This window comes from Neomonachus schauinslandi, chromosome 11 (genome assembly GCF_002201575.2).
Source record: "Neomonachus schauinslandi chromosome 11, ASM220157v2, whole genome shotgun sequence".
In the NCBI taxonomy this organism is placed as follows: Eukaryota; Metazoa; Chordata; class Mammalia; order Carnivora; family Phocidae; genus Neomonachus; species Neomonachus schauinslandi.
Genome location: NC_058413.1, coordinates 65,666,286 through 65,770,105, shown reverse-complemented (window position 1 = coordinate 65,770,105; position 103,820 = coordinate 65,666,286). Strand labels below are relative to the sequence as shown.

Below are 103,820 nucleotides of genomic sequence, written 5' to 3'. Positions count from 1 at the left end.
ATATATATATATATATATATATATATATATATATATATATATATACACAATGGAATATTATGCAGCCATCAAAAAAACGAAATCTTGCCATTTGCAATGACGTGGATGGAACTAAAGGGTATTATCCTAAGCGAAATAAGTCAATCAGAGAAAGACAAGTATCATATGATCTCGCTGATATGAGGAATTCAAGAAACAAGACAGAGGATCATAAGGGAAGGGAGGAAAATATGAAACAAGATGAAACCAGAGAGGGAAACAAACCATAAAAGACTCTTAATCTCAGGAAACAAACTGAGGGTTGTTGGCGTGGTGGGGGGGTGAGAGGGATGGGGTGGCTGGGTCATGGACATTGGGGAGGGCATGTGCTATGTGAGTGCTGTGAATTGTGTAGGACTGATGAATCACAGACCTGTACCTCTGAAACAAATAATACATGGTATGTTAAAAAAAAAAAAAAGAGGATAGTAGGAAGGGAGAAATGACGGGGGAGAAATTGGAGAGGGAGATGAACCATGAGAGACTATGGATTCTGAGAAACAAACTGAGGGTTTTAGAGGGGAGGGGGTGGGGGGATGGGTTAGCCAGGTGATGGGTATTAAGGAGGGTGCGTATTGCATGGAGCACTGGGTGTTATACGCAAACAATGAATCATGGGACACTACATCAAAAACTAATGATGTAATGTATGGTGACTAACATAACATAATAAAATAAAACAATTAATTAATTTTTAAAAAGAAAATACTGGAAATTTAAAACTCAGTCATAGAGATGAAGAATGCCTCCACCAGCTTATTAGTAGACTTAACAAGCCAAGGAAAAATTTAGTGTACTTGAATATAGGTCTGTTGAAAATTACCAAACTGAAACACAGAGAGAGAAAAACGTGAAAATAAACAGAAAAGAGCTGTGAGACAAAATCAGTGGTCTAACACACACATAACTAGAATCATAGAAAGAACGAGACAGGGATGCCTGGGTGGCTCAGTTGTTAAGCATCTGCCTTTGGCTCAGGTCATGGTCCCAGGGTCCTGGGATGGAGTCCCACATCGGGCTCCTTGCTCAGCAGGGAGTCTACTTCTCCCTGTGCCTGCCACTCCTGCCTGTGCTCTCTCTCTCTGACAAATAAATAAAATCTTAAAAAAAAAAAAAAGAACGAGACAAAAAATTGAAAGATAATACTGACCAAGAATTTTCCAAAATTAATTACAGACATCAAATCACAGATCCAAGAAGCTCAGAAAACACTAAGCAGGACTAAAAAAAACAAAAACATAATAAAAAACGACTTAGGCAAATCATTTGTAAACCGTTGAAAACAAAAGACAAGGGAAAACCTTAAAAGCAGCCAGAGGATAAAATAATGGTTGTGGTGAATGAGATAAAAGTTTATCAGAAAATATAAGTTAGAGATTGTGGTTACAGGTTTTCTTATACAACATTCACTGCCTTTTACAAAAAAAAAAAAAGGCACATATATTGGACTTATTCAGAATTCAGGTTGATAGGTGATAGAAGGTGATAGAAAAGGAATGGGACAAAGGTACTGAGATACTGAATATGTCAAATAATCAGTTGAAGTAAAAAAATGTCTGAAAACATCTAACTCTACAGGCCACAATGTAATGCAAAATATTATCTCACTATACTTTCAAGAAACAATATTTTTAGTGAAATTAATTTTTTATTTCCTTTTAATGTTGAGCAAGAAAGGATGCAATACATGGTAAATTGTGAAGGAGGATAACATTCTGTGGTTTTCCCAAAGACTAATTAGAGATTAGATTGATTTCAATATTTAAGTAACGAAAGGATCTTTTAAATCATACAAGAATTGGTAAGCAGCAGACACGACAATTCTGCCAACATTATAAGGCTCTTTAAACATAGCCACCACTGAAATAATAGTCCTTCTCTCCATTTCCATTAATGCAGGCCAGAGATCAAGTAAGGAAGATAAAGTACATAAGCCTAACCAATTTCACATGCTTTTAGTCTAGATTTAATACCTGACGACTATTGTAACGATCATAGGAAAAACCCTGAAATCAATATAAACTAGCTTCAATAACAAAACAAATCTCAGTTAAGAAAAATAGAATCTATAAAGAGAAAATGCACATAATGAAACCAAAGGAGATATCCTCAAATGTCACCAACAAATGTTCATAATTCCATGACCTGATGCATTATTAAGATACCACTGAAAATCTAAACTAAGACTAAAATAATACCCAAAAAAATATGCTAAAGACCACCACTCTAAGTTATGCAGTAAGTGTCTTAGTCTATAAATGTTGTCTTTTTGAACTATGGATATTTTCTTGGAGTACTGAGAATTCAAACAGAAACTCCAACTTGCCAAACATATATACATGATTCTCAAGAGAGAAACTGTATCAAACCTTAACATGCAAAACAAATCATCTAAGCTCATACAGACCTATATATTCTAAGACCTCAAACAAACTGGTGTAACATTAACCTTACCTGGGTTCATGTGTTCTAAAGACCACTGACTTTTCCTTCCTCCAAATTTGTATTTAAATTCCAGTTAGTTAACATACAGTATATTAGTTTCAGGTGTAGAATTTTGTGATTCATCACTTACATACAACACTCTAAAGACCCTGTTTCAACAATGTGTCCCTGCCAAAATAATCCAAGACTAACTCTAGCTCCCAAAACCCCCTCCCAATTCTTCCCATTTGAGATGCCCTGCTGTTCTCTTAGTGTACACTCTCCCTTGCTACAGCATCCTAATAAATCTAACTTTGAGTAAGAGTTTATGCCTAGTGGTCTTTGTATTATAGACCTTAATAGGTTTTAGGTTCCCCTGAGATCCTTGGTATCATGGTGTGGACCATCAACTAGTAGCAGTGTGCACGTCTGAACCCCCTTTAGCTTCCCCTTGCTCAGAGTCAATCTTGAGCTGAAATTACATTCCAGTTATTTCAATGAGTTATTCAGTGTTGAGTTTTGGGTTTTGTCCTGGGAAGAAATTCCCCTGGGACTCCTTGGCTAGCTAATTAGATATTTAATCATTTTCCTTGGTAAAGGTCTGACAAATCTTTGATTTATCATTGGCCATTTTGCCTGTCTATTGTCTATAGTACTGTTGCATGTCCAAAAAAGAAGTTCATGGACAGTTAAAGATCCATTAAATCTGTCTTCCAAACTTCCCTCTGAAGGACTCATGAATTCACGAGGTCTTAATAATCTGGCATCATTTAGGCAAACTTCTTAAAATTTAACCTTTTTAAGACCATATAAGAATGCTCTTTAATCTTGTCTGTGTGAAATATTGGCTTTAGGAAAGATACTCTCTTAATATTCCACTTGCCAGGAGGCTGTTGAGCAATGACCCTAGAGACTCACACAAGCAAAACTTTCCCTTTCAACCTAAGTCAGCCTGGTTGTCTTATGGCTCATCAGCAAAACACTTGAGCTACCTCTTGGCAGAATTCTGACCTCTATGTTCTCATTTTTGCACATACCTTTCTCAATGACAAATTCACCAAAGGCAATTTGGAATTACAAGTGGCCACTTAGGGAAATTTTTGACATGAACAAAATTGTTTATTTGAGAAGCACCCTAAATCAGAAGAGGAATGAATCAGATAATAAGGGATTTTTTAAAAATCTACAGAAGCTCCTGTGCTAATTGGTTTATATTAAATACCCACATAAATTTAAAGAAATAATTCAAGAAACTCCAAAAAGGGGGGGGGAAATCTCCTAATTCTTTACATTTTTGGTCCTTCTAAGGAAAAACATTTGTTACATCTGCAGCTCTGAAAAAAAGATTTTAACTGTCATTAGTTAAGCCAATAGTTATGAGAAAAAAGAAAAGCAAAGCAGAGCTTTTAGCCATAATTTAAAGTCTTTTAAATTTGATTTATGAACACAGGTTTATAAATTACATTAGAAAATTTTCATTTAATATTCTTGAAATATAGATGCTTCTGTACAAACTTGAGTTAATATCACTTTTCTTCCTTACTTTACCACAATGTAAAAATATTCTAGTTGGGGGGTGCCAGGATGGCTCAGTTGGTTAAGGGGCTGAGGTCATGGTCTCAGGGTCCTGGGATGGAGCCCCACGTTGAGCTCCTTCCTCAGCAGGGAGTCTGCTTCTCCCTCTGCCCTTCCCCCCTCATGCTTGTTCTCTCTCTCAAATAAATAAATAAAATCTTAAAGAAATATATTCTAGTTGGTACAAGCTTAGGGTTTTTTCCTCCCATAGTTTAAAGTGTCTATTATATTTATTATATAGGTTTATTATTTATACATTTATATCATTTATATTATTTATAAATTTATTATACAGGTTATATGGGTTAACATCGTTTCCACAAGTCATTTAAATTACAAAAAACTAAAATGTGTCTAACAAAATGAAATTATATAATAAAAGTCTTTTTAGAGATTTTAAATTTATGGAATTCTTATGCTACAACCAAAAGGACTTCCTCCAGCAGCTTAATTTGTGATTTCCAGAGTGTTAGTTAACTTTAAGAATATAAATATATATTTAATTAATAATCTTTAACAACTAGGCAATATAATTTTGCCAAATGTGCTTATTTATAAATTTTATTTATTTAATTAATTTATTTATATGAGAGAGAGTACACGAGCAGTGGGGGTGGGGGGAGGAGAAGAGGGGGAGGGAGAAGGAGAGGGAAAGAATATCAAGCAGATTCGGCACAAAGCACAGAGTCGGAAGCAGGGCTCAATCCCACGAACTTGAGATCATGACCTGAGCCAAAACCACGAGTCAGATGCCCAACCAACTGAGCCACCCAGGTGCCCCACATGTGCTTTTATTTAATAAATGGAGTAGGCCTTTAGATTATGTTCATTTTGAAGGAATATAAAAGAATTTGTGTGGGGGGATGCGCAGGTCATAATCTCAGGCTTGTGAATACGTTCATTACATTTAACCAACTTTGTCAAAATTTTAACACATTCATTGATCCTTTCCGAACTATTACTTGTACCTCATTATAAACCCAGATGAATAAAGTTTACCCCTCAAACCTTCTACACTTTCTGTACACTCTTAAATTTGTCTTTCAAAAAAGTACTCTTTTATAACCTCGCACAACCAGACTCCTTTTAGGGCAAAATAATTTTTTTATCTAGGTAGAAAAAGTGTTCATTACTACTCTACATGTACATCCTCTTACCTATACAAATTCTTGTGTTTTTTTTAAAGATTTTATTTATTTATTTGTCAGAGAGAGAGCACAAGCAGGGGGAGTGGCAGGCAGAGGGAAAGCAGGCTTCCCGCTGAGCAGGGAGCCCGATGTGGGACTCGATCCCAGGACCCTGGGATCATGACCTGAGCTGAAGGCAGATGCTTAACGACTGAGCCACCCAGGTGCCCATTCTCCAAATTTTAATTAATTCAAAACTATTGTTAAGTTTTTAAAAATCAAAAGAAAAAAAACTTGGAAAATCAAGAGTCAACCTTCCTATATTAAATTATGCATAAGTAAAATGTGTTAATAAAAATGTTTCAGGGTGTCTTGGTCCATTCTAGCTGCTGTAACAAAATACCAGAGTCTAGGTAGCTTATTATCAACAAAAATTTGTTTCTCACAGTTCTGGAGGCTGGAAGCCCAAGATCAGGGTGCCCAGTGTGGTCAAGTGAAGGCCCTCTTGCAAGTCACAGACTTTTCCATGTATCCTCACACAGTGGATGGGGCAAAGGAGCTCTTCAGGGTCTCTTTTATAAGGGCATTAATCTTATGACCTAATCATTTGCCAAAGGCCCTAGTACCATCACACTGGGCATTAGGATTTCAACATATAAATTTTGTGGGAACATACACATTCAGACCATAGCAAATGACTGTGTACATTTCAGGTAAAAAGAAATATGCTTACATAAAGACTGATACAAGAACTGTCTCTAAAAAACATATACTTTATGGGATAAATTACAGGCCTAGAAAACTGTCACTGTCCATAATACCTTTGTCGTCTAATAATAATAACTTACAATAATCTTATAATTGTGCTATACCGCAACAGTGAATTCAACTCTCCTCCATTCTACAAAAACATCAATGTTCGTAACATCCTCAATCTTTGGCAAATATAGTCTTCTGGAAGAGACATCAGAGAAATGAAAATTGCCTTCAATGAAAAATAAGCTTATCAGATACTGTAACTAGCATGGCAGTGAAAGTCCAAGACAATGACTCCTGGATTCATGTTTCCCAACTAAATGACAAGTATCTTCTCCAAACAGCTGGACAACCACTCCATTAGGAGACTTTCAGCGAGTGATTCTCAGGGATTCTCCAGAAGCCATTTTTTTTTTCCTTTCAATTTTTAATTTAAATTCTAGTTAGTTAACATACAGTTTAACATTGGTTTCAGGAGCAGATTTTAGTGATTCATCACTTACATATAACACCCAGTGCTCATAACAAGTGTCCTCCTTACAGAAGCCATTATCTTTGAAGGAAAACTGCTAATCAAACCCTCAAGTCAAGCAGATAACAGAAAATGAAATGCTTCTGCCCAAGGCAAAAAACATGATCAATTTTCTGATACCTTTGCTCTTTTCCCCTCTCTTGCTTACTATAGTTTGGCACCTCCTAGAGATAAAGGTTTCTCAATATGTTCTTATGTATTTAAGGATTTTATTTTACATATTTAAGGATCTTATTCTTAATCCTCCGTGGTCTTTTTTGGCCACCTTAAGAATGCAAAACTTTTCCGTTTTCTAGACCACAGCTACTCTTTGAAACTGTCAAATTCCACCGTAAAAGATGTAATATCTATTCCTTTAAACTCCTGAGACCAATTTCTTCCCAAAGGTCTCTTCTGATATTTGAATTTTCCTCTTAATCGGTAGCCGCAGCCTTCATTCTTGTAAAAACTGAGTTTACTCCAAGTCAACAAAATGCTTCTACTATAATCATAACAGCATTGTCAGCAGAACCAGATTCACCAGGGAAGGGAACAAATACTATTCTCACTGCACTAGTCATTTTCTCCAAAGATCTTCCAAACTTCTATGCAGGAACTAAACTCCACAGACAATGTGCTCAGCTCAAGGAAACAATTATTGGCTCATTTCTGTTGTGATAAATATCATTTATATCCCTAATATTATCTCTAACTCACCAGGGATTAATTAGGTCTACACCAGGTTCTTGCCTACCTCCTAAACCCAAACCTATCTTGTGTACAGAATAATTGTTAAGAAGTTTTCAGATATTTAAAGCCCTTTTCTATTCAGGGTAGCATGTTTCCTTGGAAGGATAACCAAAGACTTCCAAAATGAAGCAGGAATTGGATACACAGGAGAGTTCTCAAAAGTGTTAACTCTCTTGAATACAACTAGAAAAGGTGGTTCAAATTTCGACGCATGCTGTGGAAGCCCAAGAAACCAGTTTAAGTTCACTACCCAGGACTGTCATGGGCAATGACATAGTCTTCTATTTCCTTGTGGCAAGCCAAAGGGCAGTTTCATTTATTATATATAAAGGTCTATAAAAATCATTAGACAGGTACAATAGTCTTTGACTAAGCTAAAGAAAGAAGCTACCTGACTCTATAGAATAGACCCACCTGGACTTTGGAATATGTTTTTGTAGCTTGGGTTTTGTAACCTAGCCTCCTGGCTTTGCATTCTAGTAGAATACTCATTTTGCCTCTGATAATTTTATTACAGTTGGCAGATGCTTTCTGTTCTGAGCCTTAAATGCTGTTGTGTAGCTACTCCCAAGTCACATGATTTAACAACAATCAACTATTATTAACATGAAGACCTGAGACTAAGTAAGAACTACCATTGGATACTTGATACTCAATTCTAACCCAGTAAAGAGCAATACTAATCTGTCTTGATCACAACTCCAGAAGATAATGGTCTATCCTTCAACACAGGCTGAAGAAAGACCAGAAGAGAATTGAGAATTGAAAGAGAAACTACAATTTGCAAAAATGTACAGCTTGTAAAACGCCTAAGTCTACCAAACTTTGACAACACAAGAAATTGCCTAAGCCCGGGGCACCTGGGTGGCTCAGTCATTAAGCGTCTACCTTCGGCTCAGGTCATGATCCCAGGGTCCTGGGATCGAGCCCCGCATCGGGCTCCCTGCTACGCGGGAAGCCTCCTTCTCCCTCTCCCACTCCCCCTGCTTGTGTTCCTTCTCTCACTGTCTCTGTCAAATAAATAAAATCTTTAAAAAAAAAAAAAAAAGACATTGCCTAAGCTCAAACTCTTACTGCTAGTTCAATCAGATACATGTTTCAAGATAAAACCACAAACTGATATAATGGTAATTCTGCACAGGCTCACGTGTCCTAATGACACTAACTACCAGCAACTCTCTAGTTTCCAAATTTTCACCAATCCTTACCAAAATGTTTCAAAACTAACCTGAGGCCCCAAACTCCTATATGTACCCTTCCTTTGGAGACACCCCACAGTTCCTCTGGTATTTGTACTTGCTTGGTGCAGCAAGCTAATAAGCCTAGCTTTGATTACTTGGTGGTTTTTGGTCAATGGATGTCACTAGTATAAATGAATCAAGTGCTCCCTTCTGAATGAGACACAATGGCTTCAACTTAATAGGCAAAGGTACTAAATCCTATATTCTACACACAAATGCCTCACAACATTACCAGTATTAAATAAAACCTTATCAGTATTAACCATGGCAATTTTGTTAAATAATAATGTATGAATTTGCAGATATATAACTGACAACCAACCTTGTTAATGGAAAAACTTGTAATCTTAAGAAATACTAACTGAATATAATTTCTCTGTACATAAAAATGTATATTTGATATGTTTTCCAAAAGGCCCCCAAATTTTGATATAGTTGATTTTAAGTTAACTACTCTAGCAAACCACTATAAAAATAAATGAAAGATTATAAATGCAATGGCATGTGGCACACTATTGTTGTGAATATGCTTTATTTTTAAGTAAAAAATGAATCCTAGCTGAAACAAAGTGTTTTGCCTCTGAATATTTTAAGCTTAAGAGAAAAACTCATTAATAAGGAACATATTTTCATTTTTCCATATTTTTAATTTTTTATAAAGATTTTCATTAAGTTTCAGTCAATAGGCAGTTTTTAAACTTAGGCTTCATGATCCTTTTGACTTCATACTTTTAAATGGAGGCATTTCTCTTCAAAACATGACAAATTTCAGAATCCATTAAAAATTATTTTATTCAAATTATGTTTTCCAAAAGAGAGGGTTCTGTGCTAGTCGTCTTTGAAAGTTTTCATACCTACAAAAGAAAAAAACATATTAACAAGAAAATTAAATCTTTCATAATCTACCAAATGACTTCTCAAAAAGCATACAACCTTAAATGTCACTTCTAAAAAGCTAAGATAAAAAGCCAAAAAAGCTAAAAAGTTAATCTGGAAGTTTAATTATTCTTATAAAAGGACAGTAAGCATTGTGATTTAAGTATGACTGGCTTGTACTAGAGAGCACAAATCATAATAAATTTTATTAATTTTTTACCTTCTGCAAGCCTGACAGCTAGACCTAAGAAAAAAAATCAAATCTCACTCCTCCTCCCTCATTTCACAGATGAGTAGATGAGAGGAATTTGCTCAAGGTCATATACTTACATTTTAACAAAGCTCAAACCCAATACCTTCCAGAGCTATCCATGCTACACCATGCTACCACTGCTCAACAAATTCTCATGTATCCCCCACCACTGGGATATTCAAAGTGAAAAGAATACCTATAAAACAGAATTACGGGAAAGCTAGGGAAATAAATTTTACTAATCATTTAAGTACAAGGTACAGTATATATCATCCTGATGCCTGATGTATATCCACTTTAGACCAAGCTTTCTAAACTTACAAAAAAATACTGCTTTGTATTTCAAGACTCATATATGGTTACTTATAAATAAAAATATTAAAAAATTTACAGCCTTAATTGTGGTCCCTACACATAGGCAATTGTATTTTCTTGTCTTTATAAATTCAAAATGGCTACTATATAACAATATTGAGGGTAAGAACATTCCTTGATGTGAACTCCATAGTATACTTTTTAATGGCATGCTACTGTAAACGTACGCTGATGTTCACAATAAAAGAATATGTTTAGATGTCAAAGAGGAAATACATTCACCGGCAAAAAATATATATGGTTACTAAAAGCCTTAATATTAGAGATACAAAATGTCCCATACCATTTCAGAACCACATTTGCTGGAATGAACATTTCAGATGGACTTGGTGTCATCTGGGCCTGAGAGACAGCAAATGATGAAGCAAAATTGTAGAAGTTGTCCAACATCTTTTGTGTGAACTGGAAAGTTAATAATGAGTAGATTAATGAATTATACTGAATATTCCACTTAGACCTTAACATTTTTAATTAAAAATGTTCCTGCAGGATACTTGGTTTTAAGGACTGTGAGTTCTAAAACAGTCTAATACCGCAAGTTAAAGAAAGTCATAAAATGACACTGTGACACAAAATCTTAACAATCTGCCTTTAGTACTTTCTTCATATCTCAAAGAATTTCTGTGGTTTTTAACAATTTTAATTTCCTAACATATTCATTTTGGGAAAAAAATTGGGCAAAATATATAAACAGTCAATTCCAATTACAAAAAAATACACATGAGGTCAAAATGAGAAAAGATGTTCAACTTCACCAGTGGCCAAGAAATACAAACCAAAATAATAGTGATATTCAAATTTCATCCAACAGTTAGGTAAAAATTTAAGGTCTTAAATATTAGTGAGAATATCTATCAATATGGAAATGAAAAAACTGTTTCATTCATACAATGACATACTATACAACAATTAAAATAGACTAGATTTATTCCATGTATCAACACAAGTAAGTCTTAAAAATAATGCTGAGTGAACAACACCAAGTTGTAGAAATTTGTACAGTATACCATTTATAATTATTTTAAAAACACACAAAGGGGTAAGTCAACAAGAATGGAAAAGAGAAATAAAAGGAATTTCTACAATAATGGTTAAAGAAAAGAATACCTTGACTACAGTTATGCAACAGACCCAGAAAATAATCAGTCCACAGAAGAACAAAAAAGAGTTTCGAAGAACAAAGAAGAATTTCAAGAGGGATGTTTCCAAAACAAATTTAAAATTGCTTTTTAAAAATATACTGAATAGGAATTTATACTTGGCAGAGTTTGGGCATAAATTAGACATGGAAACAGAAATCCATGCAAAGGAAAAAATGAAGCATTTATTTTTTATTTATTTATTTTTTTTTTTAATTTTATTTATTTACTTGACACAGAGAGAGACAGCGAGAGAGGGAACACAAGCAGGGGGAGTGGGAAAGGGAGAAGCAGGCTTCCTGCCGAGCAGGGAGCCCGATGCGGGGCTCGATCCCAGGACCCTGAGATCATGACCCGAGCCGAAGGCAGTCGCTTAACCAACTGAGCCACCCAGGTGCCCCAAAAATGAAGCATTTATTAACCAAGAAAAATAAAAAGTCACACAAGAAAGGAAATGTAATCATAGTACTACACCTGGCTCAGTTCTGAAAAATATTTACCTGATCATAATACTGAAAACTCTGAATATTAATTTAGTGAAAATCTATAATAAAAAGGTGTGGGGGTGCCTGGCTGGCTCAGTCAGTAGAACATGCAACTCCAGGTTGTGAGTTCAAGCCTCACGATGGGGTGTAGAGATGATTTAAAAATAAAATCTTTTAGGGGCACTGGGTGGTGCAGTCAGTTAGGCGTCTGACTCTTGTTTCGGCTCGGGTTGTGATCTCGGGGTCATGACATTGAGCTCTGTATCAGGCTCTGCACTCAGCCTGCTTGAGATTCTGTCTCTCTCTTTTCCCTTTCCCTCTGCCCCTCTCCACCGCACATACTCTCTCTCTCTCTCTCACACTCTAAAATAAATACATAAATCTTTAAAAAAATAAATAAATAAAATCTTAAAAACAAAAGGTGGGAAGAAGAGACAACTCTGTATGCTGGAAAGCAGAGGAGTGAGAGTGCTAAATCACATTAGGTATTGGAAAGTTGATGGAAAACACCTACAACAAATAAACTGGTTAAGATTAAGCAAGTTTTTTCTGACACATGGAAGTAAATACAGGAAGAAATAGGTAAAGAAAAAAAAATGAGGGAGGTTGAAATTGACTGCTTTTGAGGAGCAGAATAAGAGCAGAATATAAGAAGTACAACAGGACAACTGTTTTGCATGTAAAACCATCTGATGTTTAAGCCACGTACATATACTATTAATAAAAACGAAATGAAATAAGAGTAACTACGAGTATGTATTAGAAACATGTTTAAACAAATAAGGCCATACATATTTTGTGGATATATATGAATGTTTCTTTTAAAGTACTAACATAGGGGGCGCCTGGGTGGCACAGTCTTTAAGTGTCTGCCTTCAGCCCAGGTCATGATCCCAGAGTCCTGGGATCAAGTCCCACGTTGGGCTCCCTGCTCAGCATGAAGCCTGCTTCTCCCTCTCCCACTCCCCCTGTTTGTGTTCCTTCTCTTGCTGTCTCTGTCAGATAAATAAATAAAATCTTAAAAAAAAAAGGTTTATTAAAGTACTAACATAGGATGGCAAAGATACATGAAGTTAGAAGAGTAGCTACCTGGGGAAGAACTGGAAGAAGAGAAACAGTGAGGCCAGCAAGGTGTATCAGAAATACTTTTTTTTTTTTAATTAGTAGCAAATATGGCAAATATCAGTTAAATCTAGGCAGAAGACACTCAGAAGTCTTCATTTATATTGCACTATAAAGAGAGCTCCACAAGGATAACTATTATTTTGTCTACCTATTTTTATTTGTGCTTAGAAAACTCCTGGCACACAGTAGGCATACAATAAATACTGGTGGAATGTACTTTCCTAGATATGTAAAATATTTCATAATAAAATGTTTAATAAAAAATACATATGCTTTATTTTAAAAGCTCAAGTAATTTATAAATATATAAAGTCTCCTTGCCCCTTTACAGGGATAACATCACTTTGGTATGTATTTTTCAGACATTTTCTAATACAGTCATTATGGCATACTATTAACTACTGCTTTACAATTTGCTTTTTTCAGTACAGCAGTTTTTTAATTACTGGGGGAAAAAAAAAACATTAAGACCCAGACTCTGTCATTCTTAATTCAGTCTGTTTTCAAGAGATCATGTGACAAGTCTGACTTTAAATTCATGGCCACAACCCTCATGAATATGCTGCCCAGCAAACTCATAAGGGGTTCCCAGTCCATTCACCCTCCTCCTCCCCCAGAGGACTTATTTAATAATCTTTTTTCTTTAAATTTCCAATACTCCTTTCCCCTCAATCTTAGCTGATGACCTTGTTTCCTGTTTCACTGAGCAAAGAGAAGGTAGCAAGAGAGAACGTGCATAAGTTCTCATCACATTTATCAACTTCCTGCATCTATCCATATAGCCATTTTACTATGAATACTGTCCATTATCCAACCTACTGTGCTCTCATTTCCTACTCAAGGGGTTCAGCAATTCTCCCCACTCTCCTGCATTATCAGTTTTTCTTTAATGCTTCATTCTCATCAAACATGTAATATCTCCCATTAAAAATAGTAAAAACAAAAAAATTCCTTGTCCCCACTGCCTCAAGCAACCAAACCATTTATCTGCTATCCTCTGTAACTACATTCATCAAGAGTCATCTATATTCACTGTTTCCACTTCCTCCTCTCCAGTTCACTCCAAATTCCCCTTCTACTCTCTGAACTCTTATCTAACTTTTTAATGACTTCCATCTTACTGAATCCAGTGGATACTTCTTAGCCCTCATCTTGACATCAGCAGTGTGATACTACTGAGGCTTCCTCCTTCTTAAAAACCAGTCTTTGGGGCGTCTGGGTGGCTCAGTCATTAAGCGACTGCCTTCGGCTCAGGTCATGATCCCAGGGTCCTGGGATCAAGTCCCACATCAGGCTCCCTGCTCTGCGGGGAGTCTGCTTCTCCTTCTCCCACTCCCCCTGCTTGTGTTCCCTCTCTCGCTGTGTCTCTCTCTGTCAAATAAATAAATAAAATCTTTAAAAAAAAAAAAAAACAGTCTTTGCTTGGCTTCCAAAACACCACTTTTTGGGTCTCCTTCTACTTCAGGCTGCTCTTTTTCTTTCTCTTCATCTCTTAAGCTTCTCAAATTTGAAATGGCCCGAGCTCAGTCACTGGCCAACTTTTCCATTTAGTTACTTCTCTAGTAATCATACACCCTTCAAAACTTTAGATACTGTCTTTACACTGATGACTCCCACATTTTTATCCATATCCCAGACCTCTCTCTTGAACTCTACACTTGTCATCTCCAGCTGGATGTCTAACAGGTATCCCAAACATAGTACAACCAAAATCCAACTCCTGATTCCACTCCCAGCCCATACTTGCTCTTTTCATAATATTCCTGTGTTCAAGTTCCTCAAGCCAACATCCCTGGGCTATAATTGATGTCTCTCTTTAATCTCAGACCTTTCATGTGATCCACATCATGAAACACTATCGGCTCCATCTTCACATTTTCTCCAGAAATCAACTACAGGCATACCTCGGACATAATGCAGTTCAGTTCCAAACCACTGCAATAAAGTGAGTCAAATGAATTTTTGGGTTTCCTAGTGCACATAAAAATTTTGTTTACACTATACTGTAGTCTATTAGGTGGGTAAAGAACATTATGTCTTTAAAAAAATGTACATACCTTCATTAAAAATACTTTATTGCTAAAAAATGCTAAACATCATCTGTGCTTTCAACGAGTCGTAATCTTTTTGCTGGTGGAGGGTCTTGCCTTGATGTTGATGGCTGCTGACTGATGAGGGTGGTAGTTTCTGAAGGTTGGGGTGGCTGTGGCAATTTCTTAAAATAAGACAACAATGAAGTTGGCCTCATGGATTGACTCCTCCTTTCACTTAAATCCTTAGAGGCCATTGTAGAGTTATTAACTGGCCTAATTTCAATATTGTTGTTAACAATATTTTTCAGGAAATAGGGAGGCCCAAGGAGAGGGAAAAAGACACGGGAATAGTTGGTAGGTGGAGCAATCAGAAAACACACTTATCAGTTAAGTTCTTCATCTTTTATGGGCGCAGTTTGTGGTGTCCCAAAACAATTACAATAGTAACATTAAAGATCACTGATAACAGATCACCATAACAAATACAATAATGAAAGAGTTTGAAATGTTCCAAGAATTACCAAAATGTGACACAGAGACACAAAGTGGCAAAATGCTGCTGGAAAAATGGCGCCAACAGATTTGCTCCATTTGGGGTTGCTACAAACCTTTGGTATGTAAAAAACACAATACCTGCAACACTCAATAAAGTGAAACGCAATAAAACGAGGTATGCCAGTACTTTTAATCACCTTCACTTCCACCTCCCAAACATCCCTGGTTCAAGTCATTATCATCTGTCATCTAGATGTTCACAAGAGCCTCCTAACTGATCTTCTTCCTTCCCACTACAGTGTCTGTCCAAAAATGCAAAAGTGATCCTTTTAAAATATAAGTTAGATCCTATTACTCTCCTGCTCAAAACTCTCTTATTTCTTCTCTTCCAAACAGAATTTGAGTCAAAGTCCTTATAGGGCCGCCTGGGTGGCTCAGTCAGTTAAGCGTCTGCCTTCGGCTCAGGTCATGATCCCAAGGTCCTGGGATTGAGCCCCGCACTGGGCTCCCTGCTCAGTGGGGAGGCTGCTTCTCCCTCTCCCTTTGCCCCTCCTCCTGCTTGTGCTCTCGTGTGCCCATGCTCTCTCTCTAGTAAATAAATAAAATCTTAAAAAAATAAATTAATTAATCAAAGTCCTTATAAAAGCCAGTGAGGTACCATATGATTTTATCCTACAGCCCCCTCCCCAATTATCTCCCATCTCTCACCCTTGCTCACTCTACTCCAGTCACAAAGACCTTCATATTATTCTTCAAACAACAGATTTCTACCTCAGGGCCTTTGCTTTAGTTACACCTCTGCCTCCATCATTCTCCTCTTCAGGCCTTTGCCATACAGAGGTTAAAAGTCAACCATCATGGAATTATGCCACTTTAAGCTCCATGAAGACAAGGATCTTGCTTATCCAGATAACAACTATAAACCCACAGCCTAGCATACTAACTGTGGGAGGGAAAAAGAAAAAGCTAATATTTAATCTCATTTTTAAATCACTTTGAGCTATTTCATCACTATAAAAACAAGTCTCATCAAAGCATTTACAAATTTTAAAATACCTATAGAAGAAAGCAGGCAAGCCAAATTATCCATGGAAGCTAGTAACTTACGCCATACATGTTTTTACGTTCATTTTTACATGTTTTCTACCACCAGGCTAATTTTTTAAAGTATAGAATCTGGAGGGTGCCTAGGTGGCACGTCGGTAAGGCGCTTACCCTTCAGCTCAGGTCATGATCCCGGAGTCCTGGGATCAAGCCCCACATCTGGCTCCTTGCTCAGCTGGCAGCTTGCTTCTCCCTCCGCCCCTCCCCCCTGCTCGTATGCTCTCTCAAATAAATAAAATCTTTAAAAAAAAATGAAGTATAGGGACGCCTGGGTGGCTCAGTCGGTTAAGCGTCTGCCTTCGGCTCAGGTCATGATCCCAGGGTCCTGGGATCAAGTCCCACATCGGGCTCCTTGCTCAGCGGGGAGCCTGCTTCTCCCTCTGCCTGCCGCTCCCCCTGCTTGTACTGTCACTCCCTCTCTCTCTCTCTAGCAAATAAACAAATAAAATCTTTAAAAAAAAAATTTAAAAAAAAATGAAGTATAGAATTTGGTTTTAAAATATTTTTAGAAAATAATGTGTATTGCATTACCTGAGTGAATGAGTCAACTGAGGATACAGCAGCATTGCCTACTGGAGTCTGCTGAGCCAAACTGTCCAATAATTCCACTGAAATTCCAATCTGAGCAACAGATGGAGTTTGGACAATATTCATGGCTCCAAAAGGGTGTTGGCTTCCTTCTCCTGAAAAAAATTAACAGGTACCACAAATTTCAAATTTAACTTGTAGCCATACAAATTCCTTTGTAAATATGTGAAAACCTTCTGATCTACACGCACTAAAAAGTTGTTATATGAACGTTTGTCTCTTTTAAAAAAAAAATGTAAAATGCTAGGTTTTACCACATTAACAAAGAGTAAGAAAACTAAAATTTTCCCCACCAGAAAAACAGCTGTTACTTCCCAAACATTAAAATTACTGTGGGTAGAAACGGAAAGTAACAGAATGAGAAAAATAAATGAATAAGCATTAATTACATTTAAAAATTCTCAAAGCTAGCTCCAAAGGAAGGATATTCTTTAAGTTTTACAATTAGTTTTAGCGTTTTCTTATTACTCCACTAAAGAAAGATCTTAAATTACCATTATTACTGATAAATGACATGGCATATTTTACTAAATGTCACGGATCACCCCATATAACACTTGATGTTATGTCATCAAACAGGCAATAAAGAAGCTTATCATAGGGACGCCTGGGTGGCTCAGTCGGTTAAGCGTCTGCCTTCAGCTCAGGTCATGATCCCAGGGTCCTGGGATCGAGTCCCGCATCGGGCTCCCTGCTTTGCGGGGAGCCTGCTTCTCCCTCTGCCTCTGCCTCTCTCTATCTCTCATGAATAAATAAATAAAATCTTAAAAAAAAAAAAAGAAGCTTATCATAGGGGCGCCTGGATGGCTCAGTCATTAAGGGCCTGCCTTCGGCTCAGGTCATGACCTCAGGGTCCTGGGATTGAGCCCCATGGGCTCTCTGCTCAGCGGGAAGCCTGCTTCTCCCTCTCCCACTCCCCCTGCTTGTGCTCCCTCTCTCGCTTTGTCTCTCACTGTCAAATAAATAAAAATCTTAAAAAAAAAAAAAAGCTTATCGTAGGAAATACTTAGTAACTTTGTCCCTTTCAAAATCAGTGTGTCATTAAGTATACACCCGAGCCTATAAATGCCATCTAACTTCTATGGGGAGAATAGAGGCCAATTTCTTTAATCCACATAAGACAATCAGAAAAGTTAGTCTGAAGGAAAAAAACCATACAATAGATTTTTGGTTAACTGTTTTCATAGGACTATAAAATGTTTAATCAAATACTGAAGAACAAAAATCTGGAGCAACACATATTCCTAATAACTAGAATACTCCTTACAAATATCAAAACTCTCCTTAAATTTTCAAGCATATGAATAAAAACTTACAATGTATTTTTCTGTGATTTAAAAATACACACACACACCTCTCACTAAATAGGACTAACTTAAAATAGTTTTAATATTTTTAAATTAACTGTTTTATTAAATTTCCACGTATTAATAAATTTTCCAGATTTGTTATTTCTATCATTGCAGTCAGAGAACATACTTTGTATGATTTCAGTCTTTAAATATGGTCTATCCAAGAAAATGCTCCATGTGCACTTGAGAACGTATCCTGCTGTTGGGTAGAATGTTCTGTGTTAAGTCTGTTAGGCCTAGGTGGTTTATAGTGTTCAAGTCTTCTATTTCCTTGATGACCTTCTGTCCAGTCATTCTATCCATTACTGAAAGTAGGATATCAAGTTTCCAAGAATTATTGTTGAACTATTTTCTCCCTTCAATTCTGCCAAGCTTTGCTTCATGTATTTTGAGGTTCTACTGGTAGGTGCAAACAAGTTTATAACTGTCATTAACTTCCTGATAGATTGACCCTTTTATCATTATATAATGTCTTTATCGCTCATAATAATTTTTGTCATACATCTATTTAGTCTGATTTTAGTCCATCCACTCAAACTTTTAGTTACTGTTTGCATGTATCTTTTTTCATCCTTTACTTTCAACCACTTTGTCTCAATCAATAGTTGGATCATGTTTTTTTTTAATCCATTCTGCAAGTTTCTGCCTTTTAATTGGAGAATTTAATTTTGTGTTAAATAGATACTTGCTAGTGTACCATTTTAATTCTCTTACCATTTCTTTTACTATATAGTTTTTGTTATCCCCTTAATTGTTGCAGTAGGGATTAACATAAACATCTTAATTATAACAACCTAGTTTGGATTAATGCCAACTTAATATCAGTAGTACATAAAAACTTGGCTATGTAATTTCTCTCCCTATGTGTTGTCATAAATTATTTCTTTATACATAGCATGACCATAAACATAGGTTTACAGTTTCCATTTTTTTAAGATTTTATTTGAGAGAGCAGAGCAAGTGAGCGAGAGAGAGAGAGAAAGAGGGAGGAGCTGAGGGAGAAGCAGACTCCCCACTGAGCAAGCAGGGAGCCCAATGCAGAGCTTGGTCCCAGGATCCTGGGATCATCATGACTTGAGCCAAAGGCAAAGATGCTTAACCGACTGAGCCACCCAGGCACCCTACAGTTTCCATTTTATGAAGTTGCCTTTTATATCAAATGGGGGAGAAAGAGTTACAAACAAAATGTACTATACTGATTTTTATGATTAACTAGTTACCTTTACCTGTGTTCCTTTTTCCTTCATGGGAATTCAAATTACTGTCTCATGACCTCTTTTTTCAGCCTGAAGGGCTCTCTTTAGTATCTTTTGTAGGCTAAGTCTTTGAGTAATGACCCCCACAGTTTATCTGAGAATGTCTTCATTTTTTTTTTTTTTTTTAAGATTTTGAGAGAGAGAGAGCACACGCATGTGGGGGGAAGGGCAGAGCAAGAGATTCTCAAGCAGACTCTGAGCTAAGCGTGGAGCTCAATGCAGGGCTGGATCTCACGACCCTGAGATCATGACCTGAGCTGAAATCAAGAATCAGATGTTTAAATGACTGAGCCACCCAGGCACCCTTCTCCTTCCTGATGGATACTTTCAATAGAGAATTGACAGTTTTCCTTCCAGTGCTTTATACCATCCCACTGCCTTTGGACTTCATTGTTAATGGAAACCAGCTGTTAATCTAAGAATTCTTGTTATTTGAGGAGTTGCTTCTCTTGCCATTTTCTCTTTGACAGTTTGATTATGATATGTCTTGGTATGGAGTTTATCCTACGTGGAGTTTACTGAACTTAAGTGTGTAATGTTTTTCATCAAATTCAGAAAGTTTTAGGGCATTATTTCTTCAAATATTCTGTCCACCCCATCTCTCTCCACCTTCTGGGACTCCTACTGTGCACATGTTGGTATACTTGGCAGTATCTCAGAGATTGTTCATTTTTCTTCTTTCAGCTTTTCAAAGTAGGTATTTCAATGGACCTTTCTTCAAGTTCACAGATTCTTTCTTCAGCCTACTCAAATCTATCGAAGCCCTCTAGTGAACTCCATTTGCTACCGTACTTTCCAGCTCTATCATTTTAGTTCCTTTTTATAATTTCTCTATTGATATTTTCTATTTGATGGCACATCATTCTCCTGGTTTCCTTTAACTCTCAGTAAATCCAATGTTAACCCTAGGGACAGTTCCTGTTCATTTCTTCTCTGAAAGGGCCTTACATTCTTATTTCTTTGCACGCTTCCTTTTTATTGAAAACTGGATGCTGAATATTATAATGCAGCAAATCTAGAAATCAGATGTTTTCCCCTCCTCAGGGTTTATTGTTAGTATTTGTTGTTTCCTTAATAACTTTTCTGAACCAATACTTTGAAGTCTGTATTTTTTGTCATGTGCAACCAGTGACATTTCTATTAGCTTAGTGGCCAGCTACTGATTGGAAAAACATTTCTTTAAAAGCCTGGAACCCAAAAATTCTCCCAGTCTTTGCAGGTCGGTTGTGTTTGGGATATCCCTTTAATACTAGCCAGGTAGTTTTCAACTTAGTCTTCACTTCCTGCTTACACAGAGCCCCAAAGTCAGCCAGAAGTGAAAACTTAGAACCTTCTTAGTTCTTTCCTGAGCATGTGCACAGCCCTGACTGTATACTGTCTTTGAGTTTCCAAAAATTTCCAGGTCCAAGAACTCAAAGCCCTTATTCCCCAAAGTATCTTATTCCGGGGTTCCTGGGTGGCTCAGTCAGTTAAGCGTCTGCCTTTGGCATGGGTCATGATCTAAGGGTCCTGGGATCGAGTTCTGCATTGGGCTCCCTGCTCAGCAGGGGACTCTGCTTCTCCCTCTGCCCCTACCCCCTGCTCGTGCACTCTCTCTCCCTCTCAAATAATCTTAAAAAAAAAAAAAAACCCACAAAGTATCTTATACCCAGCCTTCCCTCCCAGGCTTTGTAGTCAATTTTTGCCCCAATCATTGTCAGTGCATCAGGCAGCAGTGACACATACATTCACAGGTAAATATTTTTGACAAACACTCCCAGGCTGTCACTTTACTGAGATAAAGGAAAGTCTTTTCAATTAATCTTCAAGGGAACTACCAGAGAAACCAAAACAAATTAGTGTCTACCCTTTAACAACACAGGTTTGAACTATGTGAGTCCACTTATACACATTTTTTTTATAGTACAATACTGTAAATGTCTTTCCTTATGGTTTTAATAATATTTTTTCTCGAGTTTATTTTGTCTCTTATTATACATACGGTATATGTAACACATTTAACATACAATATACACATTACATACATAACTTTTATGTCTTCAGTAAGGCTTCCAGTCAACAGACTATTAGCAGTTACGTTTTTGGGGAGTCAAAAGTTATATGCAGACTTTCAACTGCACAGGAGATTGGTGCCTCAACCCCATGTTGTTCAAGGGTCAACTGTAATTATAATTTGTTGTGAATGAGGTCCATTCTGCTCCCTCTGGTACCAGTACCAAGAACATGAGCTATTATTTCCAAGGCTACCACTGAACTAAGGAACAGGGGATGGGTCCAAGGTAAGTTAAAATGTTACAAAGCTCACTGTTCTTACCAAGATTTAGCGGTTTTCTTAATTAAATGCTTCCCTGGTTGCTACAAAGTTTTGGTTAGTTTCCAGAGTCCTGAAAAAGATTCCGACGTTTTTGCCAGTTTTTGTTGCTGTTGTTGCTTTTATGAAGAGATGGACTTGTGAAGTTCCTTACTCCATTAAAACTTTGTTTTAAACCTAGAATTATGCTAAGGCCAGAAAATGTACTGCTATTTTTCTGTATAACAGGCTTCAATGACCTCAATCAAGGAAAAATGTTCAATACAACCTTTTATTGCCTTAGTTTTAACTACTCAGGGAGTGATCTGCCCAAGCATCTCTAACCCCTTCTTTTATCAAATGCAAGCTCCCAGCAAATTACTAAGTAAAACTGGCTAAGGCCCATTTTAAGAGATGGGACTACAGAAATATTCTGACTTCATTTTAAAGGTCTCTGGGACTAAGACAACTTTTAAAAGAAAAAAAAAAAAGACTCAAAAGTCTTCAGCAATCTTCGTATTTCAAAGGGATCCACTGTTCAATTAAATCATTCTTTCAGTCACTCTTATTCTCAAAATGGGCTTGACACAGTAGTTGATAACCTTCAAGTACAAAGTTTCTTGTTTGTAAACCATAAAATACTGGGAAGAAACCCTGGAACATAATATAGAAACTTAGTGTTCAGGGGCACCTGGGTGGCTCAGTCGTTGGGCATCTGCCTTCAGCTCAGGTCATGATCCCAGGGTCCTGGGATCAAGCCCTGCATCAGGCTCCCTGCTTGGCCAGGAGCCTGCTTCTCCCCCTCCCACTGCCCCTGCTTGTGTTCCCTCTCTCGCTGTCTCTCTCTCTGTCAAATAAATAAAATCTTTAAAAAAAAAAAAATACAGAAACTTAGTGTTTAATTTTGGATCTGAATTCATGACAGCAAAAGTAAAAAGAAAAACATGATCGGGGCGCCTGAGTGGCTCAGTCGTTAAGCATCTGCCTTCGGCTCAGGTCATGATCCCAGGATACTAGGATCGAGCCCCGCATCGGGCTCCCCACTCGGCGGGAAGCCTGCTTCTCCCTCTCCCACCCCCCCCACCCCCTGCTTGTGTTCCTGCTCTTGCTACCTCTTTCAAATAAATAAATAAATAAAATCTTTAAAAAAAAAAAGAAAAACATAATCAATTACATTGAGTCTTAGTGTCAAAAAATTAAACAAAAACAGGGAAAGTAAAACATCTGACCTGGTCTTGAAGAAAAAAATTAGAATAATTCCTCAATAATCATTCTAATAGTAAAAGCAGAAAATCTTTCAAAGGTGTTCCTCAAAGGGTCCCTCCTCAATGCAAGTCAAGAACCTAACATAAGGCACACCTCAGAGGAAGAAATCCTACAAACTAGTCTTTTACTGCTAGTACACAAGGAAAAGCAGTCTTCATCACTTACTGTCTGGGTCTAATGGACTTTTTAAAAATATATACATTTTAAGTCATTTTAGAAAAAAAATTTCACGAGAAGGAAGACAGTGAAAAACAACTTTATTAGAATTTTTAGTAAGTACTGAAGTTCAATAAATCCAAATATTCATTGCACATTTCCCAGGTTTTTAAGTTACAAAGAACCAAAATGAGCCACATTCTCTGAATACCACTGTTCACTGTCATGAATAAATGTGGAATATATCCATCATATAAATCCGACTCTTGATTTTTTTTAACACATCTTCTAATAGCTTCTAACTTATTACTTCTGGTTCTTTTTCTAGCAACTGCATTATCAAAATTCAATACTTCAAACCCTGAAATTTTGAAAACTTTTAATGGCTCATAATTTGGACAGGCATCTTCTTTGATCCATAATTTGCAAAACACTGTCATTTTTAGATTTATAAAATTATTTAGAATAAACAATCCAATTAATCTGTTTCATTTCTACACCTATTGCCTTCTAATCGCCTTTGTTTACACACACCCATTTTCAGCAATGTCCACTTAGAAGCTGTATCCAGTCAATTTTAAAGCAAAAACATGAAAGAATACCAGCATAAAGATGGTGTCTCCAATCTCCTTTTACCTTTCCTGAAAGATGGCATAATCTTTTAAAAACAATGCAGTATGAAGACTCTAGGATAATGCACTGGTAACTAAGGTGCACAGGCCAAATTTGGCCCACAACCTATTTTCATATGACCTGTGAGCTAAGAATAGTTTTTACATTTTTAAAGGGTTATTTAAAAAATATGCTACAGAGACCATATGTGGCCCACAAAGCTTAAAATATATACTATCTTACCCTTTACAAAAACCCATGCCAAGGGCACCTAGGTGGCTCAGTTAGTTAAGCGTCTGCTTTCGGCTCAGGTCATGATCCCAGGATCAAGCCCCACATCATGCCCCTTGCTCAGTGGGAAGTGCGCTTCTCCCTCTCTTTTTGACACTCCCCCCCCACTCCCCGCTCATGCTCACTCTCTCTCAAATATATAAAATATATATATTTTTAAAAAGTTTGCCAACCTCTGCTCTAAGCTCGTCATTCTTCCATTTTCTTATTATTTCAAACTTTTTTTTTGCAAGGTTGAGAGCAATTGATGAGTAATGATGAAATAATTCCTTGGATGAAATAGCAAAATGTTTCACAATATAGGAAAAATAAGATTACTAGTATCGTCAAATGCATCTTAGATTTGTAAGATGGTCTAGTAGACCCATATGGTAATTGATTGCAAGATAGAATGACTTTTAAAAATATACAAGGGGCACCTGGGTGGCTCAGTTGTTAAGCATCTGCCTTCAGCTCAGGTCATGATCCCAGGGTCCTGGGATCGAGCCCTGCATCGGGCTTCCTCTCAGCAGGAAGCCTGCTTCTCCCTCTCCCACTCCCCCTGCTTGTGTTCCCTCTCTCCCTGTGTCTCTCTGTCAAATAAATAAAATCTTAATAATAAAAATATAAAAATAAATAAAAATATACAAGCAAATGTTCTCTTTATTCTTTAGAAGACTTCTACAAAAGAATAAAACTCATGAAATATCAGTCTTTCTAAGAGTTATGAATGCCCCCCCCAAAAGAAACTAAAAAACCTAAAAGTGAGTCCACTGGTGAGGATATTGCATGTGTGCATGGCAGAGATGACTAAAGAAAACACTTATGACAAAAATAAGTAATTCACCATAAATTGGCATTTAAACATGACATATGCTAAAAAGCTACATAAAACAGCTTAATTATGCCTGCATAAAAGCCTTCTTGGTATTGAATTACAAATCAAATATATATTTCTAAAACCTCTTTACTTCATTTCTATTGAAAGCCTGATAAGCCTGAAATTACATTTTTTACTCATGCATAGTTCAAGAGCAATGTAACTACCAAAGGTTTATCAACAATAAATATTTTAAACCAGATAAAGTTGATAATGTATCTGACATTACAATGTCTTGAATTTGAATGTCTAAAATGTATTTAAACAAGCAATATTTACCAAGTACCTAAAAGTCCATCACTGTGCTCTATACATTCTAAAGAACATACAGTAAAAGATACAAACAGCCCCTACTCTCAAGGAGCTTACATTCTAATGGGAACAGTAACAGTTCCAGTTCCAGTTAAGTAACAGTAACAGTTACTTAACCTTTCTGAATAGGCTTCACTTTCTTCATAAGATCTTTCCTAATCTTTCTATGATTTTATAAAAACATACTATTCCTTGAGTACCAACTATATATGCCAGGCACTATTACACATTTTGCATTCGTTATCTCTAATGCTTGCAAAAACACTTGCACTATAGGTATTATTAAATCCATTTTACCTGTAATCCCCTCTAAGGTGAAATAACTTGGTCAAGACTACACAGCAGTAACTGGGATTCAAAATAGGTCTATCAAGCTCTAAAGCTGATGCTCATTCTGTTCATTATCCTATCGGTTTATACCAAATTCCATGATATGAACTCTTCACTGATTTTTATGCATTACTTACTTCACAATAAGCCATTCAAGAAAGCAAGCCAAGAGGGGCGCCTGGGTGGCTCAGTTGGTTAAGCGACTGCCTTCGGCTCAGGTCATGATCCTGGAGTCCCGGGATCGAGTCCCGCATCGGGCTCCCTGCTCTGCAGGGAGTCTGCTTCTCCCTCTGACCCTCCCCCCTCTCATGTGCTCTCTCTCTCATTCTCTCTGTCTCAAATAAATAAATAAAATCTTTAAAAAAAAAAAAAAAAAAAAGAAAGCAAGCCAAGAAATGTCAGGAAGTAAAAGGTTCCCTCCCATTCTGGCTCACTAGCTCTGTTTCATGTGAATAGACTGAGGAGCATCTTGAACTCTTGTTCTCCTTCCTAATCCCCTTGACAAGCTCAACCCAGTTTTAAAACAAAAACTAGAGTAAGTTTAAAAGCTTCTTCCTGGCAACTGAGTTAAATGAAATTAGAGGAGACTATATATGTCATGTGCAGAGAAAGCCAAAGTGATGACATTAAAATATGGCAGCAAGCCCAAAAAGAAGAGAATTATAAAGAAGAAATTCAAATGATGATTTATAATAAACTCTAATTTTAACATTTCTTAAAAATTCCTCTTGGGGGGCGCCTGGGTGGCTCAGCTGGTTAAGCGACTGCCTTCGGCTCAGGTCATGATCCTGGAGTCCCGGGATCGAGTCCCACATCAGGCTCCCTGCTCAGCAGGGAGTCTGCTTCTCCCTCTGACCCTCCTCCCTCTCATGCTCTCTGTCTCTCATTGTCTCTCTCGCAAATAAAAAATAAAAAAATCTTAAAAAAAAAAAAAAAATTAAAAAAAAATTCCTCTTGGGTGCTAAGCCTTTTTATATGGTTATTTTTAATGACACTGTCATAATAGACAAAGAAAAGCTGAGCAACTGTGCCAGATTAAAGACAAAAGACAATTAAATATCCTAACAATCCTAGATGGAGGGAATAATGCCTGTTACTAATGGCATTATTAAGAAAATTGGCAAAACTTTATGTATACTGTATTTTGGACAAGAGTATTATATTAATACTAAATTTGCTGAATTTGATAATTATACTATGATTATATAAGAGTACCTTCGTTCTAGGAAATACACTCTGATGTATTTAGGAGTCAAGGAACATAATGTCTACAACTTATTCTCAAAGTTTCAGGAAAAAAAAAATATATCCATACATGCACATTTAAAGATCTCGGAGAATGATAAATAAAATGTAGCAAAATTGATGAATATGGGAGAATGTAAGAATTCTTCGCACTATTCTTGTCATTTTCCTCTAATTTTAAAATTATTTCTAAATAAAGAAATAAGTAAATAAAATTATTTCAAAATAAAGTTGTTTTAAATCCCTAATGCAAAAGAGAATTTTTAAATATCTGAATGGGGATACTTTTAGAATTTCATTCCAAACTAATACTACCTCATAGTAGGGCCAGGATAAAAAAAAAAGAAGAAGAAGAAAAGAGAAAGGGGAAAGAAAAAAGGTAAAGCCCTTCTACAACCCTTCTATATACAAGGTGCCCAATTTACTCTGAAGGCCTAAATCATTAAAATATTACCTTTTTTTCCTAACAAGAGTATTCTACAAAACTCTACTACAGTCAATACTCTATTTTATTCATATAAATATACGATCTCTCTTCTTTATACCACAGGTGATTTGAACAACTATTTCTTATTCTTCTATTAAGTACAATCACATGTTAGAAGTGCTACAGACACAATAAAAAATACTTGTCAAGTTCCACGTAAGTTTTTATTATATCTGACCTAACGTCCTACTCCCCCACCTGCTATTCCAATCTTGGCCTCTTCTGTTTCCCATTCTCCATATAATTCTCCACTGCAGATGTCACTGGAATTCTCCCTGACTGAGGCATTGAACCACCTCCTCATTGTCTCGTGAAACACTTTACAAATAGTTAACCTACAGAGAAAAGGAAGGTTTTAAGTTGAACTCTGTGTGTATGAGAATATGTGGATGTGGCTTAAACAAACTCTTCAAATAATATATGATCTCCATAAATATTTACCTTTGACAGACATGTATATAAGTATGCATAAATGTGCATAATATAAATTCTTTCAGTTACATATTTTTGGTAAGAAAAACTGCTTCCACCTTCCAAATGCAGAATTAAAATTTTAAACCTTTATTTAAAAGACAGTGTACTCATGTTCCTTATATATTGAACCAAAACTTCTTAAAGTTAACATTACATGGCATCTCATTATTCACACTTATTACAGGTTTTAACAGATTTTTAAGTCATTATAAATGGACAGGAGCACATACTATATGAATGCTGAGTTTTCTTAGTATTCTTACAGTTTAATGATCCTACTAAGACTAGATAACACTTTCAGAATTCAAGTAAGACAATTTAAGAAAAAAATTCAAAAAGCACTGTAAAATCTGACAATATTAATATAGAACTAGAAAGAAATACTTTAGTATACGTGGAAAATGGGATTTCCAATGAAATGGACACACATCAAAAACATAAAAATAGCCTATCTCACAAAAGACTTCATTGAGAAAATTAAAGATGCAGTCTACTGAAAAAATTTCCAATATTCCACTATATGTTAACTAACTAGAATTTTTAAAAAATTTGGAGGGAAAACAAAAAAAGAAAAAATTCCACTGCAACCTGGACTTGATCATGAAATACTTTTCTCAACCAGATTAAGTCAAAGCAAAGGTGAGTAAATAATCCTGTTTGCCTTTTCTATTCAACTCTGAAAAATGTGAAAATTCTGAACTCTGGGGAAAATGTACAGAGTATTGACAACAGACCATTGGGCTTCCAATTATCCAGATCTGACTCACATGCTATTAAGAGTTGCAATGTTGGGGACGCCTGGGTGGCTCAGTTGGTTAAGCGTCTGCCTTCGGCTCAGGTCATGATCCCAGGGTCCCAGGATTGAGTCCCATATCAGGCTCCTTGCTCAGTGGGGAGCCTGCTTCTCCCTCTGCCTGCCGCTCTCCCCTGTTCGTGCTCTCTCTCTCTCTGACAAATAAACAAATCTTAAAAAAAAAAAAAAAAAAAGAGTTGCAATGTTGAACTGTGGTATGAAGATGATAAAAATGGGAGATAAATATCTTTAATTCACAATAAATCACCAAGGGGCACCTGAGTGGCTTAGTCAGTTAAACAACTGACTTGGGTTCAGGTCCTGATCTCATGGGTCGAGGGATCAAGCCCCGCTCAGCGGGAGTCTTCTTGGATATTCTCTTCCTCTGCCCTTTCCTGCCGCCCCCCACCAAGTAAATAAAACCTTTAAAAAAAAAAAATCACCAAAATGTGATTTTTGCCATACGGTTTTTATCATTATATTCAGAATTTCACTAATCAGACCAATATAGCAAGGAAAACTGGAGATGAAGCCCTATAAAAATGGCAAGATCCAGTTTCATAGCTGTCAAATTATAGATGTTTACTTTGTTAATATTAATTTACGGTACACTATGAAAAGTTAACAATCCATATCATAATCCCTAGAGGAAGCACTAAGAAACTAATACACCTAGGGGCACCTGGGTGGCTCAGTTGGTTAAGCATCTGCCTTCGGCTCAGGTCATGATCTTGGGGTCCTAGGATCAAGCCCCACATCGGGCTCCTTGCTCAGTGGGGAGTCTGCTTCTCCCCCTTCCTTTGCTCCTCCCCACCACTCATGCTCTCTCCCCCACCAATAAATAAATACTTTTTTTTTTTAAAGATTTTATTTATTTATTTGACAGAGAGAGAGACAGCAAGAGCAGGAACACAAGCAGGGGGAGTGGGAGAGGGAGAAGCAGGCTTCCCGGTGAGCCGGGAGCCCAATGTGGGGCTCGATCCCAGGACCCTGGGATCATGACCTGAGCCGAAGGCAGATGCTTAATGACTGAGCCACCCAGGTGCCCCAATAAATAAAATCTTTAAAAAAAAAAAAAGAAAAACAATACACCTTTGCAAAAAACTAACAGAAGAAATATGGATTAAAAAAAAAAAAAAACTCCAAAGAGCAAGGTAAAAATTTAAACCTAGCATTATCTATAACGTTAAATATTAATGGACTACGCATCTCATTTTAAAGGCAGAGAATGTAAGAACAAGTTTTTAAAAAGCAGCACCTAACTATATACTCTTTATAAGGGACGCACAGATTTATGTCAGAAAGTAAAAAATGTAGAAAAAAATATAGCATGTGAACACTAACCGTGAGAAAGCCAGAAAAGTTATATAAATTTTAGACAAAGTAGACTTCAAGAGAGTAGCATTACCAGAGATAAAGGGCATTTTATATAGATGGAAGGGCCAATTCACCAATTTTATACACTCATAAAACAGGAAGAGAGAACAATTGTTATGTCTTTTATTTCTTTTTCTTGTCTCACTGCACTCTTCACTACCTGTATTCAACATGGTGCTTGAAATAAGGGCAATCATTAAAGCAATAAAAAGAAATAAAAGGCATCAAAATTGGAAGGAAAGAAGTAAAAAGTCTTTTTCAAAGGCATCATCTATATAGAAAATCCTGGGCAGCACTAGAATAAGGGAGTTTAGCAAGATAGTCAGTATATGTTACCCTTTCCTTCATCCTTCAGGATACAAAGTCAATATACAAAAATCAGTTGCGTGACAACGTGAAATGCTGTTGAGTATGAGGAGCAACAGAAACTCATTCCTTGTTGGTGGGACTGTAAACACACACAGCCACTTTGGAAGAGAGTTTAGCAGCTTCTTACAAAACTAAACATACTCTTACCATAAGATCCAGCAATCACGCTCCTTGGTATTTACGCAAAAGAGATGGAAACTTCAGTGCACACAAAAACCTACACATGGATGTTTAAAGCAGCTTTATTCATAACTGCCAAAAATTGAAAGCAACCAAGATGTCCCTCAGTAGGTAAATGGATAAAACTGTGGTATATCCAGACAATGGAATATCATTCAGTACTACAAAGAAATGAGCTATCAAGTGAAAGAAGCCAATCTGAAAAGGCTACATACTGTATGATGCCAACTACATGACACTGAGGAAAGGCAAAATCAGAAAGACAATATAAGTTAAGTGGCTGCCCAGGATCGGGGGTTAGGGGGAATGTGAGATGGGGGAGATGAATAAGCAGATTTTTAAGGCAATGAAATATTCTGTGTGAAAGTGTAACTATAGATATCGGTCACTAAACATTTATCCAAACCCAAAGAATGTACAACACCAAGAGCGAACCCTAAAGTAAACTGGACCTTGAGTGATTATGATGTGTGTAAGTTCATCCTTGGTAAAACAAAAAACAAAAAACCATTCTGGTGAATGATGTTAAAATGGGGGAGGCTATGCCTGGGTGGGGACGGGGTATATGGGAAATCGGTGTACCTTTTCTCAATTTTGTGTAAACCTAAAACTGCTCTAAAAAAAATAAAGTCTTTAAAAAAAAATCAGTTGTACTTCCATATACTAGCAATAAAACAAGTGAAAATTTACAGGATGTTCAGAGACTTATGAAAAAAAAAAAAAAAAAAGCCAAGGGGCGCCTGGGTGGCTCGGTCGTTAAGTGTCTCCTTTAGCTCGGGTCATGATCCCAGGGTCCTGGGATCGAACCCCGCATCGGGCTCCCTGCTCAGTGGGAGGCCTGCTTCTCCCTCTCCCACTCCCCCTGCTTGTGTTCCTGCTCTTGCTGTCTCTCCCTGTCAAATAAATAAAATCTTAAAAAAAAGCCAAAATGTCCAACAAGGAATAAGTAATCAAACCATAACTTATCAACAAAATGTAATACTATACTATCATTTAAAACAAGTAAAAAAAAAAAAAAAAAAGAACCATATCCTCTACATCAGTGTTTCTGAGAGCCTTTTAACTCATGTCACCTTATCCCTTTAAAGAAATATAAAAATCTCATCTTCTATTACCAGTCCAGCCCATCTGAAGATCAGAATGTGTCTGTTTCTCACTTTATTTGGTTACTAGGGAAAAAAGGATGGAAAAGAAGGAAAAACTAAACACTTCATACTTTTGGAACACATCAAAATTTCATAACCCATTATGAAATACTACTAAATAAAAATGGCAGAAAACAGTAGTTACAGGCATAGGAACTATATATATACATATAAGACAATGGAAATTTGAATGTGTTTTTCTCCTTAAATTTACTTTGGGAGGAGAAAAGACTTACTATGCTTAGAACAGTGAACTAAAAATCTGAGTATCTAGATCCTAATTCCTCCTCTATTTTAGAAACGCTATAAAATTTCTAAATCTCAAGATTCTCAACAGTAAAACTAAGGAGTAGATTAATTTTTTTTTAAGCAGACTCCATGCCCAGCGTGGATCACAATGAGGGGCTTGAACTCACGACCCTGAGATTAAGACCTGAGCTGAGATCAAGAGTCAGATGCTTAACTGACTGAGCCACCTAAATGCCCCAGATTAAATTATTTTTAGGGCCTTCCATTCTAATACCCCATGGCTTACTCTGTTACTATACTTGGAAAGGATATGTTCTATTAGTTTTTTTATGTAGTACCAAGTACACTGTACCTTTATTACGACTCTCTAAAAACTGCCATGAAAATCATGATCCATTATCCACATTCAGTACCCTTTCTCCAGGCCTCCTATACCATTTGTTTTAAAGGCCATTTTAATCCAGGAATTCAGTTCCACTTCTAGGAGTTTCTCCTACAGAAATACAGTGCTAGAAAATATGTACAAAGATATCTGTAAGAATATTTATTGTAGCATTGGTCATAAAACAATTTAAAACAATGGAAACAACCCATATTTCCATCAATTGAGAATTAAACAAATGATGGTATTGCCATACAACATTCAACTGTTTCAAAGAGGCTGATCTACACATAATACCTAAAAGTTAACAGACTCTCTTCTCTGAGCAAAATATTGTAACTTCTCTGAAATCCAGCCTCTTAAGAACCGGACACTAACAATATCCCCTTCTAGGCTTTCATGTGTATTAACTATTTAAACACATCAAAGCCTAGTACAATGCCCTGCACAAGCAGATATTCAGTATATGTAACTCTTTCCTTTATCCTTCAATCATTATAAAATCTTCCTAACTGAATTCTCTGGCTCTAATCTCAACAGATTCTCCAAGCCATTCTGGACAATAATTTTCCTAAAATATCATTTTAAATAGTATCACTCTCTTGCTCAAACAGTTGCCTACCAGAAAAAATTTAAACCCCATATAGCTTAACCATCACACAACAGCTCTACTTTAAAAACCTTAGCCCCTCCATACCTCTCAAATAGGAGCTTATCATGCCACCCTTAAAAGTCTGCCTCCTCACTGCCATTTGGAGATGCAGTGCATATTACCTTTATGACTCTCATCATTTTTTTTTAAAGATTTTATTTATTTATTTGAGAGAGAGAATGAGAGACAGAGAGTATGAGAGGGAAGACGGTCAGAGGGAGAAGCAGACCTCCCACTGAGCAGGGAGCCCGAAGCGGGACTCGATCCCGGGACTCCAGGATCATGACCTGAGCCGAAGGCAGTCACTTAACCAACTGAGCCACCCAGGCGCCCTATGACTGATCATTTCCAAATGCAATTCTCATCCTTCCACTGCCATCCCATCCAAATCTATTCATACTTCAAATACCTACTGCAGACTAATCTTCCACAAAGCCATCTCAAGTATCTCAGTTTACTAATCTGTTTCCTTTGAACACTGACTTGAAGTGATTTGAATATTCACACATTCACACACACACACAACCTAACAGAACAGTCATCAACTTGACACTCTGCTAAGAGTGAAGTAGATTTTTAATAATTAATTGAGGAACAGGATATACAACAAAGTCTAAACTACACAAGCAGGTACTTTTCTGTAATTTATTTAACAGAAATGCCTAAAGTAATTGCTGGTGTATTTCCCAAACTTTCACAATGTAAATAGACAACTTGAAAATCCTGGTACAGAATTATTGACTATATATTCCCCATCCTGTCCTTTTCATCTCTGCGACCTACTATAACTGGAATTCTGTACCTCTTAATCCCTTTTATCCATTTTGCACATCCCTTCACCTACTTCTTCTCTGGTAACCACCAGTTTGTTCTCTATATTTAAGAATCCATTTTGTTTGTTCAGTTGTGTGCTTTAAGATTCCACATATTAGTGAAATCATATGGTATTTGTCTCAGTCTTACTTCACTTAGCAGAATACCCTCTAGGTTCATCCATGTTTTGCAAATGGCAAGATATCATTTTTTTATAGCTGAGCATTATTCCATTGTGTGTGTATACACACACATCTTTACCTATTGATGGACACTTGGGTTGCTTCCATAAGAAGCTTCTAGATGAAAAGCACAGCATAAGGAATATAGTCAGTAACGTAGTAACACTGTATGGTGACAGATGGTGACTGCACTTATCATGGTGAGTACTGAGTAGTGTGTAGAATTGTCAAATCAATTATGTTTTACACCTAAAACTAGTGTTCAATAAAAAGAAGAATACAAGATAGTCCCTGAAAAAGGAACTGAGAGCCACAGTGTGAAACGGGCAACAAAAGGAGCAGCAGCTATCTTAAACCTAGACATCTACAAAGTAGTCAGCCGGCTACCAGCAACTGATAGAGCGGGGGAGCACAAAATCCGAACTTCAGAAGTCTGCTCTGCTGAGAGACGTCGCTCCAGTGGCTAAGTGGGGGGTGCAACCCTCACTGGGACAGTGTGGTCTCAGGACCCTCGGGGTCACAGAAAGACCTGGGGTGCCTCAGTGCGGCAGAGCTCCCAGGTATCGAAGCAGGGAAGCCGGCTGCAGAGACAGAGCCGAGGAGTGGGCTCTCAGCTCGGGGTTGCCATAAACCCCATATTCCGCGGCACAGTCAAGACCACTGTTCTTCCAGCAGGGACCCAACAAGCAGCAGATCCAGGGAGACTCCCCTTCCTCCCCCGGGAGGCACGGCAGCACACCACAGGAATCTGCTGGGTTTGAGACTCCAAATGGGGTCGTGTGCCTGAGATAGAAACACTCGGTCATAGGCCGGGTGAACACGGAGTGCGGCCAGAGACCGGGGAGACAGGAGTGATTGACTGCTTTTCTCTGAGGGAGCACTGAGCAGTGGGGCCCCAAGCTTTTGGCTCCAGGGTCAGAGATTGGGAGGCTGCCAATTTCATTCTCATCCTTTAAAGCTGCTCGGAAAGCCTGCAGGGAACAAAAACCACATACAGCAAACCCAAGCAGATTACTTAGCCTGGCCCCTGGCAAGGGCGATGTAATTCCACCAGGGGCAAAGACATTTGAGAATCAACCCAACAGGCCCCTCCCCCAGAAGATCAGCAAGAACACCCAGCTAAGACCATGTTTACCCATCAATGAGAATGGCAAAACCCCAGCACTAGGGGAATACAGCACATAGAATTAATGGCTTTTCAAAATATGGAAAAGAGCCCAGATGTCCATCAACAGATGAATGGATAAAGAAGATGTGGGGTATATATATGTGTGTGTGTATATATATATATACACACACACATACAATGGAATATTACTCAGCCATCGAAAAAACGAAATCTTGCCATTTGCTACGACATGGATGGAACTAGAGCGGATTATGCTAAGCGAAATAAGTCAATCAGAGAAAGATAATTATCATAGGATCTCACTGATAATGTGGAATTTAAGAAACAAGACAGAGGATCATAGGGGAAGAGAGGAAACAATGAAACAAGAAGAAACCAGAGAGGGAGACAAACCATAAGAGACTCAATCTCAGGAAACAAACTGAGGGTTGCTGGAGTGGTGGGGGGTGGGGGGGATGGGGGTGGCTGGGTGATGGACACTGGGGAAGGTATGTGCTATGGTGAGCAATGGGTGTTGTGTAAGACTGATGAATCACAGACCTGTACCCGTTAAACAAATAATACATTATATGTTAATATAAAAAATAATAATAAAAAATAATAATCCTGATACTTTAGACATCCAAAAAGTGCTTTTCCAAACTTACTAGTAAAAAAACAAAAATATTTAACAGCATTTTATCATTTGCTTAATGTTGATATGCACTAAATCTCTAAACATTTAAGCTGCTTTATTTTTCTTTAGTAAAACGTTGTGCTTTACCCATCATAAATACTGCCCTGAAAATGTTTTAATGGATAAAATTATCAGTAGCCATGTTATAATGGAAATGATGACAGATCATTTATTTTTAAAAAGGCAGGAGAATAAAGGACTAATCTTATTATCATAATGGATCCATTTTCTTGTATTGAATCAGGTATTACTCTGGGATTGAGTTTTAGACTATTTTACCTAACTCCAAAACAGAAAACATATCTCACTGAGTTATTATTGTCCCAGTTATAGCAATTGGATTAACCCATTTTTGACTGTTGAATATTCTCCAAATTCGATGAAATAACACAATAAGGAAATGTCTGGGTTCTTATGACCCCAAATGCCACCCTCACCCCAAGCTCCAACCTGTTGGTTAACACAAGAGAAAAGGGAAGACAGCCAAAGGCAATGCAAAAAGGATAAAAGAAAACACGCCTCACTATTCCCAAAGCCATGTCCTGCAAGGAATACAGTGATGATCACAAATAAAAAGAAACACAAAATGTTGGCAAAGTTGGGGCAAAGAGAAGAGAGAAAAAGGTGGGCATTAAATTGACAATATAATTGGTATGTCTCCAAAACAAACAATGGGTCCTGGTCTACTGGCTGCTGGCTAATATTTACCTTAATCAATGCATATGAGTCTGCGTACAAAATAGACCTGCACTTTCCAACTATGCAAACGGTTAACAGTTAGCTGGCTACTAGCCTATTGCTATACAAACAAAACCTACCACTTTATATTTGAGGCACTGCTATCATGTCCCAGAGGCTCCTCAAACCCAAACCAAAAACATCACCTCTCTTCCCCTCAATTAGCTGCTCCTCTTCCTATATTGTGAAATATTTACCAGTATCCATCTAATCTTCTAGCATGTCTTCAAACTAGTAATTTATTGTTTAAAAAAAAATAATAGTATCTATTTCCATTTCTTTGTCTTTTTAAATCAATATATAAATATTCATTTATGTATGTTCGTATTTTAAAATGGAGCACTTTGGGAGCCCCCAAATGAATATCAAAGTGAACATGCTTGATAATGGATGCAGAAAAATGTGCCATTACTTTTGTCTTTTCAACAAATGGTGCTAGAACAGTTGGCTATCCATTTGAAAAAAAAAATTGAACTTCAATCTATACCTTGCACTAAATACAAAATTAATTCAAACTGGATCCCAGATAGAAGTATAAAATCTAAAACTAAAATACGAAGAGAAAACCTTGTTGACCTTGGATTAGGCAAAGATTTCTTATTCTTAGGCTCAGTACCAAAAGCACAATCCATAAAAGAACAAATTGAAAAACTGGACTTTATCAAAATTAAAACCTTCTGCTCTATCAAAGACACTGTTAAGAGAAAAGACAAGTCAAAGACTGGGGAAAAAACATTTTCAAATCACATATCTAATAAAGAACTTGTATCAAGAATATATACAGAACTCTCGGGGCACCTAGGTGGCTCAGTCGTTAAGCATCTGCCTTCAGCTCAGGTCATGATCCCAGGGTCCTTGATCGAGCCCCACATCAGGCTCCCTGCTCTGCGGGGAAGCCTGCTTCTCCCTCTCCCTCTCCTGCTCCCCCTGCTTGTGTTCCCTCTCTGGCTGTCTCTCTGTCAAATAAACAAAATCTTAAAAAAAAAAAAAAAAAAAAAGAATTTGGATATACAGAACTCTCAAAACTCAGTAATAAAACCACCCAGTAAAAAAAACAGACAAAAGACTTAAACAGACATTTCAACAAGAAACATATATAGATATGCAAATAAGTACATGAAAAAGTGCTCAACATCCATAGTCACTAGGGAAATGCAAATTTAAAACACAGTGTATACCTCTACACACCTATTAGACTGCCTAAAACTGACCAAACCAAGCGCTGGCAAGGATGTGGAGAAACTAGAACATTCATACATGCTGGCTGAATGTAAAATGGAACAACCGTGTTGGAAAATAGATTGGCAATTTTTTAAAAAGTTAAACATACAACTACCATATAATCCAGCCATTCCACTCCTAGACATTTATCCAAGAGAAAGGAGGGCATGTGTCCACACAAAGACTTATATACAAATGTTTATATATCAGTTTTATTTTTATGAATGAAAACCCTTAAACAATCCAAATATCCATCAACAGGTGAATGGATGAACAAAGAGTGGCACATTCATACAATGGAATACTACCCAGAAATAAAAAGGAACAAACTACTGATATATACTACAACATGGATGACTCTAAAAATAACTCAGCTGAATAAAAGAAGCTAGGCAAAAAAGCATACTGCATGCTTTAATTTATATAAAACTTTAGAAATGCAAACTATTTTTTAGTGAAACAAACTAGGAAACAAGAGGAAGGATTACAAAGAAGTACTAGGAAACTTCAGGGGTAATATGTTCAGTGTGGTATTTCACAGCTGTGTATGCATGTATCAAAATTCATCAAACTGCACCCTTTAAATACGTGCAATTTATTGTATGTCAATTATATCTCAATAAATTATTAAAATTGTTAACAAAAAGTAAATTTTCTCTGTTCTTTAGAAGATTTCTTAAGAAAGGATAAAAACTACGAAATATTAGCACTTACCTAAAAAAGAAAATGAAAAATTAAAATTAGGGGGCACCTGGGTGGCTCAGTAGGTGGAGCATGCGACTCTTGATTTTGGGGTTGTAAGTTCAAGCCCCATGTTGGATGCAGAGATTACTTTAAAAAAAAAATCTCAGGGACGCCTGGGTGGCTCAATGAGTTAAGCGTCTGCCTTCGGCTCAGGTCATGATCTCAGAGTCCTGGGATGGAGCTCCGTGTGGGTCTCTCTGATTAGCAGGGAGTATGCTTCTCCCTTTCATTCTCCCTCTGTGTTCTCCCCTTCTCTCTCTCAAATAAATAAATACAATTTTTTTAAAAATTTAAAAAAATTAAAATCTTAAAAAAATTTTTTTTAATTAGGTCCAATGGATTCTGAGGGTATACCAATGGTTAGAACACATCAAACATAAAACAAATATATACACACACACCACCATGATTTTATAATCCTTTAAAAGAAATTTATGACTTTAGGAGAATGTTAGGGAATCAACGCATTTTTTGAACATTGGTATATGAAGAGGAACAATTAAGCACTGTTATGCCTTTCCTATGACCCTACCTCTGGGTAACCAAATAGTGTATTCGAGGGTCTCTTTATAGCTAATAAATGAAACAACAATTAGAATGTGATCATTTGAACCCCTACTGAATCAACAAATGTAGGTATGGCATATATACGGCTGCTAATTTCACAAAAAGAGATAACCATATATATACTTCCTGATCAAAGAACATACCATTATCTATAATAATCCCACCAATTTTTTTTTCAAAATAAACTCAAACGAAGTCTGATCAAATCTCTAAGTCCAACTAATTTATTGGAAATAGAGGACAGAGAATACATTTTTACCTTTAATTTTTATGAAAGATACTTGGGACATCAACCAGTTGCAATGTACAATGTTGACTGAAAATACTTACAACTTTAAAATATATAAACAAACAAAAAAATAAAATATATAAACAAAAAACTTCTCAGATCACTGGAAATCTGAACGCTAATTAGACATTCAATTCCCTATGAAGGAATTATTGTTTGTTTTTAGATGTGATAACAACATTACAGTTACGTTTAAAAAAGCAGAGAGAAAAAAAAGACCTTGTCTTTTAAAGACACATACTAATGTATTTATAAATTACATGTTATGATTCTGGAATCTATTTCCAAATAATACAAGAACGGAGAAATGAGTGGGAATACAAAAGAAGTAACACTGGGGGGCGCCTGGGTGGTTCAGCCGTTAAGCGTCTGCCTTCGGCTCAGGTCATGATCCCAGGGTCCTGGGATTGAGCCCCGCATCGGGCTCCCTGCTCTGTGGGAAGCCTGCTTCTCCCTCTCCCACTCCCCCTGCTTGTGTTCCCTCTCTAGCTGTCTCTCTCTCTAATAAATAAAATAAAATCTTTAAAAAAAAAAAAAGGAAGTAACACTGGGGCACCTGGGTGGCTCAGTCGGTTAAGCACCTGACTCTTGATTTCAGCTCAGGTCATGATCTTAGGGTCGCGAGCCCTGCCTTGGGCTCCACAATAGCTCAAAGTCTCCTTGGGATTCTCTCTCTCCCTCTGCTCCTTCCCCCACTTGTGCGTACGCTCGCTCTCTCTAAAATAAATAGAGGTGCCTGGGTGGCTCAGTCAGTTAAGCCTCTGCCTTCAGCTCAGGTCATAATCTCAAGGTCCTGGGATGGAGCCCCGCATCAGGCTCCCTCCTTCTCCCACTCCCTCTGCCCTTACCCCCCACCCTCTGCTCTTTCTCTCTCACTCTCAAATAAATAAAATCTTTAAAAATGAATAAATAAAATCTTAAAAAATAACATTATCCATGAGTTGGTCGTTTTGGGTGATAAGCAGTCCAATATTCCATTTGGTCTGCTTTGTATACTTGGACTTTATGTATAATGAAAAGTAATAAAAAATAAGATACCTTGTTGAATTTACTTTGTAACTATTTTATGCACATTGATATAAAAATCCTAAATAAATAGGTCACATTTCTTATGTTGTCCTTGTCCTTTTTGGTTAGAAATATAAACTGGGTAACCATCTTCTTTTATTCTCTAAAAGTTTATATAAGATATGAACAGTCTGTTTCATAAAGGTTTAGTTGAATTTTGTAAAACCCTCTGGGCCTGACAGCTACATGTTGAAGGGAGGATTCCTACACATAACAGTGTTTTATCTTTTGACGTGTAATTACATAGCACTGTAGGCTGCATACTGATTATCTGCCATTTACTGCAACTTGCTTCATGACTTGGTATGTGGTCAAATTTCATAAATGTTCTATGTACTTAAAAATGTATATGATCTAGGGCGCCTGGGTGGCTCTGTCAGTTGAGCGTCTACCTTCAGCTCAGGTCATGATCCCAGGGTCCTGGATTGGGCCCCATGCTGGGTTCCCTGCTCAGCAGGGGAGCCTGCTTCTCCCTCTCCCTCTGCCTGCTGCTTCCCCTGCTTGTGTGTGCGCTGTCAAACAAACAAAAATCTTAAAAAATAATTTAAAAAATGTATATGATCTAACAATTAGGTGCAGGGTTCTATAACTGTCCATTGGCTCAAACTTGTTAACTCTTTTATTCGAATCTTCCATTTTACTAATATTTACTTAGTATATTATCAAGAGGTAAATAAAATATTAACGGCATTTATCATTCTAAATGTCAATTTTTTAAATATATATTGAAGTTATACATACACACAAATTCATGACTTATCTTTTCCTAGAAATATTTTAGTTTTCCTAATGGATTATTTCATTCCTACTGAATGAATTTCTTAATCCCTAATGATGTTTTTGTCTTAGTCTAAATTTTCATAAAATTAATATACCTATGACAGCTATTTTTTTTTTTTTGTAGGGGAAAGCGCAAATGCAGTCCCCCCCTACCACAAATTATGCAGTCGAGTTTCCCACATTTGGGGAAATCGCAGGGGTCAGAACATCCAGAGTACAATGGATAAGCCTCACCCTGGGAAAACCACCTTCGTGATCCTGGTATCTCCCCTGCCAGTAAGTATGACAGCTATGTTTTGGTTGCTTGTGTTAAAATGTTTTAGACCCATTAATCATTAGCAGCAATGTAATTATTTATTTGCTCTCTTTAAAAGAAATCCTATCCTGGAGTCTCCATGTTTTCTCTGGCAAGTGTACTCTGTTTACATTTCTCCTGATAACTGATAGAGTTGAAATTATTTTCACCATCTTATTTTATTTTTAATATACTATGCCTATATACTATGACTTTACTTTTCCTTTCTTTAACTTTTCCTTAAACTTTTAACAAGATTACCTGAAAGTAGAATTAGTATTATTATTCTCTTTCTAAAGAATAAGACCTCAGAAAGCTTTAATCAGTACCCCTCCTGTCTTAATGCATTACTTTCTAGGACAATCTTTAATTCTTGTGCATTTAAGTTATTTATTGTATTGTTTTATACAATCAGGTTGCCAGATTAGGCTACATGTTTACCAATTCTTTTCTTTTTTTTAAGATTGATTGATTGATTGATCGACTTGACAAGAGACAGCACAAGAAGGGGGAGAGGGAAAAGCAGGCTCCCCGGGGAGCAGGGAGCCCGATGCGGGGCTCACTCCCAGAACCCTGGGATCATGACCTGAGCTGAAGGAAGATGCTTAATCAACTGAGCCATCCAGGTGTCCCATGTTTACCAATTCTTTAACTTTGCATCTTGCGTGCTCTTCTACAACCTGGGTTCAATTTCCTCTTATAAAGTACAGCTACCTTCAGTAGTTCTTTCAGTAATGGTCTATGAGTAACTATGAGTAGTAAACTTTCCATCTCCATCTGCAAAATATATTTATTTCTCCATCACTTTAGAATAACAGTTTTGAGAGTTATTTTATTTTTCCTTGGCACTTTGAAGATATTAATCTATTGGTTTTGGCCTCTATTCATCCTCATGATAGTAAGTATGCTAAACTAACTGCCATCCAGTTATAACTGACTTGTCTTTCTCTCTGGTTCCTTTACTACTTTCTGTTTACATTAAATGCCCAGAAATTTAACTAGAGTGTACGGAATTGTCCATTTATATTCCTTCTACTTATAGATTATTTATTTTTAGGCACGGTCACATAAAAAAGTGATTTGAGAATGACTATTTTCTTAATTCTCCCAAAGATTATTCAAAACTAACTCCATGCTAAAGGTATGAGACATTAATTCACTACATTTAGTGGATGACCTAGGGTAGTGGTTCTCAAACTTGAACATGCAAAACACCTGGGGAACTGGACTCTACCCATGGTTTAAGAATCACTGTCTTGGGGGGCGCCTGGGTGGCTCAGATGGTTAAGCGTCTGCTTTCGGCACAGGTCATGAATCCAGGGTCCTGGGATCAAGTCCCGCATCGGGCTCCCTGCTCAGCAGGGAGCTTGTTTCCCCCTCTGCCTGCCACTCTCCCTGCTTGTGCTCTCTAATAAATAAATAAAATCTTAAAAAAAAAAAAAAAAAGAATCACTGTCTTGGGGCACCTGGGTGGCTCAGCTGGTTGAGTGTCTGCCCTCGGCTCAGGTCATGATCCAGCTCAAGTCACGATCCCGTAGTCCTAGGAGCCCCATATCAGGCTCCCTGCTCAGTGGGGAGTCTTCTCCCTCTCCCTGACTCTCCCCCGGCTTGTGCTCACTCTCTCTTGCTCACTTTCTCTCTCTCAAATAAATAAATTAAATCTTAAAAAAAAAGAGTCACTGTCTTAGGGATTGGGATAATTTATCTCATGGAACCCCAGTTGATAAGGACCACAGGGATTTGTCCTGCTTCTTAAATCTAGAGATTAGTATTTCTCATCAATTCTAAACAGAATTTAGCTTTAAATTCTCTCCCGTTTCTTCTTCTAGAATTCCAATTATTAACTGCGCCTAACAGTCCATCATCCAGCCAGAACTGCTCCAGTTCATTCTTCACACAGCCCTCAGGCTAAAAACAAAGCTTGTTCATATCACCTCCCCTACCCAAAATTGTTTACTGGCTCTTCTACACCTATTAAGAGCAGTTCTTTATGGGGAGGGATACACGGACGGGCTTTAAAGTACATGCAAACTTTTGAGTATTTACATTATGTTACACTTATTTTTTATAATACCACCAAGAGGTCTGTGAGATCACTTAGATAAGTACATTAAAAACTGCTGACTTAAATTCAAATGAGTCAGTATGGCACATAAAGCTTTTCCTGATCCATGCCTGCCTAACCTACCCTTGTACCATCCTATGCACACCATGCTCTCAAAATTTCTTCACTGTACACATACTACCTCCACCCAGAAAAGAATGCCCAACAGGCCTCTCACAGGCCTAATTAACTACTCCCCAAGAGGTCCAATATCACTTCCTTCAGGAAACCTTCTCAACCCACTTGAGAGTTAGTTGCTCCCCTTTCTATTCTCTCTCAGCATCTTGTACAAACATCCACGATTACATTTCACCCTTCAAATCAGTGGTCTACAAACTATCATCCTTTATAAGAATATGAGTTATCTCCAGTTAAGTAAGAACTTAATCATTATTTTTAAATCCTCATAGTAGATACATTATTATGTCTGTTTTCATGTAGATTTTCAAGGGAACCAGAGATTCAATGGGAGTAAACGGCACCTAATCTAGTTTTGTTCTCACATTTCTCCACAAAATACTTGAAACCATCAATGCAATGATTATGCCCCTGTAAGGTCTGATGCCTGCACTGTCAATACAACTAAGAAAAAAACGTTGGAAGGATAATCAAATCTAAGAGTTCAAAAACACTGGAGGGGTAATCAAATCTGAGAGTTCAAAAACCTTCATTTAAAAAAAAAAAGGACTCTCATTTTAATTCCTATACAAATCTACTTGCTTTATCTGTTTATTTAATACACAGAAGTGCATATTACAAATTCTGAGAAGATTCCTTGTCACTATTTGTTAGAACACCCAATAAAATCCCTTTATAAAAGTATACAAAATCTGTACACAAAAGTAAATGGCTCTTTCCAGGGACAGAAGGTGAAAATGTGAGAAGCTGAGATCTTTCGCTTATTACTTTTCAAATGTATCAGTTTACCATCTGAATTTTTTTAATAATATATCACTTTAGAAACCAGCAAAACATAATGGAAAGTTTAAAAAAAAAAAAAAAAGAGCCATATCCTATGTCATGCTATTAAGAAAACAGCTTAATTATGTAATCATTTTAATATTATTTCTTACCAGATTTAAGACCTGAAATTTTGAAGATGGCACTTGGTTTCCCATTTGTGACAAATCCTAGGAGTTGCCATACAGGCATTCCATTTGAATCAGGATAGGAAAAGTAGACAGATCCTCCCATTCCCTCAGGAAATGGGATTGTTCCCAGCATAAAAACCACAACATGGTTGATACTTTCATAATCAGGCAAGTCAAAAACAAATTTATCCTCTGCCACTTGCTGTGCAGCTGTTTGCACCTAGAAAATAAGAAACTCGACTTAGTTCAATAGTTTGATGAGTTTCTATAACCCTTACGTATTCCTGTAAGCTGTTATCAAGTATAGTCAATTATACTCATTATACCCAGTATAACCTTGGGTTAATCTGATAGTCTATATGGAATTTCCAAATATACCAGTGTTAAATTTAAAAAGAAAATCCAAATATATATATATTCAGCCTTAAAATGATCATTTAATGAATGCAACCTTTAAAAAAATAGAACTAAATTATTTCAGAAGTGCCCTGAAAGGAATTTACTTATATAAGTAAATCACTACAGCTTCAGAATGTTAAAAAAAATGAAAGGTTGTGCAAAATACCACACCACCAAAGCCTTATCCTCAGTATGCAAAGTAGAGGAAATTAAAATGGGTAAGCAGTCCAGAAAGAATTAATCTTCATTGTTTGCAGATTCCATATTTATTAATTTGCTTAGTCACTAAAATTTATTTGTAAGCGCAAAATCAATATTCATTGCACTCTGGTGGTCATTCATGGACATGTTCATGCGCAGAGCAGCAAAAATTTTGAGTTGCCTAATGCACAGGTTCCCAGCTGAGGTGGAGAAAAGTTAGCTATGCCTTCTTTCTTTCAGCTGTCATGCTGTACACAAATGTGTTTTTCCCAGTCAATTCACTGCCGTGTTTGTTTGTATTTTGTGCTTTTTGTTGATGATTCTGATGTTTAAAATGGCCAAGCTGAAATGCTGGCTAATATTCCTAAGTCTGAAACGATTGTTATGTGCCTTACTGAGAAAATATAAGTTTCATTCAGAAATGAGTTATGGTGTTATTGGCTGTTAAGTTCAATGTTTATGAATCAACAACACAAAATTAAATAAGAGTCTTTAAACAGAAACATACAGACAACACAGTTATGTAATGATAGGCTGATAAAAACTGTCATCAGAGGCTTGAAAAAACCTAACTCTGTTTCCCCTAAGGGCAATGATTCAGTATTTACCAACTGAGGAATTGAGTGTTCACACTGACTTCATAGATCCGAACTACTGTGAATAACGAGAATCAACTGTATATAAAAAGCAAAAATCCTACCTTGAATGTGCAAAGTGGGAACCTGTAAAAGTCTCCTCTTGACTCATTTCATAATCTAATTTTCTGTTCTAGAATTGAATGTCAGTTTCTAGAATGAGATCTTATCTTATTTTGAAGTTTGAGAAGTTTGAGAAATCGACTTCCAAAGAGAAAATTCCTTTTATCCACTTTCAGAAAATTAATGATAATTGCTATATCACATCCATTAGCAAAAAGAAGTATTAATTCTGAGGGCATTCAGGTCAAAAGGCTGTCAAGAGTTTACATGATGCACAGTTTTTTGGTTTTCTTTTTAATTGCTATTGCCCCTCTATTCACCCAAACACCAAATCTGAATTACTACCAGTATTTTAAGACTTTAAATGGTCAAATCTTATTACCTAGAATGCAACTTCTTTTCCTTTGCTAATAGTTGCTGTTGTTACTAAAATGCTTACTTTTTTCTTTTATAATATCCTAGCTACTACTACAAAGAAACTTAAAAAATTCATAGCTATGTATATGAATTGTCCTAAATTTATTCCCAAGAGACCAAGAATGAATGTTCTTAAAATCAAGTTCTAATTCTCTCTTCTGAAGTTTTCCAACCTCATTAAAAACTGTCCAGTTTAAAGAGAATAAAACAAAAGAAAAACATAAATATAAAACCAAACTGCCTGTATTAGTATTAAATTCAATTTCACCAGTTTTGGGCATGCACATAATCTTAAAAAACATATTAAAATGATGGTATTCACAAGCCATGAAACAACCATAAGGCAAAATAAATATCTGTTAAACATCAACTCTACCAAGCACCAGACATCTTATAAATCTGTATTATGACACACTAATCCTTAACCTTAGGGAAAAAGATAACTCTTTACGAAAAAACCTTCAAGGAATGAAACTGAGTTCATAACTTTAGGTAAGTGGACTTTTCTAGTTAGAGAATAATGAAGTTTTGGATGTCTCCAGGTTCTACTTGCCCTTCATTTTGATGAACATGTTCTCTGGTTAACAGAGTCAGACACCTCCTAAAAGTCTTATCTTTAAGAAACTCTACTAGATATCTATCACAGAGGTTAGATGTTAGGTAAGTAGACACAGGTATTGTTATAATTAAATTTCCATGCTAGTTGACAACATGAGATACATGGAATCCATGTGGCCTTTTCTTTAAAAAACACACAGGGGCACCTGGCTGGCCCAGTCGTAAAGTATGACTCTTGATCTCGGGGTGGTGAGTTTGATCCCCACGTTGGGCATAGAGATTACTTAAAAATAAATAACTAAAAATAAAATAAAACACACACACATTTTAAATGTCATTCATTAATGACACTCACTCATCCGAGTCCCACACTTTAGCCCAGGCTGGTCCTTTCATTTTCCCTGCGAACAGCAGGGGCAATTCAAAGTTATCTCACCAATATTACCAATTACCACCATCACCAAAGGGGCCTCCCAGTCTTTGTGGTTTCTTACAACTGTGTACAGAATACATTACCAAAAGTTGATTAACAATTTAATTCAACAAATGGGCTGCAAAATTTAACAAAGCAAGTAGATAAAAGAAAAAGAACTCTGGGTGAAAGGAGTTAAGTCTAAAAAGGACTTCTGGGTGGTTTCTAAAGAGGCAAGCAAGATTCATCCTCTAAATTTTTCCTGAACAATTCCAGGTGCTGATCTCATTTAACTCTAATATCTGGCAAGGCAGGTTATTATCTCTTTTGACCAATAAAGATTTTCGCAGCTCATACCCTTCTGGGGTATCTCGGCCATGACTCACACTTAAGTTTAGGCGTTTCTATCAGCCAACTTCCAATTACTTTAAGCATATTTTTTACCGGGGTCCTTCCAAAAGGACCCCAAAGGTACACACTGCCCCAGCACCTTAACCTTTCAGAAATAGTGTGTTACAGACTCGATTCAAATGCCAGGTTTACCTCTAAGTTACTGTATGAGCTCAGGCAAGTATTTAAACTGACGACTGAGCTTAAGTTCATCAACTACAAAATAAAAATTAAAATAACCATCTCACGAGTTAGGAGGGTTAAATTTGAGGTGCTAAATAAAAGCTACCTAGAAGGCTGAAAATTATCTGAAATAGACAAAAGGCGTGCACTGCCAGGCATACAAATAATGCACACTCGATAAATAGTAGCTAACGTGGCTACTATTCAAATGACTGAAAAGAGCCGAGGGCAGAGAACGAACACCCCAGCACCCAATCTCCACCCTCACATTTAGCTGGAAAGTACACTTGGGGGGGGGGGGTGTTCCCCACATCTCCTGCACCCGAGCACCCTCCCCTTCCCGAGGCCTCGCCCTCGGGTGTCCTGCCCCCTTCCTGATACCACCCGGCCGCATCCTCACCAGCCTCCCTGCCACCAAGCAGCCAAACATGGCGGCGACTCCGCTCAGCCGGCAGGGACCCGAAGCCGGCGACTAAAAGTCCTGCGGCTACTGCCCTAGTTGAGCATAAGAACCTTCCAGAACATGCAGGAGGACGCCAGCCCCTCCACTACATAGCTACTAGGCCAGCGGCAGAAACGCCTTCTGCCCCCGCGCCCTCTGACCCCACTTCCTAACCAGCACGCCTCTCAGGTAGCGAGTACTTCCGGGGCTTACACTAGCCTCCCCAACTAAGGGAGAAAGTCAAGCCAGAGCCAGTACAAGACTACAAGTCCCAGACTGCCCTGCGCCGGCTTCCGGGAGGAGAGTCAAGAGGACTTACCTTTCGGGATTGACTGTCCAGATCCCAGATTTTCAAATTCGGTGCCAGTAGATGTTTCTCCCATTTGTGTAACATTTTAGAGATTACAGTGCGCTTTACAATAATCACTTCACTAGGTTTAGGAGGTATGCGAGGAAATTGCCCAGAGTGACCAGCTCCCAATCTTTACACAGCACAAAATGTTGGAGCCCGAATCCAAGTCCTGATCCAAATCCAGGCTTTTTTCTCCTACGTACTAATTTTTAACCAGCCGTTTAGTACTTACTGACAACTTTATTGTAGTTCTTTTCAGCTTCACTTAACTCCCCCATTTATTTTCTGTAAAACTAAGCAAGATATTATAATAACTTTATAACTTTGTGCTTTAATGTCTCCATTTGCAAAATAAGAATAATTAATTGTACCTATCTTATAGGGTTGCTGAGAGGATAAAATGAATTAGTGTATATAAAACAGAATAGAGTGGCAGCAGTTAATTATAGGGGTTTTAAATGTCTTTTTTTTTTTCTATATGCATTTGCAGTAGAGGTTCATAGGGAATAAAAAACAATAGCCAAAAGAACTGGCATCAACTACTGATTGACACCAATACTCATTCTACTTTCACAGCTTTAATTATCTTCTTAGATAGAAAGGTAGGATATCCCCTCCCCAACAGTCTCTGCCCTGATTGAAATATATGAGTTTAGGGCACCAGTCATCAGCAGGTCTGTCCAAAAGAGGATCAAAAAGTTTGTAACAATCCTCTGGCCTCCACTCTGGTTCCATAAACTGTGACCATTTATATTATTTCAGATATTCCTTTTAGATAGCCAAGCCAAAGGTGAAGAGATAGAAGATGTTTCTATCGATGTCTCCAACTTTCTACCTAAAAAGTCCTAGAACCTTCAAAATAGAAAGACCATTTTTGATAATATCACTTCATGAGGGGCAGATACACTGCCTGGGTTCAGAGCCCATCTCTGTCAGTTATTAACTATATAATCTTAGGCTAGTTAACCTAACACTCCCATTTTTCATTTTCCCCATCTGTAAAATGGGATAATAATAGTATCTGCATCATATGGTTGTTATGAAGGCTCTTGCATGAAAAGTACTAAATAGTAGCCAGAATATAGCTTAATAAAATGTTGGCATTTAGCATTATTACCTCTGTCTTCATAGAAATAAAAATAAATATATTGGTCTCTGCCCCTAGTTCCTGACACAGGACACTGAAACCCTTGTAAATTCCCAAGTGATAAGAGCACTAGGAGCATCTTTTATTCTAATGAGGTGGCTCTGGGTAGACTCCTAGTTGGGGGCTGATCACCAGAAAGACCGAGCCATGATTAGAGGCTTGGAATTTTCAGCCCCACCCCCCATTCTCCAGAGAAGGAAGAAGGACTGGAAATGGAGTTAATACTGGATCATGCCTATGTGAGGAAACCTCCATAGAACGCCAATAGTAAGGAGGGTGATGCACCCCAACTCCATAAGGACAGAAGCTCCTGCACCTGGGACCCTCCCAGACTTTGTCCTTTGTATCTCTCCATCTGGCTGTTAATCTGTATCCTTTATCATATCCTTTAACAAACTGGTAAACGTAAGTAAGTGTTTCCCAGACTTCTGTGAGCAAATAATTGAATCCAAGGGGGAGGAGGTCATGGGAACCTCCAGTTCTAGCCATGTCAGACAGAAGTTGTGGGTAACCTGGACGTATTACTTGCAATTGGCATCTGAAGTGGGGGGCAGTCTCATGGGACTGAGTCTCATGGGACTTAACCTGTGGGATCTGATGCTATCTCCAGGTAGTATTAGGATTGAGTTAAATTGTAGGACACCCAGCTCGTGTCACAGAATTGTTTGGTGTGGGGGGGAGAAAACCCCACACATTTGGTGTCAGAAGTGTTGTGAGTATGGTAGTAGTGTGAGAATGAAGGAGAAACATAGAAGAAACACCAGGTTTGTTTTTTTTTACATACCCTTACTATGCATTTGATTGTCTGAACAACTCATACTTTTCAATCTTTTTGTGCTTACACAACTTGTTTTACCTACCTATAATATTCACTTGGCAACTTATACAACCTCCCAGTTGTCTCAAAATATTTTTTTAAGATTTTATTTATTTATTTGAGGGAGAGAAAGTGAGCAAGTGAGAGAGAGAGAGAGAGAGCATCAGTGGAGGGAGGTGCAGAGGGAGAGGGAGAAGCAGACTCCATGCTGAGCAGGGAGCTTGATGCGGGGCTCAATCCTGGGATCATGACCTGAGCCAAAGGCAGATGCTTAACCAACTAAGCCACCCAGGCACCCCAAAATATTTTCTTCAGGAATCTTTCCATAATCTACCTGATAATTAGTTACACATTATCTTACACAACAATTTTATTTAATGGTTTGAGAGCTGGCTAGCTTAGAAATTATTTTTTATGAACTAAAGTTGCTGTTTATTAATTATCTCAGTCTTTGTTATGTGGGATTTCAGAATTTTCTCCATTTTGCTGGTGAATAGTCTAGTTCTAACATTGGACAAAGAATTAGAAGCAGTGGGTTTAATATCTTTTCTCCAGACTATAAAAGCCAGCCTTCTATTCACCAAACTCCATTATTTCTACATACAATAGTTCTTTGTAACTAAAGAGGACAGAACTAAGGGCCCCTGGGTGGCTCAGTCGGTTAAGCATCTGACTTTGGCTCAGGTCATGATCTTGGGGTCCTGGGATGGAGGCCGGCCTTGGGCTCCCCACTCAGTGGGGAGTCTGCTTGTCCCTCTCCTGGGGCTCCTCCCCTAGCTTATGCTCTCTCTCTCTCTCAAATAAATAAATAAAATCTTAAAAAAAAAAAAAGACAACTCACAGAATGGGAGAAAATATTTGCAAATTATATATCTGATAAAGGAGTCATATCCAAAATACATAAGGAATTCTTTCAGCTCAAAAAATTAAAAAAAAAATTTTTTTAAAAAGCAATTTTAAAATGGACAAAGGATCTTATATTAGTTTCCTAGAGCTGTCAAAACAAATTACCAACAACTAAGTGGCTTAAAGCAGCAGAAATGTTCATATAAAAACTTGTACATAAATGTTTATAGCAGCATTATTCATTATAGCCAAAAGGTGGAAACAGTGGAATGTCCAATAATGGATGAATGGATAAACAAATGTGGTATATGCATACAACAGAATATTATTCAGCCATGAAAAAGTTAAGTACTGATATATGCTACAATACGGATGTACCTTGAAAACATTATATTAAGTGAAAAAAGTCACAAAGGTCATATATTATATGACCCATCTGTATGAAATATTCAGGATAGAGAAATCTATAGAGACTCAAAGTAGATTAGTGTTTGCTTGGGACTGGGATGGGTGGGGATGTGGAGATAGGGATGATAGATAACTAAAGAATACAGTTCCTCTCTCTTTTTTACCAACTTAGCCATTTTTTAAGTATACAGGACAGTAGTGTTATCTATATGCACCTTGTTGCAACAGATCTCTAGAATTTTTTTATCTTGCAAAACTGAAACTCTATGCCTGTTAAACAATTTCCGTATTCCCCTCCCCCAGACTTCTTGAGGTGATGGAGGTGATCTAAAATTGACTGTAGTGATAGTTGCTTGTATGTTGAATATACTAAAAACCATTGCATTATATCTTAAGTAGGTAAATTGTATGGTATGTGAATTATATTTCAATAAAACCGTTTTTAAAATCAGTACCATTTGGGGCGCCTGGGTGGCTCAGTCGTTAAGCGTCTGCCTTCAGCTCAGGTCATGGTCCCAGGGTCCTGGGATCGAGCCCCGCATCGGGCTCCCTGCTCCGCAGGAAGTCTGCTTCTCCCTCTCCCACTCCCCCTGCTTGTGTTCCCTCTCTTGCTGTGACTCTCTGTCCAAAAAAAAAATATATATATATATATATAGAAAAAATTAAAAAATAAAATCAGTACAGTTTATAATAGCATCAAAAAAATTTATGTAAAAGTGCCTATGAGCAAGTGGGCCATCCTGGAATGGGATAGAGGAATTACATGAAAGCCTTCCTGCTCCTAGCTCCACAATACTGCCTTCAAGGCTCATATCCCCCAGGTAGAAGACTGGGAGATCCTTCTCAGGAAAAACTGAACACTCCAGAGATACCGTTATCTTGAAATCTTTGTTGACAAAACTGATAGGCTGCCTAATCCTACTGTAGTGAAACATTCCATTTAACAGCTTTCCCCATATTTTTTGCTTATAAATAGAACATGCCACTAAGGATCACCAGACATTTGAGGAAAACCACTATCAAGAAAGAGAGTGACTGGGGGGGGGTGCCTGGGTGGCTCAGTTGGTTAAGCGACTGCCTTCAACTCAGGTCATGATCCCAGGGTCCTGGGATCGAGTCCCGCATCGGGCTCCCTGCTTTGCGGGGAGCCTGCTTCTCCCTCTCCCACTCCCCCTGCTTGTGTTCCCTCTCTCGCTGTGTCTCTCTCTGTCAAATAGTAAATAAAATCTTTAAAAAATAAATAAATAAATAAAAAATAAAGAAAGAGAGTGACTGGGGACAAGAGTGGGGGGATGGGGTAACTGGGTGATGGACACTGGAGTGTATGTATTGTAATGAGCACTGGGTATTATTATAAGACTGATGAATCACAGACCTGTACCCCTGAAACAAATAATACATTATATGTTAATTAATTTAATTTAAATTTAAAAAAAAAGAGAGTGACCAAAGTAAAGAATCAGGGGAGGAATTCAGTAAATACAAAAACAATACAAGATGCAGAAAAAAATTAATAAAACCCTATGGTGTTATCCAAAGACAGAAAGAGAGAGAGAGAAATAGAGAGATTGTACCATTAAAATAAAAATAGAATACTATAAAAGTAGAAAATCAAAGACCAAGGAAGAACCCATGAAATTTAAAAATATGAGAACTGAAGAGACAGTTTTTAGTTTTGTTGTAAGATAATGTTAAGGAACTATCTCAGAGAAGAAAGCAAAAAGAAAGAAATGGAAATCAGGAGAGAATACAATTAGAAGATCAATACAGGAGGTTCAATATGGGAATTCCTGGGAGAATAAAGAAAACACTGGACAATAAATTGTCAAAAAAATACTATTTTTAAAAATTTCCTGGGGCGCCTGGCTGGCTCAGTTGAAAGAACATGCAACTCTTGATCTCGGGATCCTGAGTTCGAGCCCCACCTTGGGTATCACAATTACTAAAAACATAAATAAAAAAAGAAACTTAAAAAAAAAATTCCTGAACTGAAGGACATGGGTCTCCAGAAAGAAGCGGCTCATTGAATGCCCAGCAATACAAATCAATACCCACCAAGGCTCATCCTTATGAATTTTCAGAATACTGAAACTAAATAGATTCCATAAAGCTAAAAGAGAAAGTTACATACAAGGATTGGGAGCCAAAGTGAATTGACCTCGGTACAGCAACAGTGAAAGCCAGAAGACAAAGGAAAAATGCCTTCAAAATTTTCTGAGCATAAATTATTTCCTGTCTCAAATTCAATATCCAGTCAAAATTCCACTGAAGTAAAGGATAGAATAGAGATTTTCAGACCTGCAAAGTTTCAAAAAAAAAAAAATACCTCCTTATTCTCAGGAAATTACTGGATGTGCTCCTCCCAATAAAAACCAATAAAGAGGGGCACTTGGTGGCTCAGTTGGTTAGACATCTGACTCTTGATCTCAGCTCAGGTCTTGATCTCAGGGTCATGAGTTCAAGCCCCATGTTGGGCTCCATGCTGAGCATAGAGCCTACTTAATTTTAAAAAAAGACAATAAAGAAGAAGACATGAAATGAGATTCAGAGTACCGGATAGTCAACTAAGGGGAGTGATAAAGAGAATTTCAAAGGTGATGGCAAAAAGAAGTCCCAGGACATATGCAGAGAGCTATAATCCAGTGAGCCTGTAGAGGGATTTGTTTTTTCAGGGGGAAAAATGGAATAGATTACTATTTGATACTTTTGACATGAAAAATTATACAGAGAGGTGTTTTACGGAGCTGGTGTGGTGGATGGATGAAGACTTAGCCTCAGTCAGAGAGTCAAACTAAAATGGAAAAAGAGGCCATTATTTAGGCCAATAGAAATAAAATTGTACAATAAAGTGACATAGCACAAAACAATATATACATGAATGTATTGTTCCCTATGGCTGCTGTAAGAAATTGCCACAAATTTAGTGGCTTAAAAGAACACACATTCTTTTACTGTTGTAGAGGTCAAAAGTCAGACATCAGTTTCAAGTGGCCACAAACAAAATGTCAACAGGGCCACAATTTTTCCAGAGGCTCTAGAATAAATTCCATTTCCTTGTCTTTTTCAGATATTAGAGCTCCATTCCTTAGCTTAGAGCCCCCTTCTTCCACCTTCAAAGTCAACAATGTAGCACCCTGCTCCAGTCCTCACATTGCCTTCTTCTCTGTCAAATATCACTCTGCCTTCCTCTTATATGGATATTTGTGATTGCATTTAAGATCCACCAGGATAATCCAGAAAAATCTCCCCATCTCAATAGCCTCAACAATCATACCTGTAAAGCCTCTTTTTCCATATAAAATAACATTCACAGGTCCCAGGGATGAGGACCTGACTATTTCGGGAGGGCATTATTCAGCCTACTATACTATCTTAATAAAAACTCCAAATGTGGATTAAATAAAAATTATTATTTAATTACACTAAGAAGATGAGAGAAGAGGAAGAAGAGGTATGGACAGCTAAAATCTTCCTCATATTCAATATATATTAAAATGAATGAACGAATCAAAAGAGAACAGCAATTGCATATTAGAATGATAAGGTAAACACAAGAAGAAACAACTAAAAACATAGTGCTTGCGTCTGTGGAATAGAACATTGAGCAGAAAACTACTGTGTTTTTTGTTTTTTGTTTTTTTGCTTTTAAAGCCTTTTTACCCTGTTTCACTTTTTAAACTATGTGCCTATATTATTTTAATAAAAAATCTAATTTTATAAAAGTGAAAAAAAATGAAGGACTTGGACTAATCTCTAAAATTCCTTGCATTGAATATGCCATGATTTTATGTCTCTTTAACATTATTGTTTTAAAACACCAGCATCACAGCCTCCGAACCTTTGATGCCTAAAACAGACACAATCAGGAAATCATCAGTAACAATCACACTGGTATAAGAATGTCAGCTCAGAAAGAGACATACTGGTGATTTCAAACTTTCCAAGTGATAGTTCTTTCTTGAAGGGAGATCTGAGTGGCTTTCCCGTTGCCTATCTTATCACCTATAGCAGATTGCAAAAATAGCACAAATTCTTCTTCTCCCTGTGCCCATGACTTTGCAGTGTGACTTTGCAGCTTCTCACATCAAGAGATGGAATCTATTTCTTCACCCTCCTGGCCTTCTTACCTGATTTGATGGAAAGAATGCAGAAGTGATGTGCCAGTTCCAAGCCTAGGCCTCAAAAATATTTGCAAGCATCTGTTCTAGTTCTTGGAACTTTGCCAGTCTACCACAGGAACAAGCCAAGGATTGCTTGCTGGATAATGAAGGACACCTGGCCCCTGTGCCTCAGCCAACAACCAGTCAAACCTTAGGAACAGAGCTACCAAGCTGATTTGCAGCTGACCAGACATGAGTTAATCCAGTCAAGAACAGAAGAACCTCTCAGCCAAGCTCAGCCAAAATAGAACCATGAGTTAAATAAAATTTGAAATGTTGGGGCGCCTGGGTGGCTCAGATGGTTAAGCGTCTGCCTTCGGCTCAGGTCATGATCCTGGAGTCCCGGGATCGAGTCCCGCATCGGGCTCCCTGCTCGGCGGGGAGTCTGCTTCTCCTCCCTCTGACCCTCCTCCCTCTCCTGCTCTCTGTCTCTCGTTCTCTCTCTCTCAAATAAATAAATAAAATCTTTAAAAAAAAAAATAAATAAAGTGTCTTTAAAAAAAAAAATTTGAAATGTTTTGTTATGCAGCAAAAGCTAACTTCTATGTAGTTCCTCCACAATTTGTGATTGCATTTTATTCATTAATTTTCCTTCCCTGTAACAATTACTGGTAGTTTTCTATTTAACATCCATTCCCCCCTTCTTCTTTGTTAACAGAACCCCATTTTTGTTCAGGAATGCATCCCTCCTCCAGGAGGCTCAGAGCCCCAGAGGAAGGCCCTGCTTAATCTAACTAACAATTTTCCTGTCCCTTTGCAGTGACTGGTTTAGGATCGATCCCATAACACAATTCTGGTCAGTGAAACCTGAAAGGAAATCTGCTGGGGTGCTGGGATAGGTTTCTCGGTCTTAAGAAAATCACATGAGGAGGGGCGCCTGGGTGGCTCAGTTGGTTAAGCAACTGCCTTGGGCTCAGGTCATGATCCCGGAGTTCTGGGATCGAGTCCCATATTGGGCTCCCGGCTCGGCGGAGAGCCTGCTTCTCCCTCTGACCCTGTCCCCTCTCATGCTGTTTCTCTCTCTCTCTCAAATAAATAAATAAATTAAATCTTTAAAAAAAAAAAAAAGAAAGAAAATCACATGAAGAGATGATTTCCTTCTGCACATAGACATAACTGAAAGTGACACCTGAAGTTGTAGCAACCAACCATCCTGGAACTTCAAAAACAACCCGGCAAAAAAATTTTATACAGAATTTTAGCAGTTTAAATTTTAAAAATTTTAGCAGTTTTAAATTTTGCCTCAAATAAAAAAAACCAAATAATGGCCAATACTCAAAATCAATGACTTTCTGACAACCTACAATGTAATGGTTTTGGAATTAAACACATACACACTCCCTCAACTTGTTGCACACAGTATAACAGAAATCACCCACCTTGTTAAATTTCACATGAGCCTGGGGTAACTGAAGCAGGGAAAGTGAAATGAGTCTGCTTTCATTCATCTAAAGTTTTGTTCTGTATCAGAAAAGAACCACAAAATACCAAGAATCTTTTTAGAAATCCATCAGTTCAATACCAAAATGATAGTCATTTTCTACCTAACAGGGGAAACCCCCAGGTAATAAATGAAAGTAGGGGAAGTTACAAATTTTATAGTGTTAGAGCTATATTTTTTTTTTAAAGATTTTATTTATTTATTTGACAGAGAGAGACACAGCGAGAGAAGGAATACAAGCAGGGGGAGTGGGAGAGGGAGAAGCAGGCTTCCTGCCGAGCAGGGAGCCCGATGCGGGGCTCGATCCCAGGACCTGGAATCATGACCTGAGCCGAAGGCAGAAGCCCAACGACTGAGCCACCCAGGCGCCCCTAGAGCTATATTTTATGGTTAAAGAGACCACCTAGCACTTTTTTTTAAAAGATTTTATTTATTTATTTTGACAGAGAGAGACAGCGAGAGAGGAACACAAGCAGGGGGAGAGGGAGAGGGAGAAGCAGGCTTCCCGCTGAGCAGAGAGCCCAATGTGCGGCTAGATCCCAGGACCCTGGACACCTAACAACTGAGCCACCCAGGCAACCCCCCCTTTTTTTTTTAAAGTAAGCTCTACATCCAACATGGAGCTTGAACTCATGATCCTGAGATCAAGAGTTCATGCTTTACTGACTGAGCCAGCCAGGAACCCCTAATGTGGGTCTTGCTCTCAATCTCCTTGGTAAAAACCCTCTAGACTAATTTCCCCTAGATCAGTGTGTTTCAGACTGTAGGTTGAGATGATTATTAGGTTGTGCAATCAACTTAGTGAGTCACAACCGCATTCCAAAAAAAAAAAAAGAAAAGAAATAGAAAATGTCAGAATACTTTATACATGGTAAATATATTGTTTCATGGAACTTCTTGTTTTGGTTATATATATATGTATGTTCGTGTGATTGGGATATTATAGTCTATTTCTTACCATGGGTGGCATTAAAAAAAATTTTTTTTTAGGGCGCCTGGGTGGCTCAGTTGGTTGAGCGACTGCCTTCGGCTCAGGTCATGATCCTGGAGTCCCTGGATCGAGTCCGGCATCAGGCTCCCTGCTCGGCGAGGAGCCTGCTTCTCCCTCTAACCCTCCCCCCTCTCATGTACTCTCTCTCTCTCTCATTCTCACTCTCTCAAATAAATAAATAAATCTTTAAAAAAAATTTTTTTTAAACTACTGTCCTAGATGATGCAATTAAGCAGAATGACTATCTCCTTTGCCTCAAGTGAGAGTTTTAATTCTTAAAGCACTTCTGGACAATCTGACCATCAGTTCTTTAGACCTCTGCCCTTCTCAGGCATTTCTTAAAACAAAAACAAAAACAAAAACAAAACTTTAAAATCATTTAATTTCTATCCAGCCCCTTTCCAATATTCTGTAGGATTAAAGTCACATCCCAGTCTTTTCTTAACCAATTTTGTTTTCCCAAGACTTCATTGTACTTGTCATCTCTACAACAGAAACCATCTACTCTGCTTCATAGATTTCTTCAGACTCAGGTTCCTGCTCACAGAGCACAATATGGCTCCCAGCCTCTGCCTTATTTCCCATTGCTGAAATTGTTATTTTTCTTTTGGGGGCAAATGTGGAGAGAAGGGGAGAAGGTGGAGAATCATTCTATTCATTTTATTTTAAAGGACCAAAGAAGACCAAGATAGAGCCAGAAAGAGACTGATAACAAGACTAAATAGTTTAGAAAAGAAATGAGAACCTATCAACAGAGTTGTCAGTGCCAGAAGGAGCTTCTAAGAAAAGGGAGGCACAGGACCTCAGGTCAGCCCCAGGCAGGATCAGCTTCACAGGTGTGTGACCAATGCAGTAAGTAGTACGGGGCCCTGGGCTCAGAAAGAACCCATGCTTAGTTCAAAGCCTCCTCTACTCCCATCTTGACATTCTTGGTAATTTTTTTTTGAACTTGCATTTTGTAAGTCCAGTGGGACAAGGCAGCATGTATGTGAAGAGGGGACTTGTGCAATATGCGTATCTGTCTACTGTTCCTTGCCTCTCTATTCATATGTAGCATTTTCGATTCTCCATGAGCAAAGAATTCCATTATAAGATTCAAAATGAGTGCAAGTGTGTTTCATCTATAATTGAGTGGGCAGGGGTCTGACAACCCCAAGAGGCTATGCTTTCAGTTTGAACCAGAACTTGGTTTAAACAAAGAAGACAAAGCATTTTAAGAAACTCAAACAACTAAGGAACGCTATTCTTGATTATGTTACTTCTTTACTTCCTTGTGTTAGTCAACCATTTATACAGACGATGACACAGAAGAAAAGGGAAAGATAAGGCAATGGATGGTTGTTTACCTTTATCCTAAAATTAGTAGGTCAAATACAGAGAATGTTGGTAGAATGTGTGATATCAAGAAGTGAAATAAAAGTTTTGTCCTGCATTTTCACTGTACTGGCAAGAACTAAATACACATGAAAGTATGAGTTACAAAATACCAGTTGCAAAATTTCAATAGGAGTTAAATGCTTTTATGTTTGCATTGGAAACTGTCATCGTACAATATGAAGATGAATGGTAAAATTCATGCTAATATGCAATCTTAACTTAGGATGGCGTTTTTAGTTAGAATAGCATTAAAAGCAAATATAAAAATATTGTAAGTTGAGAAATCACAAAAAGAAAAAAGCTTTTGTATTTTTCAGTACCTTTAAGGGCACCTTTCTCCTGCTTTTTAAACAAGAGGCTTGCATCTACAAAAAACCCACAGCAAATATCATTCTCAATGGGGAAAAACTGAGAGCTTTCCCCCTAAGGTCAGGAGCACGGCAGTGATGTCCACTTTCACCACTGCTATTCAACATAGTATTAGAAGTCCTAGCCACAGCAATCAGACAACAAAAAGAAATCAAAGGCATCCAAATCGGCAAAGAAGTAGTCAAACTCTGACTCTTTGCAGGTGATATGATACTTGATGTGAAAAACCCCAAAGACTCCACCCCAAAACTGCTTGAACTCATACAGGAATTCAGTAAAGTGGCAGGATATAAAAATCAATGCACAGAAACCAGCAACGAGACAGAAGAAAGAGAAATTAAGGAGTCGATCCCATGTACAGTTGCACCCAAAACCATAAGATACCTAGGAATAAATCTAACCAAAGAGGTGAAGAACCTGTACTCAGAAAACTATAAAATACTCATGAAAGAAATTGAGGAAGACAAAGAAATGGAGAAACGTTCCATGCTCATGGATTGGAAGAACAAATATTGTGAAGATGTCAATGCTACCTAGAGCAAACTACACATTCAATGCAATCCCCATCAAAATGCCATCAACTTTTTTCACAGAAATGGAACAAATAATCCTAAAATTTTTATGGAAGCAGAAAAGACCTTGAATAGCCAGAGGAATGTTGAAAAAGAAAAGCAAAGTTGGTGATTACAAAGCTGTAATCATCAAGACAGTATGGTACTGGCACAAAAACAGGCACATATCAATGGAACAGAATAGAGAACTCAGAAATGGATTCTCAACTCTATGGTCAACTAATCTTCGACAAAGTAGGAAAAAATATACAATGGAAAAAGGACAGTCTCTTCAACAAATGGTGTTGGGAAAATTGGACAGCCGCATGCAGAAGAATGAAACTGTACCATTTCCTTACACCACACACAAAAATAGACTCAAAATGGATGAAAGACCTAAATGTGAGAAAGGAATCCATCAAAATCTTTGAGGAGAACACAGGCAGCAACTTCTTCTTCCAGGACACATCGCCAAAGGCAAGGGAAACAAGGGCAAAAATGAACTATTGGGACTTCAAGATAAAAAGCTTTTAACAGTCAACAAAACCGACAGAATTGGAGAAGATATTTGCAAATGAGGTATCAGATAAAGGGCTAGTATCCAAAATCTATAAAGAACTTATCAAACTCAACACCCAAAGAACAAAGAATCCAATCAAGAAATGGGCAGAAGACATGAACGGACATTCCCACAAAGAAGACATCCAAATGGCAGACACATGAAAAAGTGCTCAACATCACTTGGCATCAGGGAAATCCAAATCAAACCCACAATGAAATACCACCTCACACCAGTCAGAATGGTGAAAATTAACAAGTCAGGAAACAACAGATGTTGGCAAGGATGCAGAGAAAGGGGAACGCTCCTACACTGTTGGTCGGAATGCAAGCTGGTGCAGCCACTCTGGAAAACAGTATGGAGGTTCCTCAAAAAGTTAAGAATAGAGCTATCCTACAACCCAGCAATTGCACTACTAGGTATTTGCCCCAAAGATACAAATGTAGTGATCTGAAGGGGCATCTGCACCCCAATGTTCACAGCAGCAATGTCCACAATAGCCAAACTATGAAAAGAGCCCAGATGTCCATTGACAGATGAATGGATAAAGAAGAGGTGGTATATATATACAATGGAATACTATTATGCAGCCATAAAAAAAATGAAATCTTACCATTTGCAACAACGTGGATGGAACTAGAGGTTATTATGCTAAGTGAAATAAGTCAATCAGAGCAAGATAATTATCATAGGATCTCACTGATACGTGGAATTTGAGAAACAAGGCAGAGGATCACAGGGGAAGAGAGGGAAAAAAATGAAACAAGAAGAAACCAGAGAGGGAGACAAACCATAAGAGACTCTTAATCTCAGGAAACAAACAGGGTTGCTGGAGCGGAGGTGGGTAGGGTCATGGGGTAACTGGGTGATGGACTGTGGGGAGGGTATGTGTTGTGGTGAGCGTTGTGTATTGTATTTAAGACTGATGAATCACAGACCTGTACCCCTGAAACAAATAATACATTATATGTTAATAATAATAAAATAAATAAACAAGAGACTTGCAATTTCATTTTTCAATGGGCCCTGCAAACGACCACTAGCACCCTGTTCCTCTGGAATTATTCTACATTTCTTTCCCAAAGAGCTGGGTGTGGGGTCCATTGAAGTACAGGGGGCTCCAGGAAGACTTCATTCTGAAATCCATAGACAAGAATTCTGTGACACTCACCCAAGCTCTGGAGCCTATCATGACTTTGGCTCTCTTGGAGACAATGAGCATTATCTTGACCTACATGGACAATGTCACAGTGCTTAATACCTCCACGTTAACACATACATTTATTTCCCACTTTTCGGTTGGAGATCCAGGTGAGCTAAGTATGCACTTTCTAAAGTGTCCTCACTATTCAAAGTGCACTTTCTAATCCAGAAAGAAAATAGGTTCCATGATGTGGAGTTACATAGAGAATTTGTGGCCCACCATAACACTGGAATGAATACTTGTAGTGAATGACGGGAGAGTTTAGATCAAGCACCAGGCTCTGGGTAGACCCATAGGGATGCCAGTCTTTGGTTCCTACCCAAGGCCTTCCAAGTCTATTATAATTCAAACTGTTCTGTAGAAGGGCTTGGAAGAACTTGCTGTCCTGGTGAGCACCTTACGTCACCACAAAAGGCTGCAAGAGGGATATGGCATCAGCTGAGGCCCCTTGTCAAGCTTGAGATCAACTGGGGTGGAGATTTTTCTCAGGACTTAATAGTTTGGGGCAAAGTTCTGGCCTGGGGGGTGACTAAACAGACTGGCACATTAGTGGCTAGGACTGCAATGGAAGTGGTAGACATAATGGTAAAGAACATGCCAGAACCACCATCTCTCTTCCTGCCCACTTGACACTCAGGTATCATGGTATATTTATTTCTTCAAGTATTGCCTTGCCTTCCTTTTTTTTTTTTGATTAAGCAATTACCACTGGACCTTTTCATTTTATGCTTTATAGTTTGTAACTCCTCATATCCTCAATTTCCTTCTCTTTAACACATTCCAAGTAATTTCTTAGGCTCTCTTCCAGTTCACTTATCTCTATTATGTCTAATCTTAGATTCACTTTTACTTCATTTTTCACTTCTGAAAGTTCTAGTTGTTTCTTTTATAAATCCTCCTGGTTAGTCTTAGTATTCTCTAATTGCTTATTTTTGTGACTGCAACTTTTATTTTCATTCATTCAAGTATTTATTGAGTACCTATGTGCAAGGCACTGTTCTAAGTGGTTATAGCAGCAAAATAAACAAACCACAATCCACTCTTATAAAAGACTACACCCCAGTGGGAGGAGAAATACAACTAACCAAAGTAAATTATGTAGTATATTAGATGATCATTGAAATATTCAATAAGAAAGCCAGGAAAGGGTGGAATATAGGTAAAAAGCAGCAATTTTAAATGTGGCTCTTTTACATTTTCTGATAACTCCAGTATCTGAAGTCCTTGGTGGTCTATTATGTACCGTTTCACCTATCAGTCATAGCATGTGTCATTGCCTATCTGGTGATCTTTGTGAGCTATTTGGCTGACCTAAATTTTCAACCACCTTAGGGGCCTCCTTAAGTGTTTAGTTTCAATATCTAGAATCCATAGCAAGAGTGGGCAAAACTACAGTTTATGAAGAAAATATGGCCCACTGTGTGTTTTTGTTAATTTTATTGAACACAGCCAGGCCCATTCATCTACGTAACGTCTATAGTTGCTTTCACACTATAGTAGTAGAGTGAATGTGACAGAGAATGTATGGCCTCCAAAGCTTAAAATATTTACTACCTAGCTGTTTACCAAAAAAGTTTGCCAACTGCTTATCTACAGATATACACAGGAATTAATAACAAAAGTAAAATGGGTACCAACATACACTGTTGGAGCAAGTGAATCTGGTACAACCTTAATAGAAATACCATTTCATTGACTAATTCTGAAAGATGAGTGTGGAAATAATCAGAGGGGTACACAAAGACTTGTATCCTGTGCTAGAAGTCTAAATATTGTTCATAATAGCAAAAACCTGAAGCAATGAACACATCCAGAAATATTAAATACTGGTGTGTTCATGGAAATGTGTAAGATTTATAAACACAAGGCTCATGAATCTCAAAATCTGATAAAATTCAGTCTTAGATTTTACCCAGCACCCCTTATTTTACTTCCTACCTTCTGATTTACTCATGTTTTCCTTATTCCCTCTTCTTCAGGTCAACTCCTCCACATGTCATGTTGGTTCTCTTTGGGGATTTTCTGGTCTTTTTTTTTTTTAATAAAGATTTTATTTATTCATTTGAGACAGAGAGAGAGAGCATGAGCAGAGGGAGAGGGAGAGGAGAAGCAGACTCCCCGCTGAGCCAGGAGCCCAACGTGGAACTTGATCCCAGGACCCTGGGATCATGACCTGAACCAAAGGCAGATGCTTAACCATCTGAGCTACCCAGGTACCCCAATTTTCTGGACTTTTTTATCGGTCTCATTCTTGCTGTTTCTTGTTCATAAATATATATAAAGCACCTTGTGTTTGGAACAAAAAGACCCAACTACTCTCAAGTCTGATTCCCTCAATCTACTTATTTCTCTTAACCAATACGTTTCTAGAAAAGCAGACATAACACTGTACATACTCCCCATTTCTTTCATTTTTCAATTGCCTGCATTCAAGCTTCTCTGTCCTCTTCTCACTTGCTCTAATGGTAATTATTTCCATTAAGATTTCTAATGGTCGGGTGCCTGGGTGGCTCAGTGGGTTAAGTGACTGCCTTCAGCTCAGGTCATGATCCTGGAATCCCAGGATCGAGTCCCACAACGGGCTCCCTGCTCAGCAGTGAGTCTGCTTCTCCCTCTAACCCTCCCCCCTCTCATGCTCTCTCTCAAATAAAATCTTAAAAAAAGATTGCTAATGGTCTAGCTGCAAACCAAATAGCAGCATTTTTTTTTCAACTGTGTGGAAAGCTTAAATCATTGTATGTGCCAACTATAGAATTTTAAATATAATTACTATCAAGTTATTACAGAAGAAATACAAAGACATAGTTAATACAATTTCCAATAAAAAAAAGTAACAATGTATTTAGGGTTTAGTGTATGTCAAGTACTGTTTCAGCTGCTTCACTTGTTTAATCATTTGATCCTTACTAACCCTATGAGGTAGGTATTCTTATCCATGTTTCACACACAAAGAAACTGAGGTAGATGTTCAGTTATTTAGCTCAGCTCATAGCTGCAGAGCCAAGACTTAAATTCAGCTTAGTTCTAGAGCTTACACTTAATCACTACATTACATAGCTTTCTTCAGTTAAAAGAACTACAAAAATGGGGCGCCTGGGTGGCTCAGTTGGTTAAGCGACTGCCTTCGGCTCAGGTCATGATCCTGGAGTCCTGGGATCGAGTCCCACATCAGGCTCCCTGCTCGGCGGAGAGCCTGCTTCTCCCTCTGACCCTCCCCCCTCTCATGTGCTCTCATTCTCTCTGTCTCAAATAAATAAATAAAATCTTAAAAAAAAAAAAAAAAAAAAGAACTACAAAAATGGTCATTAACAAAAAGGGTGTACTTTTATTACTTTCAACATTTCTTTTTATCACAATGAAAATAAACACACAGCTTTACAAAAATAAATTTTTATTAAAAGCAGTAGAGTCTGAGCAGGAGACAGTACAAAGAATGTAAACAATGTAAACACTACATTCAGCTCAGCCTGATTGAATGCTGAAAGACAACTCTAAATGCTCTATGTGCCCTTACTAGCAAGATACAGTAATTCTATTATACACAAAAAACACACACTAATTTTGATTAAGAAAAAGTATTTTATCGAAGTCGATCCCAGCGCCAAATACTGGCATCATCACAAACAGCTATAAGAATACTGCTATCCCTGCTAAAACTGGTTTGTCGAATAGCAGCACCACATTTATGATGAGTCAGTGTTGTACATCTAGGAAAAAACAAGACAACAGGTTAAATGCCATTCATAAAAAATGTATCAAATTAAACCAGTGAATTAGAAAACAAATAGATGTTCCAAGTCATATGGAAAGCATTTAAAACATCACTGAGAGAGCTCAATTTCTAATTTCATAAAATTTGGGTATATTTTATATTTTATTTATTTTTTTTTTAGTTTTAATTTTTTTTATTCTTATGTTAATCCCCATACATTACATCATTAGTTTTAGATGAAGTGTTCCATGATTCATTGTTTGTGCATAACACCCAGTGCTCCATGCAGAATGTGCCCTCCTCAATACCCACCACCAGGCTAACCCATCCTCCCACCCCCCTCCCCTCTAGAACCCTCAGTTTGTTTTTCAGAGTCCATCGTCTCTCATGGTTCGTCTACCCCTCCGATTTCCCCCGCTTCATTCTTCCCCTCCTGCTACCTTCTTCTTCTTCTTTTTTTTTTTCCTTAACATATATTGCATTATTTGTTTCAGAGGTACAGATCTGAGATTCAACAGTCTTGCACAATTCACAGCGCTTACCAGAGCACATACCCTCCCCAGTGTCTATCACCCAGTCACCCGATCCCTCCCACCCCACCCCCCACTCCAGCAACCCTCAGTTGGGTATATTTTATATTTTAAAAAAAGAAGCAACTTGTCAAAGTACTCACGATAAACAGTCATTATGAGAATAAAAAGTATTTTAAAATAACTGAGCCATGTAAATGTTAAAAATGATTTAAGAATGGTAGTTCAAGTATCAATTACTTCCTATCTATTGGCATAACATTTGAGAAAAAGGCAGAAATTATCAATAAAAATTTCTTTAAAAAGATTTTATTTATTTTTACGAGAGAGAAGGCACACAAGCAGGGGAGGGGGGCACGTAGAAGGAGAAGCAAAGACTCCCCACAGAGCAGGGGGCCTGATGCAGGACTTGATCCCAGGACTCTGGGATTATGATCTGAGCCGAAGGCAGCCGCTTAACCGACTGAACCACCCAGGCATCCCTAATCAATAAATATTTCTAAATACTTACTTGGCTTTATGAGGATCTTCTACTTCTAAATCCCAAACATAAAGTTTGCCAACCTGATTGCCCAATGCAAGCATCTGTATAAACATATTTTTAAAAACACCGAATTATTAAAATAGGTACAGAGCCTTCAAGCATTCCTAAGACATATTTGTATTTCAGAAAAACCTCAGCTCCAGCCTTTGGCTATGCTCATGATTGGTTCTTTGCATCTTATATTTCTGATTTTTAATGGGGTAACAGCAACTAATACTTCAGAGGTATCCTGAGTAAATTAGAAGGCATTCTGCAAACTTACAAAGGACTTTACAATTTACATTGTTAGCATGTACTCTTTATTCTATTCTGCCTTAAAGAATTATAGCAAAAGCTACAGACAGCTCCTCCACAGTTTTCTGATAGAAATAAATACCCAGGTAATTTGTTACTACAAATTCCTAACACCAATCTCTTTCAGATTTTAGATAACTAGTAGTTTGCCCCATCTTCCATGTTGATTTTTCTCCAAGCTTTTCTACAAATAAAGCTACCTTAATAACAGATGTTATGGAAAGCAAGCATCTCACTGCCACCATTGACACCTGTCAACTGCATTTATACTAAGCATTGCAGATGGTATGCAGAACCACAAAGGTAGAATAAATAACATCACTGGCCAAAGTAATCAATATAAAATATCAAGGCAGATTCTTAGAGGAAACTGAACATGGATGCACAACAGAGAAAAGTGAAATTACAATGGTCTTAAGTTTAAAATGTAAAAATATGTTGCTACCTTTTGCCAGAAATCCATAGAAAACCTCATGTACCAAATGTCACACTGGCTGTAATCGAATCGCCCAAGAATAGTCACATTAGACTCACTGGGTTTAATTTTATCTATATCATCTTCCATTTTGCCAGGTTTCCAGCACACAATGGCATTTTCACAAGACTTTAAGAGAGAGAAATGAGAAAAAAAGAAATGTTACATATAGAACTGAATTTTAAATATTAAAAACAAAGCGCTTTTTTATTATTTTTAGAATCAACGGTCTTAAAACCTGGTTATCCATCTACTAAATACAGTGATATACATTCATTTATATTACAGATCATTTATATTTACAGAGTCAATGTCCACACTTGAGGACAAGAAGTCGTATTACAACCGAATTTAACAATATTCAAAAGCATTATATTATCTGGAATACTCATTTTGAAGTCACAATTTCTCTTCTAAACCAAATCCATCTCTAGATACTGTGGCACCCAGAAACCGGAGTGTTTTATAACAAAGGTAAATTACAAAAACCCTATACAAATGCATGGCTCTTCAATATGGCCCCTGCTTAGAGGCCTTAAGGGATCAGATTATATAGAAGGCAATAAACTCAGGGGTTTTAACATCAAGACATTGATATGGGGATAGGACTGAACTAGACTAAGTTACACTACACCTTCCTATTCTAGTATCATTGTCTTTGCACACATTCTAGTTAAGCAGCAAGTGATAAGGAACACAATGGAAGAAAAACTGCAACACAGTGGGCACTATTCGTATTATACGTCAGTGGTGTGCCAACTGAGGGACATTTCGCAATGTCCCTGCCCTTTAGTAGGTTAGAGGCGAGAGATGCTGCTGGATGGCCCCTCCCAATTTAAAAAAAAAAAAAAAAAAAAGAATGATCTAGCCCAGTATCTCAACAGAACCTGGACTGAGAAACGCCTGTGTAGGGAAGAGTGCCTTCTGGAGTTTACATGACACAGCCTACACAGTCCCGTGGGGCAGCTCTATCCGGTTCACTGACATATGAACAGTTTAACAGCAGGGCCACAGGAAGATTAGGGAGGGGAAAACACCCCTCCCCCCGTTTTTCTTCTCTTGTCTTTTTTAGATTATTTAAAATCCCAGGGCTATATATCTGATACACAAGTTCTTTACTGTAAAGTACCTTAGATTAGAGATCACCTACTTTGATGACCTAACTAAATGCACAATTGGATTGACAGCCTGTAGACTACCCTCAAAAGACTCATCTTGGTCCCAACCCCACTGAATCAGAATTCTCTACAAGGTAAGGCTGAAGCAGAACAATTATGACATAGTTCTTCAAGTGCCTGTCACCGATTACACTGGTAAAGGATCCTTAATTAGTAGAGTCCCCTCATGAACTAAAACCTAAGGAGGTAAGGAGAATTTGTTCGCTGTAATTGATGACTGCACTTGAAAAATCATCTAGAGAGCTTTTTAAAATTACGAATTCCCAGGTCCTTGTGCCAGATTTAGGAAACTCTGTGACTGAGGCCTAGGAATCTATTTTTACAATGTTCTCCTAGTGATTCTGATGCAGAAATAGATTTGAGACCACCAATATAGTTCATTCAGGTCAGCTTCCTGAAACCTAAAATGCAGAAATCCTTTCCTTTCATCTGATTAAGTTCTAAGAAAAGAAATTTTAGAGCTAGTGGCTTTTTACTTCTACTTCCAAAAAGATGAAGTAGATGTACTTTCCCCTATTTATCCTCACTATAGCTTAAAAGACTGAGTATCAAATATAAAGCAAACATAAGATTTTGAAAGGTAGAGAGAAGGCAGGTTGGTTTGGAACCTTGGGACTTCAGGACGTTGAGTTCCTTGGTTTTCTTTTCTTTTCTTTTTTTAAAGATTTTATTTATTTTTTAGAGAGTGAGCGAGAGAGAAACAGCATGAGAAGGGAGAGGATCAGAGGGAGAAGCAGGCTCTCCGCCGAGCCGGGAGTCCGATGTGGGACTCGATCCCAGGACCCTGGGATCATGACCTGAGCCGAAGGCAGACGCTTAACACCATCTGAGCCACCCAGGCGCCCAAGTTCATTGGTTTTCTTCTGCCTCATTTATGTACCCGACTGGATACTAGACAAGGCAGCAGCTCAGCAATACCCATGGGTTAAGTCCAAAATACCCCCAACAAAAGCCTGCTCTCTCTAATAACCAAAGAACCAGGAAAGTGACAACCTAGCAGGAGAGAAAATTTTCTAACACTCTACTCCAGCCAAACACCACAGAAAAAAACTGTGGGCCCATGCTCGCATGAACCAGCAAAGGCCCAGTGGGGAGCACTTCTCAGGTGTAACTCTGCACCTCAAATGCGTACCTGACCCTCCCTACCCCTCACCCGTAACGAGGTAACTTTCTCCTCCTTCTCTTTGCCTGGGGTGGTATCAGAGGAGGCCTAGCAAAGTTAGCATGTTTACAATCATCCATGACCCCCTCGTGTCAGTGGAGACCACTTTGGGGAACAGTAATGAGACACCACCATCTCGACTTCCCCACCACCTGCCAATCATGAAGCAGTACTCCCCTTCCCCAGCTGAAAATTTATCAGAGGAAGAATGTAAAAAACATCTAAATAAAATAAGACACACAGTCTTGTAGTATAACACTCAAAATATCTAGATCTCAAAAATTCACTTGTCATACCAAGAATCAGAAAAATCTCAACTTTAATGCTAACAGACTAATGCCAACAATGAGAAGCATAGGTGTTGGAACTATCTGACAAGGATTTTAAAGCAGCCATCATAAAAATGCTTCAATGAGCAATTATAAACACACTGAAAAACAAGAACAAAGTCTCAGCAAAGAAATAAGAATCAAATGGAAAATTTAGAACTGAAAAATACTATAACCAAAATAAGAAAATCAACCTAAACGTTCAACAAGAGTCAGTAAATTTAAAGTTAGAAAAACAGAAAGTACCCAATCCAAACAAAAGGAAACAAACGAAAAAAGATAGTCCCAGGGGTCAAATAAAAGATCTAACATTCATATCATTAGAGTTCAAAAGGAGTGGTAGAAGAGAGCAGGTCTAAAAAAGAATCTGAATAGTGGCTGAAAAGTTTCCAGATCTGGCACAACTGTATCTCCAAAAGACAAATTTACTACAATTTAAGAAGGTGAGTGAACTCTAAAAGATAAAATCCAAAGAAATCAAGGTACATCATATTCAAACTTCTGAAAACTAAAAAGACAAAAAAGCAAGTAAGACAGAACACTTTATGTTTAGAAGAAAAACAATTCCAATGATGGCAGGTGTCTCATCAGAAACCACAGACCCTGGAAAGAGGGAACACAACATTTTTCAAATGTGTCAAGAAAATAACTGTCTAGGTAAAATCCTATATCAAGTGAATATACCTTTCAGGAATGAAGGAGAAATGAAGACATTCTCAGATGAAGAAAAACGAAGAATTTGTCACCAAAAGAACTACCCTAAAAGAATGGTTACAGGCAGTTTTATAAACACAAAGGAAATAATATGAGAAGAAATCTTGGAACATCAGGAAGGAACAATGGAAAAAGCAAAATGAGTAAGTACTCTCCTTTTCCTCTTGAGTTTTTAAATTATGTTTGATGGTTGAAGCAAAAATGGTAACATTTTTTGATGTTTTTCTCAATTATAAAGGGAATATTTAAGACAAACTATAAACAGTGGATAAAGTAACAAAGGAAAATAAGGTTTCTACACTTCATGTCAAGTGGTAAAATGTTGATACACAATAGACAGGTTATATAAATATGTTTTTATATTTATTATTGCCTGGTAGGCATCTCTTTAGGCAATTTTTTACTTTTAATCTACACCTATTTTATACCTAAAGTGACTTTCTTATAGATAGCATTAACAAAAATAAATTATAACAAAAGGTAACAAAACAGTTAATAAATATACATATATAATATCTAGAGGAAACACCAAAAAGCTGCATAAAGAAATGTACTTAGGGGCACCTGGGTGGCTCAGTCAGTTAAGCGCCTGCCTTCAGCTCAGGTGCAGGATCCTGGGATTGAGCCCCCGCATCAGGCTCCCTGCTCGCGGGGAGCCTGCCTCTCCCTCTCCTCCCTGCTCATGCTCTCTCTCAAAAAAATAAAATCTTAAAAAAAAATGTACTTAATATTACAGATAAATCAAAATGGAATTCTAGGGGCACTTGGGTGGTTCAGTTGGTTAAGCATCTGCCTTCTGCATAGGTCATGATCTTGGGGTCCTGGGATCGAGCCCCGAGTCTGGCTCTCTGCTCCCACTTATGCTCTGGTGTGCACTCTAACAAATAAAAAATCTTAAAAAAAAAAAAAAGTGTAATTCTAAAAAAATATTCACATAGGGGTGCCTGGCTAGCTCAGTCAGTAGAACATGGGACCCTTGATCTAGGGCTTGTGAGTTCAAGCCCTACATTGGGCATAGAGCCTACTGAAAAAAATGTTTACATAACCTACAGGAAATCAGGGGAAAAGCCCAGATAGAAGAAAAAAAGGAAGAAAGAAAAAAAAAACTAAAAAGGTCCAGTCACCAAGACACGGCAATAACAAACAACACACAGAGCTGCAAAACATCATAAAACTGAAAGCAAAAAGGGAAAAAAATCCACAATTACAGCTGGAGACTTCCCCATCTCTCAATATTCGATAAAATAAGTAGACAGAAAAGTCAATGAAGCTATAAAAGAATTCAACCACACCATCGACCAATAGCACCTAACGGACACTTATGGAACACTCCCCACAAACAGAATTACACATTCCTTTCAAGCTCCCACAGAACATACCCAAGACAGTGCCATAAAATAAATCTCAAAAAAGTTTAAAAGAACCCAAATTACAAAGAGTATGCTCTGACCACAATGGAATCAAATTAGAAATCATTAAGAGAAAGGTAACAAGAAATCTCCAATACCTAGAAACTGAACAACACATTTCTTATCAAAATTAGTGAGATGCAGCTAAATAAAGGCAGAGAGGAAAATTTATAGCATCTAATACTTATCTTAGAGAAGTCTCAACTCAATAATCTGAGCTCCCACACCTTAAGAAACTACTAAAAGAGCAAAATACACCCACGGCAAACAAAAGGAAGAAGAGAGAAAAAATTGAGTAGCCCCTACCAAGACTTAACAACAAAAAAAAGAAGAGAAATTACCATTTCAGGAATGAAGCAGGGCTATCAGTAGAGACCTTGCAGTTGTCAAAAGGAAAATAAGAGAATATTACAAACAACTCTACACATAAATTTTACCTTAGATGTAATGGATCAATTCCTCATACAACACAAACTACCACAACTCACATAATATGAAATAGTTAATTTGAACAGCTTTTTTTTTTTTTTTTTTAAAGATTTTATTTATTTATTTGACAGAGAGAGACACAGCGACAGAGGGAACACAACAGGGGGAGTGGCAGAGGGAGAAGCAGACTCCCCGCGGAGCAGGAGCTCGATCCCAGGACCCTGGGATCATGACCTGAGCCGAAGGCAGACGCTTAACGACTGAGCCACCCAGGCGCCCCTGAACAGCTTTTTTAACTATTAAAGAAATGGAATCTGTATCTTTAAAACTCTCAAAAATTTCTAGGCCCAGATGATTTAACCAGAGAATTCTAATAACCATTTATGAAGAATTTATCATTTCTTCCAGAAAATAAGAGGGAAAACTCGCCAATTCATTTTATGAAGCCAGGATTATCAATACCAAAAACAGACAAAGACATTACAAAAAACTTCAGACTAGTATCATAACCTCATGAATACAAACAAATCTTTGACAAAATACCAGCTATTAACAACACTTATAAAAAATTACACTATGAACAAATAAACTGATTCTAGGGATACAGGACCAGATCAAAAAAAAAAACAAAAAACCAATTAAATACAATCCATTAACAGGCTAAGAAAAAGCCACATGATCATATCAACTGATATAGAAAAAGCATTTGACAAAATTCAACAACCATTCATGATAAAATTCTCAAAAAATTAGTAAGGGGGATAGTTCTCAACCTGATAGAGAACTATAAAAAACATACAGCTAATATACGTAATTGTTAAAGACAGAATTCTTTCCCTTTTAATATCAGAAACAAGTCAGGAATGTCTGATCTTAACACCGCTATTCAACACAGAACCGGAAAGTTTGCCAGTGAAATAAGGCAAGGTCAGAAATGAAGATATAAAACTGTCTCTATAGGCAGATGACATGATGGTCTATGAAAACATTCCCAAGTACTAGACAAAAAACCACGGGATTCAAGGTCAATATTCAAGGTCAATATACAGCATTCCTGTATACTAGCAATAAACACATAGAAGTAAGGAACACCATTTATAATCATTCAAAAAAGGGAAGTACTTAGGTATAAATCTAACAAAGCATGTACAGGACTTGTATGCCAAAAGCTACAAAATGCTGATAATAAAAATCCAAGATCTAAATAAATGGAGAGACATACTATGTTCATGAACTGGAGAGCGGAGCAGACATTAATTCCCCATCAAACTGATACACAAATTTAACAAAATACCAAACTCTTCACTGCCCAAAAAACCCCCAGCAAGATTTTTTTATAAAATGTAGACAAGATTATTCTAAAATTTAAACAGAAAGGCAAAGGAATCAAAATAGCTAAAAACAATTTCGAAAAAGAATAATAAAGTGGAAGAAAACACTTAACCAATTCCAAGACTTATTACAGAACTACAGTAATCAGGACTGTGTATATATAGTAGTGGTATAGGGAATAGAACAGAAAAACCAGAACAGCCTCACACAAGTAGGCCAAACAATTTTTGACCAAGGTGCAAAAGCAATTCAAAGGAGAAAGAAGTCTTTCAACAAATGGTGCTGAATAACTGGATATCCATAGGCAAAAAATGAACTACTACCTAAACCTCATATAAAAATTAACTCAAAATAGATCATACATTTAATAAAACATAACACTATAAAACTTTTAGAAGAAAACATAGGAAAACATCTTTAGGATCCAGAGCGTGAAGAGCTCTTAAACATAACATCAAAAGTGCAATCCATAAAATTTTTTCAAAAATCAATAAATTGAAATTCATCAAAATTAAAACATTTGCTCTGCAAAAGACCCTGTTAAGAGGATGAAAAGACAAGCTACAGACTGGAAGAAAATATTTGCAAACTACATATCTGACATAGGATTCATATTTAGAATATATTAAGAACTCTCAAAACTCAATAAAAAAACACAAAACCAATCCAATTAGAAAATGAGCAAAAGATATGAAGAGACATCATCAAAAAGGATATATGGATGGTAAATAAGCATATGAAAAAGATGTTCATCACTAGCCATCAGGGAAATGCAAATTAAGACCATGATGAGATATCACTACACACCTATCAGAACAGCTAAAATAAAAAATAGTGACAATACCAAATGCCGGCGAAGATTCGGAGACACTGGATCTTTCATACATTGCTGGTGGGAATGTAAAATGGCACGGCCACTCTGGAAAATAGTTTGGCAGTTTCTTAAAAAACTAAACGAACTTAACCATGACCCAGCAATTGCCATTCTAGGCATTTATCCCAGAGAAATGAAAACTTAAGTCCACACAAAAACCTGTACACGATTGTTCATTAGCAGCTTTATTTGTAATAGCCCCAAACTGCAAAAGGACCAAAATGTCCTACAACAGATGAATAGTTAAATAAACTGTGGTATATCCATACCATGGAATACTACTCAGCAATAAAAAAAAGGAAAACTATTGATACACACAACAACTTGGATGGCATTATACTGAGTGGAAAAACCAATCTTAAAAGGTCCCATACTGTAACATTCTTGAAATGACAAAATTCACATGTGATAAAATGACAACATAGAACTATACACACACATTGTATAATGTCAATTTCCTAAATTTGATATTGTATTACAGTTATGTGAGATGTATGTGGGAGAGATTGGGTGAAGGGCAATATGGGACCTCTCTGTACTTTCTATGAAACTTACTGAGAATCTAATTATTTCAAGATCAAAAGTTTAAAAAAAAAGGTAAAACTATACCCGTAAAGCCAAGAAAAAAAATAAGTCAGGCTCTGTCCAAGAAAATATGAAATGCCCTGAAATCCACATCAAGAAAAGAAATTGGATAGCAATTTTTCCAAATATGACAATCCTAAATGTTCAGATAACATCACCAACAACTACTCTAAATTATCAGCAAAAAATATGTAAATACACATCAACACATGAGAGAGAAGGGGTTGGCAAACTACAGCCATAGCCAATTCCAGCTGTCTGTTTTGGTAAATACAAATTGACTGAAATGGACACAAACATAACAAAAAACCCATTACTGGCTTTAGGTATTGGCTGTTTTAAGGTAACATCGGGTATCAGAGAAGAATATCATCTTACAAGTTAACATTTTTCCTGTTATTGCAGCACAAGTTATAATAACTCATCAGGATGTTATATGCCTAAAACAAGTTTCCAAATCTATGAGGCTTTAAAGGAAAAAAAAGGAATTTCCCATCTGCCATCCAATTTACCAAACTGTATAAAAAAATTGTGCTCCCTGCAAGGTTCCAACTCACACAAACAAACAACAGAAGTACAGCTTAACAGCAGTTAGCATACCTTGGAAAGTATCAAATCACCTAACCATCGCACACAATCGACATAATTCCTATGTATGTCTCTGGTGGAAAAGTCAGGAAAGTGAATTTTCTGAGAAATAAATGGCCTGCAATGGAAATGTCAAAAGTTAAAAAGAAAAAAGAATAGTAGAATCACACTAATTTTCACTTCCATATTTATATGACTATTAATTCTGTGTTCCTAGAAAACTGCATACCTTCTTAATGTGTTTTTGAGACCTAAAGTCTCATTTCATATATTTCTGTATTTTTTCCATTATCGGCTCTCATTTCAATTTTCTTATGAAATTTCATTTACAAAAATTATAGCTTCTTATCTTACTATGGAGACCAAAATAAATCACTTCAAATTCTGGCTATCCTAACCAATGATAAGCAGTATCATCTGATTACAGCACTAAAAGTTTCTCATAGAAAACATTAAACTATTCAAACCTTTAAATTTAAGCATTAACAGTCTATCAAAGTCAACATATCTACATTATTTCAAAAGATGGTCACCTTTCTAGGAACAATGACACATCATTCCAAAGGCTGCTAAAGACAAGGTTAGATGAGAGTCCTCCCTTGAGCAACAATTTCTAAAAATGGTATCTAAAAGGAATTTGGCATTTATTAAGAATTTTCCTGTACTTAGGAAAGTGAAACATAGTGCTATCTTTTCTTTAAAGATGTTTTTGAGAAGACCACCAAGCAGAGAAGTCGCTACCAATTCTATAGTTACTTAAAAGTATACCTAACATTTCTAATCTAGTGATTCAGATTTATACTGAAATAACTGTAGAAGAATGACATGATGCCATGAATTAGTTGTGTCTTGGGCAACTCACATGTCCTCTCTTTACTTTTCTCTCATATGTAAAAAGGATGTTGGGCTGAATCATCTCAAACATTCTTTCCAGTTCAGATTCTGGGAGCTTTTCTTTATTAAAACATTAAAATGTTATTAATGATCTAATACAAATTCTTAATTCTGCTATAATTATATTAATTGCTTTTTAGCCAAATATGTTAGTGCATTGAAGTATTTGTTGATGGTTATAAATTTAACTGATAACCTATTAATAATCTGGTTTGATAACCAGAAAATAAATGCTTTTTGTTAAAACAGAAGTGCAAACGAAGTTAATATACACAGACATACCATAGTGACAGTGAAAGTGTTAATAGCCTGATGAGATTCTGAAAAGACAGTTATTGAATTAAAAATTAAAGCATTTCAAAAATATATTAAGGGGGTATCTAGATGGCTTAGTCGGTGGAATGTGCAACTCTTGATCTTGGGGTTTAAAATTTGAGCCCCACGTTGGGTGTAGAGATTACTTAGAAAATAAAAATCTTTATATATATTAAAAATATTGAAATTATATATATATATATATGTTTAAGGAAAACTGCACAGTTCCCACTCATAGTCAGTCCCATAAAGCAAGGCTCCTGATTTTGAACTTTCTCCATCTAAAAAAGGGATCATTTAAAGGAAAGCATTACATTATCATGAAATAAAGCCAAGAAACCCATTTAAAAAAATCATGATTTACTGTCTTGACTTTGAATTTAAAGTGTTGACAAATAATACAAGTAATACTATTCTGAAGGGTCCTTTATCCTATCCCACAGAGCAAGTTTAAGCAGCTTAAAATTGTTAAAATGTAAATAGTCAAGCACATGCATACCTAAATAAAAATAAGTGAAACATGCTACTAAATTAAGATGAAGACACAATTTAAAGGGGATTTTGAAAAATGAGCCACAAACAGACTAAAAATAAAGGGCTTTGATTTAAAAAATCTTATGGCATATAAATTGGTACCTAAAACTTATTCAAAGAAGGGCTTCTAAACTCAATGTTGGGGGATTATGTAAAAATTTTGGAAAAAGTAAAATGCACCTATCCAATAGCATGAAAAAACAAACTGTTTTCAATAGCACAATTGTTACCTGTTAGTTTTATTTGGATTATAATCATAAGATTCCTTAATTGCATTCATCATTCTCTTTGAATTGATCCTCCAAAGTTTAAGAGAGTGATCCATACCACAGGACATTATTTTTTCACCCAAAAGATCATAATCCTGTATGTAAAACAGAAAAGCTTAAAATATACAAAACTGCCCAAATTAGACTATCCAAATTTCATCTGATGTACAGCATAATGAAAATTCTATTTCAAGTCACACACATTTTGAGTTTATCCATGTAGCCCATAAATCAGTTGTTACTGCTTCCAAGACTTTTTTTCCCCAAGATTTAGTTTTAACTGATTAGTCATAACCACACTATATGAGCTTATACAATATGTAAGTCAAGAAAGTAAACTGTTTGAATTTAGTTTTATCTATTCAATTATCTTTAAATATTTCCTTTGCTTGATTTTGAAGGTAAACTGAATGAAGTAAAACAATTATTCTATGACGCAAAGACCTGAGTTTGTCAGTATTCTTTGTCCAACCCTGATTAAACAATGAAATCAACAGCTGTAAACTATACAGTTGGTCCTTGAACTGAAATTTTACTTTATCTGTAGTCAAAATGCTTATTATATTGGTTTTAAATTCACTTTTAAAAGAAAGAACAGTAGAAGGGGGCCTGGCTGGCTCAGTCAATAGGGCATGCAACTCTTGATCTCAGGGTTGTGAGTTCAAGCTCCATACTGGGTGTAGAGATTACTTAAAGATAAAATCTTAGAGGCACCTGGGGGGCTCAGTCAGTTAAGCATCTGCCTTCAGCCTTCAGGCTTGTGCTCTGTCAAATAAATAAAATCTTTAAAATAAATAAATAAATAAATAAAATCTTAAAAAAAAAAGGGAAGAAAACAGTAGAGTTCTATTTAAGGAGGAGGAGATTTTCCTTATTAATCTAGCTATTCTGTGTTAATCCAACCTTTGAATTGATCATGAACACTGTTTTTACAAGAGCCTAAGGGCTTTAGGTTTGGTGTTCACTGAATTCAGAAGTCTGGTTGCTGTTACTTCTAATTATCTCACTGTCAATAGCAACAAGACACCCTTAGAGTCAGTAGCTCTAATTTATAATTCTTAAAGGATGGTAGTCATGGCTCTTAGGACACATAAAACCAGATGGAAGAATGCTTCTGCAACTTTTAGAAAATCCAAGGCAACAAGGTAGCTGTAGGTAGGTATGATTCTCACAAAAGCATACAAACTCCAACTACAGAAATATTTAGTACTTCCAAATAAAAAGCTACTGGCTTCAAAACAACGTGCCCCTTTACACAGTTTAATAAAATATTGAAGAACTGTAAAACCACTAGATAAGCTATAAATGGAACGTAAGTAAAGCTAAAATAATGTAAAAATGTGAAAATACTAGCTGACCAAAAATACCAACATCATATCATTAAAATGGATCAATAGATTATAATACATAAATATAAAGATAACACCATGACATCAAAGAGTTCACTAAAACTTAGTTTAAGCACAATTAAACACTTCCTAAAAATGGATCTTACATTTCAACTTCAAATAAAAGATGAAAGTTGATCTCAAATTGCTAACTAGCTTAACCTTTTTCTTTAATAACTGAGAAACAGCAAAACGAAAGTTGGCTTGGTGATTTCTGACTAACAAGTTAATGGTATTCTTTCATGAGAATCAAGGTGCTGGTATAAAGTGCAAGAGTACAGATAAAGCACAAAAAGCCTAACTTGCTTTATTCCTTCATCTGTAAAGTAAAAACCTTGTTATGTCACAAGTAAATGAGTGCCTGGCAGGCTATATGAAACAAACCATATGCTTTCTTATAAGAGTTCCATGGGGATTGTTCAGAGCTCTACACCTGAAGGTCACTGCCCTGCAGCTTTCAACTTACAGCACTTAGAACTTCATCTCTGTGCCCTTCTACGCCTCCAAATATCGCCACCAGAGTGTCTGTTTGGATATTCCACAATCGTAATGCATGATCTAGTAAAGACATGAAAAAAATTTTTTTTAAATGGACTTTTATCATTCACTTACTCTGGACTCTCAAAACCTCTTTAAAGAAGTAAAAACTACAAAAGTTTGGACTTAAGTAATGCACAGTGAGAATTAAGAATGGAATCTACATTATATAACAACTGAAAATATTTACATCAACATGTAGACTTAACTAAGTATGAGCTCAAACTTTCCAGATCAAAAAGAAGTATTTATGTGGTCTTAAAATATGTTTAGCTTATTTGCCTCAAATAATTTCCTTTAAATAACATCCTAATTTGATGAGAGTTATACTCATTTACAAATTGAGGGGACTGCAAGGTTTCTAAAGTAACCCCAAAATAGGATAAAAAACATACATTACAACTTACTTCTATAGTATTATAGACCTCTTAGAAATATAACAATTTGAACAATCTCATTTTCCACTAAACATTAGCAACAAAAATATACAGCAACATTAATATAAAAATGTACAGCTTGAAATACAATGCCCATATTGTACATGAATATTAACATATTCCATACACTAGAAGAGGCAGTAATAAATGGTTTACTAGTGGAAATTAACATTGTTATAAAAATTATTTCTTGATTCTAATTGTGTACAAGTTTTTACGTGGACATCTGTTTTCATTTCTCTTGACTACATATACACACATAGGAGCTGTATTTCTATGTTTAACTTTTTGAGAAACTGCTAGACTGTTTTTTAATGTGTACATTTTACTTTCCCACCAGCAATGTATGTGGGGGTTCAAACTTCTCTACATCCTAATCAACTTTACACAGCAACACAGGTTACTGTCTTTTTTTTATTACAGTCATTCTAGTAGGTATTAAGTGGTCTCATTGTGTTTTTGATTTGTATTTCCCTAATGATAAATGATACTGAGCACCTTTTCATGTGCTCACTGGACATCAGTGTATATTCTTTAGAAAGTCTATTCAAAACCTTTGCCCATTTTTTAAAGGGTTGTCTTTATCATTGAATTGTAAAGAGCTCTTGATACAAATCCCTTATTAGATACATAATTTGCAAATATTTTCTTATATCCTATATTATCTCTGTACTTAACTGACACAAAGTGGGAAGAGCAGGGTTAGAGAGTTGTGGTATTTAGAAAGAGTAAGGCATTATGACCTGTATCACTTGTAAAGAAATACCTGGGCCCAGCTACTATTATCAAGAAAAGAGAAAAAGTTATCAGCTCTTAGGTGTTGACTTCCAAACTTAAGCCTTGGTAGGTAAAGAAAAATCACACTGAAGCATTTTCATGGAAGAGTTTTGATTTGAGGACATCTTTTAGTATGAGCAGATTGTGGAGGGAAGGTTATATGTTTGACAAGCCTTTAAGAATAAACTTGACTAGAATAATAATGTAGAGTAAAAAGAGAACAATCAAGAACAGAATGTAGAAATAACAACACAGATGATTTCAGAGAGCTCAGAAATTAAGAGGCTTGTCTGAACCCTGAATAAATTTGTAATGCCAATATAAGCGTACAGAGGAAAGCAAGGCTTTCTTTATATATACAGGAAGTATTTCAGAGACCTTATACTGGAGAACTTAGCATTTTAAGGAATTCTATTAGGGAATCCTTTATAAAATAAAAACTATATATGAAAAAGCAATACAGATTTTCAGATGCATTATTTCTCATTACATGATTGGTCAGTGATAAGGAGATTTACAAAACTATTTTTAAAATTCTTAAAAATGTCATAACTTCGGTGGATCTGCCACTTAAAATTAATAAAGCTTAATAATGTAATTCAATTGAGGATGAACGATCATAATACACTATTGCGAATAAGGGTGACACATACTTAATTTTCAGTACCAATTATTTTATTTATGCCTGATATTAACAGTCCATTTCACAGTCCTTTCACCTAATTCTTGGTCTAGGGATGCTACTGTAGCCTGAGATTTTTCTACTAAAAACGTACTTTATAAATTCTAAGTCTGGCTTTTTTTTTTTTAATACCTTAGAACTCTTTGTCCCTTAAAAAAAAATCATTCCCAAATAAAGAGGACTAAAGAAACATTTGCTTTTCTTACCTTTACTTACTGACAGGAGAAGATTTGGATCTCTTGGGTGGAATTTCAGCTCATTGATAGCATTTCCATGGCCAACATAATGCTACAATAAATTTATAACATTCAACTTTCATTTTAAAATCAATAAATTCTTTCATTAATCTTAAAAGAATGGAAATACAGTTTCACTTAAAGTAGTGGTTCCCAACCCTGGCTGCATATTAAAATCACCCAACGAAGTCAAAGGAAAAAAAAAAAAAGCTCAAGTCCTATATGCAGGTATTCTGATTTGACTGGATTAGCGGAGACCCAGACAAGGATTTAAAAGATCCTCAGGTGATTCTAATGTGCCCCAGGGTTAAAAACTTCTGATTAAGTGATCTGCAAAACATCTTAGTATCAAATTCCCAGGCTTCACCTTTCAGTTCTTTACAGTCCTTGACTCTCTATCTCTAATTAGGATGTTTGGAAAAAGTACTCACTCTTCCCCTATAGTTCATTAGAGCATCTCAGAATAAGGCAAAGCAGGAGGGAAATTATTCTTTTTTTTAAAAATTGCAAATAATAAAAACCTCCCGCTTATTCCTTAGTTTGTATTATCAAATGTAAAAAAGGTCTCAAAAGATTTGTCTAAAGGAAGCAAAAAGCAAAGTACAAATCAAATTAGAAATTGTACAGATATTGAGATTCCACTAGTTTTAAATTAAAAATGACAAGTTTTCACAAATGTGTATTCAAAATAGGGCAGTTGCAATTTAACCAAAAACCCACCTTTATGCACTGCATTGTTATGGGATTAATTATCCTAATTATGCCTCTAGATCCAGCCACAGCCAGCAAAGGATGGCTTGTATTGCTATCATACGTCCATGCACAAGTGTAAAAGTTTTCATCAGCCTAAGAAATGCCAGTTAAGAAATATAATTTGTTTTTGAAAAGTAAACATGTCAATGATTATAGTATATACTACACGGAAACCTCTATAAAGAAATGCTCAAGTTTTTGACACAGAAGTTCTCATTTCTCCTTATATTACCATATTTAAACAATGGACATTTTAGGTCTACAATCTACACCAAATGGTCAAACAGAACCAGTCCTTCCATTCAATTTTGATTACTATTTAGATGCTTGCATAAATACTCAACTCGGTCATTTGAAAGCAACCATAGACAATATGTAAATGAATGGGTATAATTGTGTCCCAGTAAAACTTTATTTACAACAACAGGTAGCTAGCCCCACAGGCTATAAATTGCTGACCCTTGTTTTATCCCAGTATGTCTGACTATGCATCTCTATTCAGTTTGATAGAGTTAACTATGAGTTTTCCACCTTTTCCTATGAGACTTGCCCAATATGGCTATAGGTCACTTCTTTCCATATAAACTACTGAAGACTGAATATCCTTGTTCGCTAGGTTTCTCAAATGATCTGAAAGAAACACTATCACCAACCTTTGTCTAACCTTTTGGCTTTTTAGACCTTTCTTTTTTTTATGTACTTATGCTTTGCAATACTTTATTTCCTACACAAACTGTGTTTACTTTTTCCCTATAGGCTTTGTTGTTCAAATACTCGGTATGACTGCCTGTCACAGCTTCTGATCAACCCCAATTCACTATTAACTACCCTGAAGTGATAAAATTCTAAGCAAGGTCAAAGAAACAAGAGGTTTTAGCTACTCTTTGCTATCATTTCCATTACTGGATTTCCAATGCTCATCTCTAGCCACTTCTCCCCACTCTCTCATATCCACCTTACAATGCATTTCTAGGGATCAGGAAAATTAGATAAACTAGATACGAGGAATCTCTTGGGGGACAGTAAAGGAACAGCACTGGTTAAAGGACAGTATAACTTAAGGGAACTAATTAATTTAGAAAAGTTTTGGTGTACTTATTGAAAGTCAATTTCTTTAGCCAAAGGTATTAAAAACTCAAGAAAGGATACATCCGCATCCACATAAGACTGCAACAACCGGATTTCTCCCTGTGAGTGACATTCATATAAGGTAACCTAATAAAAACAAAAATATAGTAAGTTTTATCTCAAACACAGAAAACACATTCTCTTCACCTCTGCAACATATTTTAGTCACAAATGTGTCTTAAAGATACTACAGAAACTCGGGCGCCTGGGTGGCTCAGTTGGTTGGGCAGCTGCCTTCGGCTCAGGTCATGATCCTGGAGTCCCAGGATCGAGTCCCGCATCGGGCTCCCTGCTCAGCGGGGAGTCTGCTTCGCCCTCTGACCCTCCCCCCTCTCATGTGCTCTCTCTCTCTCTCTCAAATAAACAAATAAAATCTTAAAAAAAAAAAAAGATACTACAGAAACTCTTTTAAATAGCTTCTTTAAACTTAAGGAAGCATTATAAAGCCTAATGTATTACATAATTTCCTGAGTATATTAAATATTGTAGTAATAATAATGGTTTCTATTTCCCATGTTTTAAATTTAGATCTCATTCATGTAATTGCACCAAACCGTTCAAAGTGAATACAGCTGAATACCTCAAGGTAAAGTTGCAGTTTATCATTTTTTAATTAAGTTCTTAAAGTCTTTGGGTAGTTTAAGAATATTTACATATTAATTTACATATAAGAAAGCCTATAATTTGCCTAAATAATGTTTTTCTCATGGACACAGCTCATTTTTTTTTTTTTTTAAGATCTTATTTATTTGACACAGAGAGAGAGATAGTGAGAGCAGGAGCACAAGCAGGGAGAGTGGGAGAGGGAGAAGCAGGCTTCCCACCAAGCAGGGAGCCCAACGCGGGGCTTGATCCCAGGTATGACCTGAGCCGAAGGCAGACGCTTAATGACTGAGCCACCCAGGTGCCCCAAATATTAACTTTCTGATGTATGGTGGTCCTTTTTATTTGCCATATATTCTAAAGTTAATATATACACTATGTAAATTAAACTTTAATAATTTCTTTCCATTTTTCTTATAGCTTATAGTCATGTTACCAATAACTTATTAATTTTAATTGAAGTATATAAGAACTCCATAAAGATCCTATAAATTATCACTGCCTACTAAATTAATAAAATCGCTACATTAATAGTTAAAAAATTTTCCTTATCGGGGAGCCTGGGTGGCTCAGTCATTAAGCGTCTGCGTTCAGCTCAGGTCATGGTCCCAGAGTCCTGGGACTGAGCCCTGCACCAGGCTCCCTGCTTGGCAGGAAGCCTGCTTCTCCCTCTCACACTCCCCCTGCTTGTGTTCCCTCTCTCCCTGTGTATCTGTCAAATAAATAAATAAAATCCTAAATAAAGATAAATTAAAAATATTCCTTATGACTGCTAAAATAGGTTATGTCCTAGAAGATAATTTTTTTTTTTTTCTTAAAAAAAAAAGTCCAAACAGCAGAACTTTTTATAATTCAATAAACTATGTAATGGCCTTCCATGACATTTTAAATGAAATTACGGATACTTTTTGTTACAATGACTGAACATTTAATTTAAATAAGGACACTGAAGCACAAATTATAACTAATTCTGATATTATCATGGCCAAGTTAGTGAAGTATAATCTTAGGTTTACAGTGATGTCTTAAAAGTAGATTCAAATTAATTAATGCACTTTGTTCCCAACTAGGAAAAAATAACCTAATATTTTCTTGAACCTGTATCACTTTCCCCATGAATTTTTTCCCCAAAGAATTTAAGAACCAGACTACATGTCACAAGCCACATTTGGCTAAACACCAAGAAAAGCTGTTATCGCATGTTACCAACTGCAGTACCCAAGTTTCAAATTTTCAGGATTTCAACGACCTAGTAAAAGCACCAGAGCCTTAACCTTCCTTACAGGAAATTACCTAAAGCCAAATTTTACTTTTTTTAGAGAACAGGAATAGAAAGGCTCTAGCCCAGAATGGATGCATGTGTGCTTGTTATGACTTGAAAATACTGAGTTGACAACTCCCTTGTTAGGAGTTAACTTTGTTTGAGAACAGAATACCAACACTGAGAAACAAAAATACAGAACACTGTGCATTAAAACCACATTCGTGGGGCGCCTGGGTGGCTCAGTCATTAGGCGGCTGCCTTCAGCTCAGGTCATGGTCCCAGGGTCCTGTGATAGAGCCCACATCGGGCTCCCTGCTCGGCGGGAGGCCTGCTTCTCCCTCCCCCAGTCCCCCGGCTTGTGTTCCCTCTCTCACTGTCTCTCTCTGTCAAATAAATAAATAAAATCTTTAAAACAAACAAAAAACCCCCCAAAACCACATTCTTTTATTGCCTAAGAAACTTAGTACAACTAATAAAGAAGCATAAAATTTTATTTTACTCAAAGTAACAACGTATGTACCATCTCTCAGATTTACTCCTCTTCACCTCTGAGGCTAAAGGCAGAGGAAATGACTTGTTATTTGTTGCCAACCTGTATCTAATTAGTCTATCTCCTCTGTTTTTCTTTTTCCAAATACAACAATAAATTTCTACGTTATTCCTCATAACTCCTAGTACAGTATTAATGGATAACCAGAAATGTTAGCTAATGCAAAATTAAGAGGACAATTTTTCCCTGAGGTGATTTCAATTTAATAACTAACTCCAAAAACTCCCAGGAAAGCACTAAGGACTCTTCCTGTTCTCCATTTATTTAGAAGTGAATAGAATAATAAGTCTTTGCAGTCCACCAGTTCAGCCACTGGCTTAACTAAAAACTTAAATAATGGTTTATGTTAAAATGTGCCAGCATGCTTCTTCCCTACACTTCTCTCAGTTCAAGATACTTTTGGCTTCCTTAAATAAAAACAAATCTAACAGATGTTTATCACAAATAGTTAAAATATTTTCAATAACTAATATATAAAGCCACTGGATTTATGCTTTGCATTTACAGAGAGCCACTAAGCAAGTTTATTATTTTTAAGAAACTACAGACTTTATATCCTAATTTGAATGATAGACAACTATTAAAACTCCTTCCAAAAATAGGAGTCAATTCTTTCAGTCACACAAAACTGAAAAGTAAGGACAAAATATAAACAGAAACAACTGAGAGTAATATATGAATTAAAAATGTACTTTCAGTAGTGAATACCAGGTTCTAACAATGACAATTTCTAGAATATTACATAAGGAGTACTGTTAAATCAGCTATGCCAAATTTACTTCAAAATCATTACACTGCAATATTATAACACCCGAGTCTAATAATCAAGCCAAATGCCAAACAGACCCCTGAACACTCACTCTGTTGCTTCCTACAGTTGCAAACACTAATGGATCTCCTTCTTTACTGTGCCAGTTAAATTGTACTCCAAACAATGGTTGATTATGATCTTCCTGTAAAATAATCATAAAATAGAACAGTTACTATACTTTAGAGACAAAAAAATGATGAACTGACCATTTCCCCCTCACAACTTTTTTTTCAAAATGTAGGCCACTATTTAAATCAAGATCAGGTAACAAGCACTCATCTAAGAAAACACTCTGATATTTGCCTTCTATTTTCTTAAACCCAATCATATTCTTCTGATCAAAATTAAACTGGATAATTGTTATAGATGCATTTAATCTCTTGGGACATAAGGACATAACTTATGTTTCTCAAACAGGAAATGAACAAATACACCAGGAGTTAATATAGTGCCTCTAACACTAAACTTTATTCAGTTTAATTTCTCCGTTTTAAAGTGAAGCATATCAGACTCCATTCAAATCACCCCTTTCTATTATTCCTATAGAAACAATTTCAAATAATCTTGAATTTGGGTCCTTAAAAAAAAAAAAAAATCCCAGTAAGTTTTATAATGAACAAGAATACCTGAGCAGTGGGGACCAGGGAAAGTAAAGGACTGTAACTTCAGTTACTTCAGTTACTTCAGTTACCAGGACCGCTATAAGGAGGTGCATAAAAAACAAGTACACGTGACCCTTGAACAACAGGCTGGAACTGCACAGATCCAATTAAACACGGATTTTTTGGATACAGTACTGTAAACGTATTTTTTTCTTTTCTTTCTTTAAAAAAATTTTATTTATTTATTTATTTGACAGAAAGCACGAGTAGGCAGAGGGAGAGGGAGAAGCAGGCTCCCTGCTGAGCATACTCTGGGATCACAACCTCAGGCGAGGGCACATGCTTAACCGCCTGAGCCACCCAGGCGACCCTGCAAATGTATTTTCTTCACGTTTTCTTTGCTCTACCTTACTTTTACTGTAAGAATGCAGTATATAATACATACGACACACAAAACGTGTTAATCTACTTTATGTTACTGGTAAGGCATGGTACTGACTTCTGATCAGCAGAAGGTTATTAGTAGTTAAGTTCTGGGGGAGTCTAAAGTTAAACTTGGATTTTCAGCTGCACAGGAGTGGGGCCGGAAGCACCCTCAAGTTGTTCAAGGGTCAACAGTATTCACTTTTTATTCAAAGTTATTTTTTAGCCTTAAAATTTTACTGGCAATCTCCTGGCACTGAACATTAACTTTCATATTCACTTTTAAAGTGTAACAACTTCCATTTTTTATCCTTTGAAAAGCCATAGCTTTAGGCTTTTGAAATATTTAACTGAATTATTTAAACAGTTAAAACCAATACCTCCCAAATATACTATCTAAAAATAGGTGAACATAACTAAATATTAACACAAAACTATAATGGACACTTTGCCTTTTTTTTTTTTAATATACTAAGATTAATTCCCCTCCTTTTAAGAGAATATAAATTTGACACACTGAGCAATGTATTTTGCTACAGACAGGAAAATAATTTCCATATAGCCAGAGCTTCTAATGCTTTCTGAATACTTTACCTAAAAGTATATTCAGATACTTAGAAGATTCTAACTTACATATCTGTAAGATAATACAATGTATTATTTTTACTCAGTATAAGAAAAATACTCCCAAATTAAAAAAAAAGAAAATGAATAATATGTAAAGGAAAACATTTTAAATAAATATCACTAATCCTTTTTAAAATAAAAATGCTATTGAGGAAGCAGTAATTTAAATAACTCCAAAACCTTGTTTTCCCCAAATACTGAATATTAAGAAAATGTTAATGTACACCTTTTCCTTTAAAACAATTTCAAGTAACACAAATGATAAGAATTAAATATTTAAAAGCTGCACAAAGACATCGGTTTCAATTTATGCTGACTGAAAGTTAATGGGTCACATTCAGTTCTTTTTATAAAGAGGTATCGGGAAGTGGCTTTGTTTTTAAAGTTTTATCAAAATATGAAGAATAACATATCCCAAATCTTTTTTTCTGAATACAAGGAAGAAAACCCAGTATGTACTACTAGGTATTACCCATTTAAATTAAAACAAAATAATAAAATCTAAAACAAATGGAGTGTAGTAACTATGCAGTCTATGCTACAAAACAAAACAACCTTCAAAGTACTCTAATTTTAAAATATTTTAAACTTGACAAAGTATCTGAGCAAAAAATGTTTACCACTGAGAACTAATTCTGAAGCCTGGCATTCAGCCCATAGGATCTGTCTTTCTGCACATACCTTGAGACTATTTACACACTTGAAAGAATATTTGCATTTCTTTGACTTCCATTTTCCCTTCCCCCAACTTTTCCTTCCAGGAGCATTTGGTGTATTTGTAGGTGTATCAGGGCGTTCAGTGTTTGTACCACTTTCTATACTGACAGCATCATCCTGTAAGTAGTAAATTAGGAAAAATTACATGAAACAACAATACTGTATGTAGCAGCAAATGACTTTGTGCTGGGTAGCTGCTGATTGACCTTAAAGTAGTAATTAATAAATTCTGCAAGAAATGGAAAAATATATTCCTGTCTCCAAATAAGGATAAAAAGCAAACCAACTACACATTAGGATTTATAGATTTTTGATATTTCAGCAATAATATAATCAGAAAAGCTAATCAGAATAATAGTAAGAATAATACTGCCTTTAATAACAAAGCACTGGCCTATGCCAGCCGCCTTAATACACTGGCTTATTTCATCTTTACAGCTCCTCACAGAAGGTGCTGTTAGATAAGGAAGTGTTGTTTAGAGAGCTTAAGTGGTCTCTTGCTACTTATGGTTGCTGGGATTCAAACCAAAGCTGTGACTCCTAAATCTGACTGAACTACATGTCTTCATAATTCACTTGACTGCTGCTCAGTCTGGAGTACAGCGGTTAATGGGCCTCTGAGGATGACAGAAATGTTGGTGCCTCTTTAGATGTAGTTTCTGAAAATCCTGTTATTCAAATTCCACTTAATTAGAACACAAACCATTTAGAATTTTTAAAAAATCCTACATATTCAGTGCTATTTACAAATGACATTTGCCTCACAGCTCTTATGTAATAATGATACTCATATAGAATTCCAGAAACTCTCTATAATTAAAGTAAAATCCTTCCAAATATAGAAATGACGGCAGGAAACCATGAAAAATCACTTAGTTTATACGCTATCTCCAGTCCACAAGATACATTCATGGCCCTCTAATCTAAGATTTAACTACCTCCTTTGATTACATATTCCAGTGCTTCTTTGGAATAAAGAGATTTATTTAAACCCATCGCCTTAGGGCAATAGTTCCTAAATTCATTCCAGAGGAAGCCTTTTTTCATGGAATGCCTGTTAATATCTATTAGAACAAGTCTAGGAAACACCACCTTAGGGCCTATTTCTAAATGATTGCTTCCTAGTTTTATATTTACAGAAGATTAAAAGTTAACTGGAGTGTCAAAAAGCATATAAAAAATTCATATAAATTCACCTAAAAACAGTATGGTATTATATAGCTGTTGTTGGAGGGTGGTTTTCAAAGTTTCAAATGGTTCCTACCTTTAAAAAAAAAATACACTAATTATTCTGGAATGTATCGATTAGGATGAAAAAACTGGATAGATAATACACAGTAGGTGTTTAATATCTGAACTGTAACTTAATGTAATGTGAAATTCTAAAAGTTCAGTTCCTGGGCTGAAATCATGGTTTATATCTCTATTTCTCCCCCTCTTCATTCACAGTCTCACACAGTTAACACCTAGTGTAGAAAATAACTATATTTCAGTGAATAACTACGCATTATCTATAGCACACCTTCCCACATAACCAGATTCCAGCCCTCTTCATTGCCTTTGAACAACCTTACAACTCAGTTTATACTGTGAATGACTGATAGTTGTGTAAATTCTGTCTCCAAAGGTAGAAGCTCAAAATGTCTTCCCTCCCACTCTGGAAAAAACTTTGTGGTCTCCATCTGCAATTTCACCTCTACATTCCTTTAGCGTATAAATTTATATTGTTTGACTCACACTTGCCCCGTTCCCTCATTGAGTGTAAAGTAAACACTTAACATGTTTCACTTACCTTTTTCTGAAAACTGTCCTTTAACACTAGAGAAGTAAAATAATAAAACTGTTATTTATTCACCAGCTTCTTTACATTCTGGCCCAAAATTCAACTGCTAATCAAGAAAACACACAAAACACTGCTTTGTTTTTTAACTCTGACCACTTAACTTACCCATCTCCTCCAAAGGAAAATCACCAAAGAATCAAATGGAAATGCAACAGTCACAATGCTTTAATTTTATCTCTAAATTAAAATCAAACCTTTGCTGAGTATCTGTGTATAGGCTGACTTCCACCTTGGCCCCTTCTCAAGGTATACAATGATGATATCCCACTACCATCTTCATTTGCCCAACGAGGAAACAGGGAGAGTAACTTGTGCCTTAATTTTGCCATAGGTCACTTAAGCAAAGTATGTCTTCAGATTCAGCCCTCTACTAGGCAACCATTAATACTCTTCAAGAAGCTAAATATCCTGCAAATCATTAGACCTTTAAAAATTCAATAAAATGGCATATACATATACAAAGAACTTAACATATGTCCTTTCAATTTTTTGATTCACATTCATAGTAGTAATTGCTTAGATTACCTTAACTCCCAACTCAAACACCACATTCTTTCCTCACTTGCTTTTGGCCTTCTCATCACTACTCAGTTCCCTCAAGAGTATGACCACTGCCCGTGGTCAACTTTCTCTGAACCCATTCTTCTAGAGTTCTCTACTGTCTTTCCTCACTGCTTCCCTCTAACCTATGTCCTAGATCTGGGGTCCTTGGGTGGAATTCAGAGGGCCTGTGAACTTAAATGGCCAAACAAACCCACTTAATTTTCACCATCTTTAAATGAAATTTAGCACTTCCATTAAATGAAGGTAACATACGTGAGAATATTACTGTAGCTGTGACTTTCTCATCAGGGAAATCAAGTATTTTCATATCATATTCTAGTAGTTGCAGATCTCAAAAAAAAACTGTCTTATGCCCATCATTACTACCAGACCCCCTGCTAGATCTAGTTACTTAATGTGCTAATACAGAAGCACTTGGGGCGTCTGGCTGGCTCAGTCCAAGGAGCATGGAACTCTCAATCTCCAGGTTGTGAGTTGGAGCCCCATGCTGGGTGTACAAATTAGCCACTTTAACACTTTATATTAAAGCACTTTATTATAACAAATCTTAAATTTGTTCTAAAAAGCATTTTTATAACATATTTCATAATTTTATTATTTTGTTTGTAACCTTATATACTGTATTTTATACGTTTTAAAACATTCTGAGAAGGCTACCTGAGATTCACTGAGGTATCCAAGGAACTAAAATGTTTAAAGTCCCTATACAAATGAGTAAACTCAAATAAAGGCATAATCCACTGTTTGGTTCTGAACTGCTTTAGAATGCAAAGAATATATCCTCTTAAGGGTCTACCGAAAAGACTTTCAATTTATTTGGTCCCCTGAAATTTTCCTCAGTCTAAAGAGATTATTGATATTTTCATTACATTTCTGCTTGATTTAGTATGTGCTAGGGCCAGAAGCAAAAGTCCTCACAGTAATTAACACTTGTATAGTACTACTGGGGCAGAGACCCTTTTAAGAACTTTATCTGTATTATCTCATATAGTCCTCACAAATACTCTTTGAGATAAAGACCATTATTCCCATTTCTAAGAAATTAAGGAAACTAGATCAAGTACCTTGCTCAAGTAAGTAAAAGATTAGGAATTTTAACCTAACATGTGGATCCAATCTGTACTCCTAATCGCTAACCTAATCTGCCCAGAAAAATTTTTTCAAAAAGCGGAAATAAAACAGGCTCCAAGGACTGAAATGAAGTGGGTCAAAAATGTTATTAGAAAGCAATATATGAGATTGAGAAGCACAAACCGGAAAAAGATTAAAATAACACTCAACACCTAAACTTTCCAGAAACTTCCAAGTCCAAATCCCACAAACTGATAATTCCCCAAATATCTGTCTTCTATCCACAAAAATCCTTCCCCATCTCTTCAATGAAAATTTTGGTCATGACACCATGCTATATATATGTTTGTTAGTGAAGTAATGATGTAGAATTCAGAAACTGGGTGAAGATGGCATTTATTCCTAAAACTAGCCAAACTGAGAAAATGAACAACTTACATCACCCTCCTACAACACTTTATAAAGATTTTTAAAAAAATATATTCAGATATCCTAGGAGGTTCACATTTGGGTAACTTTGAATGAATTGTCAAGACACTGCTTAACCTTATTCGATGTAAACTTAAAACTGAAAATTAATGTCACTTCAGTTATTACTGGCGACTTACCTAAACACTAGATGATTACCGAGATCCATTTCAGAGTTTTTTTTTTTAAATCTGATTCCAAAATACCTTACATTTGCGAAGCCACGAGTCCACACCTAAAGACATCTGTCTTTACCACTGTTGCCTAAAATCTTCCAGGTCATCCCCTTTGAGTAAAAACTTTATAAATAATTACCGACTCTTCTTATTACATCAAAGGTGGTTTCCCCCTCCGATTCATAAGACGACCCTCTTCAATTCTCCTCCGGAAGAAAAGCCGACTGTCAGGCACAACCCATCTCCACCCACAGGACAGGAGCAGACATAAAATCCCACCTTTAGAAGTCACCAAACCCCTTAAGTCGAAGATCTAACTACTCTTCCCATCCTGGACGGTCTGTAAGGGTCGAAAAGTGACACAATCCCTAAATTCCTTAAGAGTCGCTAACTCACGCGTGCTCCTCCTTCCAACTTTCTCAAAAAAACCTCTAACTTGCCTTTTAAACTACTGGAATCTCATATCCGCACTCTCCCAAAATCTCCCAAAGGCCCAAACACTCCCCAACCACGCAAAAGGATCTCAGAGCAGACCCCTTCAGACCCTCCGCCCACCACGCTCTCTCTTAAACCACTCTCCTTCGCCAAGTTTCTGCTTGCTCTCGGCCCCTGCTCAAAATCCCCATAGAGACAAGTTCGATTTTCTCTTCCACGCCCGCGTTTTCCTGAGGGTGACACCTCTCCCTCCCCCCACAGCAGCCCGTCCACCCCCACGCCGAGTTTAAAAAGAATTTAAAACTTTCATTCCAGAGTCCCGTCCGCCCTGCTCTGGGCTGCACTCACATTTTCGTCTCCAGAGAGGTCTGGGTTGCTGTTCTCGTCGCTGCTTAGCTTCTGCTTCTTGGCCGCAGGCATGTCTGTTCCCGCCGGCGCTGTCGACACTTCCCTCTCGGACATATTCCTCCGCCTCCCTCCAGGTTCCTGCCGCCTAGGGCGGGGCCTCCGCCACACCGCCGTCAAGCAAGCCCGGCCGGAGCCTGCCGCAAAGCTGCCGCTGCCGCCGCCACCTCCACCGCTCCCCCCACTGTCGCAAACCGCGCCCAGCCGCCGAGGCGGGCGTGCGTGCGACCCCGCCACACTGCTGAAAAAGGGGCGCGCGTGCGCGCCCTCCCGCGCAGCTTCCTGGCTCTTTCCTTTTCCTTGCTCCCGTCTTGCCCTTTTCCCGCCGCCCTCCCGGCAGTTTGCACGGAGAGGTGAGATCCGTTAGCTATCAAGAGCAGTATTTCGTACGTCCCTTTCCCCCACTGCCGTCTCGATAAAAAGGCGGAACTCAAAGGGATGTCCCCTCACCCCCTTCCTCCTTCCAAAGACGTTTCAGCCGCAATCGGCCCAATCCTTCGATCCCCGACCCGCTGCAGGACTCGAAAGTCTGTGGAATGGACTAGACCACCGATGTTCCAGGGGATGGGGGAAGATACGAGAAGTCACCTCTTGCTTTAGCGGCGTATGCCAAGTGTCCTTAATCTTGAACTCGGAGGCCAACACTCTCACATTAATCATGGAACTGTTGAAGACCTAGTGTTTCGTTGTGAACAGGAGTTCGAAAACCGTACGGTGCCTCTCACTGGCCTCCCCCATCTAGGATATGGAAGTTACCAGCTAAAACTTGCGCATGCGCTGGGGCGTATTCTCGCGCTGGGTTGTCCAGACCCGCCTCCCCGGGCCCCTCCTCCTTGAAATCTTGTTTGCCGAACCAGGTAGTCTTCCACCGGTTTCCGTAGCTGGGAATCGATTTCAAAGCACGACCAAGTCATAGTGTCTGGACGCGTTTTAAATTTGTGATGAATATTTAATCTGATGAATATTTATTTCAATCAATGATTATTCTCACCCAGTTGTGCCAATATTGAGTATCATTTAACTTAGGAATATCCTGCAGTTATTCTAGACTCCCAATGAGTTGCGGCCTAAAGTGCCTTTTTTTTTTTTAAAGATTTTATTTATTTATTTGACAGAAGGTGAGAGGAAACACAAGCAGGGAGAGTGGGAGAGGGAGAAGCAGGCTTCCCGTGGAGCAGAGAACCCGATGCGGGTTCGATCCCAGGACCGTGGAATCATGACCTGAGCCGAAGGCTTAGCGACTGAGGCATCCAGGCGCCCCTAAAGTGCTCTTTGTAACTTAAAAAATTGTCAAGGCCTTGAACAATGCCAAGGCCTAAAAATCAGTGGTTATCTCCAACTATGTATAAGACTGAGACTTAAAACAAGGGACAGAATTTGGGGACATACCAGATACAATAAAATTTTAGGGAAGGGCAACAAAACTGTTACACTTCACCAAAATGTTTGTTTCTGTTAAGTGTTAAATATATCTGTGGGCTTGACAGGTGTCCAGTAATAGTCGCAAACCTTGTGGATTTGTTAGATGGTTCATTGAGTCACGTAATCAAATAAGCAGCAGGAAAAGGAGAACCATGACAAGAAATAACAGCCAGACCCTCACCCCCTTTTTGGTAGATCTTAGTTGTGACTACTTATCTTCCTAGGCTTCATCGTCCTCATCTGTGAAAATGAGGAAACTGGAAGGGACCTGACATTTCTTGAGCACCTACTTGATAATATTTTTTTCTCTGTTAGACCTCATCACCCAAGGGATTACCTGTATAGAGTGTCCCATCCATAAAATTCTTTTGTACTTGAGTTACTTCTGCATGATGCCTTAAGAGGGAGAATATCCGTTTCATTATCTGCAGATTGTGAGTCACTTTTCCTTTGGAAACCAGGAGAGAACTCAGTTGAGGATGAAAAAAAGGAAGGTAAATCAAAGGCAGGGCAAAATAAGAGGTCTTTGCAGTGCAGACTCAGGAAAAATAAGGAAGCTTAAAAAAATTAAAGTTCAGGTCTTAATAATTGCAGTTATTTATTGAACTCTTCTAATGTGCCAGGCATTCCTCAGTTGGTGAGAAAGAGATGAGACTGGTATGGAGTCAGCCACTGAGAAATTAAGATGTGCTTAGTACGGTATATTCATGCGCAGAGACAAACTACCCCTGTCTGTTGAGAAGATTGTGAAATTTTGCTCTACAATGAAAGGATAGTCAACTAGAACATTTCCAACCCAAATTACTCTGTGTGTCTGGGATCAGTGGGAGCTAGAAAGTGGGAGTCAAATTCTGGTCATAAAATTAGGAAAGTTGTTGAACATTTGAATAAAGGACACACACAGAAGGAAAATGCCTCCAAGTTTTAATAAAATTCTTTAAAAACATTTTTGCTTTGTTACAGACAACATGCATGCTTGGAGGCATATTTAAAAATTTTTTTTCTAATGAGACAGATAATAATGGAAATTAGTTAATGCTCCTTATTACCAATGTTAAAAAATTATTCTGACACTTGTTAAAATAGTAAGGAGCTTTATTTAGGACTATTGTAATAGATATCAAGACTATTGCCAAAAAAAACCCAAAAAACAAAAAAACACTATTGCCAATAGGAAAGAGATAGGGCTCAACTCTGAAATGCAGCAAGGACAAGTGGGGATTTATAATCAAGGAGCAGAGTTGAGGATGGAGGAGTTTAAGACATACCACCCACAATATGCTTCTTTGGTATATTGGTTATTTTGAGCTGAAGTCACTTGAACAAAAGGCTTTCTCTAAACTCCTCTTATCTGCCTAAAGACAGATCCTCCAAAAGGAGCTCAACTGTCATAAATCCCCTCCCCAGGAGTCTTGTCAACCAGAGAAGATCGACTATTAACCACAAAAGAGGAGACTAGAAGTCACACCACACCCAGAGAGACTTTGTCACAAACAGATTTCCCATCTATTTTAAGGGCCCATTCATCTTTCAAAAAAATCATTTAGGGGGGGGCACCTGGGTGGCTCAGTCGTTAAGCGTCTGCCTTCGGCTCAGGTCATGATCCCAGGGTCCTGGGATCGAGCCCCGCATCAGGCTCCCTGCTCAGCGGGAAGCCTGCTTCTCCCTCTCCCACTCCCTCTGCTTGTGTTCCCTCTCTCGCTGTGTCTCTCTCTGTCAAATAAATAAATAAAATCTTTAAAAAAAAAATCATTTACTCTCCCCTGTGTGACATACATCCTCCAACCCCTTCCCCTATTGAGATGGTGTAAGCTCAAATCTCAGTGCTTTTTTGGGTATTCATTTTTGTTCCCTGTGGTGACCCTGTGCATGTTGTATTAAAAACTAATAAATTTGTATACCTTTTCTCCTACTTTTTTTTTTTAAGATTTTATTTATTTATTTGAGACAGAGAGAATGAGAGACAGAGAGCATGAGAGGGAGGAGGGTCAGAGGGAGAAGCAGACTCCCTGCCGAGCAGGGAGCCCGATGCGGGACTCGATCCCGGGACTCCAGGATCATGACCTGAGCCGAAGGCAGTCGCTTAACCAACTGAGCCACCCAGGCGCCCCCTTTTCTCCTACTTTTGATACACTCAGCTATCCAACCTAGGAGGGTAGAGGGAAAGGCTTTCCTCCCCTGTGGGGAGGTAGGGGATGGATGAAAACTTAGTAAAACTAAACATTCAGGGTAGGAGGATTCTTTATAAACTGACTTGCCTCGGTAATCAGATATCCAGGGTGGCGAATAAGAATTTGATCAGCTATCAAGGGTGGGGATTCTCTTTAGGATTCTTTCTACAACTGGACTAGGGAGACCAAAGACAGGACAGAAGGACAAGGCCTACTTGAGAAGAGGGCTCAAAGGAGCCTGACTACAGTTTGGTCAAGAGGAGAGTCTTTGTCACTAATCTAACATATGTAAAATATCATGTGTCTTATTTGGAGTGCTATTGTCATGGTATTAATTTCATAAATACAAAAGACTAGTTAACTAAAAATCTTAAGTTTCTCAACACTGAATTACTGTGAGGGATTTCAGGAACCATTACAGTTGGAGAAGTCTTACCACCCACATTTTTACAAATGTGGAAATTATGACTTAGCGTAATTAAACAATTTGCCCAAAGACACACAGCTCTTCAAAGTGGCAAAGCTGGGGATCATATTCAGATCTGATTGGTTGGAAAGCCAAAGCGCTTTTGCCTCAGGATGAAAAACCTAGGCAGCTCTAGATTTATGTAATTCTATTCACAGATCTTGGTCTTCAGACCACATAATCTTTTATACACTATTGATGAAGGATAGTTGGAAGGCAGGCAGGCGGGGACAATCCCCCATCTTACCCCCCCAGCCCTAAGAGGAAACCACCCTTAAAAGGATTTTACACCACCCTGGAAGGAGCCCTCCACCCTTTCCCATATGATAGATAGGCGAGAAAAACCTGATTGGATGATAGGCACAGGGAGGGTTAATCAGATTAAAACAGCCTGCCAACAAGCCCATAAAAACCCCTTATTCCTGGACTTAGAAATGCCAGCAGCAACCCTCCTGGCTCCCTTCCCCCTCCTGGAGCTTTGTATTATCACTTTGCTGTGGCTCAATAAACCTTGCTTTGCTGCCCACCACTCTGTTTGGTCTACCTCTTTCTTCGAAGCTGGTGACCAAGAATCATGGGCACCTATGGAGAAAAAATCCTGTAATACTATCAAAGAACATTAAAAAGCTACCTAACTTGGGACAGAAAGAAAACAACTAGAGAAACAAGGGAATCCAAATGAAGCCTGGAGTTCAGTTAATAGTTATGGGCATATTTTAGTTTTTTAATTTTTGACAAATGTGCCATGGTAATAAAAAATGTTAACAATGAGGGAAGCTGAGCGAGGGGCATACAGGAAGTCTCTATACTATCTTTGCAACTTTCTGTAAAATGATCCCCCACATGCCAAAAATCCTATTTTTTTTTCAAATTTTTATTTAAATTCTAATTAGTTAACATATAGGGTAATACTGGTTTCTGGAGCAGAATTTAGTGATTCATCACTGAAAAATAATACCCAGGGCTCATCACAAATGCCTCCTTAATGCCCATCACCTGTTTACTCATCCCCCACCCAATTCCCTCCATCAACCCTCAGTTTGTTCTCTATCATTAAGAGTCTCTTATGGTTTGCTTCCCTCTCTTTTTTCAAAAACCCTATTTTAAAAAAAAAAAACAACTATCTCATTAGACTATGGAAGACACTAGGTAGAAATAGCCCTTAGCCTTCAAATAAAGGGTTCATTTATTTTGAAAAACTTTCAAAAATCATTTATTTATAAAGAAAAGAAACTTCACAGCCTCCCTTCATATTGTCTTCTAGTATCATGTAAGCTTCAAATCAGGAAATGAGTTTCAAAAGCTAAATTAAATCCTTCCCATTTCAGTTGAAGTCTATTTCTCATTCATTCAACATTTTTTTTTGTCTCTTCTGCTTCATAAATAGCAGCTGTTCATCATCACTCAGGCACTGTGTAATCATATGCTTGCAGATCCAGTTTTCTATGAACAGAACATCATATGGCTTCTTTGAACACTTTAAAATCAATCAGGAGGAATTTACTGAATGCCATTTCTGTGCAAAGCATTATGCTAATTGCGTGGGGGTGTGGGGATTAAAAAGGGAAAAATAGGACACAGTCCCTGCCTTCAAAAAGCCTAATATTCTTCTAGCATTAAAAAATGTCTCATGTAGACTTTGTGACTGCCTTTTCAGACTAGCTCTTCCCAAGAAGGTGCTGGTGCTGGAGTATAACCATCATAGTCATGGATTCGTGTTAGCCCTGCCATTCTAATCCTTGGGAGCTTGCCTGACTCAGTGTAATCCTGTCCCCAACCTGCTTCTTCTAAAGCTCTCCAGCTGAGGGAGGGGACCCCTCTTCTCTCTTGGGGGTGTTAACAGCCTCAGCATACCCATGCCCAACAGCACCCTGCAGGGCTCTTTCCAGATCCAGGAGTAGATAGGGTTTTGCTAACTCATCCCAGCTTTGCAGGTGAATGAAGGAAGTCAGGAAGATGGAGTGAGGAGTGTAGAGCATGTCCCCAGGTGTGAGATATTCCTAGACTGCAATTCAACTTCTCATCAATAGCTTACCTGGCATTCTTCTCTCCAAATGGCCCAAATGTATGTGATCTTAATATCTTTGCCTCAGTTAAAGCCTCTGAAAGGAGATGCCCTATCATTACCAATGAGAGCTGTCAAGTCCCCTTGTTTTCTGATTTGGATAAGCTGCCCATTGCCTCAGTTGGCTAAATGAAGCCAAATGGAGCTGCCCGGTTATATTAATATCATTTTTGATTCTTCACACTCTCTTTTTGATTTTCCTAATGTTTTCTTTCCTTCAGCCTGATTCATCCTCTTTTCTGGTTGCTATGGATCTGTAAAATATTTCCCCTTTCATCTGTTAGTAATACTGACCAACTACAACATAAGGCAAAACATTCTCTGATTTCCCTGTACTTCCCCAAGACTTTAGATTAATAGTTGAAAGATTGTGTGCCTATACCACTGAAGAAAAATAGGTCAACCCCTCAGAAATGAACTTATGCTCTAAAATTTAAGTGATTTGCATGTAAATTATAATCTATCCAATATCTAGATGCTTTTAGGGAAGACTTAGGCCATAAAATAAGAGGTTGACAAATTACAGCTTGTAGAGGCTGCTTTTAGGCAACCAACTCGGGCAATGGAAACCTGAGTATGGTAAAAGGGCCCACACTGACCACCAGGCTGAATACAAACAGGCCCATTAGCCAAATCACCTCAAAATAACCATAAACCATAGCTGACCAATGGGTTACTTACACCTGGGCACAGGTACCAAAAAAGGAAAATTCATAGGTTCCCATACCTTCTTACCTTTCCCCCTTCACTACAGCCCCCCACCACCTGGCAGATAGTCTCTCCTTTGCTGTTCTGCCCACTGTCCCCTTGCAGTGAATTCAATAAACTTCTATGTCCTTTGTTCAGGTGAATTCTTTCACCACCTGAGCCGTTGGCCTCCAACTATTGGGGTCACCACACATTTGGTGGACCCTGCATTTGGTGGGGAGCCTTTGCCAGCCAGCATGCTCCCAGAGTCTCCAGAAATTTCTCAGGACTTTCCCTTTGTGGACCAATTCTAGTACTCCTTGGGGAATTGACAACCTCTGGCCGAGGTTACTCCTCAGTGAGGATCTGAAGCCCCAGGGGGAACCAGCTGGACTGCTGTTGCCCGAAAGGGTGAGGGATTTCCCCTCTTGCCCTTTGGAGGGATCCTTCCCTCCCTCTCCTTTCTCTTTGCTGCCCTTCAGCAGTCTAACCATGCTTATGGGTCAAATGTTTGATGGCCACCTGTTTTTGTAAATAAAATTTTGACGGAACACAGCCATGCCTGTTACATACTATTTATGGCTTCTTTTGTGCCACAACAACAGAGCTGACAGAAGCTATATGGTCCTCAAAGCCTGAAATATTTGATACCTGCTCTTTCACTGAGAAAGTCTGCTGACGTCTGACTTACACAGACATCAGAGTTTTGCACTTCTGAATAACTACCCAAGTGGAGAGGTGGCCATCTTTAAATCTCTGTGACATCTCCAGAGGCCCTGTGAAATGAATGAACTGCCTTAGCTGGGGCCTGCACTCCAGCCCATGACAGAGGGATCACAGTACTTAGAGGTTTGCTGGGGCAGGGGTGAATGCATCTCCTGCTGAGCTGCTGCATGATTTGAGGCAATTTTTTCTAGCTTCCATGGGTCTGTGTCTTGGAGAAAGGCATGAAATGCTTTGAGTAGAGAGGATCATTCGATACAGGCATTAGATTAGGATAATTCACCCTCAGACTATTTCTCTGATCTCTGGCCCCTTGCGCAGTCTTCACGCGTTGGCTCTTCCAGCAGAATGTGGCTCCTTTGTCTCCAGGACCTGCATTTCAGGGATGCTCCCTAAAGGGAGCAGTAAAGGCCTCTAGTAAGCAAAGCAGAGCCGCTGGAGAGCTAGGAGAGTTCTCTGAAGAGGGCTGGAGGGGAGGGCAGATGGGAGCAGTAGCCCAAGAGGCAAGTTGCCAGCTCAGCCCCCCACCTGTGGGACCCGTGGGGCCTGGGATGGAAACTGAACATTTCCAAGACTTGGTTACTTCATCTCTGAAATAAGATAATAGTAATATCTACTTCATAATATATTCAATGCCCCTAGTACAAACCTGGCATAATACATGGGATCTTTTAATATTATTTATGTTGTCATTTAAAAGGCATATTGAAAAAAAAAACCCACAGGAAACTGACTTTAAAAAAAAAAAAAAGCATAGTATAACACTGTATAGACTTTGGCCCTAATCCTGTTAAAAATATGTACACATCCAAAGACCTAAATGTGAGACAGGAGTCCATCAAAATCCTAAAGGAGAACACAGGCAGCAACCTCTTCGACCTCAGCCTCAGCAACTTCTTCCTAAAAACATCGTCAAAGGCAAGGGAAGCAAGGGCAAAAATGAACTATTGGGACTTCATCAAGATAAAAAGCTTTTGCAAAGCAAACAGTCAACAAAACCAAAAGACAACGACAGAATGGGAGAAGATAT

The 103,820-nt window shown here is 37.4% G+C and overlaps 2 protein-coding genes and 1 non-coding gene across 6 annotated transcripts; all 3 read right to left on the bottom strand.

Moving 5' to 3' along the window:
* Nucleotides 1-8,936: 8,936 nt before the first annotated feature.
* Nucleotides 8,937-48,548, bottom strand: HIKESHI (heat shock protein nuclear import factor hikeshi). 2 transcript variants are annotated; one of them, XM_021686468.1, is made up of 5 exons: nt 48,329-48,548; nt 44,653-44,890; nt 16,840-16,991; nt 10,211-10,329; nt 8,937-9,277 (listed from the first exon to the last, which is right to left on the bottom strand). In XM_021686468.1, the coding sequence occupies exons 1-5, from the start codon at nt 48,356-48,358 to the stop codon at nt 9,223-9,225; spliced, it is 594 nt and encodes a 197-aa protein (XP_021542143.1). In that variant the 5' UTR covers nt 48,359-48,548; the 3' UTR covers nt 8,937-9,222. The 2 variants fall into 2 exon arrangements, with proteins under 2 accessions (XP_021542143.1, XP_044775335.1); XM_044919400.1 differs by having other exon boundaries at nt 8,945-9,277; nt 10,211-10,269; nt 48,329-48,525.
* On the bottom strand, nt 41,302-41,464 carry LOC123326272. The gene has a single exon (XR_006540979.1). It is a non-coding gene; the product is annotated as a U1 spliceosomal RNA (small nuclear RNA).
* A 17,460-nt stretch (nt 48,549-66,008) lies between the features above and the next one.
* On the bottom strand, nt 66,009-95,500 carry EED (embryonic ectoderm development). Of its 3 annotated transcripts, XM_021686472.2 has the most exons (13): nt 95,200-95,482; nt 90,259-90,411; nt 87,975-88,067; nt 84,719-84,784; nt 83,537-83,662; nt 82,787-82,868; nt 80,614-80,705; nt 78,721-78,854; nt 76,760-76,865; nt 75,545-75,619; nt 68,118-68,276; nt 67,346-67,419; nt 66,009-66,299 (listed from the first exon to the last, which is right to left on the bottom strand). In XM_021686472.2, exons 1-13 carry the CDS (start codon nt 95,311-95,313, stop codon nt 66,173-66,175), a joined length of 1,401 nt encoding a protein of 466 aa, XP_021542147.1. In that variant the 5' UTR covers nt 95,314-95,482; the 3' UTR covers nt 66,009-66,172. The 3 variants fall into 3 exon arrangements, with proteins under 3 accessions (XP_021542147.1, XP_021542146.1, XP_044775075.1); XM_021686471.2 differs by lacking the exon at nt 75,545-75,619 and having other exon boundaries at nt 95,200-95,500; XM_044919140.1 differs by lacking the exons at nt 75,545-75,619; nt 76,760-76,865; nt 78,721-78,854 and having other exon boundaries at nt 95,200-95,391.
* Nucleotides 95,501-103,820: the final 8,320 nt, after the last annotated feature.

Coding starts and splice junctions, on each gene's coding strand:
- HIKESHI (XM_021686468.1), bottom strand. CDS start 48,358: ATGTTTGGCTGCTTGGTGGCAGGGAGGCTG. Junction 44,891..48,328: donor GCTTGGTGGCAGGGAGGCTG/GTGAGGATGCGG, acceptor CTTATTTTCTAG/GTGCAAACAGCTGCACAGCA. Junction 16,992..44,652: donor AATTTCAGGTCTTAAATCTG/GTAAGAAATAAT, acceptor AATTTTTTTCAG/GAGAAGGAAGCCAACACCCT.
- EED (XM_021686472.2), bottom strand. CDS start 95,313: ATGTCCGAGAGGGAAGTGTCGACAGCGCCGGCGGGAACAGACATGCCT. Junction 90,412..95,199: donor ACCTCTCTGGAGACGAAAAT/GTGAGTGCAGCC, acceptor TACTACTTACAG/GATGATGCTGTCAGTATAGA. Junction 76,866..78,720: donor AATCCAAATAAAACTAACAG/GTAACAATTGTG, acceptor TTTCCATTGCAG/GCCATTTATTTCTCAGAAAA.